The sequence below is a fragment of the Cibotium barometz genome, chromosome 25 (genome assembly GCF_041138505.1).
Source record: "Cibotium barometz isolate CiBa-2024 chromosome 25, ASM4113850v1, whole genome shotgun sequence".
In the NCBI taxonomy this organism is placed as follows: domain Eukaryota; kingdom Viridiplantae; phylum Streptophyta; class Polypodiopsida; order Cyatheales; family Cibotiaceae; genus Cibotium; species Cibotium barometz.
In genome coordinates, this window is record NC_141070.1 from 6,100,248 (window position 1) to 6,222,500 (window position 122,253).

The window sequence follows — 122,253 nt, forward strand, 5'->3', positions numbered from 1 at the left end:
TTTACCATTTTGCAGGAAAGACTCCACATGAGAGTCTAAGACATAAATGTATCGAATCCAATTATCTTCATTCCCCCTAGAAGAGATATATATCTTCACTCTTTACGCATTTCAAGAACCAAGTTTCCAGCTCCTAGTTGTTGCAGATATTGCCTTCAAATTCAGGTGTACATTGCATTACTACATTGAACATATAGAGACTAAAGCAATTTCCTTGCCATCTTACTGTGGCATATCTCGTGCCTATTTTAGTTGGGAGGATGTCCATGGTTGCAAGGATGTGCATCCACTAATTCTCAAATTCTTCTTGCTCTAGGAGCGAAGAAAACTATAAGCTCTCACAATCCTCATGTAATATTTTATCACATGTGATGCACATGTTAAGTTCTATGGTGTGCTGCTTGCATAACCTCTCATGAGTTATAAGCTCTCTTCCTATACATAATAAGAGCTATGCATAAGCTCTTATGGATAATTTTCCTAATGTTCACATGGTTGAAAAATTTGAACAACGCTATATGTAGGGAAGGGTACATTAAATTAATTAATACATCATCAAAGAGTTATTATCCCTAAGGTTGGAAAAACCATGGTTTAATGGAAAACAAGGTGGATAGTTGGAAACCAACCCATGGTTACATGGTAGCATGTGGTTTGAATACATGCATGAGATTAGTGTCATGCATACCTCTATTAGTTAACTTGGAGTGAGTGGGAGTTCACTAAAGTGTAGTCCATAAAAAACAAAGGCTAGTATGTATGCATGGTGTGTGAGCCCATTAACTCAAGTACACAAATAAATGCATGTGTGGACTAGAGAATTTACTAGGAGAATGGGTATTCTATGTTAAGAATTTACTAGACATGGCTCTTCTTTTGTCATCAAAAGCATTGCATGTCCCAAGGCTAGTTACAAAATGTAGCGTTTCTTGAGTCCATATCGATTTGGCATCAGTTATTCCCCATCCATCCTCATCCAAGAAGTACTTCTTTGCACATGGTACTACCTGAAGACATGACATAAAGATTCTTTTCCACAAGGAGTTATTCCCAATGTAGAACATGGTAGTGAAAGCCATGTTTTTGCACATGGTACCTGAAGACATGACATAAATCTTCTTTTCCAAGGAGTTATTCCCAATGTTAAACATGGCAGTGAAAGGTCCTATGTATATGATTTGTAATAAGTTCACTCCTTCCACCACCAGTGCTTTTGATGGGGGCAATGATGGTTACTATAGCACACACCAAGTCTTATGAGACATTAGGTTAGCTGGCTCCAATGGCCATGCACTAGCATTTTTTCAAGACCGTTTTTATTTGCCCTTCAACTCCTAGTCTTTCTCTTCTAGGTCAATGACTTGGGCCATGTTAACAAAGATGCGACAATTATGCAGCTTAACTTCCCTAGCCTTAGCTTTGTGCTTGCTCTCTTGTTTTATCGTAATCTCTTTTATTTTATCTTCTGAGTCTTTTGGTGGTAAAAAGCCTTCAAAACATTTGCAGTCATCAAAGGACTATATTAGCATCTAAGTTTGTTATCGTTGAAGAATCCTTTCATTTCCACACTATTTAATGTTTATATGTGCACATAGTGACTTTATTTACAGTGATGCGGAGAAATGCCCTCTAGCCACACCAGAGTGGGGTTACTCAAGTACATCATCATATTTGAATTCTTGAGGGCATCGCCTCACTATTGCGTCTTGGCCTAGCTTGTCCATTTTTCTCGTAATCAAGTAGGGGCTATAAGGCATCATGCTCTATCTTGGTTAAGGGGTCTCTCTCAGGGAAGACCATTAGTCAAATAATGGACTCATCGGATTCTAGAAAAATGCAGAGATTGAATAGGGGGGATCGTGCTCTATCCTGGTGAAGGGGTCTCTCTCAAGGAAGACCATTATTCAAATAATGGACTATCTCTTCATCTGATTCTAGAACAATTTTGCGATCTCTTTTAGGTCCTAATAGGTTGACCTCTGGTCCATCGTAAGCCATCATAAGATGTTCTAGGTTTTTTTCCAGGGGTCTTATTTACTTTTTCAAAATGTACAAGGCAGTCATGCACGTCATATGTTTTGAAGTGCTAAGGAAACTACCTAAGATCTTCCACATATACATTCTTGTAGAATGCAGTTATCTTCTCTTTTAGTTGTGGTAAAGGATTTTTTTCTTGCTCTTCTCTTACAGAGCGATAGAGTTTTTTAGATTCTTCTGAACCTGAGGGCTCATCTCTCTCTATGGTCATTAACTTGGTTGAAACCTCAAAAATATTAAGATCTTTTTGCCATTGCTGGAAAAAATCCACATGAGAGTTTATGGCATCAATGTATCGAATCCAATTGTTTTCATTCCCCCCCTAGACGAGATATATATATTCACTCTTTATGCATTTTAAGAACCAAGTGGCCACCTCCTAGTTGTAGATATTTCCTTCAAATTTAGGTGTACATTGCATTACTGTGTTTATAGAGACCAAAGCAATTTCCTTACCATCCTACTGTGGCATATCTTGTGCCTATTTTAGTTGGGAGGATGTCCATGGTTGCAAGGATGTGCATCCACTAATTCTCAAATTCTTCCTGCTCTAGCAGTGAAGCAAACTCTAAGCTCTCACAATCCTCGTGCAACATTTTATCACACGAGGCACATGTTTAGTTCTATGGTGTGATGTTTGCATAACCTCTCATGTGTTATAAGCTCTCTTCCTATCCTTGTGCAACATTTTATCACATGTGATGCACATGTTTAGGTATATGGTGTGCTATTTGCATAATGTCTCATGAGTTATAAGCTCTCTTCCTATGCATAAAGAGAGCTATGCATAAGCTCTTATGGATGATTTTCCTAATGTTCATGTTCACATGGTTGAAAAAATTGAATAGCGCTATATGTAGGAAAGGGTATATTTAATTAATTAATAATACAGCAAAGGGTTATTATCCCTAAGGTTGGAAAAAATGGTTTAACTGAAAACAAGTGGATTAGGTGGATAGTTGGAAACCAACCCATGGTTACATGTGGTGGCATGTGGTTTGTATACATGCATGAGATTAGTTTCATGCATACCTCTATTAGTTAACTTGGAGTGAACTTGGAGTGAGTGGGAGCTCACTAAAGTGAAATCAATAAAAATCAAAGGCTAGCATGTATGCATGGTGTTTGAGCCCATTAACTCAAGTACACAAATATGTGCATGTGTGGGCTAGAGAAGATATATAAACCCCTCCCTCCTAGCTTCAATTCCATGAATTTTTTAAGAAGAATTGATGAGCTCTTGATTTCCAGAATCCCACACCTAGTACTATTTTAACATTTTATCCATTGGGTATTATCCAAGGTACCCTTCTATATGCATAGTACAACCACTTTTGAGCTTTCAAATAGCCTTGGGAAGAGGAGAAAATAACTCATTGGAAATTCTTGGTGTTGGTGCGGCCTACATCAGAATCCCAAGCTCTTAAACCAAAGTACAGTTAAGCTTACAATTGGTACATACACCTTACAGTATTCAAATTTGTAAATTTCCTTCTAGTATTTGTAAATTCTCTTGTTTATCATTGTCCAAAAAAAAAAGAAATTTATCATTTACTTTACAAAATTAATATTCAAATGACCACATGAATTAAATTTGCACCTTAGGCATTGTAAATGCATAAATTGGTAGCTTGGCCAATAATGGGCTCTTGATAGTTTAGTCTTCCCTTGAATTAAAAAATTGGGAGTGTCCACTTAGAATATTGAAGTAGATGAAGCCTAAATTAACCTTAATTGCTAAATAATTAAAATAGACCTAATCTAGAAAACTTTGTGGGAAAGATTAGTTTTATAAGTCTAAATTTTGAAATTTTGAAGATAAGGATTGATAAAAGAATCCTTAATTTTTATGCACTCAGACCTACCTTAAAGAAAAGGTTTATTAAAATATTCAATCATTGACCTTAGGTTAAACATGGACCTTAGGTTTAAAATCACAATTTAGGTCAAAATGCCCATTCTGTCCGAGAGTAGAAATTATAGGAAGGTTGAGATGAGCTTTAGGGTAGATTCTCTTAGTTTCCAATGAGTGTTGGGCCAACCTATGTGAGATGAAAATGTGCACAAAAATGCACAAAAATTATGAACCATAAAGGGATGCAAATGTATTAATTTGGCGATAGGGAGTTTTCCTATGTCATTTAGATGAATGTAGACTAAAGGACCTAATTAAATCATAGGGTTAGAGTCTCTTGGATCAAATTAGGGCTATGATAAATTAATTAACAAGTTAATGTGCATTGCATACTTTTGTAATCTTATGCACCTACATTGGTGCTAAGTATGAGTAGATCACTCCAAGGAGGGGTCTTTTTATTCCGTGTAATGTTAAGAAGAATTAGATTTCTCAAAAAAGACAAAGTCTAAATATGATTAAGAGTAAGTGTAATAAGAGAAAGGAGAAGAATACTCAGTCTCTCTTTATCTTCAAAGTCGTATCTTAACTTGAATAAGGACCTTAGGAGGAATACCGAGTCTCTCCTTGAGATTAGAAATTGATGAGAGATTTTCTTAGGTTCCTCAAGAAGATTTTCGTCATCATGACTTAAATTAGAATCTTGATATAAGATTAAAGATATGACCTTAATGAAAGGGGGCATAAAAGAGATTAGATAGGGATGGACATGATCATTCCAACACCTCCTCCTAGCTCTAGCATGGTGATCCGACTCCCATACTATTAAGGAGATAATCAATAGTATCTCAAGGAAAAGTTTTGGTGAAGAGATCGGCTAAGTTGTCACATGAGAGGGATAATATTCCAGAGAAATGATGCCGGCATTCAACACGACTAGCTCACAAACAAAGTGAAAATGAACCTCAATATGCTTGGTCTTGGCATGAAAAGATGAAGGACATGCCAATGCCAAGGCACTCTGGCTATCTATACAAATGCGAATGGGAGATTCAGAAAAAACATTAAGATTACTCAGCATTTACATCAACCATAATAGCTCACAACAAGTATCCAAATGATCACAGTACTACTAAAGCATAAGTGGAAGAATGTGAAACTACAAGTATCTCCAATAAATAAGGCTGAAACCTAAAGCAAAGCAGTAACCAGAAATGGAATGCCTGATATCCTTCCAATCAGCATATTAGAGTATCCAAGAAGCTCAGTGCCTCCTTTAAAATAAAGACTATAGTCCAAGGTATCAGATAAGTATTAGAAGAACCCTAAGAGTGGCCTGCGAATGTGAAGGAGTGGAAGAGAACTGACTACGAACAGTGATACGGCAAGAAATGTTGGGCTAATGAGGATGAGCGAAGAGGGCAAGAACTATTCGGATAGTCGTGTATCTAGTTGTAGGGGCAAAAGTTTCCTCATAGTCAATACCTGCAATCTGAGAATACTCCTTTGGAACCAATATGGCTTTATGTGTGTCCAAAGAACCATCACCATGAACTTAGTTTTAAAGACCCACTTGACCCCAATGACCTGCCTACGCAAATTTCGGTCCATAAGGTCCCATGTATCATTCCTTTCAATGGAATCAATCTCGGCCTCCATGGTTGCCCACCACTCAGGAAGAGCAAGAGCCTCTTTAGCTGTAGTAGGCTCATGTGACTACACCACTTTATTCATCGAGGCTAGGTTACATGAATGACAAAGCTGTTATAATCTATATGCCTAGTGTTGTTGAGGAGGCAACAAGCTGATGAAGATCAGCATCTAAGAGATGGGAGTCACAAACAGTGGCTCTTCCAGCCATCACATGCATGAGGAGTAGGAAAGCCTAAGGACAATCCTCTATCACACACATGCACGAGGAGTAGGAGAAGTTGAGGGCGAAGAAACTTAGGGTGGAGAAGCTAAGGGGGATGAGGGTGCCAAGGAAGAAGAGGAAGCAGCAGGAGGATGAGGAACCTCTATGGTAAGCTTGGGGTGAGACTAAGAATCATCAGATAAGGGTTCAACAAAGTGAACATCATGGGAAATCACTAAGGACTTTGTCTCCGGATCCCATAATCTGTAAGATTTGGATTAAGAGCTATAACCAAGAATTTGTACTTCTTGGATGTGGAATCAAATTTGGACCTGGCAAAATCAAGGATATAAACATAGGCATCCTTGCCGAAAAGGGTTCAACAAAGTGAACATCATGGGAAATCACTGAGGACTTTGTCTCCGGATCCCATAATCTGTAAGATTTGGATTAAGAGCTATAATCAAGAATTTGTACTTCTTGGATGTGGAATCAAATTTGGACCTGGCAAAATCAAGGATATAAGCATAGGCATCCCTGCCGAAAACCCTAAGATGTGAAACTAAAGGTTTTGGTCATGTAAAAGCCTCCTTCGGTGTCGTATTAGTAGCGACCCCCTTTGTGGGAGAGTAGTTCATGTAGACAGTAGTGGTGGTCACATATTCTCCCCATAGAAAGAGAGAGGAAGATTGGAAGAAGAAAGCATGGTACAGGACATCTCCTAAATAGTCCTATTTTTGCATTCAACCACACCATTTTGCTATGTAGTGCCAAGTGTGGAGAACTGACAAGGTCAATAACTTTCTGAGAACAAAAGTTATGGAAGGCTTTTGAGAGATGAATTATCCTCTTGTCCAAAAAGACTCGTCAAACCTTCTGTGTGGTTGCCCACTTCTGAAAGCAAGCAAAAGCTTGAGATTTTTCTGCCAAGAGATACACCCAAACTTTACATATGAGAAATAGAAATCATCAATAATAAACATGAAGTACCTTGCACCACCTTAGATAGTAATCCACATGGGACCACACAAGTCCATATGGATAAGCTCCAGGATGTGAGAAGCCCAATGAGTAGCCTCACGAAGGAAATGCTTAATGTGTTGCTTATCATGCAAACAAGCCACACAAGTGGAGTGGGAGGATTTCAGCTCTCAACCATCTGCTAAGACGACACCTGCCTTCTAAAGAGAATCATAGTTAAAGTACCTGTAGAGCGAGCATGCCATAATGTTGTATCCTCCTGAGCTACCAGGGCATGATAGCTTTGAAGAAGTTGTAGCAAATGAGACTATAAATCATTAAAGAGCCACCAAAAGCCTTCAACCTATAAAGACTGCCTTCCTATACACCTTTATAAACAATTTGCAAGGTGCTGGTGTCAATGATCTTAAGAACCAAACTTTCAAAGTAGCCATCGTAGCCTTTCTTTGCAATCTAAAACCCTCTGAGAGTAGAGTGCTAGAGAGCTTGAGAACAGACCCGAGGGGTTGACTATGTAAACACTACCTATAGCACGTGCGTTCAAGGGGTATTTAAAAATACCCTTATTAATAAATTTTTGTATATTAAATATACCCCTTATGCATGGATTTTGGTAATAAAATTAACCCTTATGTATGGAAATTTTCACTTTTTCAATTAAAAAAACCCTTATGTATGTAAATATTGCTATAAGTCCATCCAAGAAAAAACCCCTTCTGTTGAATGCACATGCTATCTTATATATTCTTTAGTGGAGGAACATAAAAGGACATCCTAGATAGTAGAAGGCTCGCCCCAAGAGAAGAGTTAAGTCGCATGTTACCCACACAAGAGGCCTCAAGGTTGGAAGCATCACCAATGGACACCTTCGAAGAGCGAGACCAAATATCATGCAGAATGGAGCATGTGAGTAGTGCACCCAATGCCCACTATCAACCACCAAATCCATAAGATGTGAGGTGGCAAGAACATGTGAGTCCATGAGAAAGATGTGTAGCGGCAAGAACAGGTGAGTCCATGAGAAAGATGTGTAGTGGCAAGAACAGGTGAGTCCATGGGAAAGCTTCTCAATGCCGATGAAGAAAGTATCCTTGGTGGAAGAGGAACTCTAGGATTAGTGAGTAGAGACGAAGAGCTTTGATTGGTGGGCTTCTTTGCATAACCACCTTCTCTCTTCTTCTTGTGTGATAGTCAGGTTGTTTAATGTGACTTTTGTGATTACCACAATAATGAGCAAGATTGTTAGCATGTTTAGAGTCAACTTTGTTGCTAGTGGAACCCTTAGACTACCATTGGCCTTTGTTTTCTAATTGAACCCTTAGACTGCCATTTGCCTTTATCCTCAACCTCATCCTCACCTCTTCCTCAATAGCATCAAGCTATATCATTAAAAAAATAACTCAATCCAATGATTTTTCCAATGCTTTACCATGTTTAGCATATTACATCAGAACAAAAGAGCATAAAACCATAAAACAAAAGCAGTGGGATTAGGGTTGGAGCTTACTTCAAGAGCTAGCTAAAGAGGCATGCCCTAAAGAGTCTTTACATTAATACAAAACAAAACACACAAAAAAATAATATTAAATCAATAGATAGAGAGGGAGGATGGAGAAGAACATAGAAAATAAAAATGAGATAAAAATCAATAGTAGATAGAGAGAAAATAAAAATCTTTTGATTGAAGGGAGAAGACACATACCTAGACATAATTTTGGTGGAAAAGAGTGTGCTATGCTTGTGGAAGAGCAAGGAAGGAAGGAGATAAAGGAAGAGCGAGGAAGGAGAAATCGTGAGAGATAGCTAGGTCATGCAACCAAGAAATTTGGGGAAGACAAAGCATCGGCAAGAGGCATCGGGGCAAGAGAATCCGATATTTTCCCTATTCAACGCAGTTATCGGTGTGCAGCTATGAGTACACAGTTATAGTCGCATGTATAGCCACTATATAGATGCATAAGTAGCTACATCTCGTTGCTTGCACCACTCTCTCACTATTGCATAGCTAACTATACCTTCATACTCTTGTAGTGTGAAAATTCTCGTTAAAGAGGATACCATGACAAAACCCAAACAATAGTTCCACCAATGCTCTCCAACAAAGACCTAACAGAGATAACGTGGATGGATAGAGGCTGACTGGTGTGTCCAGCGTGTAAAGAAAGAGACTAGTCACGAGAGTGGAATGACCCTCCGGCTCTGCGAGGGCTTGCGTGTGCGTGTTTAAGGCCGTGTCGGCGCACGAAAGCGCAGCCAGGTCGCTGGCCTGACACGCGGCTGCTGTGCTGCCTGCCTATCCAGCTATATGAGATCTGTGGTCTCTCGGCAGGGGTGCACACCAGAGCCGCTCTCGTAAACCTACGCCTAATTATTATTACCTTCAGCCAAAACTAAGATATGACTACTAGCGCCCACCGCAAAAGCAGCTCTGCACAGAAGGAGGCCGGACGATCAGCTGGGGCAGCGGCGAAGAAGCACACTGTGGTGGATTTTAACGTGTTGATCCGAATATCTGATGGACGTTCTTCTGGGCGTCAAATGCAGCACGAGAGGCACGAGGCCAAGAAGCATCCTGAGCAGCACCACACGCACAAGGTCCGTGAGCACGTGGCTGCTGCCATTGCCGTCGGGGCTGGTGCGCTCGCTGCGCACGAGAAGCACGAGACGAGGCAGGGCCAAGAAGGAGGCGAAACACGCCCACAAGAATGCTCATCAGCATCACTAGCTCTCGTCCAATTAAACAAATCAGCACACTCGCATTCAACTGATTCATCCATCCACCATCCCCTCTCTCTCTCTCTCTCTCTCTCTCTCTCTCTCTCTCACACACACATACCAAATTCTAATGGTTATTCCGGTAATGACTTCAATGCATTGAAATTATTTTGTTCAATACTTCAAATGTAATGACAAGATCTGCTTTAGCTCTCCTTCTGCTTTAAAATTCACAAAGGCCACCATCCCCTCTCTCTCTCTCTCTCTCTCTCTCTCTCTCTCTCTCTCTCTCACACACACTCTCGCACACATACTAAATTCTATTGCCTATTCTCGGGGGGTGCACTATATGGAAGCCCCTGCGTTCAAGGGGTATTTAAAAAACCCCTTATCTGTGAATTTTGAGCTGATAAAACTACCCCTTTTTCTTTATAGACTTACGGGTTTTTTTCCAAAGTACAATTAAAATACCCCTCTTGTAATTGTATTTCTGTAAATTTACCCAATATTTTGGATTAAAAAAACCCCACCTAATGATCGTACGTGGTAGACTTACATTTTTTGAGGTGCACCCCCCGAGTGCCTATTATGTTATTGAAATCATCTTTTGTTTTAATACTTCAAATGTAATGACAAGATTTTGTCTAGCTCCACTTTAAACATTAGGAAGGCCATCAATAGCTTGTGCATTCACAATGGAATACTTGGGATACTTGTAGTGTATTTGCAAAATGTTTCGGCATCATACATCGGAAACTTAAAAAAACAGTAACAATGAGAGTATAAAAGAACCAGACTTCTACAACCATGCAAAGACATCCACTATCAAAAGAACTAGACTTGGAAGCCTTATCTTTAAGTGAAGGTCCCAAGACCACTTTTTCACCCCCCCCCCCCCACATGGTGGAGGTATCACTAATTGGGCATTATTTTTATAGAAAATATTATTTTTATCCTTTTTTGTCATTGTTATTGCTATGTTTCCCTCCATTCGAACTTCTATCTATTCTTCGTTTTTCTATATCACTACTTGTGCCCAACCTACAACTTGGTTCTAGCTCTTCACACCTAAACCCAACTCCCCCCCCCCCCCCCCCCCCCGAGCGCCCCCCCAAAATGCCTTTACCTTTGCTCTTACCCACACGGCCATGCCTTGCCCCACCTTAGCTCTTGCCCCCATTCCTTTTACTTTCCTTTTAGTCTTTTCCCATTTGTCCCCTCTCTTCTTGCCCTTCCCTTAGGTCCTTCTAAGCCCATATTAGGCAATTCGAAAAAATCCATGCATTTTGGAAAAAATGAAGTTGACATCTTTAAATTAATTTTGATACTTTTGATGACTTTCGTAATTTCACTAAATTTAAAAGAGAGAGTGTTTCTACTCAAGGTTGATAATAACACATATGGGGTGTTTACAAACACCATTTAAGTTACAATGTAGCCAAGAAAATATCCATAAAATTTGAAAGAAAAGTATAAAAAATAATCAAATTCTAAATAGTAGGAGACTAACATGCACTAACTCATGAACAAAAGGTGACCAACATAGATCCAGGAAGTACTCTAATAATCTAAACTCACTAGCCTTCATCACAGTCCTCAGATGTTGCCAAACTCTACTTTACATTAGCACACACATTTGCTGGAATCCTAATCTTTTACAAAAAATATCATGTTTAATAGTTCCCAACGCATAGGATCCTTCTTGTTACACATCCAGAATTTGTTCCAAAAATCTCTAGAAACCTCAACATCACCAACATTTCTCTTTTTGCATACAAGTGCCCAATATTGTATTCAAATCCTCTTGTAGTTTTTAGATATACTATTAACATCTATGTTACTCTGAGTTACACCCAACCATATATGATATATTAGTTCTGATGGTTGAATAATAACAAAGTCTCCCTTTCTAACATCAACCATGGGCTGAAAAGCTTGCTTTGGCCTTTTACTTTGTGGTCCATAATAGTGACCAAATTTCTCCGATCCTAAGAATTTACCATCAATGTCAATAGTTATATCATCCACATGTGTGCCTAAAGTTCTTGGCTAAAGGTTTTGATAGAAGCCTCCATCCTAGACACTTGGTCTTTCTAGTGCCATGAACCATGGCCTCCCAATACTCAATCATTGGGCTGATGTATAAGGTGAAAGCTGCATCACATCCTTGAACATCAGCCCATCTTTTTAAATATTATATGTAATCCTTAATTCCTTTTACCATCTCTAAGTGATCTTTAATGTACTCAAACATTGGAACAATATATGGAACCCATGTCCATAATATTGTGTTACCATCAATATCCTTCTTTCATAATTCAATACCACCATCCTTTGGCAACCATTCAATTTAGGATGCACTTTATATTGCATGACTTGAACCTTTTCTTGTATGAAGAATCTGAGCTGTAATGGTATTAAGTACCCCACTAGCATCTCTTGTCCATTAGACAAGTACCCATCAATGAATCCTTTGTGAAGTCTAGGACATTTGTCATCAAGAATGGGGTTGGAGAAGATAATTGGCTATCCTTGACATTAAATGTGGGAAGATGAATGTTTGGCTAGTCCTTAGTTTCTCAAAAAACCTACTAAACATTGCATCAATATCCTCAGGTGTATGACCAACCATCAGAAATCCTAAGTGGAGCATCTTAAATACTCCTTTGGTAACCAACAATGATAGATAGGTGAACAAATACCGATTCTTATTCTTTGAGACACAATTGTCTAATTGCAACATCAAATTCTCTTGAAACTTCTTGAATTCTAAACTAGGATTTGTGTTCAACATGTTTGTTACTATCCCAACATCATTAAATGTAGTTGAACAAGCACCCATGTATCCATCATACGTGTAATGTTAATCAAGAGCCTTTCTATAGTTTAAAGCATTCAACAATGTGCTAGTAGATCTCGGCATACCATCATTGGAAAGATCTCCATACTCATGTCTGTCACACCTCTCAAGGTTTCTTAGACACAAGGCAAGAGAACCTCTTGTGAAATTTGGATCAGATGGCCATAAGTCAATAGCAAAATGTCCATAGGGCCCTTGTCCATGTCCATGGGTTATCATTCCTATTAATGACACTAGAAATTGTATTGACTTATCAATCTCCTTGGAACGCACCTTCAATCTTAGAATCGTTATTTTCTTCTAGTCTATCTTATCATGTATTATGCATAAGTACTTATTAGGATTTAATTATGAGGTCAATCTCCAAGCATAGTAGAGGTTCCTACAGCTAAGTTATTACAACATGTGGGCCTTTCTTTGATGCATCAATCTGCTATGTTCATCTTGGCACTTCGTGGCTCCCAATTGATCCTTTATTCCACTGCATATAGTGAACTTTAAAAACCATAAGGGAAAATTTAGACTCAAATTGGACCCTTTAAGGATTACTACACATTCTCTCTCTGTAAAAATTAGCTCATGGTGAAATTTTTGCAAATCAACTAAGAAGTGAGTGGAGTTTGGACATTTGTAATCTACTCTTCGAGACCTTTCTGATGATATATAGCACAATGGGAAATTTCACATATTCAAGAAGTCCCCGAATTCGGAACGTCATCACCAAATTTGGAGACTTCTTGAATATGCTAAATTGCCCATCGTGCTATATATCATTCACTACAACAGAATGAGGGTCTAGCAATGAAAATAGCCACGCTTTTATAACTAGAAGGGCACGGAGATGTTGGGCCTCTTTCGTTGCTCGAAAAACTGTTATTTTCATTGCATCACTACTCAGCACAGCGAAATTTTACTGCTAATCTGCGATGATTACATTGCATGAAAAAAAAAATCTAGGGTAAACTGGGGAGTTTGCATAGGACTCTCCGTTTTCCCTAGCTCTTTTTTTTATTAATACATACAGTTTTTTAATACAGACAGAAACTTAATTGAAAGTGGAAAGAAAGCAAGTGAACCAAATATATATTATATTTCTCCATTGGTAAGGCCTTTGGCCATATTCAAAAAAAATCAAGGAAGCGAAGCGAATCGAAATTGCAAGCCTATGTATAGGCTTACAAGCCTATGCAAGAAGCTTTATGCAAGCCTATGCATAGAGCTTGCAAGCCTATGTAGTAGTATAGAGCTCTAAGCCTATACATAGAACTTGCAAGTCTATGCATAAGCAAGCCTATGCTACATAGAGCTTACAAGAAGCTTTATGCAAGCCTATGCAAGCTACAAAATATAACATAAGATTAAACAAAGTGATTAAACAAATAGTGCTTCTTAGAAGCTTTATGCAAGCCTATGCATATATCCTATTCATAGAGTTTGCAAGCCTATGCATAAATCTCTAAGCCTATGCATAGAGCCCACAAGCCTATGCATAGATCCCGTAAGCCTATGCATATATCCTATTCATAGAAGCTTCATGCAAGCCTATGCATATATCCTATTCATAGAGTTTGCAAGCCTATGCATAAAGCTCTAAGCCTATGCATAGAGCCCACAAGCCTATGCATAGAGCCCACAAGCCTATGCATAGATCCCGCAAGCCTATGCATAGAGTAAGCTCTAAGCTCTAAGCCTATGCATAGATCCCGCAAGCCTATGCATAGAGACCGTAAGCCTATGCATAAAGCTTGCAACGCATAAGCTTTATGCAAGCCTATGCATAGAGCTTATGCATAAATCTTGAAGCCCGCAAGCCTATGCATAGAGACCATAAGCTTATGTATAAAGCTTGCAACAAGAAGCTTTATGCAAGCCTATGCATAGAGCTTAAAAGCCTATGTATAGAGCTTCAAGCCTATGCATAGATCTTGCAAACCTATGCATAAAGCTTACAAGAAGCCTATGCATAAAGCTTACAATAAGCTTTATACATAAGCTCTATGCAAGCCTATACATATGCTTTATGCAAGCCTAAACTAAACCTAAACCTACACCCAAGGGTGTAATAAACGTAGAGAAAAGCATAAACGATTAAAAGAAAAACAGGGCTTACCTCTTTTTTGTGAAGCCGAAGGAGAGGATTAGTGAAAGACCTACAAAACATAAGATTAAACAAAGTAATTAATAGATTAAACATCTATGCATGCATTAGGAGCATTGAGAGCTCTATGCATTCATTGAGAGCTCTATGCTAACCCTAAAAGCATTTAACCCTAAAAAATACAAAATGCTAAAAGCTCTATGCATGCATAGAGAGGTCTATGCATGCATTGGAAGCTCTATGCATGCATAGAGAGCTCTCAATATGCATAGAGAACTCTCAATATGCATAGAGACCCAAAAATTTCACAAAACCCTAAAAGCATAAAAGCTTAAAAAGCATAAAACCCTAAAAGCATAATAGAAACTTGGAGTTCTTACCTCAAGAAGCTAGAGTTGAGGGTTGTTGACTTGAATAAGCCTACAAAATAAAACAAAAATTTAGAAAGTATACTTCATTTTAACATATGAGAAAGCAAGAGGAGAAGTGAAAGAGGAAAAGGAGAAGAGGAGAAAGAAGGTGAGTTTCTTTAACCTAACCCTAATGCATAAATGATTGAAAGCTTATGGTTTATGTTGCCTTAACCCTACCTTCTACATAGAAAGCCTAATAGAGAGCTCTGAAGGAGAGCTCTCCATCAAAGCTCTCTATTAGCACTTCTATGTAAAAGCGAGGGTTAGGGCAAGGCAAAAAGAGAGAAGAAAGGTAAAGAAAAGATAGGGGAAGGAAAAGAAAAGCTCACGTGGAGAGCATGGTTGAAGCTTTCCATGAAATCTTGGGAAAACAAGAAAGAAATGAAGCTTTCCATTAAATCTTGAGAGAAAAGAAGAAAAGAATGAAGAATATGAGAGGGAGAGAAGCAAATACCTTGGAGAGGGAGAGGTGGAAGGACTTGCATGAGAGGAAGAGCTACTACCACCGTCGTCCTAGCCATGTGCATAAAGGGGGGTAGGTAGAAAGGAATCATGGACGATTTAGACAAGAGTATCAGTTTGTAGATTGCCTGCTGAGCAACAAAATTTTGCTACTAATTTTGCCTGTTGAGCAGCAATATTTCGCCTGCTAATAAGCAGCGATATTTTGCCTGCTAGGCAGCGATATTTTGTTACTAGGCAGCATTATTTTTCTGTTTGTAAACCAATGAATGAGGTGCCTCCACCATTGCCACATGAGGAGGAAGAGGCCTATCATGGAAGATATGGTGAATGATTTCTTTAAACGGGATGTCATAGATGATAGAGGGCAAGCTCCAATGTCACAAGAGGAGCAAACATTGCATAGAGAGGCAAGCACCCCTTTATATGTGAGGTATGTTTGTACTCTACACTCTGAGAAAACTTGGAGCTATTAAACTTGCAAAAAACTTATGGATGAAGTGATGCAAGTGTCACAAGTCTTCTTAGGTAACATCCAATCATTATATTCTCTTAAATATAAAATGTCTCTTGTTTTATATACTCTCCTTGTAGATATTTTTACATATGATTTCTTATGTTATGTTATAGGATTCTCAAGGAGATTCTTCCCCCTCAAAATCTACTGCCAGACTCATGAGATGGGTCTCATAAATTACTCTCTATGATGGGTATGGATTATACAAAAATACACGCATGTCCCAATGATTGCATGCTATTTAGAGGGGTTAATAAAGATGCAACTCAATGTCTACAATGTGGAGAGAGCCAATATAGAGATGATTTAAGAAAAAATTCCCCAAAAGGTGTTGAGACACTTCCCTATCATTCCTCACATCCAACACATGTTTAAATGTAAGGGGATTGCAAAACTCATGACATGGCATGCGACTTATCACTCAACTGATGGCATCATGAGGATCGTAAGCTGACTCTCCAACGTGGCAACATGTGGAGCATTAATGGTCAAAGTTTAAAGATGAGCCCCCCTTCACTTACGTCTTGGCTTGGGAATGGATGGTGTTAACCCATTTGGCTTCAAGTCCACATTATGGTCTACTTGGCCGATTATATTCATGAATTATAACCTCCCTCCATGGGTGGCAATCAAGAAAGGTCATATCATGCTTGCTCTCCTTATACGAGACAAGAATAAGGTGGTGAACATGGATGTGTACCTCGAGCCTTTAATTGAGGAGCTTGAGACACTATGGCAAGGTATCAAAGTGCATGATGTCTCAAGGCCAATAAGAGACCAATAAATAGGCGTGATATGTAGGTGAAAGGAGTTTTTCTTTGGATGATGCATGACTATCCTGAGTTCTCAGAGTGCTCAAGTACATACTTAAACTTTCAACTTGTTGTACTCTACCTCTCAATTATCTTAATTTTAAAAAAGGTCATGCATTTTCTATTTGTGGACCATCACTTGTTTCGAAAAGACCCTCTACAAGAAGGTGGTGTATGACAAACATCATCAATTTCTCCCTCCTTCAAAGTATGTTCCACATGATGTCTCACCACTTGTGATGAGAGGTAGAGATTGGTTTGAGGCATGGAGAATCACCCCAAATCCACCACCCGCCGATGGGATGTTAAGACACTCAATCTTCTTTAGATTTCCATATTGGTGTGAGTAGATCAATCGTCTCTTAGATCTCATACATGTCTTTAAGAATGTGGCAACAAATATTTGGAACCATTTAATTGGTAAATGAGATACCAAGGGTGCAAAGGATGGCTTACAAAACATTGGACTCCTTCAAAGTGATTGGCCAATTGTAGGTGAGAGTTGTAACATGGTCCTACCCCAACGACCCATGGGTATTAACCAAGAAGGAGCACATAAGGTGAAAAGTATAATTGCTTCTTTTCGTAAACCACTAGGAATAATGCATTCATTGAAGGGTGCCTTCACAAAGACCAAAAAGAAAAGAGAGGTACAATTATATGGCCTCAAGTCACATGATTAGCAAAAGATATTACAGGTATTCAAATATTATTTTACTCATTTTCTCTTATGGTACATGATTTGTAGGCTCATATACTAACTTCCATTTTTTTCTATGCAGAGTTCATTCATCCAATAGTCATAGTTCATTGTTGAGATAAGAAGGTGAGAGGCTATTTACTAAATGGGAAACTTGGTGAGGTATGAATCTTCTCTTGAATTCACTATCTAAGTTATATTTAATATTTGGTATTCTCATGAAATCACAAGTTATGTATAATAAAAAGTACACATGATTGCTATGTACGTATCCTTAAAGGAGATAGATCCTACATCCATTGAGATGGCTCGTCTCAATGCTATTGAGGTAGTGTGTATGATCGAGGAAAACTTTCCTAGAACAATTCTCACTATCCAATTGCATCTTGTGGTGCATTTGGTTAATGAAGTGGCACTTTGTGGTGTTATTCATGTTCGATAGATGTTTTTTCTTGAAAGGTTCATGAAAACCTTAAAGGACTTTGTGAGACAAAGAGAGCAAGGCCATAAGCAAGCATGGCAAAGAGATGGTTGATGCAAAAGTCTCTTGTGTATATCTCAAAACATCTCTCTCGCATAGATCCTTCCATGCCATGATTATTGAGAAATGAGAAGGATGACCGACTAATCACTAATGTGCCACAAAAGGAAAAGCAAGGCAACAAAGGCTGGATTAAGCATTACACCAAAAGGTGAATACATTCTCCATTCTAAATAGTCCTATTATGGAGAAGTGGATTGGGAGATACAAGGATGCAATCAATAGACGAAAGGATGAGAGAAAAGCTTTCAGAAGAGCAAATAGACACTTGTCATTCTCGCCCAGCTTAGAACCTTTCCCAAATGTGATCAATATAGAATGGCTTCGTAAGGCAATATCGATTGTGGTATCAAAAAATGGAGAGTCGATAACAAGAGAAGAGCATGAGTATGCACAAAGATGTGACCCTCAAGTAAGTATATTCTTCATCTATGTCTCATGATGGAGCATGTAGATTCTAAAAGAAACACATTTGATTGTGGTGTGATGGTAACTTTTGAGCAAAAAAGTCAAGCTGGTGGACATGATACCAATGTCATACAGGACAATCTTGAGTATTGTGGGAACTATTTAAGATATTATTGAGTTTGGGTTTAGAGAATTTAGTCTATTCATCTTTGATGTCAAATGGTTCAAGGTGATGTATAGAGGGGATCAAGCAACCGTGAAGAAACATCCAAATGGGTTTTTTCAAATTGATTCCACCAAGTTTTAGAATGATGAGAAAGATACTTTCGTACTGCCTCAACACTGTCAAGAGGTTAGTAACCCAACCAATCAACCGATAAATCTTGATGTAGTATAATTAAAGTGTAACCCCTTTTCCTTGTGATTTTAGATTGTGTTTCACGCCAATCGAATTGATCCAAAGTGATGGTATGTTAAGTGATGGTATGTTATACAAGTTTCCTTACGTTCAAAACATATCTTTCAAGATCAAGATGTTGAGGCCGAATCTCTAGATGAGATGCAAGTACTCCCTCAAATCGACTCATTAGAAGAAGACGATGATGAAAATAATTTAGAGGAGGCCGATCAAGAGCATCAGCAACATCAATCCGAAGAAGATGATGAGTCACCTATCGATCATGACAATACCTTATTAGATAATGTATTGATATGGAACCCCATCTTTCCATTGAGCTTCCATAAGATATAGACATTGATGAAGCAATACAAATGGATCTATTACAAGATGGGATAGATTCATGATCTTGACATTGTTTTTGTAATTATTTTACTTCAAAAAAATTCAACTATCTTTATTTTTTTTCAAACATGGCTTTAAGGGTTCTAATGGATGTTTTTTCAAAACTATCATCATTTTATGTATGTATGTGACATGTATAACCTAAATTGAATCTTCAACAACTCTCTCAAATTTTAAATCTCAGTATAGCATTGAAATTTTTCTGCTATACTAGCTGCTAGTAGCAAAATTATAGTATAGCAGTAATATTTCACTACTATAATCGTGGCTCCATGAGTAAAATTTGACTTCTACTAATAAGCAACGAAATTTTACTGCTATTATCATTGTTGGGTAGAAAAATTTTACTCTTCTAAGCAGCAGCGCTATTTTGTTGAGCAACAATAAAATGCCCCAACATCTAGAAGACCTTAACGCTATTATGCCCCCGACATGTTGTAGTGGACAAACATCATCAATTTCTCCCCCCTTCACATCCGAAGAATGTGCCACATGATGTCTCATCACTTGTGATGAGAGGTAGAGATTGGTTTGAGGCATGGAGAAGCACCCCAAATCCACCACCCGATGGGATGTCAAGACACTCAATCTTCTTTTGACTTCCATAGTGGTGTGAGTTAAAGATCAATCATATCTTATACCCCATGCATATCTTCAAGAATGTGGCAACAAATATTTGGGAGCATTTAATTGGTAAAAGAGATACCACCTCTTTAGGACAACAAGTGGAGCACCTGGCAAAAACTGCCTAAATGCAACAAATGACCCAGCACTGGAGAATAAGCTAAGGCCAGGATCAAGCTGGGCAACCCCACCTTTACCTAAAGAGATAACTAGTATGGCTAACCACACTAGTATGAAGTGTCCACACTTGAGACCCCAGCCCACTCTCTATTGTGCTTACTGCCAAAGATGGGGTAATCATGAAACCTCCAATTTTTACCACCAAAGAGCCGCTCAAGCACAAGCTCTACCCCAAGCCTTGCCTCCAAACCCTAGACACTCGCGTTGGCCCTGCCAGCACTAGCGCAACACAATGAACCTCAATCAGGCCATGAAGTGGCTCTGAGAGGAATTCTTATAATGCCCAAAGTACCCTTACCACCCCCACTTCTACCATCACAATCCCCATTACCTCGAATTACCCATGTTCACCAGTAGGCCTTGACAGAGATCTTTGAAGAAGGTGGAGGGAGAAGCCATCAACAATACCACCTTTGAGCCCATTGAGTTTGGTAGTCCACCCTCGCAGATCCTAAGCCACTATGTGATGAAGGGTGAACATATGTACCCTGTATACCTAGCAGCCCTAACCCTGCAGAGACGAGACTTGAATAACATGGCTAAACGAGCACCTATGCAATGTTATCATTGTGTGGAACATCATTAAGTGTATGAGTGTCCAGACAAGAAAGGGATGGCTAGTACTCCTATGAGTACTCCCACCTTAAGTTCTTTATGCTGCATAGGGTATGGAATAGACCATATTTACAAGGATTATCCATTAAGAATGAGCACAATGGGGAAGGAACATGAGGCTAAACCTAACACCAGTATTAACTTGTTGAGTGTACGAGATGGCTTCATCCACACACTGCCTCTAAATGTAATTATCAGAATGCAAAGTAGAAGGAAAGCATAGCTCACGCTACCACTGAGGCATCTACATTACAAAATCAGGGAACTCAGGGACATGCAAGGATTCTATCTCGTAAAGGAAGTCCCTGAACAAGCACGCGCAACAAGACACTCACGATGTGAAAGAAAAAGGCCACAAAAATTGACAAAGGGGATAGCCGTGTGGTCATAAAGAGTGGGTCCAATGATGGGACAACCACTAATGTGTTATCTTCCTCATCTGATGAGGAGAAGAGGCTTCCCTTAGTCCCTCAAGCAAGAGGGCAAATAGATCCCATTGAGCTACCCTAGAAGTTAGCTAAATATCCAAACCCCATAGAAGAGAAGGAAAGGCTGAAGGCTACTGGAGTTGGTCAAGGACTATCAAGCTCAATTAGAGGAGGAACCTCAATTAGCACACCTTGCAAAATGTCCCCCTATGCCAAACATATGACCAACTGAGGAAACCCAAGAGTGTAACAGAGATCGCGATGACCAAGCACTCCCTAAGAGACATTCTTGAAAGAGAGAAGCAACAGCCACCATGGAAACCCCACACCAGGTAGACCCTATTTTACGAAGTATCTCAAAAACCTAAGAGACAATCACCCATAAAGAATGGACACGAAAGCTCATGTTTCGATACCCTACACCCACAAAAACATAATCACAAACAAGAACTATCCAACTCAAGAAACTGTGTCTATTCCAAGAGACATTGTAGGTGTTTCCTCCTTTCTTTCTTCTCAAATCCAAACAAGAACTATCCAACTCAAGAAACTGTGTCTATTCCAAGAGACATTGTAGGTGTTTCCTCCTTTCTTTCTTCTCAAATCCAAATCCTCATTGGCACCTTACTCCAAGACAACCACACAAAACACTTAAATCTAGCAGCTTTCTAGGAAAAGAGGCATACATCTTCTCGATTGAGTTGGAAGAACATTGGCTGAGATACATTGAGGTTGTCGACACATATGCATATTTTTGCCAAGTCTACCAAAAGGAGCTCAATGACATCCCCATTCCACTTAACATTGTAACCACAAAACTGGAAGAACCAATCGATTCCCTACCCAAACCTCAAAATCTTTGCCGCTCTGTGTGCAAAGCACAAAACAAAAGGCTGACACTAGCCGAAAGAAGCCAAAAAGCTTCTGGAGGAAGAAAGCACTAAAGCTAAGGAGACTCGACAAGTCCCCAAACACTTAAGGGCCTTCAAGGTTGTAGACTATTTTGTACAATATGACACGGCCCCAAGAACCCACGACAATGGGAAGCTAGGAACATCTTATAATGGTCCAACCAAAGTCAAGAAAATTAACATGGCAAGCCCAAGGGAAGATTCGAGACCCATCTACATAGAGAAAGACCTCTCTGGTAGAAGAAGAAAAATACCTGGTTGCTCTTCTCACATAATTCCAAGGTTGCTTCGCATGGAAGTATACGAACATGAATGGTGTGCCTAAACAAGTCCCCAAACACTTAAGGGCCTTCAAGGTTGTAGACCATTTGTACAATATGACACGGCCCCAAGAACCCACAACGATGGGAAGCCAAGAACATCTTATAATGGTCCAACCAAAGTCAAGAAAATTAACTTGGCAAGCCCAAGGGAAGATCCGAGACCATCTACATAGAGGAAGACCTCTTCGTAAAAGAAGAAAAAGACCTAGTTGCTCTTCTCACATAATTCCAAGGTAGACCTGGTTGCTCTTCTTACATAATTTAAAGGTTGCTTCGCATGAAAGTATACGGACATGAAGGGTGTGCCTCCCAAAGTGTTCAAACATACCATTCTTATGGTAGAGGGAGCGAGACCAGTGAAGCAAAGAGCCTACCTTATGAACCCCAAATACTCCAAGATGGTCCGGGAGGAAATCAAAAGACTTATAAATGCCAGATTCATCTATAAGTCTACGAGATAGAGCACACAGAATGGGATTCACCCATAGTGATAGTGCCCAAAAAGAATGGTAAAGTGCGAGCGTGAGTGGACCTCAAAAAGGTCAATGCCACCACACAATACGGGATCACTTTCCATTGTCCTTCACAGAGCAGGTGCTTGTTTGAGAGAGTTATAGGAAAGGAAGCCTACAACTTCCTTGACAGATTCTGGGTGCAATCAAGTGTTGATCAATCCAAGGGATCAACATAAAACAACTTTTGCCACTGAGTGGGGTACGTATGCATATCAAGTCATGCCATTTGGGCTGACCAATGCCCCATGTACCTTCCAACTCCTAATGTGCATAACCTATAAGGAATACTCCGAAAATTCCTTGACTCATTCATGGGGATGACCTCTGTGTCAACTCTACGTGGAAAGCACATTTGTGGTGTTTATGGAAAGTGTTAGAGAGTTGTCGGCTCTACATGATTTCTCTCAACCCTCTTAAATGCCAATTTCAGGTCCAACATGGGGTAATCTTGGGACATATTATCTCAAAACACGGAATCTCCACCGACAACAAGAAGGTGCGACTCATTCTTAAGCTACCACCCCGACCAATTTCAAAGGAGTTCAACAATTCATGGGACATGGTTATTATCGTCATTTCATCTTCATGTACGCTGACATTGCTGATCCCCTTTATGGACTCCTTGTAATCTTTGAATGGACAGAGGAGTGCCAACATGCATATGGTGCCTTGAAGAAAGCCTTGGCCAGTGTCCCCCATCTCGGGATCCCCAGATTGGGAAATCATATTTCATGTCCACATAGATGCTTTTGCCTTTGCAATTGGGTGTTTACTCATCAACTCGGCAAAGCACAATAGGGATTTCCCTATTAGCTTTGCAAGTCACCATTTAAATGAGGCAAAACAAAACTATACCATCACTGATGAAAGATAAGAGTTGGCCATGGTCTACACAGTTAAAAAGTTTTACCATTACCTTTTGGCGACCAAGTTCATTTTCTTTGTGGACCATCAAGCTCTTCTTTACCTCGTAAATAAACCCAAATTTTGCTTGACTTTATTGTCACCGTATGAAGAGGATCACATGTCTTGGCCAACCAAATGTTGCACATCCCTAATGGTGAGCCACCGGGTGTTAATGATGACCTGCTGCCAAATGCCCCTTGTTCCAACTATGCTTGATTCCTAAATGGAGAGAGGAAATTGCACACTTCGTTTTGCTAATGGCCTACCCATCAAAGCACCTATTAACAAAGATAGAGTGAGACGCCTCATCAAAAAAGTTACCCCCTATCATTTGATTAGGGCAATTTTACAGGCAAGGCAAAGAAGGAATCATGAGAGGCAATGTGTCCGAGAGGATGAACATGTCTCTATTTTAGAGCAAGCCCACTCTAGAATGACAAGCAGACATCACTGCTCAAAAAATCCTACTAGTGCAGGACTGTGGTGGCCCTTTTTGTTTGGAGACACTGCAGAATACGTCAAATAATGTGATGAATTGCAACAAGTGGCAATTCCACAAGGTAAGGACATAATGCCCCTAAATCATGTCGTGTCCTTATAGCCATTTGAGAAATGGGACATCAATTTTATGAGACCCATTAGTCCAACTACCTGAGACACTCAGGCATGATACATCATAGCGGGCATGAACTATTACACAATATGGGTTAAAGCTAGGGTCACCAGCAAAGCCGATGCAAGGTCCACGAAAAAATTCCTTTACGAGTCTGTGATCACTCGCTTTGGGTGTCCTCTTGAGCTGGTGAATGACAATGGTACACACTTCATCAATGAAGTGGTACACACTCGCTTTGGGTGTCCTCTTGAGCTGGTGAATGACAATGGTACACACTTCATCAATGAAGTTGTATAATTCTTGCTACAAGAATTCTTGGTCATACACCAAAAATCCTCTCCCTACTACCCCCAAGCCAATGGTCAAGCTGAAAGCACAAATAAAGTCCTATGTGCTATCCTCACCAAGACTGTAGAGGCAAGTTGAAACTATTAGGAACAAAAGTTATCGCCAACACTCTAGGCCTATCACACTACATATAAAGTGGCCATAAATGCAACACCTTTCAGTTCAACCTATGGTACTGAAGTTGTCATGCCTATGAAATTCTTGGTGCCCAACTTAAGAGTGGTCGTCCAGGAAAAACTCACTGTCTGGCAATGTCCTTAGAAACTAGCTCTTTAGGAGCTGGAAAAGCTTGATGAAACATGCCTAACAACTATGCATGGCATGATTATGGAAAAACTAAGGCGCAAGCGGTGGTTTGATGCCTGACTTAAAGACAAGGAAATAAATGAGGGGGATATGGTCCTCCTCTATAGCACAAAAATTCACAAAAAAAAACTTAAAAATACTGAGGACTAGGACCCTTTCTGGGAATTAAAATAACCCCACAAGGCACATTGCGTATTAAAACCCTCGACGGGGTCAAGGTGGTAGGTTATTTCAATGGTAGCAAACCAAAATGCTACTACGGCCCACTCACAGAAAATACATTAAGGGTAATTCACCTCAAAAAATAGAAAAAAATCAACACACGGCCTCAGAAACAGATTGACAAAATTTGATCAAAACTAAATTGGGTCATCAAAGTACCTTATCAAATTATACATACATGCACTTAAGATCTAGAAAGCTCATCAGACACGATCTTACACCTGACAATAGTGCATCGAATCACCCAGGATCTTCCTATCAAAAAGTGTGGGTTCAAGTCACTTAGTAAGCACTCACCTGAGTGTCTTAATAAGGAACCTGACCACTGTTGAAACTAGTAGTGAAGAGTCCATGGAAGAAGGGCTGAGGTACTCTGGGTTTGGGGAAGAGGAGAAACCACCCTCCCCAACCAGATCTAGTGGTATCATCAATATCGCCTAGGGGTTTTTTGGTCTCCAAACCAGTCATTGATGAAGAAGCACAATCTGCAGGCATGGGTCCGTCAAGCAGCACTGGGCTTGGTCCAAGACAAGAAGTGCCCATCCAAACATCAAATTCAAGGCTGTTGAACATTGGCACCCCCCAAATGAGACGGGACATGGAAAGTGCAGCCAAGACGGGTCAAGTATTCTTCCTTATCTCAGAAAGAGTAGAGTTATATCTAAAAAGGATTGAGGTGGAATGACAGCTACTATGAGAGTTGAGCTTAAGGAAACAAGAGGTCGATACTCAAAGGGCGAGAGCTGAACAAAAGGAGATGGGAAGTTTAAACCTACTCCAATCACGGGTTAAGGAGCTGAAATTAGTCATGGAAAGAAGTGAGGGAGAAATTCCAAACTTAGAACCCATAAATGAGGAGCCCAGAGCTGAGAAATGGGTTTGTAACCCTAGAAGAAGGGGATATTCTAGCAAGAACCACGGGTGAAGTGGAGGACCGCTGTCTGCACACACAAAACAATATTGAGCAGATGATCGATCATCCTACGTTCCTACAAGACATGGAACTTTTAATTCTGCAAAGGCGTACAGAGGCAACTAATGATGAGTCACTCCAAGGTGTAGTGGTAGGACCATCCCATGGATCGGATATACCTAGAAGAGCCAACATAGGAAGAGGACAAGGCCTAGGAAGGGGAGGGAGGGGGGCAGTTCCTTAAAGACCAAGGGTAGATCCAACCATTGACCTTAATGCAGCCACAAGGGTGGATCTGTTGAATATGGCTACAGAGATGGGCCAAGGAATGGTCAAGGAACTAGGCACTGCTCTAGAATCCCAACCCTCCCAGATGAAGCCACACATCATTTCCAAACTCGTCAAAAAATTCTATGACCTGGAAGGGAAAGCGCATCAGTGGTTCCGAACCCTCAAACCCAAGAATAAGGTTAACTTCATGATGCGTCTCAAGAATGTGTTTGTGCCCAGCTTTGCTAGAATTGGTGACAGATGGAACCCTGTGGCACAGCTGTACAATGTCAAACAAAAGGAAATGGAGTCGATGAGAGACTCTGTGTCTTGACTTAGGCACTTAAATTCAAGGTGCAAACCACGAGAGAGGTTAACTGACGATCAGTTATTGCCTTGCTTCCGAAGAGGGGTTATAGACCACAAGATGCATGATTATCTGGTGCTAACCCGCCGACCCCAACCACTCAAGATGCATGTTGCAAACTGGTAGTTGAATATGAAGATAATATGCTAGAATTGTTGCAACCGGAAGATGTCAGAATATCTCCAGTAACTACAACTTCTCATGTCTCAATTCACCAAGAAATTGGAACTCGGAGCAAGCAAGTCAGAAACATGACTGTGGACGAGCTCAGTAACGTAATACTAGAGAAATTGAAGGTAAAGGAGGGAAGAGAAACATCTAGGCATGGGCATAACCGTCTTTACCCCCGTAGGGAATTGGTGTGGTTGGAGGTATTCATTAATGATCTGTGTGCACACTCTCGATGGGCGGACCATCTGGCTTGCTTAAGGAAGATATTCAAGCAATGTCGATTATATCATATATCCTTGAATCCTTTAAAGTGCCAATTTTGGGTCAAGCATGGTGTGATATTGAGACACATTGTCTCAAAGAATGGTATATCCATGGATGATAGCAAAGTCAAGCTGATATTGGAGCTGCCACCACTCACTAATTACAAAGGTGTGCAAAGATTTATGGGCCACGTGGGGTATTATCGCCACTTCATAATTTTCTATGCTGAAATCGACAGGCCATTATACAAGCTACTCATTGTCTTTGAATGGACTGAGGAATGCCAAGAAGCATATGTTCAACTGAAGCAGGCATTGGCTAGCGTGCCAATTCTATGACCCCCCAATTGGGACCTCATATTTCATGTGCATTTTGATGCATCAAACTTTAATATTGTATGTGTACTAGCCCAGCCCGGTGAGTTCAAATTGGACTATCCAGTCTCTTTCGTTAATCGTCAATTAAATGAGGTAGAGGTAAACTACACCACCACAGAGAGAGAAGAATTGGTCATGGTTTACACTGTCAAGAAGTATCAGCATTGCCTATTGGCCAACAAATTTGTATTCTTCGTGGACCATCAAGCCTTATTATACTTGGTGAATAAGCCTTGCACCATGGGAAGAATCACATGATGGTTGCTATTACTGTTGGAATTTGACTTTATAGTTACGGTAAGAAAAGGGACACAGCATGTGTTAGCTGATCATATGTCAAGAATTCCAAATGGGAAACCAGCAACTAGTGTCAAAGATGATCTTATTTGTTCAAACTGGACATGGTACCCAAATGGAGCGAGGAGATATCTAATTATCTAGCTCATGGTTTTTTGCAGGAAATACCCTTAAACAAAGATAAAATGCAGCGGCGGCTTATCAAGCTTGCTGCACCTTATCAATTGATTGTGGGAGAACTATATAAGCTAGGTAAACATAATGTGCTAAGAAGATGTGTGAGAGAAGATGAGTTCGTTCATGATATTGGATGAAGCTCATTCAAGGGAGGATAGCAAGCGGGAATTTCGCTAGAAAGATCACGGCTCGCAAGGTACTTCAAGCAGGATTATGGTGGCCTACGTTATTCGGGGACACCATAGAATTTGTCAAAAGGTGCGAAGAATGTCAGCGTTTCGCTATCCCACAACAAAGGGACAAGATGCCGTTCACCCCTATTATTGTAAGACGACCCTTCAAAAAATGGAGAGTAGATTTTGTTGGACCTATTAGTTCCACGGTACATCCACCGATATGTGATCGTGGCCATGAACTATTTAACCAAATGGGCAAAAGCCAAAGCCTCAAAGTGAGCCGATGCATGAACAACAGCAAAATTCTTATACGAGCAAATTATCTCGAGGTTCAGCTACCCATTAGAATTAGTTAGTGATCGCGGCTCACATGTTATTAATGAGGTGATCGATCATTTACTTGTTGGATTCTTAGTGGTCCATCAAAAATCATCACCTTATTACCCAATGGTCAAACAAAGAGTACAAACAAAATTTTGTGTACTATCTTGATAAAAACCTTGGAAGAAAGTCGAACGGACTGGGAACATAACTTGACAGCAGCCCTATGGGCATCATATAAGGTAGCAACGAGATACACTCCCTTCCATCTGAGTTATGGTGTTGAGGCAATAATGCCTATGGAATACCTAGTTTTGAGCTTAAGGATTGCAGTGCAAGAACGTTTGACAGAGAATGTATTAGCTGAGAGGCTAATCGACTTAGAGAAGCTTGATGAGACCATGCTAATAGCATCACATGGACTCATGGTTGAGAAACTACGGAGGAAGCATTGGTTCGACAAAATTTTGAAATAAAAAGAATTGGAAACGGGGGACCTTGTCCTCATGTATGGTGTAGGAAGCACCAAGAAAAAGAAACTCAAATACAGAGGCCTAGGACCCTTCCGAGTGTCTGAGATCACACCTCAGGGGTCGGTTAGAATTGAGACAATTGATGACGTACATATGGAGAGTTACGTCAATGGAAGTAAACTCAAAAAATATTTTGGACCATTGACCCAAGAGATGCTCTTACAAGAACATCTCTTAAAACATCAAAAATAGCCCGCAAAGGAAAAAATCCAACAAGCTCGGGAAGAGGCTAAGGCAAGGGAGGCCCAGTTACTCCATAAGAGAATGTTACACGTAAACATGGCTTCCTTGACTCTTTTGGACAAAGAGGACTTGAACATTGAGCCAGCATGACTCAAGGTGCAATTCACTATAGCTAAAGGCCATGCAACGAGCATTGCACTAATAGATACAGGATCAAGTCATAACTTAATCTCGTATGAGACATGGGTAGCCTTAGATAGACCACACCTTAAACCTATTGATGCACAAGTATGCAGTGTGCACTTGATAACTACGAGAGCTGAGGGATTTTTAAGTGTTAACATTTCCATCAGAAATAATTTCTTGGTTGGGAAAGTGTTTGTCATGCCTGCAGGTCCCATGGAAGAGGAAGTGATCCTAGGACGATCCTAGATTTGCGCATCCAATGAGAGAAGAGGACAACAATGTTGAACGAAGGTGACAATGCCATGTCCATACCCTTATGGAGCTTGACAAACACAGGGAAATAGGCCATGAGTGAGGAGGTAGCACCACCGGAGCACGGTGACATCAACTCATAAAACAGAAAAAGCATCACTTCCACAAACCCTACACAAACAACATCCAAAGTCACAAGGAAAATGGAAATGGGTGCCTGTAACATACCCATCTCCACTAATAAAAAAATATCCATGTAATAGATAAATTTATGAGTTTTTATGGTATAAAAATCAATGATTTTATTATTTGAGTCATTTCTACTTATAATCTTCAAATTCTTAGTCCAAATTGGAATCTACGTGCGATTTTACCCTAATATAGGATTTTAGAGCATCCAAAACGGACACCGGATCAAGCTTATACGCAAATACGCAAATTTCAGTCATTTTAGTTAAAAAGCGACGACCTTTAAACCTTAGTAAATGCACGACCGGGCGTCCGATTGACGAACGGTCTGAACCCCAACGACCAAGAGAATCTCCCGGACCAAAAAAAAAATCACCCTCGGGGGGTCCGACATGCAAATCAAGGCGGGCATCCCAAATTTGGGGACCTCGTCCCAAAAATTTGGACCGTACGTGCACTTACCAGGGTGCCCGTACGATGGCCACACAAGAACCAAAGGACGGCCGCCCACTGTGTGGTCCACACGTACCCTTATGTGGACACCCATGCTGCCCCAGACCAGATAAGGTACATGCATACCACTCTTTTCCCTAATAACCGACACCGTACCTTTCTCCTAGACCCATACAGGCCACTGATCCATAGCCTTTGTTGGTACACCGTCCTTTCGTCCTTGCTTTGTGCAGCGCCCATACCTGTACCCCACAGCTATATAAACCCTCGGGGTGCTCCACAGGCGACACGCATTTCTGCACAGCGTATGCCCTGTTGTACCGCCACCTATCCCTGTGCAGTGTACTTACTGTAGTACAGCTGCCCCTTGCAACCACCCCTCTCACACCTCCTCATTTGCCTCTTTTTAGATAAGGCAATTTTCCTCCATCCCCCCCTTGCTAGGAGACAGTGTCCTTAACTCTTTTCCCCCCCCCTCCCCCGTGTGAAGAGACTTACAGCTCCCCTTTGGCAAAACGTTTTTGTCTTAAGGACATCTCACAATTCCCCCTCCCCATTTGCGTAGACTTTAATAAGAGGTTTTTGCCTTAAGAAAGGGTTCATGCGCTATAGTCTTTTGCTCATACGGTGAGCAAATGATCTCAGAATTGAGATCCGACTGAAGCGTTTCGATCGCGAACAGCGAGCCCTACAAGACGACGTCCAAGATGGCCCCATCCCAAAAACATCAGAATATTGCCTCGAGAGGAGCGCGCAACAACGAGATTAGGGAAGATGCTCCCGTCGGTGCAAGTTTTTCCTGGCTTCAATGCTAACTCCGTTCCATGCTTGTGTAGCCGGGCGGCGTCGTTAGAAAAGCTCGGGAATGGCCCAAGGTATCCCTCATACCATTGGGAGAATAAGGTTCGCCGATTGAGGCGAGAGATTATGATGCTGCCTAGTTCTCAAGGCCTAGGCTAGTGCGGTGAATAAGCCCACCCTAGAGTGGTGCCGTGACAAGGAAGTCACCAAGCATTCTCAAACGTGGGAAGACATCAAGCAGGCAGTGAAGGAAAGATATCTTCCCCCATCCCATGAATCCATAAAGATGAATGAGTTTTTTAGTCTTAGGCAGTGAAGCTTAACTCTTGAGACTACTATTCCAAATTTATCACTCTTCGGAAGTATACCCCAACTATGACTACTTCCCAGCAAGTGGCTCGTTTCTACCAAGGGTTAAATGAACCCTTAGATTCCCCCTTGAAGCAATGAGGGCAAGCACATTACAGGATGCTCTCATACGAGCAAAGCCCCTTGTGAAAGAAATGAGGACTGACAAACCTAAGCATCAAAAAAGATCTTATCCTAAGGCAAATCCTAAAGATCAACCCTACAAGAAACCCCAACAGAATTTTCCCTACTACAACAGAGGGCGACAAGTCCCCCGCTCGTGTGTTGCTTCTTCCAGAGAAGGCCCTCTGTGTTTTGAGTGCAATGAGCCGGGACACTTTAGAGCCAAATGTCCCAAGATGGCAACATCATTTCCCCAAGGTAGCAGAGGAAATCAAGGCCGTGGAACCCCTATCCACCAAGGTGCAAGAAGCGGTGGGCGTGGCAGAGGCCGCCACGGAGGAGCAGTTGCTATAGGACCGCCTGTATTATAAGTGAAGAACCAACCTTGGAAATGGCTGAAGAAGAGCGCACCACCGTCCATGCGGCAGTAGAACACCAAGGTCCGAATAAACAATTTGGTGTAATCCAAACCCTAGCCACTCATCACGGTAAGCCATTTCAGCTTTTGATTGATTGTGGCAGTACCCATTCATTTCTTTCTCCTAGGTGTTTGCAAAAATTAAACTTGAGTCAAAAAACAGCTAGAAGAATGACTGTAGAGTTAGCCAGTGGGAAAGAAGTAGAATCTCCACTCTATAGGAAACCTTGATTTTGAGCTGGGTAATGAGCAAACTCATGGCCACTTTAGAGTCTTGCCATTAGGAATTTATGATGGAATCCTTGGGATGGATTGGTTAATTGCAAACAAAGCTAGCATTCATTGTAACAAGGGGAGTATCACTTTTGAAAATGAGCATGGCCAAGTAATATCTGCTCAGGGGATAACAGGAAAACCTAAATCTAGGGTAGTCAAGGCAAAACATCTTCTCAAGGGAACACGTAAGGGTCAGCAAGTTTTCTTAGTCAAGCTCAACAAAGCCATTGAACCTAGTATGGAGACAGAACCCTCTTGGCTCCAAGAATTCTTTGACATCTTCCCTGACGAGCTTACAGGGCTACCGCCTTCTCTCGAGAAGTTGATCATGAAATCGAGGTGATCCCTGGAGCTCAACCCGTCTCAAAAATGCCCTATAAAATGTCCCTTCTTGAAGCCATTGAACTTAAAGAGCAACTTTCCCAGCTCATTGATTCGTACACCCCAGTAGCTCTCCTTGGGGGGCACCTGTTCTTTTCCAAAAAAAGAAGGACAGAACTCTCCACCTCTCCATAGATTATCGAGGGCTAAATCAAGTCACTGTCAAGAATAAGTATCCTTCCCTCGCATCAACGAGCTTCTTGACAGGCTTCATGGGGCCAAAGTCTTCTCAAAAATAGATTTGAGGTCTGGTTACTATCAGATCAAAGTCAAGGAAGCAGATATACCCAAGATAGCCTTCAATACCCGTTATGGCCACTATGAGTTTACTATAATGTCATTCAGGTTAACCAATGCTCCTGCAACCTTCAACCGCCTAATGCAAGATATATTCCGTCCTTACTTGGATTAATTTGTGCTTGTTTTCTTTGATGACATCTTAATCTACTCCAAATCAATGGAAGAGCATGAGGAGCATGTGCGTAGAGTTCTGCAATTGTTGTGCAAACACAAACTCTATGCCAAGAAGAGCAAATGTACCTTCTTTACTCATCAAATTGAGTATCTTGGATTCATCGTCTCCAAAGATGGCATTTCAGTAGACCCCGCCAACAAGGTCAAGGATATTCTGGAGTGGCCACCCCCTAAATCAGTTCGTGAAGTTCGTGGGTTTTTGGGAATCACGGGATGGTATAGGATTTTTATCAAAGACTATGCCTTGGTAGCTGCACCTTTGACGGATCTTCTTAAGAAGGATTGCAAAATAGTGTGGCTGCCAATCCATCAAAATAGTTTTGATCAGCTCAAGGTCATTATTACTTTTGTCCCAGTCCTGAAACTTCCTGATTTCGCCAAGGAATTTGAAGTGGTTACTGATGCTAGTAGTCTAGCACTTGGTGGTGTCTTAGGCCAAGAAGGAAGACCAGTCGCTTATACTTCCCACAAGCTAAAGCAATATGAAGCAAATTATGCCACCCATGATTTGGAGCTCTTAGCAGTTGTTCATTGCCTCAAATTATGGAGACATCATCTCTTGGGGGGAAATTCCAGCTTGTAAAACTGACCACAAAAGTCTAAAGTGGATCTTCAACATGCGGCAAAGGAGATGGATTGAAATTCTACAAGAATATGACTTCGACATCAAATTCTACCCTGGGAAAGATAATGTGGTAGCAGATACACTTAGCCGCAAATCTTTCTTGAGTGCAATTTCAATGCCAAATAATCCCATACTGGTCAAGGTGGAAGAAGTCTCATCTCATGATCCAGATTATCAGAGAATGATAAAGTTAGTAGAAGAAGGGGGAAATTTAGAGAAAGAGAAGAATCTAATCAAGGGATACTCCACTCATGAAGGAAGCCTATACTTCAATCACAGGCTATGTATCCCTAAGGATCCTGCTTTAAAGAAACTAATCCTCCATGAAGCTCATGATAGTCCTGGCTATGCAAAAACATTAAATGCCGTAAGAAGGAGCTTTCATTGGGTAGGCTTGAAAAATGATGTCCTTCGGTACTTGAAGCAATGTCTCTCATGCCAAAGGATCAAAGCTGAAAGGGTCAAGATGCCTGGAAAACTTCAACCCTTGGATATTCCCCAAATAAAGTGGGAGTGCATTAGTATGGATTTTGTCACAAGTCTCCCCACTGTTCAAGAAGGATATGACTCCATTCTCATAGTAGTGGACTTACCAACCAAAGTAGCTCACCTTATACCAGTGAAGAAGACCTTCAAAGCTTCTGATGTTGCTCGAATATTCATCAAGGAAGTCCTCAAACTTCATGGTCTCCCAAAAAGGATAGTAAGTGATTGGGATTCTGACTTCACTTCAAAGTTCTGGCAGTCCTTATTTCAAGCCTTGGGAAGTCAACTTTGCTTTAGCATAGCTTATCATCCAGAGACCGATGGCCAGACTAAGAGAGTCAATCAAGTAATTGAAGACATTCTCAGAGCATATTGTGGACGGGAACCAAGAAGGTGGATTCAATACCTTCCTCTGGTAGAATTTGCCTTACAATGCATCTTATCATCAAAGCATAGGAATGTCACCATTCAAAGCACTCTATGGGCAAGAATGCTTGTCTCCTCTAAATTTCTCTGATCCGACCATAAGAGTTGAGGCATCCAGGAAAATGCTCGAAGAGATGGAGGAACAAACCAAGGCAATCCAAAAAGGATATTAGAGCTGCCCAAGATCGACAAAAGCATTATGCTGACACCAAGAGGTCTGAAAGGATCTTCAAGGAAGGAGACAGAGTTCTTCTACGAGTGCGATCCAAACGAAGCTCTCTATCACTTGGGAAATATAAGAAACTCAGCCCTAGGTATTGTGGTCCCTATACAGTTATCAAGTGTCTAGGTAAAAGTGCCTATAAACTCCAACTCCCAGTCCATATCAAAGTCCACAATGTATTTCATGTAAGTTTGTTAAAACCATATGTACCCAGTCTCGATCATATTCTTGATGATGAACAAGTTGTACTCCCTACTCAAGGAGGAGTCCTTGAATTATAGCCCAGTAGCATCACAGATTCTAGGGAAAGGCAACTTCGAAATAGAACTCTTGTAGAACATCTAGTACAGTGGGAAAGATTACCTTGAAGAGGATGCAACTTGGGAAGATGAAGTTTTAACAAACCTTGTAAAAAGGGCCTTAATTAAGGAACATGTTTATTTATGTCAAACAGTGTGGTAGGATTAATTAGAAAACAAATTGACGCGTGAGTAGGGTGGAAAGTGGGAGGATGAAATTCCCCGATGGCACCATCCTACGGACGGGTGGACCCGATTAGTTGGGTAGCTTTCCAGCAAATTAAGTGAAAGCCCTACGCTAGATAAATAGGTTCTTGGGCAACTCTATTCTAGAAGACTAGGTCAGCAACTGTGCCTTGCATGGATGAGGAAAAAAGTGTTGCCTCTAAAAATCAAGTCTAGTAGTTACCCAATTTATGATCAATTACCCTATGGTGATTTGATTTTTATAAGATCACGCTTCCCCTGCGGGATAGGACTAGGTCTTACCTATGAATCATATCCTTGAATCTCTACATGGTGAAGGTGTCGACGATAAATAGGAAATTTTCTCCAAGTTAAGACTTAGTGGACTATCTTAAGTGTTTTTCCTATTTTAGAAGGGGGAAACCTTACAGTGCCCAAGGTTCAACTGAATAATGAGTCCCATAAGGAGGAGAAGAAGGATAATATGGAGAAAGTAAGAAAGATTCATAAAGGAGCCAAAAATCAGACTTGGACTTCACAAGCAGGTTAGCAGTACTCCAGACATACCAACATCCCACAAGGCATTTATAAGTAGTGGATCTGAAAGGATTTACTACGGTTGCGAGGATACTACCAAGGCAATAGGGCAATGTAGGTTCCCAAACCCCACTTAGTGGCCACCGTCACCAACTATTGTGGTAGTAAAAACATGCAACACCAACACCCAACTAAAACCAATGCTAAAACATTGGTATGGAGGAAGAAGATAACTTAACAAGATGGGTTGAGGATTGCCAAAGCAATGTCAATAACCACTTTGATCAAGGAGCTAGACAAATACCCTAAAAGAAACAAAGAAGCTCAACCAAGGGACACAGAGAAAAGCCCCCACCCACAGGACCTAGTCACAATATTGTTCAGTTGGGTGGAAGGAAGAATCAAAAACTCCCACACAGAGCTAAAAACTGCATCAACAACTACCCGAAAGTGCCAAGGTGTCACCTTGGTTTTCATGGCAATAAAAGATGAAGGTTTGTATCCAATGGATACAAGGTAAACTAGGTATCATTCACTCATTTAATGCATGTTTGAATGATTGAGCATGAAGAAAAAAATAAAAGGTATCAATCTTGCACTTTCATGATCCAAAAAGTTCACGCCATGAACTAGTTCAAACAATTCACGTCGTGAGCCATTCCTAAAAAGTTCACGACGTGAACTGGTTCAAAACAGTTCACGCCGTGAGCAAATCCTAAAAAGTTCATGCCGTGAACTTGTTGAAAAAAGTTCACGCTGTGAAACGGTCACTTCTACGAGCCAATCGAAAGATGCCACGTGGCCTTCTTCATTAAGGCAGCCACCCTGTCGAGCTAGGTTATAAATTCAAAAATTCTTTCTTTTTTTCGTCATTTCGCATCGTGTTCCATCGCTACTCGCTTAGAGCTCCCGTTTCCAGTCATCGTGCATCGTCTTCCAAGGATTTTCGAACCATAATCGACGATCATCAATTAAGGTGGGAGCTTGGTCCATTTCTTATTTCCTTTTCGTATTCTTTTTCCTTTTTGATTTTGATTTTGATGTTTATGCTCAATCAATATCTTCTCGTTAACAATCTTGTACATTAGTATCACTCGATTCGGTGGTTATTCTAAATAATTCCTTGTGGTATCATCACTTTCACAAAAAACGATACAATAACAAAAATCTACACCTTCACGCTTAACTGTAGTTTCACAGGACTACACAAACCTGCAATTTCATGAAACCAGTGTAGTCTCATGGAACCTGATCTCACGGGATTCCGTTTCACGGAACTCCCTTTCTGAAACCACCTTTCACGGAACTTCAGTTCATGAAACCACTTCTCATGGGATTCCATTTCACGGAACTCCTTTCCACGTCTCATGGGAACTCCTTTTCACGTAACCACCTTTCACGGAACTTGATTTCACGAAACTACATCTCACGAGATTCCGTTTCACGAGGTTTCACGAAACTCCTTTGCGTAACCACTTTTCATGGAACCTGATTTCACGAAACCATTTCTCACGTGATTTGTTTTCACCCACGGAACTACCTTTCCAAAACCACCTTTCACAGAACTTCAGTTCACAAAACCACTTCTCATAGGATTCCGTTTCACGAAACTCCTTTTCACGTAACTCCTTTTCACATAACCACCTTTCACGGAACCTCATCTCCCGAAACCACATCTCACGGGATGCTATCTCACGGAATTCACGTAACCACTTTTCATGGAACCTCATTTCACGAAACCACCTTTCACGGGACAACTTCTCACAACCTGTAGGTTCACGGGACTACTAAGACCCTGCACCTTCACGCCACAACATTCACATGTCAATTAATACACATTGTTATTACTCCTACACTAACACACTTCTCATCTTAACTAACCGATTTACCATTAACCAAGAAAAAAGAGAGAGGAGAAATGGTACCTACCTTACCAATTTGGAGACTAATGTACTTTTCATGTACTGATGTCGACCTCAGAAATAGAAGCTGTAGAGACCCAGTAGCCACCCAAGCTAGCACTACAGGCTCCTACCTTACGGCCCATGGAAATAGAAGCTGTAGAGACCCAGTAGCCACCCAAGCCAGCACTACAGGCTCCTACCTTACGGCCCATGGAAAGGTCGCACTACGTTACCACAGCCCAAAGTGCCTCCAAATCTTGGAAGAGGCAGAGGTCAAGAAGAAGCTGGAGAAAGTGGGCTTAGGGGGGAGAATGGCGCAAATACTTCCAACAAGTAGCATCGACACGGAGCTCTGTGCCGAGTATATCAAGACTTATGCAAAGGCACCAAACGTGGCACCATCACAAAGGCTGACGACACAACAGAGCAACTCCTGATCATAGAAGAACTCATTCATGACGCTCTGCAGCTCCCACCAGCAATCAAAGTCCATGCCCACGTATTCGACAAAATGCCTCTGGACGCAATGCTAAAGAAGAGTTCTTATAACTCCAATGGGGTAGAGTACGATATTATCTGAGATGAGGATACAGAGAAAGCCTGCAAAGTTGTCACTGATAATGTAGTCAGGCCAATAGATCGATACAACAGTGTCCTATATTGAACAGGATTGCTAAGGTACATGAAGAGAAGAAGGAGGATTGGACATATTATATTCATAGAGAGATGGAGAACTATCTAAAGGCCCACTAGTCCAAACTATGCAACCCGTACACTTGCTAACCCAAGTGCTAAATCATGTGGCAAAAAGGCCTCTCCCAGAGCCCGCGAACCAACAGAGCAACTGCAACTGGCACTATTGCTAGAGCAACCACCACTAACAGCTGAAGAAATGCAAGAGAGCCAAGCTGTCCTAGTGGAAACCCATGCCATTATAAAGGAGATAAGGAAAGGGAGAAAGAAGAAGACAGACAAGAAAATGCAGGGCATCATCCCAGACATAGCTGTTGCTCAGAATCACAAAGACTAGAGGGGTTGAGGTGGCACTGGAAATCAGAAAATACCAGGAAGCATTGACAAAGCAAGAAGCCACAATCAACTAGGCCACTCAAGAGCAACCAGCAAGTTACTCCCCCGATGAGCCTGGCGCAGCTGATTTTCACGAACATGTTCCCACTTAAGGATTCAGCTTTGGCAGACACACCAGCAAAGATAGAGCCCAAACAAGTAGCATTAGTTCCAGTACAGGCTGAGGAAACACAAGGCATTGAGGTAGCAATTGCTCACGTGCATGAACTAGCAGCCCATAATGATACAAGAAAAAGGACAAGAGATGAAGAGCCATCAAGCCCAAGCAAACGAAAGCATTTGGAAGATGAGGGAATAATACCCCAGCTGTCCTTCCTACAAAATGTCAACTATGAACAGTTCAAGCAGGAAACAATGGAAGGTTTGGATGAAGTGTTAAACCTGCCACATGCTGGAATCGAAGAATGCGCAAGCACAAGTGCACCATGGGACCAGGAGAAATAAGTATTACATTGCCACCTCCTCACAACACACATGCTCCATGATCATAACGATGCCCTTTGGAAGCAGGTTAACGAGTCAAACACACAAGTGCAGACCTTAAAGGACCACTTAACAACAGCAAAGGCCACGCACATGGATGTCATAATAATGAAGAGTTTGAAGGCCAACTGAGGAGCAAGAGACAAGATACAAGGCACTAGAAAGCAATAATGTGGTTCTTAGCCAAACCATTGTTCAGAGCATTAAAGAAAATATAGACCTCAAGGCAAAGTTGGAACAAGCTAAAGAGCAACTCCAGAAGGAGGTCACCCACACACATGAGCTCACAGCCCTTCATGCCCAGCAAGTACAAGAACTCCAACACAATTCCATGGCCAAAGAAGAGGATATGCAACAATAGATCCAACAACTATCCTCCAATCTAAAAGCACAAGAGGACAAAGCCACTCACTTATAGCAAGAGAGAACAATCAAACAAGGCACATGCAAAGAAAGCCACTCATAGCAAGAGAGAGAACAATCAAACAAGGCACATGCAGAGAAAGTAAGAGCACTTAACGACACCATCAGTGCCAGTCAAGTCGAAATGCAAAGGATGGTATTAGCACACCAAGAAGCACAATGGCACAAATTACGTAGCAACTACAAGACAGTCAGAGGTTGGCTATCGAAAGGCTCCAAAGAATCACAGAAGCTCAAGAAAGTGAAGCAATAGCCAAGCATGCCCAAGAGGAAGCAACCCGGCTATTCGAGGTATTGGATGCTGCAAGTATGGTTTGTGAAACTGCAATATCAAAGCTCCTTAGCAACAATGACTCTCGTCTACTTGGTGATACAAGACCGAAGTCAGCAACAGCAGATGACCTACACCTACTCCTTGAGCGTGCCGTTGCTAGTAACTCCTCGAGCCCCCCCCAAAACTCTCACTCTGTTTTTGTCCTTACTAGCCCTCTCTTTACTTCAATACGATATAAATCTATTTGAAGACCTAGGCCTAGGTGAACTAACCCTCATTAAGTAGAATACTGAACGCGATGCTGACCCTACAATAATAATGGGAATTTTGCGAGGGGACATAGTCTTAACTAATCCACAAGATATCTTCTTTTACCAATTACATCCTATTGTGTTAAACCTTCGTATTTGGTGTCGGGTACTCTAAAATTCTAAAATTATGGACAATAGTGTCAAAAAATTAGACTTATCATGGTCACAGGAAGAAACCTCGCCTTCATCTTCAATGTCCACTTACCCCGTCTATTCTAATGTTGCTAGTAAACTCCTTAATCCCTATCCTAATACCCGACCTACTAACACATCTCAAGCCGACTGCATATTCTCTACTTTCACTCCTCTCAGAGCAGATAGATTTTCCCACTAACCCTCTCGCCCCCGAGGAGATACTAGCACCTCACCCGTCTCCCCAACAACGGCAACCTCAGGAGGTACGCTATCCTATTCCCCAGGACAATATTGAAGCTTTCACTGATGATACAATTTTGGAATCATTGTCTGGTGCAGAATATGAGGGCTTCATTCGCACTGCCAATCCTTTATTAAAGGTGCTAATGCAAGTAACACCTTTTGAACCAACTCGATGGATTATGCCAGAAGTCTACTCCGAGGTCACACCAACAAAGCACCATTATGTGCCATACCCTCTATGAGCACCTCGTCTGGATTTAGAAGAATTACTTCCCTTGGCTAGAGAAGGCACATTATGGGCTAATGTGGTGCGGCATACAAAATTAGCCAATCCCCAATTGGCTGACCTGCTAGAAATAAAGATTGTCACCTTCATGATCAGCTATTGCTTTCGCAGGTGGAGAAAGGCTCACCCTGTACACATAAGAGGTAGCTATGCCACAATTCACAGATGAGGCACATCCCAAACTAGAGGATTTTGGAATACAGCCAGACTGGTGGAAAGAGTACTTAACAATTCCAGAGTACAGCCAAGTCTATATGTGCGCGCCACCAACACAGCGAGTTAACCCATTGTACATGCCCCTTAAGAGAAGATGGACTCCACTCACGTTTCAGAAGGCCAAGTGGCACGACTCCCATGTCTGTTACAACTTCCCGATCTTCATGCCAGCAACATTTTCAGACATACGAGAGAAAAGGAAGCAAATTCTTACATGGATACAAGCATGGCGACGTATCCCAGACCCAACAAGCATGGCAAGTGTTAGAGATTTTTGAAATTGTTAGTGGTCTTGATGATTGATCAACCTAAAGAACACTATGATGGCCATGACGCTCAACACCTGCAGTTCAACATGAATCAAGGCCCATCCCCAACCAAGGCATGATGCTATATTACCATCATCTAAGGTGTCTTCTGGCTTACATGCATGTCACATTCGAGGACATGGTGGACACAGGGTTCTGGCGCTCCCACGACGCAACCTTCATACGCACACTCAGGAAGCTTCAATCACGAAGGAATTTCTACCGACATGAGTTTGGTAACCAGGTCTTTAGACCTCGGTAATAGGTTCATGGAGGACAGAACCCACATCAGGAAGGGGGGGATGTGTTTGGGACATCATAGCATAGCGGAGGCTACACTCCAACCCACACACTTTGTCAATCCGTGAATGCAACCCGGTTAGCGCATAGAGGCTATCCCGAATGGGAGAAGATTAGTTAACCACACACTAATGACTTCTAGTCCTACTCAATCCTTCTTCAACAATCAAGCAATCAATCGTTGATTCCTTCTCAATCTAACATAATCAACGCATCAAGATTAGGCTACACTTAAGCACAAAAATGCAACTTATGCAAAGAATCTAACATGCAAAGAGCTATCACACAAGCCTCAACTACACATCATTTCATGCACAAGCTTCATCACATGCACTCTACAATTCACAAATCAGATTTTAGCATCAAAACATCATTAAGAAATCTAGATTAGCAAGTGTGTAGACCGCAACCTCAAATCATTGAATACGTAGAGAATAGAGAGTACAAGATTGAAGCAAGAATGGAGATGGAGAGCCTTGGGAGAGCACATGAGAAGGAGCTATGGAGCAAGCTCTCTCTATGAGCCTCTCAACCAAATGACCAAAGAGTCCCCTAGCTCTCAAATGAGCCACTTTTTATACAAAAACTCTAAAACTCCCAAAAGTTCCCATGTGGGATTATTGTCAAGCCCTCTCCCACATTCATCTACAACTTGGAACTCTTTACAAGAGCCCTAAGTGTCTTTTTTGTTGCATCCTTGCATTGATCTTCATTCGTCACGCAACACTCCCCCCTTCCTATTTTGCGCACGTCCTCGAGCGCGGTAGGAGCACGAGCTGCAAAAAAAACAATGGACACAAGTAAAGCCTTTATTGAAAAAAAGAAAAGAAAAGAAGAAAAGAAAAAACAGCAATGACAATTCCACATGTGAGCATACAAGTGAAAGGCTGATTAAAGTTTTAAAGAGTACTAAAATAGGTGAGTAAAGACTAGTCAAAGTGAGACTAAGTGGTAGATAGTGCTATGCAAAGGCAAGTGTGCTTACACACCATAGGTTATGACCGCAGTCTCAATGTCCTACAAGTATTTAATCCTAAGTGGCAAACCTACTCCTAAATATGAGCAAAGGTGATTGGAACTCTTTTTTTTTTTGATGTGTGTGTAGAAGGTGATAAAGATTAAGGTTCCATCCCAATGAGACCCAAGCATCTATCAAGGCGATAGATTCCTTGAAGGTCTTTTTCTGAAGTTTTCAGACGTTAGTGTTCACCCCATGGAAACCAAGGCATCGGCCCCAAGATGCTAAGATAACCCCAGGTCCTACCAAGCATTTCACATGGCTGTATAGACACGTCATTCACTTTGTATATATATATATTTTTTTAGGGTATATTTTCATAAATTTTTTATTAATCCTAGCACCTAGCTCATATCTAAGAGGTAGCTACCACTAGGGATAACTAATATACCTTGAAAGCATAAGAACTTGGCATACTCCAGTGGTATATATCCTACACTGTCTTTAAATAGAAATATCTTCTACTAAGTTCACTAAGAATCTAGAATTCACTCACCATATTTTAACAACTAATCAAAAACTTAAACCAGCCAACATTGTGTGAACATACAAACCATATATCCAAAAGATAAAAGCACATAAAGAACAAAAGATTAAGATTTGAATACACCTGTTGTAGTGCCCATTGATGTTGTTCGTTTGCATTGATGCATTGCTGATTTTGTGCAGATTGCTCCTCCTCGGTCTTTGTAGGCGTAGCATGTCTCCCCCCTTCCTAATTTGTGTGCACGGTAGGTGGACTGTTGGGGCGTGTTTGATGCCCTTGTTTAGCTGGGATCTCTGCAAAATTTTATTAACAAACAAGAAAAGAAAAGAAAGGAATAAAATTTGCTATTGGTGCCAATCTCACCGAGGGGAAAAAACCCAGTGGGAGAAAAGTGCCCTGGCTTGTCGATCTTATTGTGGAGTCGCTGAGCTTACCCTTGCGCTGGTGGTGGATCCGTATCCACTTCTGCTGGAAAGATGGTGTCAATTTCCTCAGGATGCAGAGACAACCCCTCACAAAAACCGGCCTCTGGAGAAGGTGGTAGAGGAAGGAGTGCTTCCTCACTAAAATATGGCATTGGTTCTATGGGAAGGTTAAGCAGACAATTTCGATTTTGGAACTGTGCAATATAGGTACTCATATTGATCCAATATTGACATGTTGAGGCTTGGGGAAGGAGGGCTTGCAAGATCGGTGGTTGCAAGTCATTTAAGCTTATATCCCTCCATTGTTATGCTTGAACCTCCTCAGGTAATCTACGTTGATTTGGTCCTCTCTCTGGTATTCTCATATTAAGAAGATTATGGCGTTGGGGTGTAATTCCCACAATTTGTTTCATTAAGCCCGTGCCATATTGTCTAAAGTAAGAGCGGCATATCCAACAAATATGTGAAGCTTCTCCTAATACGAGTCGTGCACACTCTTGACAATGTGAAAATGGGTGATGCTGTTGATAGAATAACGTGACAAAGTGATGCTCACAGCAATTTTCACCTAAGGGAGCATAGAAGTACCTAGAATGAGTTTGAAACGGAGGAGCACTATAACCCCCGCGATGATCAGGTCGAGTACTATCAGGGTCAATGCATGGTAGACATGTATCTCGCCAAATATCCATCAGGAGTTATCTGGACGTAGAACAATGAAATTTAGAACACTCATATCCATCATTACAATTCCAATAAAAAACAAGATTATCTCAAAAAGAACACATCTTCTAAAGGCATAAGGGACTACATTATTCAAACATTGATCTACCAAAGAGCTTCAATTGTAGTGTTAATGCCTTATCTTTGGTTTTAGGTATATCCTTTTTAAGAGGTGGGAGTTTTAGCAATTGTCTTGGAATTTGAGCAAGATAAGAGGATTTAGGCATTGAAGTGCTAGAATATATGCTCAAATGAGACTCAATTGAAGTTGTCTTAGGTACACAAGTTGATGGTGGAATTGTGTAACAAGGAGAAATTGGGACAACCGGTGTTTCAATACATGTTTTAGGAAGATCAACACAAGTAGATTTGTAGGTGCTATCACAGCCACTTATCCTATCTTGAAGAGTTTGTGTTGATTTCTTTTGCACCCACTGATATGGAAAATCAAGGGTGGCTTTTGGAATCTTTCTGAAACACTCTTTTACCCCTAGCAAACCATGGCATTTTGGAAGCCGAATTGCTGTTGCACCCTCATAATAGCCTTGTGCTTTAAGAACATGTTTTGTAACAATCTGAGGTTTAGGCTTGGAAAAGATGTGCTTTTTAGGAGGCTTAGCAACTTTGCTAGATGGTACAAGTTTGTACGCATCTTTGGGTAGCCAAATTGAAAATTCCTTCTTGCCTGGCCCTCTTTGAGCAGCGACTAGAGTAGTTGGAACATGCCAGCTGGCCCTCACTTGAGTACTTATCAATTATCCACATCATTTGTGTTGGAGCTTCAAGAGCAGATTTTGAAAGTGCTTTGTGTAAGGTAGAAACACCACCCTTTTTACATGATAAAGCTCATGGAGTAGCAGAGACTTCCTCTACGTGCAGTGCTGTTGTGGATGCATCCCCATAGTACAAAACATCTAGAATGTCATGTGGTTATACCATTCATATAGGAATAATGTCATAATCCATCTGAGTCACAAAATTGAATTGACTTAGGTAAAGCACATGTCGATAATGTCGCAAGGACATGACTCCATTCTAGTGGATCAATTAAATGCTCAGGGAAGGGTTGTGGAGTGTATGCCTCATCTGATACACTTCGATTACCCTTAAGTCTCCCAGTGTTGAAATCCCTACATGAGGCTCCACACATCCACCACAGATCTTCTCGCCCATCTGACAATGTAACTCTTGAGCCCTTAGATGAAGCAGAATCAAACTCATCTATTGGAGACCTTGTTACATCACGATATGAGTGATTCCTTAGGTTGACCCTTGTGATGACAGAATCATGTCGGAGGTACAAATAATTGTATCCCCAATCTTGAATCATTTTAAATTGTCGCATGAATGGTCTACCCAATATCACTTCATAGTTTGGATGTTTTCCAAAATCCACTACTGCAAAGGTGTGCTCATATTCAATTCCACATGTGGTGACCAATATGTTCCCAAGCAGCCCAAGGGGATGTTCTAAGCTTCCATCTGCTAGCTGCAAGCGCATCCTGGTACTCCTAATAGCTGGTTTGCTCCACTTTCCCAAATGGACCTTGTCACATGCCCACTCCTGCACCACTATCAAGTATTGCAGTTGAAACTACTTTTCGCACTTCTAATGGGAGGGTAGCATTTCCTTGATCGTCCTCACAAAATTTTCCTACTTTGTTGATAGGAACTGGCATAACATGCTTTGTCTCAGGGTGTATAGTACACTCATGGTGACCCTTTTGTAGCAATACCTGCTCTGACAAACATGTGGCAATATCATTCCACAACTCAGGTCGAATTTTTATCAAATCAAGCAAAGGTAAGGTACAAGCCACTGGTGCTGACAAAATAGCCTGCACGATACTTATATCCTTCTCCTTTGTCAACCTTTTATACATGGAGGGTATCCTCAAGGTTTGAGAACAGTTCTCATATTCTCCCACATATGATAGTAAGGTTTTCATTGTATGCTTACTTCTAGGAGAAGCAATTATTTGAAATTCCTCCTGGATGCTTGGGCGTCCTGGATGCTTGGGCGTCTAAAGTTGTTTTCCGTGCCCCTCGTAAAATCCACCTCAGAGAATGGAGGCGAACTAATAGAAGACATGCTCTCATTAACTTTCTCATGAACTGCGGCCCACATCTCATTTGCCATGTCCTCGTTAGCATCAATAACTTCATCATTGCATGGGAAGACAAGGCTAGGTGGTGGCATAATACCTACTTTCAATTGGGTGTCAATTGGTGCAGACCTTTCGCTATGAGCTTGTGAAATGAGCTCACTTTTCATTTCCCGACTTGATGATACTTCTGGTATGGTTTCTAATGTTGGCTTAAGAGAGGTTGGGCCCCGAGGAATAGGTTGTGGTGGTCCCTCAAGTATTGACTAAGCTTCCCTAATGAGTTGCTGATGTACAGCTAGATTGATCTTCTCCTCACGAGGGTTTGGGTATTCTTGAAGCTTCTTGGGTAGCTCAGATAAAGCTGCAATGCGACTTTTATGAGCATCAATGATGGCATCTAGAGTCTCATTAACTTTATCCACAAAAACTGAACCCCCAGAACTATCCTCGGTCGTACTAGTCTCATCTTGTTTAGCACTAGGCCCAGGTTGAGGTTGATGCTCCTCATGCACTTCTTGGGATGTACAAGTTTTATCCCTCATGTTTTGTTTAGAGGCTTCTTGAGAACTAGTGGATGCACTTTTAGTTTGCTTGTTTCGGTTCTTCTTCCTCCTAGTGGTCTTTTTTCTATTGGACTGTAGGGTCTTGTCCACTAGATTTGTCTTTGCATCCCTAGTTCGAGGTGTCTCATCAGTCTGTATTTCAGTATTTCGTGTCTGTGATCTAGTCATGACTCTAAGTGGCACGACATCCTCATTCTCAGATGAAGGTGGAGATGGAACTGCCCCTACAAGGTTGAGTGAGACCTTTGGTTGAGAGGTGCCTTCCTCATGTGGTTTCAGCAAACAATCCTTTGGGAAGTGTTCTACACAACACCCTAGACAATATCTTTCAATTGGTGGACTGTTGTACTGTTGTATTGGATCGAGATGCTTGCCTTGAGCGATGTGGACAATCACGAGCCCAATGGGGTTCTCCGCACTCGTAACAGGGGCCCATTAGTTTGGCCTCTACTTTCCTTGGCTGCCATTGACCTGAGGGGCCTGGAATCCTAGGTTGGTAGCCGCCTAGCAACATTAAAGAGTTTTGTTCCCCTGGAGTGCTGGGCTTGGGTATGCGGGACTTTCAAAGAGATTTTCCTTGGATGAATATGATGCGTATTCCTCCTCCACATAGCTTGGGTTTACCAAGTCTCTACACATATTTGAATTGTCGTAGTCCACAACCCTTACAGGAGCAGTCCCAGGAGCAGGAGGTTGAGTACCAAGAACAGGTCGTGCTTGCTCTTGTGCCATCGGTGGCTTACGTTCAAAATTAGTATACTGTTGATACATTTGTGGAGCCACTCCACCCCTTGGCTGCTCACGCTCCTGTCTCATTCTTGCAATGCGAGTACATTCCTGTGTGGTGTGGGTAAAGTTCCAAGCGCACAGGCTTGGCACCACTTCTTTGTGGGTTGGTTTGTGACTAGAGGAGAAAAGGTATTACATTCCTCTGTTTTATGGTTACCGCCACATGCTCCACAAAGATGAGGACCTGTAGGAAGTACATTCCTCATTCTCTGCTGCTGCTGCTGTTGTTGTGGCTGCATGGGTGGACGATAGGTCTATCCCAATCTCCTTAGTACTAGGTTAGCTATCTGGTCTGGATTTACTAGAGCACTAGACCCTAAACTTTGGTCATCACCCCACTGATCTCTAGGTTTCACCCCTGGGCCAGAACCATCTTGGAATTTGAAGTTATCGGTGAAATCCATAGCATCATGGCAACACTCATTGAAATTTGTATGCTTCTTTGCATAGAGATGTGTATGCAGTGTTGAATTTTTGAGTCCTTTTAAGAAGAGAGAAATTAATCGACTTTGGGTGGGCTTCTCATCTTCTGGGCAACGATTAATGTACTGCTTCATTCTATTTACACAGTCTCTAACACTCTCATTCTCGCCTTGCTTGAAAGAGTAGATGTGTGCTACCGTGTCATGTTGAATTCCCATCAAGGAAAAAGCAGCAATGAATCTCTCTTCCAAAACTCATAAAGAAGATTTGTCTGAAGCCTCTAGTGCCTGAAACCAAGCAAGGGCTTTTCCCTCAAGAGTGAGTCCAAATCCTTCAATTTGAGTATGCTTGTCAGCCACTTGCTCAGCTCGAACTGCTTGCCTAAATGCTGCTACATGGTCATATGGATCTCCCGACCCTTCATACTTCTTTACCAGTTTCTGAAGAGTTGATGGCCTTACTTGTCTTGAATACTCATCATAGGGCCTACGGCCTCTTGCTCTCAGTGGGAATTGTTCCTCTCTTTGGAAAGATGGTCCACATGCATCCAAAATTGGTGTGGGTACCCTATTACCAGCCTCACCAAACCCCTCCAAAGATCTTGTCACCCACATTTCAAGAGGTGCATTTATGGGAGGCCGAGTTAGCTCCCCTCTCCTCCGATTGTCATAGTGAGAAAGATGTTGTTGTGGTGTGACCTGTGGTCGCACATTTGGTGTCGGATAATGTCTTGGTGCTAGGGTTGGGCTACTAGCAGTGGTCCACTTGGATGTTGAAGGTCCCTCTCTAGTGAACTCTCGTAGGGGAGGGGCAACAGTTTCTCCAAGAAAGGCTGTCTCTCCTGGTTTGGCTGTATTTGTTGAGAACACTTCCATGAATAATGGTTGTCCTTTCCACGTGAGCTCCCGAATCTCTTTCCAATCTAAGGTTCGGTATTCATTGGCCCATTTATCAATTATTCGGTTCATGTGTCCTGCAAGCTTCTCAACTACCACCACCAGTGCTAGAGGAAGATCTAGCTGTGGCAATCTAGTTGTGGCATAATATCCCTCTAACGAGTCCTTATAGACCTCTTGAAGTGGGTCATCCTGTAAGACCTTTGTCACTGGAATTTGTCGTACAAACTCCCATTGGTTCTCAGCCCCCTGATCCATTTTGCTCTTGCCTTTCCTATCCCTTTCCAAATTTAGATCTACAAGAAGTAAATCATCTATGGATGGCTTTGAGGACTGGGCATTGGAGGGTCCAGGCATGTCCGGCTCAATGAGCCAGTCATCTCTAGACTCCCTTGCTCTGGAAAGTTTTGATAAGTCTAAGAACTCGGTTTTAGAGAGCTCCCCTAATTTGTCTACATTTTCTGGATGGTAGGTGACTTCGTAGCGAACACCATCTCCACCCATGTACATGTTACCCTGGTCATTGACTAGAGGTGCTCTATCAAGTTCTGAGAAAATGTCTGCGATCTTAACAAGATACCGTTGTTGTGGATCCCTAAAGATCTCAGCTCCTTGAGCATTCGTGTAGACATATTGGAGTCTCACATTGAGTGTTAACCCCATGGTGTCGGCTTCAAATGGATTAAAAGATCTTGTGGGTGTCCTATTTGGGGCTAAGGGATGACTATTTGTCGGCCCTAGATTGTCCATGGACAATGAGCTAGTTGTTCTGGAGGAAAGGGTATCGGATTGGGATTCAGAAAGGGTTTCAGCAATATCTGCCAAATTTCCTACCGATTGGGTCCTACTTTCCTACGTAGGTACTCTAGAAGGTGCCCTAGGCCCTATGTGACGTCCCGACCGCAAGTGCATAAGGTCAAATTTTTTTTGGTTTTTTATGTGTTTTTGTTTTTTTTGTTTTGTCTTTGTTTTTGTTTTTTTGTTTTTTTTTGTTTTTTATAAATATATATATATATATATATATATATATATATATATATATTACCCTACCTAACCACTAAATGCAACTAAAATGAGTATGTGTGTAACTATCTATCCTCTTTTTATTTTTTTGATTTTTTTGAACGATTTTTTTGATTTTATTTTTTTCTAATTACAAAAAAATATGAATCACGCTAAACAAAACACTAATTATGCACACAATTACAGAAATTTTAAAAAAAAATGCAAACTACTTTAATTATGCAAAATTTTACAAAAATTTAAGAAATGAAAAATGGACTCAAAATACGAAAATAAAAATTGTTTCTTTTTTTTAATATTTTTTTTAAAATTCCTTTCTTTTTTCTCTCTTTTTTCGCTTTTCTCTATTTTTTTTCTTTTTTTTCTTCTTTTTTAAAAAAATTATATATATATATATTTTTATTGGTTTGTTGTTTTTTTAATTTATTATTATTATTTTTTATTTAAAAAAATACAAAAACATGAAAAATTAATTAAAAAATAAAAAAATAAAAAATGTACTAACCTTATCCCTCGCCTCGCCGGATTCTTCGCCGGCGCGCACGTGCCTCCTTGCGGCGCCTTCTGCCAGCAGGTGCTCGTCTTCTACGGCTTCACTCCACGCTGCTGCGCCTCAACAACTCCACGCTTCTGCGCACGTCTACAGCAGCGGTTTTCGCTTCGCCGCCTTGCTACAGCTGGCCCTTCACACCTTTGCTTGCACGCTTCCTCCACGCTACGCTCTGCAGGCTGCGCCTAATGCAGACGCCCCCACAGTGCAGACACCCCCACGGTGCTCTGCCAGCTGCGCCTCCTCCAGTGTATAACCACCGCCTTCACACGGCCACTTCGAGCTGCTTCTCTGCCGCCTCTTCCTTCACTGTCGACGGGCTCACACGCCTTCTCAACTCCACTTCCTTCGCGAGCTGCAGCCTACTTCGCTGCTAGCCGCCTCCACACCGTCCACTTCTCCTGGACCTCCCCGCCCTACCTTCTTGCGGCGGCCGCTCTACAGCAGCAGCCGCCGCTTCCTTCACGAGCTGGTGCTTGGTTGCCTACAAACACCACCTTCACACGGCCGCCCGATGAAGACGCTGTCCGGCTACAACTGCTTGCTACAGCTTGACGCCTTCGCTTTCAGCCGTCTGCTCCTTCTACCAGCCACCTCCACGTCTTTTGCGCCCGCCCAAGCTACAGTCACTGTCCGGCCTCCTACAGCCTTTTTTTCTTCGCCGGCCTTCTGCAATGCCTACAGCCAGCCGACCAACAGCCACGCTTCAACGCATATATAAATATATATATTTCCTTGCTACGCCTCCAACAGTGTATATATATATATATATATATATATATATATATATTAAAAAGTCGCCTCCAAAGATCTTGTTAGATGATGGAAGGAAAGATGAGGGCCGCGTCACAAAGCTCTCCCAACCGCAACACAAAAATCACAAATGTTAGTGTTTTAGTTGATTAGTGACAAAAGGTATGCCAAAAAATACAAAAACAGAAAGCACTTAAATCTAATTAATGGCGGGATTTCTCTACCGCAATGGGGTTTTAATTTTTTTGCTTCTAATCAAAAAACAGAAAACACACAAGGCGCCCTTGAGATCACACACTCAATGCCCTTGCAAACTCTACTCTAATCTACCCTAATCCACGATTTTGCAATCAATGGAGCACTTAGTAAGAAGTAATGGTTAACACCCTTCACTAACTTAGGTGTGCGTTCCCCGGCAGCGGCGCCATTGTTTGGGACATCATAGCATAGCGGAGGCTACACTCCAACCCACACACTTTGTCAATCCGTGAATGCAACCTGGTTAGCGCATAGAGGCTATCCCGAATGGGAGAAGATTAGTTAACCACACACTAATGACTTCTAGTCCTACTCAATCCTTCTTCAACAATCAAGCAATCAATCGTTGATTCCTTCTCAATCTAACATAATCAACGCATCAAGATTAGGCTACACTTAAGCACAAAAATGCAACTTATGCAAAGAATCTAACATGCAAAGAGCTATCACACAAGCCTCAACTACACATCATTTCATGCACAAGCTTCATCACATGCACTCTACAATTCACAAATCAGATTTTAGCATCAAAACATCATTAAGAAATCTAGATTAGCAAGTGTGTAGACCGCAACCTCAAATCATTGAATACGTAGAGAATAGAGAGTACAAGATTGAAGCAAGAATGGAGATGGAGAGCCTTGGGAGAGCCTTGAGATGGAGAGCCTTGGGAGAGCACATGAGAAGGAGCTATGGAGCAAGCTCTCTCTATGAGCCTCTCAACCAAATGACCAAAGAGTCCCCTAGCTCTCAAATGAGCCACTTTTTACACAAAAACTCTAAAACTCCCAAAAGTTCCCATGTGGGATTATTGTCAAGCCCTCTCCCACATTCATCTACAACTTGGAACTCTTTACAAGAGCCCTAAGTGTCTTTTTTGTTGCATCCTTGCGTCATGCAACAGGATGTTAATCCCATTTTGGATTAACAAGCATGCTCCTCCAATTGAGGACATTAATAAGTGTTATGAAATGGCACTATAAAAGTTGTACATTATGAGATATTGGCCACCCAAGGCCTAGTTAAGTAAGTTTTGGCCACCCAAGTGTGAATAAGGGCCAACTGTATATAAGGCATTTTCTCAATGAAAAGACACAATCCCCCTTTGTGCTATATAGAGAGCTCTTCTTTGTGTCTTGAGAGAGATTGAGAGAGAGAGCATTCTAGCATTGTGCCTCTTCTATGCTTGTGTGGGAGAGTGAGAGAGAGTGATTACCTTATGCGATGGTGTGAGCGACTCTACGGTGACAGTGTGGAGGTGGAGCTTAACAAGTGAGCTTGGAGTTCTCAAAGGACTCAAGTTCGAAGTATTAGTAAGTGCCCTACGACGGTTGTGATCTATTGCTCATCCTTTAGGTGAATGCATTGAGTTCCCTCTTGGAGGTGTGGTAGCCCATAACATATGGGAAGCATCCGCGACTCAGCTTTCCCATTTGGGCGACCTCTCACATGAAGTAGGTCGTGGGCACCACACAATCCACAATTTCATGAAGAATACCCACAAGGTTGAGCACAAATTTCTCTACTACACCGAACCTTGCTATTGGTAGCGGGCTGAGCAGACCCAGCTATTGTCACCCACCTGGAGCAAATAGGGCTCGACAACTTGCCCACCTTGCAGGCAGCCAGCCCTAGGGGCCCGACCTCCTTAAATGCTTATACTTCATGGAAACTTATGATGCCAACCATGCCATAGGACAGGTTCTAGACAATGAAGGCAATCCACAAATTGTCCACCTAAGCTTTGATCTCTTTCGAGATGCCCTCCATCTTCTCTGAATCAAGCAACCATATGTTAGGTACAACAATGCCATGCACCACATGTGTGATGCCTACTAGGGACCAACAACTAAAGATGGAATGGAGTGGCAACATCTCTCACCTCAAACGTGTTACGCCAGCCAGGGCCTTGACTTTCCCTCTCAACATAAGCTAGACTGATAGGTTCAACAAATGTAACCGTCCATATCACCAGGGTGTCCCCCAAGGAAAGCTCGCAGCATCCTCTCTCCTAACCAAGGCCATCTATCATGCTACAAGCTGGGAGAAACTACCACAACCTATCCACATACAAAGCACAACCACCATCTTGCCCCCTATCCCGGACCCTAGACCCTCTCAAACCTCTATTGGGAGGATCCTCAACAAAGGAATTTTGAAAAACTCAAGGTGACCGTAGCCCCATTATTTTATATGGAGAAGCCCATTATTTTATTTCAGGCTATTTTATTTGGATGCACCTTTTATTTATATCATCTACCATAATTAATCAAGCTATGTACACTGGTATGATGTCTACCGGGATTAATATGTTTAATCAACTATGTGCGCTGGTATGATATGGTTAAGTGGGGAGGCCATAGGGACAATTTTAATGCAAAGGGGATGCCCTATTGCATTTGAAAGAAAAAAGCTTGACTACACCCCAACGTAACTACTCGACCTATGAGAGCAAGAGTTACTAGCTATTATTCATGCTTTAAAAAAGTGGTGACATTATTTGTAAGGTACTACTTTTAAGGTCCGGATGGACCATGAAAGTCTGAAATGGTTTTCTAGTCAAAATGAATTGAAAGGTAGAAAAGCTTGTTGGGCGAAGATCCTACAAGAGTTTAACTTGTAGCTTCGTTACCAAAGAGGTAAATTTAGCGTAGTGGCAGATGCAATAAGTTGCACACCGATGGTGAATGAGTTGAGTTTCACCACAATAAAGAGTAAATTCTTGGATTCACTATGTGGTATTGTGAGCACGATCCAACCTTTTCAAAGGTATGGCTTACTGTATACACTTGTCACTCAACAGCCTACACCTTCCTCATTTGGAAGGAGTGCTAATCTGGAGCAATGAGCCAAGGTTTGATGAGAAGGAGAGCAAGAACTAATCTAGAGAGACTAGGCGAGTCTCTTGGGTCATGTATTGAGCCGAAGAGATCGAGGGTAGACCCTTCACACAACCACTTGACATTGGTTCACTTGGGGGTGATAAGGTTCATCAAGTCACGATAGCCCGACGAGTGCTAGTCATCCCGGGATATAGAAGACCTATGCACTAGTTAAAAGACAGTTTTGTTGGTCAAGTTTGTATAAGGACGTCCAAGACTTTATGTTGAAATGAAAAAAGTGTCAAGTCAATAAACATGACCGCCTCAAGGTTGGAGGTTTGCTACATCCATTGGATATTCCCAAAGGGAAATGGGAGAGTATTTCCATGGATTTTATCACTAGTTTACCTATAAAATGACTCAAGGGAATGATTCGGGTTCTTATTGAAAGTCACGATAGCCCGAGTGCTAGTCATCCCGGGATATAGAAGACCTATGCACTACTTAAAAGACAGTTTTATTGGTCAAGTTTGTATAAGGGCGTCCAAGACTTTATGCTGAAATGAAAAAAGTGTCAAGTCAATAAACATGAGCGCCTCAAGGTTGGAGGTTTGCTACATCCATTGGATATTCCCAAAGGGAAATGGGAGAGTATTTCCATGGATTTTATCACTAGTTTACCTATAAAACGACTCGAGGGAATGATTTGGTTTGGGTAGTGGTTGATAGATTGACCAAAATGGTCAAACTTATACGTAGCAAAAAGGAGGTGAAAATCATGAGTTAGCTAGGTTGTTTATCGAACATCTCTACAAGCTATATGGCTTGCCTGCTCGTCTCGCAAATATAGTTTCTGATAGTAGAGATAGAAAGTTTGATAGTCACTTTTGGAGGGAAGTCTTCAAAAAATTTGGACACTACTCTAAGTATGAGTATGGTTGACCATCTACACTCTAATGGTCAGGCTGAGAGAGTCAGCCAAGTGTTAAGAGGACACGCTTCAAGCATATGTCAATAAAAAGCAATCCAATTAGGAGGAGTACCCACATTTGGAGGTTGCTTATAATAGCTCGAAACATTCAGCGAGACTGGATTTAGTCATTCATGTTAAATGTTTGGTTTTCAGCTAAGATCTCTTGTGGTCGTAGGGCTACAAAAGAAGAAGAGTCAATCTATCAAGGATTTCCTTGAAGACATACAAGATATGCTAAAAGCAATAAGAGATAGCATTCGTAGTGCACAAGGTCATGTAAAAACGAATGCTGACAAAAGAGCCATAGAGAAATGACCTTTGAACAGGGTGACTTTGTTTTCTTGAAAGTGCCTGCAAAGTCGGAGACTCTCAAGACATGAAAGTGTCAAAAGCTTTCTCCTAGATACTGCGGTCTGTTTAAAATCCTTAAGAAGATTGGTAGCGTAGCATACAAACTTGAGTTGTTGTGGGAGAGCTCTTAAGTACATTGTGTTTCTCATGTCATTAGACTCTGAAAAGCGTTGACCATAAGGAGAACGTAGTTACTCCTAACGTTTTGGTGGAACTTGTTGAACCACCATCTCTTCCACATGAACCTGAGAAGATTCTCAAATTTAGGGAACGGAAGATGATGCATACTGTGTACTGAGAGGCACTTGTTAAGTGGACGGATAGAGAGGATGAAGCATCCACATGGGAAAGCTTGAGTACGCTTTTACCAAGAACTATCTAGAGTTTTTTTTTTGGACGAAAACTCTTCTTAAGGGGTAGGTAATGTCACATAGCGTGTAACACACGTAAGGCTTGACTGGGCTTCAAGTATGCATGCCTGAGTGTAGGCATTGAGTAAGTCCGGTGTTCAAGCGTCTAGGGTCAGAGTACCGCGGGGCGATCGAGCTAGTGTGGGCAGGCAAGTCACTACATATAGCTCGGTGGGATGGGGGTGGGAAGTGAACATGAGCCTTGCCTTCTCCATCTCCATGTAGTCGAAGTGTATCCTATGCGTGTTTGGAGTGACAGGGGTGTCACACCAACTCTGTCATTGGCCCAATTCTTAGATATTTGTGCCCTAGGTATGCTTATTTCACAAAATGGATGTACGTGAGCTAAGTTCATACAAAAAGGACATTAGCATGTACATGTGCGCCTAGAGGCATGAACCTACAAAAGTGAACCTAGATACATAAATCTGCAGATATGAGCCCAAAGATATGAACCTAGACACATGAACACGCAAACATAAACCTATAGATGTGAACCTAGATACGTGAACCTAGCTACATAAGCCTGAAAACGTGAATCTAGATATGTGATTCTATAGACATGAGCTCACATGTGAACGTGCAAACATAAACCTAGATATATTAACCTATAGATGTGAGCCCAGAGACATGAACCTGGACATGTGAGCCTAGAGACATGAGTCTGGAGGCATAAACCTGTTTACATGGCTAGAGACGAGAATCGAGAGGCATAAACTAGCCTATGGCATAAACCTACCTGCGTACGTGAGCCTAGAGATGTGAATTTAGAGGCATAAACCTACGTACGTGACCTTAGAGACGTGAATCTAGAGGCATAAACCTATAACATGAACCTGGATACGGGAACCTATAGATGTGAGCCTACATACATGAGCTTGTAGATGTGAGCTTGTAGACATGAGAGTCTAGAGGCATGAACTTACATATGTGAGCGTGGATACATGAGCTTGCATACATAAGTTTAGAGGCGTGAGCTTGAACATGTGAGCCTACACATGTAGATGTGAGCTTGTAGACATGAGAGTCTAGAGGCATGAACTTACATATGTGAGCGTGGATACATGAGCTTGCATACATAAGTTTAGAGGCGTGAGCTTGAACATGTGAGCCTACACATGTGATCATATAGACATGAGCTTAGCAGCAAAAAAAGAAAACATATCTAAAACCATTTTTAGACCTGCACACTAGAAGTACCAAAGACCTTTGATGTGAACCCGATCTCAATTAATTATTGGACACGATAATACAATTAATTGTAGCACATCAAACCACACTTCCTCAAACCCATCGAGCTTTCGATCCCAGCAAATGACTTGGAAGAGTGCTCCCTTGCTAAGAAGGCTAGACTCCTTCAGATCCACCTCAAAACTAACATTTATTGATACAAATCTTCAATTAGGATGCTTGACTATGATGTTTGTTCCACTTGACTATGATGTTTGTTCCACTTGTTCTGAAGCAAAGGGCACAAAACCGAACAGAAGCTAGGGTACCCAACCTATCTTCCTCCCTTCCTCCCTTCCTTGTTCATCATCATCCACCTTGCCATAGAAGAGGGCTAATTGCATTCCCTATTTTCTAATGCTTTTTTAAACACTTAGTTGAAAATAAAGCCGCTTTTTTTGCCACTTTAATATAAATTCTTTTTTCATCGATAACTTGAGTGCGCTTTATATCAGTTGTTGGGAGAATGTTTGAACATTTTGACACATATTTTTGTAAACAACGAAGACCATGTATGGGTCATCTGATTTGTACCTATGCTTCCTTTGCTCACAACCCACATGGGTGGAAGCCTGAGTGTGGAGTTGGTGAGAAGCCATTGAATTTTTGTCCCACCAGGCGATAGGAGCACAAGCCAGATTTGTGAAAGACAACACTATTTTGATGGAACTAAGCTGGCTCCTGGCAACCAACTTCAGAAAGATATGGCACATGACCAACATTGGCAGAGCACTCAGATGTGGGATGCTTTGAGCTTGGAAGAGGTTGTAAATCTAGAGGTATCGTGAACAATCCTTCTTGCGTAATCCTTTGCACAAAAGAGAATAACAGTCTTTGACTAAGTTCTAGGATGTGTCCCATCTCTGCTATGTTTTGTTGTTTCCTTAAGCTTTTTGAAATCTGAAAAGTAAAGCTAAAAATGAGAATCTTGCAAATCTTGCTAATCGCATATGAGTGCGGTGCTAAAGAAGGAGTTTGAGAGTCCCTAATGGCCTCTAGTGTGTGTGAATTTATAGGTATTCTTTTTTTTTTTGGAGGAAAATTATGTCCGAAATTCTCAAACGTGAGGGGTTCAAACTCTTAACCGGGGTTAAGAGTCCTATTTCTCACTCTAGGTTTGCGTTACAAGGGTCTGCTGATGCTTTCTCTGTGTTACCCACTTCCTCTCTGTCGGCAGAACAGGGCCGTCTCTCTCTAATTTGTGTAAGATCCGAGCTGCTTCAATTACAGGAGAATCAGGGTTTATGATTTCAATGGCTCCCGTTTCTCTGAGCATTTTCACACCGTGGCCGCCTCCGGGGGTCCTCTCTGGAATTCTGTCCTATGGAAATGAATCCACATTGGGGAATTGAGGTTTTCTCAGCTGTACAGATTGTACATGAAGGCATTCAGGACCATGGTTTGCAGTTGAAAAAGCAAGGGTCAAAATTGCAGCAGGTAATGGGTTTAAGGATTTTCATTTGAAGTTAAGAATGGAGGATTCAAACGAAGCAAGCTACCACGTTGAGAATTCCGTGGGCACCCTTGTTTGGGTCCGGAGGAGAAATGGGTCCTGGTGGCCCGGACGAGTTCTGGCTGCCCACGAGCTGCCGCGTTCACATTTGCTTTGCCCCAAATCAGGCACTCCTGTAAAACTCCTAGGGAAAGAGGATGCCAGTGTGTGAGTCTCCATCACATTTTCTCTGCTGCAGTATTTTCCACTTTTCTTTCCTGTATAAATTCACGTTTTGAAAATCAAGGCCTAGAATTGTGTTTGTTTTCTGTTTTTTAAGAATGAAGGGTTGTCAAATAGGAGCCTTGTTGGATAACTTTTCCAGAGAAGAGATGGCTATGGTGTATTCTATCAACAAGTAATGAAGAATTGTTTCATATCTTTATTATTCTTTTTTAGAAAAGGGTTGCCAAATAGCAACCTTTTTCATTTATAAATTTGCTTGAAGAAGGATGGGCATGGTGGTGTGATGACCTAATTTTCATATTAATAAGGCATTGTTTGGGGGCAGGCTTCATGTAGCATGTGCTTAGTTGATTGGCTGTTTTTGCAGTCATCTTGAAGGCAGACCCTGCAGTGTGAACTTGTAGGCAATCTGGCTCTTTGTTGCTCCATGTTTTAGAGGGTTCTAGCAGCAAGATATCCTTGAGGAATGGTGTTCTTCAACTAGACCCCTTTGCTAATCAATGTTTTTTTGCATGCTTTGCTTATGTTTATAGTCACAATGATACACCCTTATTCTTATTCTTTCCCTCTTTCTCCAATGTGTGGATTGAGGATTCTAATGTTGCTCTTGAGTGGATGCTTTCTTCCTTGCTATCCCTTTGCCTGACCTCTATGCTAGTATGTGTCATGTTTTGATTACATTTGCCAGCCATTTTATGCTGTTGGATACAATTCTAGTATGTGTCATGTTTTGATATCATTTGCCAGCCATTGCTGTGAAATTTGTGTTAATTTGTTTGCAGGGATTGGTACAACATTGGAAAGTCCAGGCGCATAAAGGCTTTCCGCTGTGGAGAGTTTGATGCCTGCATTGAGAAAGCGAGGTCTTCAGGTAACATAGTGTTGAAGAAGAGAGAAAAGTACGCTCGGAGAGAAGATGCAATTCTGCATGCACTGGAGCTGGAAAAGAAGCAAGCCGAGGAAAGGCATCTGTTGGGAGGTTCTACTGCAGCTGGGGCTTTAAGAGGGCTCTCAAATTTTTCCAATGATGCAGCTCCGAATGATGAAGTAGGAAGGCGTAGCCACCACCTGGACTGTATGGAAATCAAGCTACCTTTAGAGGTGACTAGGCCGGCTATGTTGACCTCTCAAGCATCTCACCGGTTGGGTTTGAATGGTGTTTCAACTTCTAAGAGGATCAAAATGGCAGCTGATTCAGAGTGGGAAGATGATGCCCCAACAGCCATCCCACGCATGCGAGATCTGCAAGACTTTGGATTACGGATAGCTGCTTCAAAAGGAAGAAGGGTGATTTGTGAGAGTGCATGCAAAAATATTTCAAAGGCACCTTTTGCAGAAGATGGAACGAAGAAGATAGAGAGCTGCATCACGAGAAATACTAGTGGTGCATGTCTGGCGCCCAGCATTACAAAGGCATCATCAGTTGCTACTCAAAAGAGAAAAAAGCATCAGGTGAGTTCTTCCACAGACGAAAGCTCTTACAAGAGGCGGGACCGGCGGAGGCCCCTGACTGAAGTCCTGCAAAAAAGCAGTACTAAACTTGCAGATGTGGGCTTTAAGGGTATCATCCCACTTCCATCCAATGTAAGTGGTCACATGCTTATGTATCGGAGTGATCGAACAGAGGCGACCTCATCTCAAGAACCATTTCAGCAGTCAGCAGTTGATTTGAAACCTCAATCAGAGCAGAAAGGGTTTGAGTTGCAGCAGACTTCCGGTCGATTGGGCTATGGATTTAAGCAAGAAAAGCATGGGTCTTTACCGGTCTCAGAGAAAGCCTGTTCTAGTTTTTCTAGTTATTTAATGCCAAAGTGCTGTGATGGTAATAGGTGGCCCTCATGTGTAGGCACTCAGATGGATTCAGGTCTGCTGATAGGGTCAACATTTGTGGACTCCTCTCATGGAGGAACTCCTGCATCTGTCTTTTCTGGGCCAACTTACACGGGTTCTGCAACTAGTGTGAATGCCACCAACTTTGACAAATCAGGTACCATTTTAATGGTTAAACATTTTATGGTGTTTGTTTCTTTGTATGCGTGTGTCTCAGATTATGTAGTTTGGGCTTTGTATTTTGACAACTTAACCTATGAGTTTTTCCTCGGGCTTGCCAGGTCAGACTGCCACCAAGAGGGTGACATGGGTCTCAAAGTGCCAGTCGAATCTGTCAGAGAGTGCCATCATAAGCCATGCATCATCTTTTGGCTCTTCTCATATTGAAGGACTGGAGATGTATTGGTCATCATTGAAAGCAAACGGGATAGATGATAACGACAAATCTTTGCTTCCTTCTGAAATTAATGTGAATGCAGACTTGATGAAAGCATCTGAAAGGTCGTTGCAACAAGATATCTCCGATGTTACTGAGAAAAGTAAAACACGTTTGGTCGGGGAGGATGAGGTGGAGTCCTTTCAGACTGCCCAAGGTGAGGCAATCAAGGCACTGCCCTGTTTATTTGTTTCACTTCTAGAAACTATGAGATGGAAAGATATTTACAGGAACTGATCCTTTTTAGTAAACACTCTTCCACTGTGGACACTCCATGGTGCTGATGTTAAGGTCGTGTGTGGTGGTAATCAGCACCTTGTCGCTTGTTGGTCCCCTGCGTAGGACCCTTGCATGGGACCAGAAAAAAGGCACGGGTGTGGTATTTAAGTGCGGGATTCCTGCAAAGATCTGAGTGTGCCAGTCTGTGTCTGATTTTATAACAAAGGTTGTCTCGAAACTCTGCATCTTAAGTGGATTAATAGAGGATAAATTGCACGGTAAACCACACTTGTCATGGATCACAGCATGCATCTCAGGAATTGCCTGCTTGACTTTGGAGAATGTCCTTTATCTTGTTAGAAGTCATCTCTTGTCTGTATATTTACACCAGGGCCTCTGTTGTGGGTGTGCCCACCTGGATTAGGTGTTTTCTCATTTTTCCCCACTCTCCATATTTTTTCCTATTTTTACCTGGTGTGGGAGGCTGGTTTTTGGCTCCTAGCTGATCTAGATGGTGGCTCTGCCTCCAGGTAGTTGTCTGTTTGCTGGCCGACGTGGTCTACCTGCTGGACGACTCCACACGCGTGAGGGCTGTCCATCTAGGGCTGGCCGACTGGAGCTGATGCTGGTCGTGGGAATAGCAGGCTGTCGGCTGTCCCTACTGCAGGCCGACTGCACTTATGGGGCCATATAAAATGGACCCATGGCTCCCCATTCATTGTATCATAGATTCGGGATTTTCTTGTGTATATAGAGCAGAGTTACACGCCTCTCTCTCTCCTTCTTCGTTGCTATATTTTTTTTGCAGTGCACTTGCTCTTGTATTCTCAAATTTTGTCATCATCTCCGTTGGATATTCTGACATGGTATCAGAGCTCTAGGCTCTTGATAGATCTTGGGAATTGTGTGAGCAAGAGGGGGACTGTTGTGTTGTTGATTGGTGGACTGTTTTGGACTGTTCGGGAAGAGGAGAGGAAGGCGGGTTGATTTGCTGGACAGCCACTTGCAGGTTTAAGTTTTTTTTTTTCCCACCCACCCACCCACTCTTTTCAGCTACATCCCCGCAATGGCAGATTTACTTGAGATGGCTGAGAAGCATGTGAAGATCCGGACACTCCCCACGTTCCCAGTGGACCGTCAGTTGGACGGGAATAACTACGGCATCTAGAAGGTAATGATGGAATCTGTTCTAGAGTCTTATGACCTTGCTGATTTCAGTGTTGTTGGGGTTCCATGGCCGGAGGTAGAGGAAGGGGAGTTACCCTCGATTCGGAAGGACCGCGAGGCATAGGCATAGTTGTGGGATCGTGTCAATGCCAGGGTCCGTTCATTCATCTTCCTCAACTGCACACCGCAGGTAATCAATCATATAAAGCATATGACGTTGGCCAGAGGTATATGGCAGCATTTGGCTTCTCTCTATAACAGGGTATCGCCCATGAAGAGGATTTCCTTGGAAGTACAGATGTGGGTTATGAACCCTGCAAAGTCATCGACGATGCGGGAGCACATTAACAAGCTGCAGGCTCTTCAACAGGAAGTTCTTCAGGTTGGAAAGGAGATATCATCGGAGGATATGACCATTACATTGCTGTCGCATTTGCCCCCTCAGTACTCAGCTCTCTACTCTTCTTTGATTACCAGTGGCAAGCTCAACACCATCACATGGGAGGAGCTTGTGCCCATGGTCTTGGACCAGGAGGAAAGATTCACGAACCCTCCATAGGGTGGAGGTTCGGAGGTCTTAACTGGCCAACGGTCGAAAGGCCGGAATAACACCAAGGGCAAAGGGAAGGCTTCATCGGAGAAGTCTTATGAGAAGAAGCTTGACACAGACCGAGAGAAACTGAAGGCCGAGAGGTCTTGCAATGATTGTGGCGAGAAAGGCCACTATTGTCCTAAGCGGACTGGGAAGAGTGCTGATTCTTCAGCTTCAGCTGCAAAGACTCTAGCCTTTGTGCACTTAGAGATGATGGACTTAGATGCTTCATCTTCTTCGAGCAAGGAGGCACTTGGCTTCACCGCAAAGGATACTCGGGAGTGGATTCTTGACAGTGGTGCTTTCAGGCACATGACTCCTTCCCGTGACTTCTTTTTGGATCTGAAACGGTAGTCAGTAGAATGGTATCTAAAAACTCTCCGCACTCTCCTCATTGACAGGTTCTCAGGTTGGTGACTTGTGGCACTTTCGGTTTGGCCACTTAAATGTGGATGCGCTCGAAACCATTGGAGTTGGTTCACATTGACTTGTGTGGACCTATGCAGACACCATCCTTGGGAGGATCTCTATATTTCATGCTGCTGCTTGATGATTGTTCCAGATTCACATGGGTCTATTTTCTTTCTCAGAAGGACCAAGCTTTTGCTCAGTTCAAGGATTGGCATGTGATGGTGGAGAAAGAGTCTGGATTGCAGGTAAAGACTATAAGGGCTAACAAAGGAGGTGAATTCTCTTCAAATGCTTTCATCAGATTTTGTGCAGATCATGGCATCAAGAGGGAACTGGCCAATACAGGTTCGCCTTCAGAGAATGGAGTGGTAGAACGCAAGAATAAGACTGTGGTGGAGATGGCGAGGATGATGCTGGAGCATCGTGATCTTCCTCGTCCACTTTGGGGAGAGGTTGTGGCTACGGCTGTCCATATTCTCAACCGGTCTCCGACGACTTCAGTACCTAACATGACTCCCTTTGAGGCATACTTTGGCAGGAAACCTGATGTCTTCCACTTCCGTGTGTTTGGGAGCGATGCGTACGTACATATTCCGAAGAAGCAGAGGGGGAAGCTCGACTCCAAGTCCCAAAAGCTTATATTTGTGGGATATAACTCTCTTTCCAACGGATAGAGATTGTTTGATCCAGAGAGGAACGAGATTGTTGTCAGCAGGGATGTGGTCTTTGATTAGCATGTTCCGGTTTCCACTGTTGATGAGCCGCCACTTCTTGGAGACCGAGAGAATTCTGATGATGATTCCCAGTCCATTGTTCCAGCTGGACAACCACAGTCAATTTAGGAGGTTGAGCCCGCAGCTGGAGTTGAGCCCCCGCAGCAGCAGGAGGCTCCACGTTCTGTTTGAGTACCTAGGTGGTTAGTAGACACCCTTCGGGAGTTAGGTGTCATGGAGCTTCCCTCCGAATGGACCACAGAGGACGGACCTCGAAGATCGCATAGAGTCCGTGACAAAAGTCATTCAGCGGAGTTTTTATAGGTAAACTATGCTTTGATGGCTTGTATCATGCGGGACAAAGAGCCCACTTTCGTAAAGGAAGCCCTTGCACAGGATACTTGGAGAAAAGCCATGCAGGTGGAATTGGATGCCATTGAGAAGAACAACACTTGGGAGTAAATTCCGAGGCTGTCAAAACGGTCAGCCATTGGTGTCAAATGGTCTTTAAGACCAAATATGCGTCAGATGGGTCGGTGGACAAACACAAAGCCAGGCTCGTGGCTAAGGGTTATGCTTAGCGGTCAGGCATAGACTATGAGGATACCTTTGCACATCGATAGCGAGGATGACCACAATTCGGACCGTTCTTACCCTTGCTTCTTCTCAGAGGTGGCCTGTGTATCAGATGGATGTCAAATCTGCGTTCCTTAATGGTGACCTGTAGGAGGAGGTGTATGTTGAGCAGTCTCCAAGCTTTGTGGTTCCAGGATCATAAGGGATGGTTTATAGGTTACGAAAGGCCTTGTATGGTCTTAAACAGGCTCCCAGGGCTTGGAATCAGAAGATTGATTTCTTCTTTCTCCGGATTGGATTTCAGAGATCGGTTGCAGATCCCAACCTGTAGTCTGCCTTGTCAAAGGAGTTTGAGATGATTGCTTACTCCACTTCTTCTTGGGATTGGAGATCTGGCAGACCTAGAGGGTGTTTTTTGTCTCTCAGTAGCGGTATGTTCATGAGTTGCTTGAGGCCTTTGGGATGGAGAACTGCAAGCCTATTACGTCGCCGATGGACCCGAACACAAAGTTGACAATGAATGATCCTTGTGAGCCAGTTGATGCCTCTCAGTATCGGACGCTGGTTGGTTCATTGATCTGGTTGCCGAATACCAGATTGGACGGGAGCTTCCTGATGAGGCTGTTGAGCTCATGTTTGCAGAGGACTCTTTGGGAGGTAGCATTGTGTATCTTGTGGTTTTTGCAGCATGCGAAGGATCTTGGACTCTTTTACACAGGAGGGGGATTGATGGATGGAGTCCGACTCCAAGGTTGGAGTGACTCAGATTGGGGAGGAGATCCAGACACGAGGAGATCTACTTCAGGTTACAGTTTTACCCTTGGCTTAGGAGCAGTTTCTTGGAGCAGTAAGAGGCAGCCAACTATTGCCTTATCATCGCGACAGAGGCAGAGTACTGGGGTGCTTGTGGTGCTGCTTGCGAGGTTGTGTGGCTGCGGAGGTTGCTTGGCGAGATTGGGTTTCCACAAACGGAGCCCACAGTCATCCAGTGCGATAACCAGAGCTGTATGGCTATTGCTCGGAACCTGGTCTTCCATGCTCGGGCCAAGCACATAGAGATACAATATCACTTTGTACGTGAGAAGATCTTGGCTAGTGACATCTTGCTACTTTATTGTTCGACGGAGGACAATGTGGCGGACCTCTTCACGAAGTCTCTACCTCAGGCTATGCTCCGGTGGCACTCCAGCTCCTTGGGGTTGGTTCCACATCCAAGAGCTAAGAGGGGGTGTTAGAAGTCATCTCATGTCTGTATATTTACACCAGGGCCTTTGTTGTGGGTGTGCCCTCCCGGATTAGGTGTTTTCTCATTTTTCCCCACTCCCCATATTTTTCCCTATTTTTTCCTATTTTTACCTGGTGTGGGAGGCTGGTTTTTGGCTCCTGGCTGATCCATAATGGTGGCCGACTGAGTCTTCTGGCTCCAGGTAGTTGTCTGTTGCTAGCGGACGTGGTCTACCTGCTGGCTGACTCCACACGTGTGAGGGCTGTCCATCTGGGGCTGGCCAACTGGAGCTGATGGTGGTCGTGGGACTTCAGCATGCTGTCGGCTGTCCCTACTTCAGGCCGACTGCACTTATGGGGCCATATAAAATGGCCCCATGACCCCCCATTCATTGTATCATAGATTCGGGATTTTCTTGTGTATATAGAGCGGAGTTACACGCCTCTCTCTCTCTACAGTGGGTTAGGAGGTCAGTACCCACCTTTACATATGGTCAGGAGACAATGGAGTGAAACGGGAGGCGGACGCGTGTATTGGAATCGTATAAATGTGAACAAGATTCTGAGCGCTTAACACTTAAGCAATACAACCACAAAGCTGAAAATGATAGTACACCACATAAAGGGGCCGATGATAGGCTGACCCCCCCCCCCCCCCCTTTAGGTTATATTACCAAAAGAGTCTGCAAAGTACAAGATTACGGGTGCCTGGGGATTCACCACCAGCCTGCACCTGATTCTTCCAAATACATCATGAATGAATACATTTCAAACAAGAGAATCTGTAGGTACATCCGCCCTACACACAGGTACATCCGCCCTGCACAAGCCTCTTCACAGGTACATCCGCCCTGCACAAGAGTATCACAATCCTCACAGGTACTCCGCCCTGCGCACAAGATGTAAATGGATCTTTAGGCCCTGTTCCCACGCGAGAAACTGATCCAGAAACTTGTGTTCTCCGCGAGCAAGTGTCCCCAATGCTTGCCCTAAGCACCTGTTACACCAGGAATCCTTGAGACACATCCATGCTCACATATTCCATTGCTGTCCAGCCTGTTTTGTGCAATAACCAGTCCAAAACAGCAACTTTCTATCGCGAGAAATCCACCTATAAAGGGTCCTACAGCCCTGTGGAGGTCCCTAGAGCTGTCCTGTACTGTCCAAGTTGACTTTGGACACCTGTAACCAGCCCAAAACTTGCAATAACCAGAAATTGCAGGTCTGAAATTTACCAACCAGCCCTTTAGAAGAGTGTGGGGATCATTATCCAAGCTTGTGTGAGTCCGGGAAGCAAGCAACCAGCCCTGTAGCAACTCCCAAAGCTTCAACCAGCTCTCCAATGTGTTGAGTTCTGAATAAAACAGCCCAAAAGGCCTCTTGAAGGAGGCGCCTTTCTCCAGTGCCACCTAAGGGGCTTGGTGGGTACACATTCAGGTTGACAAGTGTCCCCATAAGGTGTCCAGGTAGGTGTCCAGCCCATAGTGCTCCATTTGTCCTGTTTGTATAAGTTTAGGTCCAACCAAATGGAAAATGGCCATAAGCTGTCCGGACTTCATTAATTTTGGTCCAACCAAATGCGAACGCATTATAAGTTGTCCGGCCACTTATTAATGAGTGTGGACCTACAAACCAATAAACTTTAGTAGTAAATGAAATAAACTGTAAATTGAGTGTGGACGCACTTACCACCTGCAAAACCCATAAGCCCACAGTTTTAGGCCCAAACAGGAGTGCACACACGTGTCCACAAGGTGCCCGGGCGTCCCCGGTCCCTCGGACTTCACAAGCCAAAATAACAAGCATTGTCCAGGCAGCAAGACAATGTCACACAAAGTAAAATAAAGTTATGGCATGCATCATTTATGCATTGTGCACATGTAAACTTGGAGAACCACCTATCATCATTCTTGTACTTGAAAATATTCCGCCTGCCATCATAACACACCATGTGTGCATGGCCGGAATCCACACGGGCACCGCCCGAAAGTCCACAAATGTCCTGCCATGTCCTTGGACTCATATGCATCCACTCATATGATCCAAACATCCTAGCCATATGATCTGGCTTTATTGTCTTGTGCACGGGAATGAAATGTGCCTGCTTGCTAAACCTGTCAATAATGGTCCAAATAGCATCATTTCCCTGTGGCGTCCTTGGCAAATCCATAATGAAATCCATAGCAATGCTTTCCCATGGTTCATTTGGTATAGGCAAAGGTTGAAGCAATCCAGGTGCTTTATGTCGGTCAAACTTGACCTTTTGACATACCATACATTCACGTACATATGCTTCAATATCCTTGCGAATATGTGGCCAAAAGAAATACCTCTCCAAAGCTTGTGCTGTGGCCAAAATGCCTCTATGACCTGCATCTGGAGGAGCATGGCACTCATCCATAACCTTATGGCGAAGGTTCTTTACCACACACATACGATTTTGCATCATGAGATATCCATCTCTTATGATATAAGATGGGACAGCAATACCCTCTTGCAAATCAGCCCATACATGTGCAAAATCCTCATCCATATGATAAGTATTACGCATATCCGATAAGTCCTCATGGTATGCAACTGTAATAGCATGAACCTGTGGTCGTCTAGATAAGGCATCTGCCACCACATTCTTTTTCCCTGGAGTGTGTAAAATCTGAAAATGAAACATTGAGAGAAAATTTGCCCATCTCATATGCTTCTCTGAGAGCTTACTTTGAGTCAAAAAATATCTCAAACTTTGATGATCAGTTTTGACCATAAAATCAGCCCCTAAAAGATAGTGTTTCCAAATAGTAAGGGCATGAATTACAGCCAACAACTCCTCCTCATAAACCTGTAAGTGAAGCTCTGCATGTTGCAAGCGTCTGCTCTCATAGGCAATGGCATGTCCTTCTTGGTTCAAAACAGCCCCTATGCAGTCCCCACATGCATCACATTCCACCACAAAAGGTTTGTGCAAATCCGGAATAATGAGTACCGGTCCCGAGATGATTGCACTCTTCAACTTTTGAAAGGCATCTCTCTCTTCTTGTGTCCATTTTAAAGATTGCTTTCTTCTTCGTTAAATCATGTAACGGAGCGGCAATGAAAGCAAAATGCTTGACGAACCTCCTGTAGTAAGCACATAAACCAAGGAAGCTTCTCACTTCATGGATTGATTTCAGCTCTGGCCATTCTTGCATGGCTTGAATCTTTGCGGGATCCATGCGCACACCATCTTTTGATACAATGTGACCAAGATAGTGAATCTCTGGGAGGAAGAATTCACTCTTTTTTGCATTTATGTAGAGCTGATTTTCCTTAAGCTCTTTAAACACAATAGCCAGGTGCTCACGATGTTGGGCTTCATTCTTTGAGAATACAATAATGTCATCAAAGAATATACCTGTGAACTTTCTATGCTTTCTGAACACCCTGTCCATCATCCTGTTGAAGGTAGCGGGTGCATTTGTAAGACCAAAAGGCACCACCAAAAACTCATAAAGACCAAAGGCTGTTCCAAATGCAGTCTTGTGAACATCTTGAGGTGCCACTCTTACTTGATGATACCCATGCCGAACCTTCAAGCTTGTCCAAGATGTCATCAATGCGCGGAATCGGAAACCAATTCTTGATGGTTATCTTATTGAGGGCACGGTAATCAACACACATCCTGTAAGTACCATCCTTCTTTTGAACAAGAAGTACCGGCGAGCAATATGGCGAGGAACTAGGCCGAATCAAACCCTTTTCCAAAAGTTCATTCACCTGTGCCATAATCTCTTCTTGTTGACTAGCACTCACCCTGTATGGTGGCCTATTTGGTGGAGAGCTACCGGGAATTAGATCTATACAATGATCTTCTGGCCTCTCAAGTGGCAACCTTGCTGGCAAAGCATTTGCAAAACAATCTTTGAACTCATTCAAAAAGTTAAGCTTGTCTTGATCTAATGCATTAACATCAACACTAGAATGGTCAATGGTATCACGTACAAAAACCAAGTAAGAACAAGCTGATTTCTTTATTGCCTTATTAATTTGTACATGGCTTACAAGAGGTATGGTACTTCCAGTAGTACCAGCATCTATAGAGTGCTCACGGCCTCTATGTACAAAGCTGATTTTCTTCTCTTTGTAAGCCTTAACAGGCTCTAAACGGTGATGCCAGGGCATCCCCAACAAAACATCACAACCTGTAAGAGGAGCCACTAGAAAGCTCTCGTAGTCGAGGTAGTCCTGTATTTGTACACGGAGTTTACCAATGACCGGAGTTACATCAACCTGTTTGCCCTCAAAGGCGGCATCTGCATTCATTTGCATTCCCATGTCTTCCACATTGAGACCTATGGCGGCAGCCATCTGTACGGATATAAAGTTATCTGTGGAAGCATCATCAAAAAGAAACAAAGCGGGTTGATCCTTCAATTTGCCCCAAGCCTTGCATATGACTCTACTCTTGAACAGGATGTACATAGGGATGCATATAGAAGGAAGAAGCCTCGAGAGTTTTAAGTCCGGTGACAAGGATGTAAAGTTTGAAAACTTTCAGGGACAAATGGACTCTACCAAAGCAATTGCTTTCATTAGACAGTTTGAGATAGCTTTTTGCAATGAAGACTTTTCAGAAAAGTCTATGCTCAGGCATGTGGGAATGCATCTCAAGGATACGGCAAGTGATTGGTGGCTTGCAAAAATACTTGATGGAAGTGCTGCCCCAACTTGGTCTTCTTTCAAAATTCAGTTTTATGATCAATTCTTACCACCAAACTTTGCAAAGGATGTACGTAAGGAGTGGGATTGGCTGTCCCAGGATGAGGGAGAGTCCGTTGCTTCATACATAGCAAAGTTTTGGAAAGTCCTTCTCAAGGTTACTCCCTTCATGAAGATTGGAGAGGACGAGAAGAAGAGAAAGTTTGAATCGGGGCTCCATCACATCATCCAACAAAGCTTGGGAGTGTACCCAAATAAGACCATACAAGAGCTTATACACTCAGCTATGATTGCGGAGAACTTGCACATAAAAGCACCCACAAATAAGCCATTTGCAGGTCAAAACAAGAGCAAATTCAGGGCTGGTTATGACCAGAAAAAGGGTGGACAGCCACCTAAGAATGCTCCCAAAGATGGCCGAGATGCAAAGGATGACTCCGAAAAGAAGCCGGGAGGTAAACGCCACAATTTTGGGCTCTCAAAACAGCAATTGGAAGAGTACAGGAAGGCTGGAAAATGCTTTAAGTGTGGCAGTAAAGATCATATATATCCTAAATGCCCACAGAATCCTAAGAATGCTGAGCCTAATGTGCAAAAGCCTCTTGTGAATGTTGTACCCGATGTGCAGGGTAATACAGGGCATGAGTCATGAGTGGAAAGCTCAACACGAGAACGGATATGTCTTCTTGGAGTAAAGCGGGAGTGAGTATAGGATCCCTCATCCTTACTCTTCTCTTGACCTGCATCAAGCCTAGCACCAGGGACTCTTGTCCTTTCAGCATTTGGCACTTGCTGTGCTCTTTCTGCTTGTTGTGCATCATGTGCATCACCACGGGCAGCCATGAGGGGTGGCTTCTTGAAAGCCAAACTACCATCTGCTTCAGTGTATACATCACCCTTAACCATTAGGTATGCAAGTGCAAGCTCTCGGGGTTTCTCAACATCCATTTCCTTTGCAATTGCTTCAAAAGTGACTTCATGGACCGAAGCCTTTGCCTTCGCAGCCAACACCCTTTGTACATCCGGGTCATTTTTCAATGACCTAAGCTCTTCGGTTTCAGCCCTATAGTGTCGCACTTGACGCCTCAAAGATTCCAAATCAGACTGCATAGTGTCATGAGTACCTGCATCTCCATAGACATCATTGCCTGCAGCATCTCTTGCATCCTTTGTACCATGAAATTCACGGTCCTGTGTGTTCTCCACACTGTCAGAAATGTGGCTGTCCATGACACTCAAATCAGGTCACCACTTATGATTCCAAGCCTCAGACCGTTTTCCAATGAGGGGAAAAACTGAGCTCTGATACCAATGAAACGGGAGGCGGACGCGTGTATTGGAATCCTATAAATGTGAACAAGATTCTGAGCGCTTAACACTTAAGCAATACAACCACAAAGCTGAAAATGATAGTACACCACATAAAGGGGCCGATGATAGGCTGACCCCTCCCCTTTAGGTTATATTACCAAAAGAGTCTGCAAAGTACAAGATTACGGGTGCCTGGGGATTCACCACCAGCCTGCACCTGATTCTTCCAAATACATCATGAATGAATACATTTCAAACAAAAGAATCTGTAGGTACATCCGCCCTACACACAGGTACATCCGCCCTGCACAAGCCTCTTCACAGGTACATCCGCCCTGCACAAGAGTATCACAATCCTCACAGGTACTCCGCCCTGCGCACAGGATGTAAATGGATCTTTAGGCCCTGTTCCCACGCGAGAAACTGATCCAGAAACTTGTGTTCTCCGCGAGCAAGTGTCCCCAATGCTTGCCCTAAGCACCTGTTACACCAGGAATCCTTGAGACACATCCATGCTCACATATTCCATTGCTGTCCAGCCTGTTTTGTGCAATAACCAGTCCAAAACAGCAACTTTCTATCGCGAGAAATCCACCTGTAAAGGGTCCTACAGCCCTGTGGAGGTCCCTAGAGCTGTCCTGTACTGTCCAAGTTGACTTTGGACACCTGTAACCAGCCCAAAACTTGCAATAACCAGAAATTGCAGGTCTGAAATTTACCAACCAGCCCTTTAGAAGAGTGTGGGGATCATTATCCAAGCTTGTGTGAGTCCGGGAAGCAAGCAACCAGCCCTGTAGCAACTCCCAAAGCTTCAACCAGCTCTCCAATGTGTTGAGTTCTGAATAAAACAGCCCAAAAGGCCTCTTGAAGGAGGCGCCTTTCTCCAGTGCCACCTAAGGGGCTTGGTGGGTACACATTCAGGCTGACAAGTGTCCCCATAAGGTGTCCAGGTAGGTGTCCAGCCCATAGTGCTCCAGTTGTCCTGTTTGTATAAGTTTAGGTCCAACCAAATGGGAAATGGCCATAAGCTGTCCGGACTTCATTAATTTTGGTCCAACCAAATGCGAACGCCTTATAAGTTGTTCGGCCACTTATTAATGAGTGTGGACCTACAAACCAATAAACTTTAGTAGTAAATGAAATAAACTGTAAATTGAGTGTGGACGCACTTACCACCTGCAAAATCCATAAGCCCACAGTTTTAGGCCCAAACAGGAGTGCACACACGTGTCCACAAGGTGCCCGGGCGTCCCCGGTCCCTCGGACTTCACAAGCCAAAATAACAAGCATTGTCCAGGCAGCAAGACAATGTCACACAAAGTAAAATAAAGTTATGGCATGCATCATTTATGCATTGTGCACATGTAAACTTGGAGAACCACCTATCATCATTCTTGTACTTGAAAATATTCCGCCTGCCATCATAACACACCATGTGTGCATGGCCGGAATCCACACGGGCACCGCCCGAAAGTCCACAAATGTCCTGCCATGTCCTTGGACTCATATGCATCCACTCATATGATCCATACACATGCCCAAGTATAATACATACATGCATCCGTATGTTTCTAGGCCTGACACGCATCCGCATGTCCCTAGAATATAGGGATTTGTGACATGGAGTATATAGATGCATATACTTACCTTGGTGTGGTTTTCAGTGGCCCACTATTTTCCTTGAGGAGAGCAGCGGAGACCAGATTGATCAGAGCTTATGCAGCATTGGGGAGACTAGAGAGGATGTGTTCGCAGGTTCAGTTTCAGGAACCTCGAACAAAGCTCTGGCTCATTGACACTTTGGTCACTTCAGCCATGCTGTATGGAGTGGAGATATGGGGACCCTCAGTGGATCACCACAGCTGAGCTGGTAGCACTGATGGATGGAGACATATGGAGAGGCCCTTGGTTTCTATGATTTCCCGGATGATTAGGGCCAAGGCCTCCGTACCACATGATATTAGCCGTGCAGAGATGGCTGCCCCCCCATTGGTAGTAGAGGCACTCACTCGATCAGTCTCCTTTATTCATAGCACTTGGGCTCTCCCTAGAGACAGATATGCTCGCTTAGCCCTGGAGTCTTCATGATAGTTGGCATCACAGGGAGACGGATCATGTTGGTATGCACGGATGACAGCTTGGTTCCAGTTGGATGGCTTTAGTATGGAAAGGCTACCTCCATTTCAGTACTCCCTGGATGCACCCTCCCTCTCTCACACGGGCAGAGATTACCAGACTTATTAGGCAGGACTTGATTGAGCTGGACACTAGGAGGACATGGATACAGCCGACATAGGAGCTTGGTACGAAGATGGCTTTCTATAGAGATCATCTTCTCCAGCTCACGCAGGATGGGTTTGTGATTAGACCCAGCTACATGGATACTCATCTTTCTCATGGGGTACGGTGTGCTATTGGTCAGATGCGCACATCCTCACACCAGCTAGAGATTGAGACTGGCAGATTCAAAGGAGTACCAGCTGAGGCCAGGATTTGTCAGCTGTGCCAGATGGAGCCAGAGGCAGAGTTACATTACATATGACACTGTCCAGTATATTATGAGATACGAGGCCGTTTTCACTGCCTGTTTAGAGAGGGTTTCGGACCACTTTCTAGAGTCATGAGATACCAGGATCAGAGATGCCTCGGATTATACTTGCTGGAGCTTCGTAGACATAGAGAGGGTCTCTTGAGAGGGAGGGGATCAGAGAGGGAGAGACACCTACAGAGGCAGATTACAGACTTCTTTCGACCAGAGATTGAGCAGTCAGGCCAGCAGGCATTGCAGCTAGCCCCAGAGTATAGCCGCACTAGAGGTACACTGATTGATCGGGCTATAGAGTCGGGGCGGTCCAGGCGCCCCAAGATGCGAGGCCCATCTCGACACCGGCGGAGACTACAACAGAGGATCAGGACCATACTAGCACGGCATGGGAGACGTCCAGTCAGAGTACTCACCATGGAGGACATTGAGGATATCCGCCATCGACCAATGAGAGACATCTTTGGATAGTGATGTGTATGATGCTTACCTTTGTTGTTGGAGTTTTCCTCCCAGATGTTATCCATTAGGAGCTCCTAGTACCGTACTTTTCCTCATAGTTATTTCAGTTTCAGTCAGTTGTTTTTAGCTTTTCTTACACAGACATTGTATCAGATCCACCAATTGTTGTAACCTTTTTGGTCTCATAGGTCATTTTGGCCTTCTGAAGACGCATTTCTCTCCTTCTCCATTGCTGTATTTTTTCTGCAGTGCACTTGCTCTTGTATTCTTAGATTTTGTCATCATCTCCGTTGCATATTCTGACATATCTTTGGCGAAGCCTCTCAAAGGGAAGTTACTTTGCGATTATGTGGTGACCACATCTACAACCATAAGATTGTCGTGTGTACCTGTGTACTAGGGTGCGACGTGGACATACTTGTATATAGAGTACGCCATCAAGTTACTTGTGTACTAGGGTGCGACGTGGACATACTTGTATATAGAGTACGCCATCAAGTTACCTTTAGAACGAGCACTAACAATGTTGTGAGTAGTCACAAGTTGCCATCTGTTTAAGTCATAGGTGTGTGTGTCAGTGTGTTGTCCTGCACACAGTTATAATCTACTTGGATTATTCTTTGTTCAAACTTCCACATCCAGGCACCTTATCAGCCAAGATCTGAGTGCTCCGTAGAGTCCAAATCAGGTCTAGAACTAACAAGATATTCAACAAGGCTGATGTAACATGGGTACTTGCGGAAGCATGTTTGTGAATTGATTGATTGCAATTAGCGCCTAATCGGATACTTAAACACGCTTCTTCTTCATGTTCAATACACAGTAGAGAGAGATGACCTAATCTACTATGTTTGGAGAGGAAAGTCTGAAGTTCACTTGATGACTCTTCTTTGTTCTCGGAAACTAGAATGGACTCTCGGATGGGTTGTCCTCTATCTGTTTGGGTCACCTCCAAGCCTAGTAGTGTTTGCTCCTTGAGCTCATCCTCTAGAATCTTCTCCTTTGTTGGGGACTGTGTCATTGATACCACTTCCTCTCTTGAAAGTTTTCTGGCATCCTCGGACACTCAAAAGGGTTATGGAGACCAGTGCTACATAATTTTTTCTAGACCTGGCATCAATGCTGGAAATAAATCCCAGGAAGTTGGCTTTTCACTATCTTCTTCAGGAAGGAGATATTGTCCTTATGCACAGGGCAAGTATAAGGTAAAGCCGGATCTTGGGTTGGCTGAACCTCATTAGTCATTGGTTGGAGAGGAAGCTTCTAGATATTCTTCCTGAAAGAGAAAAATGGCTCCTGTTTCGGAGTTGCCTATTGTTCAAGGTGGAGGCAGGCATTCTTTCAGGGAGGCGATGGCTCGGAAGATGTCTGGGAAGGAGCACAACGAACAGAAGATGCAAGTTCCTCTGGTGGAAGATGGATCAACGGGTTGTTCCAAGCCCGATTGTTTTGGGAGCTAGTGTTCCTGCAACAGAAAGAACGAAGTTCTGGAGGAAACTTAGATACTAGTCTATGAGCTGTTTTGTGCTTGTATGGTTGGTCGAAGATATGCAGAGCTGCTCTGGACAACAGATGGCGAGTTGAGCTTCCCTGGCTGTGTAAACATGTGCTTGTTTTGGCGGCTTTGCGGAGAAGGATTTCTCACATCGATCATGCGATGGATCTCCGGAAGAACTCCGATGTGAGTCCACTGACATTGCAATAGGAGTTTGTCTTTTGCATGTATGTGGATGGATCCCTAGGGAGGAATCTGGTGTGAGCCCACTTACATGACAAGAGAATGTGCGTGGCTTGAAGGCTTCTGAGGCTTGATATGACAGAACTTACATGGCTTGTGAGGCTTGACATGATAGAACATGAATGGCTTGTGAGGCTTGACATGACAGAACACGTGTGGCTTCTGAGGCTTGACATGATAGAACATGTATGGCTTGTGAGGCTTGACATGACCAAACATGTGTGTTTTCTGAGGCTTGACATGACAGAACATGTGTGGCTTATGAACCCTGACATGAAAGTATATGTATGGCAGATGCAGCTTGACATGGTGTGATTTTTCTCAGGACTAGCAACCTTGGTGCTCCGAAAGGATTCAGGATTCTTGAACATTTAGAAAAGCGGCAACTTCACCGAGTATTCTATGATTATAGTGGATTTGGAATTATGGTTTTAATAATTAGATTATGGCAGTCCATCTGCAATACTTGAAGGGTATTTTCCCACTCATACCAGGTTTATACAGTCGTGGACAACTGTCTTATAAGACGACGGGGATGTCACCATTTGGTCCCTTTCAGTCTTGACCACTGTTTCATATACCGGTCGGAGCCAAGGTGTAAACGGGGATTTTCCACAGTAGCAGGGAAGTCACATGATGGAAGATGCCTGTGTAAAGCCAAGGCTTGTTGCAGAACTTGTGTGAAGGCTTATCTGGCATGTCTCTATCTGAAGGCGGATTACAAGACATGAGTTTACAGGATTTTTACTCACTTATGGTTTATAAGGATACTTGTTCACACTTATTTATAAGTGGGTGGACATATGGGGATTTGGACAAACATGAGGTGGACCTGAATTTTTAAGCCATGTGTGTGAACACTTCAAGTGGGCGCCTAACTTTGCATGGATCTTGCAAGCTTTTATATATACATGTGGCGGCTGTTTATAACTCCCAAAACAAGGGGCTTTTTGATATTTTTGGAGAGGCTACCACTTTTGGCACAAAAAGGGGAAAAAGCACATCTATTTTTGGGTGGGTCGATTCTATAATGGGGTGGAGGAGCTTGAGGCATGATCATCGTTGGGCGGCAGCATCACATTCTCTCTTTCTTTGGAGCACTGGCCTACAGCAGCTTTTCCTCTCTCTCTTCCGTAGAAGCTCCTAAATCTGGTCTTTATTTGTTGCCCTTTGAGGATTAGCATGTACATGTGTATGCACATGACATCCCCTTTTGCTAAACTTGATGATGAGATTCCAACTTCTGACCCTAGATGCTTGTCATCATCCCCTTGTCTCCTCATGGACTCCCCAACTTGTCATCCTTCCCTTCCTGGCAACCTTTTCACTAAAAACCTTGCCTTGTTTCTGACTCCACTCTGAATCTGATGAAGATCTGTGCATCTGTTCCTCTTTGTCCCCTTGCCTTCTTGCCTTGTTCCTGAACACTTTCTTTGGTCTTCTTTTTTCATGAGTACTGAGTCTGGCACTCTCACTCCACCCCTTGGAGGATCATCCTTCCTTGGAACCGTTGCTTGAAAGCTTTTCCTTGGTATGCCCAGACTCACAGGACTGCCATTCCCCTTGGGTCTTGTGGAACACCACCAACCAACCTTTGGGAACTTCTTCCATGTCTTGTGTTACTCTCCTTGGACTCTGTAACTATTTGGCCTTCCTAGCTCTATTTCACATGATGGAACACATGCCGAGACACATGGACATGTTGATGAAAGCATGGGAACATGGATCATGAAGTTGGCTCAAGAAAAAGCACCAGTTTTGGACAAAAAGTAGGAAAAAGCAAAAAGTCAAACTAAGCTGACTTTGAGCTAAGGGCACCATTGGAAAGAGGAGACTGAGCCGGATCAAAAAACTAAAAGGCGCTTTTTAAAAAAGCAGCTCCAAGGCCAAAAAGCAAGGTCCTGAAGCTAGAAAAGCAAAGCTAAAGAACTTTGATAAAAGTCAAGTAATATTCTATATTAATAAAGAGGAAAGCATAGTGAAAAAGTAAAAGCAAAGCATGGAAGCTTTTGGCAAAAAGCAGGACCCCCTCTTCGGTATAAAAGAAGCATGAACCTCTCCCTTCTCCTCATTCATTGAAGCTTGGAGATTATCCTCACTGCCATCAACATTACCATCAAGCTTGTAGAGAGCAAGGAGACCCTCATCTTCATCTACTCGCCGCCACCACCATCGGATAGCCACCGTGCGCTGCCCCCCGTGCCACCTTGTGTTGTTTAGCTCGCTCTGCTCCGCCCAGCAGCGCCGCCGCCCGCCATTGTGCAGTGCCGTTGCCGCCGCCGCCCGCCGCCCGCCGCCGCCTGCCGCCTCTGTGCAGTGCCGTTGCCTATGAGCGCCGCCGCCCGCCGCCATTGTGCACTGCCGCCGCCTGTGAGCGTCGCCGCCCGCCACCACTAGCCACCAGCGCTGCCAGCATTTTCCTCCCGATTCTCAACAGGGGGGATTGGCAATCGGGCCCTCATGTGTTTGCGCTCTCGTGAGGAGCTTTTTGAGGATCTTCCTACAGATTGGGTATTGAGTTTTCTTGGACATCATTGAGATTTGGAATTTGATATTAGATTTGGATTTGGACTTGGACTTGAACTTGGATTTGGATTTGGATTGGATCTAGACTTGGATTTGGGTATTGGATCTGGTACTAGCCTGGTGAGAGATTCTTGTGGGTCATCCCCGTGGTGTGCTTGGCATTAGAGATCTCGTGCCTCGACATCGACATCGACTTGGATATACTACATTGGCATATTTGTTTGCTTTTGTATTCATTGTTGTATTGATCGTGGCCAGCGTGCTCGTGGATTGTTCTTGAATAAATTCCTGAAAGGGGGTGGGGTCCAATGACTATTGATCAGAACCTCGCCTTCAGTACTTGAAGCGAACATAATTGAAGGAGTCTTACCAGGAGATCTTGGAATCAATCAAAGACAGGTTGGCTAAAGTGCAAGAGGCCTACACTCGACAAGCCAACAAAGACAGAAGGGATGTGAAAATCTCAGAGGTGGACTGGGTATATCTTCGGATTATGAAGCATCGGCTGAAACAAGTGGGCAAGCGATGCCCAAAGTTATCTTTCAGAAGCTTCGGACCTTTTCCTATCTAGAGAAAGATCAACAAGGTGTCGATGAAGTTGAAGTTACCTCCGAGTTGGACGATGCACGATGTGTTTCATGTTAGTTGGCTCAAACCATATGCAGGTCCAATCCCTTCAAAGATTAAAGACGAAGCGGAACCAGATATAATCGATGTAGCTGAAGTGATGGTTCTTGAGTAAATTCTTTTGCACTGCTTCAAGCATGGTTCCAGCCGAAGGCAAAGACAGTTCCTCACGAGTTTGAAGACCGAGGGACTCATGAAGTGGTTCGGCTTGACAAAAATTTTTTTGGCGACTATTTGGCTTTATTGGCGGGCTATCTGGAGGCTATGTAGTGTCCGTCAAGTTAAGCGGAAGGGGATGTCATGTGCATCCTGCACTTGGATGCCACGTGGTCATATCTGTGCAATAGGTGCATGATTTGGAGTGGAACAGGTCCCATGTGAGCCGTAGTCCGGGACGAGTCAGCCAGGGTTCCACTCTAAGCGTCCAAGGTCAAGTGTACAAGTCCCATACATGGTCTTGGTTAGGTTTACAAGTCCCGCACATGAAGCAATGCAAATTCGTACTATGAGTCACCCTTTGGAATGATGTCAAGTGTTCCGGGGGTTCGGCTTGTAGCCAGATACCAAGAATTTGAGTCTTAGGAAGGGAGAAGGGGGCAGCCCTTTGGCCTAATAGAATGTGTAGCGGAAGAAGGGAAAGTGGAAAAACAAGAGAGAGAGTGAGAGAGAGAGATGGAGAGGAAACACAGGTGAGAACGTGCTCTCAATATCATCAAAAGAAATACATGTCCCAAGCAAGAGGGGAGAAAACCTCGTATGTGAGGGACTGCAGCAAACAATGCTAAGCAAGCAGTGAAGAATGAGGGAGGCAAGCCATCTCTATATATGCCCATATGAAGGCAGCCGACTAGGTAATAAATCCTCCACGATTGGGAAAAATACCCAAGACTCCATAAAATGGGGAATAATATGGGAAAACATATGTGGGGTGACTAGCCCCTATAGCTAACATGGTAAGCCCTAGAGGCTAAAATAGGACACCAACAGGAAGCCAGCAAGAAGGGGATGATGTCTAACACCCCCTCTCAGCACTGAATGCTGAGTGAACTCCAAGAAGCCAGAGACGCCGTCCTTGATCAAAGATGAAAGACTGTAGAAACAGGTACCAAGAAAGCTCCACAAGCAATCTCCTCAGCAACTCAGCTACAAAAGCAACTGAACAAGCTGCCAGATACACCATTCCTCTGGAAGAAAACAACCATGTAGGTTGCGACGTGCTGCTCCAAATAATGGTTCCAAACCCAAGTGTAAGAACACTCCCTGAAGTCGAATGTTGTGTATCCAGCCTGGAGAAGGTATGAAAAACCTCATAACCAACCAAGATCAGAGATCCTGTATATAATCAATCTTGGGAGAAGCAAGCTGCTCCTCATTGGAACCCTCAAAAGAAAGAGTCAATCTGCTCCAACTCTGTACCAAGAGTAGCCAAATGCTGTACAAAAGCATCCTCTGAAAAGATCGGCATTGCAAGATGTAAAGACTCTGTAGAAAAGATCGGGTCCATTTGCTCAAACTCCGTACCGTGAGTTACCCAATGCTGTACATAAGTATGCCACTGAGGTGGGCATCGCAAGATGAAAGGACTCCACATCCCCCTCTGAAAACTGATGTCGTCGGACTGGTACAAGCCCAACCTGCTTCTGATCCAAATCCAAAAAACTCTGGAAGTACCACTGTGCCCCATGCACGGTTAGCAACCACATATCCAAAGCATCCCACTGGGTCCAAAAAACCATCCTCCAAAACAACAAACCTGCAGAATTGGCAGGGGGAGGGGCATCCTCAGAAGCATTACAAAGAGAGGCAGAGGTAGACTCCTCACAATTAGGAAGGGAAGCAAGAATATAAACTGTAGTGGTAACAAAGTCCTCAAAAGCATCATTGAGAGCAGAAGATTGTTCCATAAGTAGAATTAGATCCCAAGAATCAGCAACAAAGAAATGATCCATGTGAAAGGATCACACCTCAAGGGAAAAACACCCTCCTTGTTCTGCAAACATTGCAAAGAACATAGGCTCGGACAAAATAAACTCTGCTCAGGATCTCTGAAAAGATCACTGCTCTCCTCCAAAATTTGTAAACTCCTCTCACAGAAAAAAGTCTCCACAGATACAGAACAGCTCCCGAAACTGATCCTCAAGTGAAGTAGCTGGAGATAGGCCCCCTCTGAGTGTAGAAAACTCCTTTGGGAAGCAAAACGCAGCCAAAACACTGCTATCCAGCAAAAAACAGAACTCCGCTGCCAACAGAAGGCAAGGAACATGAAGAACCGGGAAACCGTGAAGGCTGGGAACAAAACACAAGTATAGATGCTCTAAAAACAGCAAAACGCTGACTGAAATCAGAAATTAAGTATCCTCCTCAAGTACCAAACTGCCTCCAAAGCCACAATCCAAACAAGAAACCCCCTCTGCAAGTGATCTGTGTCCACTGGAGAAGAAAACGCAGCCAAACAAGGGCTACAAGCTTGAAAATTTAGGCCAACCCCTCCACACCTCCTATGAGGAAAAACGCTGAAGAGAAGGTACCTTCGGGTCCAACAGATGAAGCCCAGGCGAAGGTAGAGCTACCAGCAAGATTTGATCATAAAAACGCAGCAACCATGGCTGCAAATCTGAAAAATGCAGAGGTATTCGGGGCAGTAGAAAGGGCTGAATCTGGAAACATAGAAGAATTAGGTACACCCAAGCCTCAGATCAGCAAATCAGCATCAGAAACGTGTAGAAGAAAAAAACGCAGCAAATATGCTACTGCTGGCCTGTACAAAATAGGCGACCAGCACTAAGGGGGGGTATGAATGCTGAGAACTGCTGTAAACAGCCACCTGTAGAAAAACGCAGCACACTAGGTGCTGCTGCCCTGAAAACAGTGCATAAAACAGGTGTTCTCAGAGGTCAAAGTGATGAAGAAAGACCACGGGCTGGTGAGAAGAAACGCCTGGAAGAGGTAGGCGACCAGTAGCACTTCTAAGAAAAAAACGCAGATCTGTCCACCTTGCTGAAAACACAAAAATGCAGGAGGGAGAGGAGGGAGCATCCAACACTGAAGATCACGGGCGTTCTGATACCATGATAGAATGTGCAGCGGAAGAAGGGAAAGTGGAAACACAGGAGAGAGAGTGAGAGAGAGAGAGATGGAGAGGAAACACAGGTGGGAACCTGCTCTCAATATCATCACCAAAAGGAATACATGTCCCAAGCAAGAGGGGAGAAAACCTCGTATGTGAGGGATTGCAACAAACAATGCTAAGCAAGCAGTGAAGAATGAGGGAGGCAAGTCAGCTATATATATGCCCATATGAAGGCAGCCGACTAGGGAATAAATCCTCCACGACGGGGAAAAATACCCAAGACTCCATAAAATGGGGAATAATATGGGAAAACATATGTGAGGGGTGACCAGCCCCTATAGCTAACATGGTCAGCCCTAGAGGCTAAAATAGGACACCAAACAGGATTTGATACCCTTGACTGAGAATGGGGTATGCCTTAGGCCACCCTAGGGGCGTAGAGGACCCTTGGCCATTGCCCCCAAGTCCTATTGGATTGGGTATGCTGCCGGCCAGCCCTAGGGGAGCCTGGACAGCAAGGCGGCCAGCCTTGAGCCTTGGTCCGGACAGCCTGTCGGCCAGCATAAGTGGCCTGGGCAGCCCAGTCAGCCAGCCTTGTGGCTTTGCCAGGCTGTGGGCTAGCCCATGGGCAGCCAGCCCAGCAAAGAGGTCCAGCAGCAGCAGGTGTGAAAGAGGCGCCTATTACAGGCATGATTAGCAGGTCGTGAGAGAAATAAGTAAACAGGATGACCCTGTTTGCTACCACCGACTAGCAGAAGTAGAGACTATATAAGCATTGTTTAGGATCTCATTCAGTTATCTTACACATTCACAAGGGGCTGAAGGATTCCAAGGGCCAAGACAGCCAAGGGGAAGTCTATAGCCAAGGTGGTCAAGAACCAAAAGACTTTTACAGATTTGCATCATTCTAATAAAGCAAATACACCATTCGTGGTGGGGGGCCCTACAGACTATGAGATCAAGGGGAGGGTCCACTGCCTCTTCTGGGAGGGATTTGGACCACTCTCTAGGATCATGGATTTTCGAGACCAGAGATGTGTGGGGCTCTTTCCAGTGGGGCTCTTTCCAGTGGAGCTTCGCAGACACAGGGAATCCCTACTGCAGCCCAGATCAGCTGCACTTGCCCAAGGACCAACATAGAGAACTCTCACTGACTTCTCTAGACTAGAGCCCCGAGAGAAGATCCACCCACTTCCCTTGGCCTCGAGGCTGAGGTAGGAGCAAAAGAACAAAAAAAGTAGATGGCGCGTGAGCTATGCTGTCCTTTGCTGTGCTAAGAAGACAATGAGGAATTGATGTTCGCTAGCCGATGCCACTGCTGCGTGCTGCTTTTGTGCACAAGGTGACTTTTTGCTAGTGTTTGAAGAAAAGCCAAGTTCCACTTCCACTTGATGTTGCTGTGAATCCTAATGGAGAAAGGTTGAAAAAGCTAATGATATCGTCCACAACAGGTTGGCATAATGCCTTTGTGGCTTCTCTGCAAATGAATTGAGCTCCGCCTCTAGCACTGATCCATAGAGTTTGGCCAATGTGTGGCCAATCATGATCGTCCTGTAATTATTAGGATCAAGTGGGTCTCTGGCTTTGAGGATGGGGGTGATGGTGTTGGTGGACCAAGAGGGTGGAAATCCTTCACAAAGGGCTTTATTGAACATGTAGGCTAGCAGGGGCGCTAGTGTATCATCGGCATGTGAGATGTACTCGGCAGTGAGTCCCTTATGATCCTGGGCTCGCCCATTGCGTAGTCTACGAATGGCCTTGAGGACCATGCCCTTTGTGAAGAAGGTGGAGGTGGTGGGACGGGGATCTGGTGGTGGGGGTAGGGGTGGCTAATGGGGGATATGATAGAGGGAGCGTGCATAGGAGTGCCATGTGTCCGGGCAGGGGTGAGGTGTGGGAGGGCGATGTTCTCGGAGTTTCCTCTCCTCTTTGCAGTTCGGCCCTAAGAAAAGTCAGTATAACTCATCCTCTTTCCGAGCATAGAACTCGTGTTTCTTGCGTTGGGTGAGCCGTTGAGAAATCTGTTGCGCTTGGCGCTTCGTGATTTGCCCAACCCGTACCTCATACTTAAGACAGGACCGTGTGGCCCGGCATTCGTCATCATACCAACAGTTACGGGGCAGGGAACCGCAAGGTGGCTTGGCAGTAGTAGACTGCTCTGTGCAGATGAAAGAAGCTGTTACGTGCGGAAGCTCTGAGAGTCTTCTTTCAGCCCTAAACACCATCTAGAACATGCTGATGCAAAAATGCAAACAGAAGGGAGAGTGGAGAGAGAGAGATAGCTGGAAATTCAGTATATCATATGGTACAAAAAGGTACATAATTCCTTGCAGCCATGGGCTGCCTTCCATGAAGAGGTAAATCACCTAGACAAACCCTAATTCTCTGACCCAGCCAACAAGAGGCTGAATGATCAAAACGATGAGCAACTATGCCTATTTTTATAGGCCTTGAAGTGACCATGTGAATTGGCGGACCAGCAGTCGGCCAGCTCCTGGACATAAATAATCATATGTTGCAGCCGACTGGATCCTCCACTTATGTGTACTAGCCGACAGCACCCATGTCCACTACTGGTCCACTCTCTTTGCCAAAACAGCATACAATGCTCCCAAATCTGTGTTTCTAGGGAGTCTTTATCATGTTGCCTCCAGGATTAGCCCTAAGATTAGCATGTACATGTGTGCACGACAGAAGTGGTGGTGGATGTGTGGAGTATGGTGGTGAGCTGTGATGTGAGGGTGGATAGGGGGACAGTAGGTTCCACATCCTGGAGTTGGCGGTAGATGTGGTCAGAGTAAACAAGGTCAAGCTCATGATCAAAAAGGACGCGAGTGTAATGTGAGATGGGGGGTGGTGGTGGAGGGATGGGTGGTGTGCAGGTAAGAGTCAAAGAGAGGTAGGCATGGTCAGCTTCAAAAGGGGGTGGCGGGATGGAGAAGTCGGGGAGAAGGTGTGCCACAGCCGGAGATCCCATAAGGTAGTCCACGGTGCTAGTACCTCGTGAGTGAGGGAAGGAGGTGAGGGTGCCGGAGGAGGGCCATCGGGGGGAGAGAGAGAGAGAGAGAGAGAGAGAGAGAGAGAGAGAGAGAGAGAGAGAGAGAGAGAGAGAGAGAGAGAGAGAGAGAGAAGAAAGAAAGAAAGCTGTATTAACGTCTACTAGAGGCCGAACTTGACCTATGAGGCAAATCAATGTACAACTGTCAATGTCTTCTGGATTTCCAGAAAAAAAAAGGACAAAATGAACATGAAATAAACTATGAAAGTACTGAGCTAGTGGGGGGGGGGTGATGGATGGAGCACTACTACTAGAGGCTCAGTATGCAACCTATATGCGCAGGGTATACAAGAAATGCAATGCAGATCTGTCTAGCTCCAACCAGTACCATAATGGGGGTGTAATATGCGATGGCGAGGCAAAAATACCTCGGAGCATGATCTCCGGGTGTGAGTGTAAGTGAGCTAGCCGCTCTTGGATATGGTGCTGATGTTGAGCCCGTATCTCTGTGATCTCCCTCTGATGTAGTCTGGTAGCCTGGTGCTCTCGGTCTCCGTCTGGCTCGGAGGTCCGCAGCACGCTGAAGTGTAACCCCCTCCTGTGTCAGGATAGGCATTGAGATAGATCTCTGGAAGAAATCAGTGAGCTGGAGCTGTCGCCCACCTCTCCCTCTGGTATGAGTCCGTAGCAGTGTCGCTGCCATAAATCCTGCCGAAAGACTCTGTTCCTCTCACTGTGAGATAGCTGGATGTGTGGTGCATGTATATCATACTGGAAAGGTGGCAAGAGATCTATGTCAAGACCATGTTGAGTGAGCCACTGTATCATCTGTGAATACCATGATCTCCTATCTCCACTCTTTGCGAGCTACCTGGATGCCTCAAAAGCTCTATGCGAGAGTCGATCTGATGGCATATCTCTGATCCTATGTATGAAGCAGATCATTTGGAAGAGGGCCTCTACTAGCATAGGAGGTGCAACAAACTCCGTTTGGACAATGTCATGTGGGATGGAGGGTTTGCTGCGGATCATCCGTGAGAGCATGAGAATCTAAGGCCTCTCTATCTGAGACCATGTGGAGGTGGCGAGCCCAGGTGCCCATACTGCTGCAGCATACATCAAAGTAGGGGTGACTAGTGTGTCAAACAACCACCCCTTCGTGCGGGGCTCCTGGAAGTGTGCCTGGTGACACTGTCTCTCTAGCATGGCCAGAGCTGCATACCCTCGTGTGAGTCTATCCCTGGCTGCCTGTGCCATAGTAAATCTTCCTGGCAGAGTCGTAAATGTAATCCCCAAGTACACATATGAGTCTACCACCTCTACCTGTCCTCCTGCTAGTGTGAAGATGGCCTGTCGTCGAACCGGCCCTGAGGTGTGGAAAATCATGGCCTTGGTTTTCCCAAGGTTCACTGTAAGCCCCCTCTGTGTGCAGAAGTCATCGAGTGCATGGAGATGGTGCTGTAGTCCCATCCGCGACTCAGAGACCAGAATAATATCATCTGCATATAGCATAATGTGGACTGTGGTACCTGAGATGTCTACCCCGTCCTCACCACCGTGACCAATGAAGTCAGCCACCTTATCGATGTATAGCCCAAATAGTGTAGGAGAGAGTGGGCATCCTTGCTTCACACCTATGGTGCTAGCAATAACATCAGATAGCCCCCCGGGGCATCGTATGCGCCCGAAGACCTGCTCATATAAAGCATAGATGCCCCAAACCATCTCTGATGGGATCCCCAATGACTGTAGGCGCTGGAAGAGTCTCTCTCGTGGCACCGTGTCGAATGCTTTGCGGAAATCCACAAAGCAGCAGTATAATCTCTTCTCCCGCGCCCTAGCCTGGTCAAGCAGACATCTCAGAGTGAATATATGGTCAATAGTGGAGAAAGCTCGTCGGAATCCAGCCTGCCTTGGTGCTCGCAGTCCCTCCTTCTCTGCATATGAGCTCAACTCTGCCTCGAGCACTGCGCCATAAAGTTTGGTCAATGTATGACCAATCATGATAGTCCTGTAGTTGCTGGGGTCTAGCATGTCTCCTGCTTTGTGGAGAGGCACAATTGTGTGCATAGTCCACTTAGCTGGTAGGCCCTCCACTAGTGCCCTATTAAAGAGGTGAGCAACAAAGGGTCCCAGTGTGTCAGTTGCATAAATAAGATGCTCACTCTGTATACTTGTGTGGTCAGTCGATCTCCCATGCTGTAACCGGCGGATAGCTCTCTCTACCATCAAGGCGGTAAAGAAAAAGAGGTCGTAGGGCGAGATTCATGTGGCTGTGGTATGGGCGGCTGCTGAGGGATATGGTAGAGGCTCTTTGCATGTGTGCGCCATGTCTGTGGATCCTCAATCGGGGTACGAGGGCGAGGTTCTCTCATCCTGCGCCATGCAGTGGCTGCATCTCTGCTCATGAGTAGGTGGTATATATCCCAGTACTGAGCCTCCTCATATGCACGCCTCTTACGGCGTGTGAGGATCCTCATCTGTCTGCTCGCCTGGTCCCCAATGCTCTCTGGGCACGGAGGTGTCTATATAGCTCTCTGCAGTCATCATCATACCACCGATTCTGGGGCATGCTCCCAGATCTATCTGTGTGTGCAATGTGTGTATGATGGGGAAGCTGCGGGTGGTGGCTGTATGTAGTAGAGATGATAGCTGGGTGGTGAGTGTCTAGAGGTGACAGGGGATCCATCTAGAATAGCCCGTCATATACATGATGCTCATATATGTCTGCCAAGTCACGGGTGAAGTAGAAAGTTGTATGCGATGCCTGTGTGGGCTGTGTGGGTACTGGTGTGGAGCTTGCCAGTGAGACAGTAAGAGGTATGTGTGATCTGCACCAATAGGACAGGGGGGGATGGTGAAAGATGTCACTGCCTGTGTGGTCTCCATGGACCCCATGATGTAGTCCACTGTGCTACCCCCCTGATCGTGGAAAGCATGTCAGTGCTCTTGAATCCTGCCACCACTGTCTCATCCCGTTATAAATAACGAGATGGTGTCGCGCTCCCAGCTCAAGTAAGTGATGACCATATCTGGTGTTATCCGGCCCCATGTCCTCTGACACCCTGCAAGCTCCCGTGTCCTCCACCTCTAGTGTGTGCATCCCCTCGGGGTGCTCGAAATCATAAATGTTGCACTGTCGGCTGTGTGTCCGTGCATTGAAGTCCCCCATAAGGAGGACTTCCCCCAGGTTGGAGTAGTGTATGATCTCATCTGAAAGGGCTGCATATGGTGACTCTCCCAATGGCCCTGCGTCCTCCTCCTCGCCTCTACTCTCATCCTCTGTTGTCATGGCTTATCTCGATCCTCTAGGAGAGAAGTAGCATAGAGCAATGTATAACACCCTGTCTGCTGAGAGCTACAGTCTAATCCACATGTATCTAGCCTCCTGGTCATGTGCTACCACCTGTAGGCGCTCCTGTAGCTCTCGCTTGAAGAGTACCGCTATACCTCCAGATCCTCTCGATGTGCTCTGCCGTGTGGTCCCCCTGTATGTAAACTCCCACTGATAGCCCTCTACTTTGGGTAGCCCCCTCTCTGGGCTCTGGTGCGTCTCTGTAAGTAGTATGATGTCCCGTCCCTCCACGACCTCCTCCATCCTCCCAGGATGTGTCCAAAGTGCTCCATTGCAGTTCCAAACTGCTTTGTATCTGTGAATCTGGATCCTCCATAGCCAATGTCCCATTGGCCGCCTGGCGCTAATCGGTGGCCTTGCCATCGATGATGACACGGCCATCGCGATAGAATGCTCTCTTGCCCTCTTTCCGGGCCTGTAGGACTCTCGGCATGCATGTTTTCCTGTGTTCTATCTGCATCCTTGTAAGGTCGTCATCCAAATAGATGGGATCTCCCTGTAATGCTCGTAGAATCACCCTCTTCCTCATGAAGGTGACCCTCTCCGTCTCTCGTGCAAACTGTAGGATGAGGGCTCACTTGCGTGTTGAGTCTTTCCCGGCCCTTCATGCTTTGGTGAAGGGGAGAGGGTCCTCTTCCCTGTAGCCGAGCTTCATGCATTGAAGCTTTCCATCTTTCTCGGGAGTGGAGTCGGGTGTCTCGGCTATACCTATGACTCGAATGTTGAGGCGGCGCCGCGGCGGGCATGCCTCATCTTCTCCTCCTCAATGGTGGTGTGAATGATTTGGTGTTCTTCCCTTAGTCTCTTCCCTCACTTCTTTACGGATGTTCTTCTTCACCACCTCAACCCATCCTGACTGCCTGGCTTCGAGTTTTCCCTCCATGTCCTTTGTGATCTCTTCTTTGATGGCCGTGAGAGGGTTTTCATTGATCTACCCTTCTTCCTTCTCGGTGTTCTTGACGGCTACCAATTCCACTTTCAATGCACTCACCTCCTCCTTGAGTGCTGTGTTCTCTTGTTCAAGGTCTGTGACCCATGCTTCGAGGGCCATGATGTGCCAGTGTAGTTTGTTCTCCACCTCATTGAGGTTGGAATCGGATGTCTTCTTGTTCTTCTTGATTAGTGCCTTCATTGCTGTCTCGAGGGCCTCGAGCTTCTCTTGGAGACTCGGGGCCATTCCTCGAGAATACTCTGCAGCCCTTCCCACAGGCAGGGAGGAGAGAGAGAGAGAGAGAGAGTTATGTTGCTGCCTTGGGGGCCTGAGGAAGGGTGTGTGGGAAAAGGTGAAGAAGGGTGGGTGGGTGGGAAAAGGTGAGGAAGGGTGGGCTAGCGGACAGGCAGACGGGCCAGCATAGCGTGAGCAGGGCAGGGAGGCGAACAGAATAGCATAGCGGGAGAGAAGGCGGCGGTGAGCAGGGGTGTGAACGGCGGCGAACAGAGAGAAGGTGGCAGCGAGGAGGGGCGTGAACGGTGGCGAACAATAGCGAAGCAAACAGAAGGCGGCGACAGTAGCGAAGCGAACAGGGGCAGCGAACAGTAGCGAACAGCGGGCGGTGAACAGAGAGAGGGAAAGAGAGAGATGGCGGGGTGTGCTGGGCACAACAGCAGGCGACGCGAAACAGGGGGCGATGGAGAGAGAGAGAGAGAGAGAGAGAGAGAGAGAGAGAGAGAGAGAGAGAGATAAAGAGAGAGAGAGAGACGACACCAAATTGGGTCCCAATATACTCACTGAAGGGCCCCCTCCTGAAAGCAGGAGTATTTGCTTTATTTCTTTGGAGAACTGCTACAATGCAGAGAACTTACTGAGAACTGGCTGATGGAGACTACCTAACACAAGGACGTTGTAGACCGAACGCCTATTGAACCATCAAGCGGTTTGAAACCAACTTTGAAGCCACTTCGGATAGCCTTATGCACATCCAAATCTGCTGAGGGAGATGCACTACTGAAGGCTGGCTGTTGAAGCAATTTTTGGTGCTGCCTATGGACTGAAGCACTAGGTGCTTGGCTGAGATTTATGCATGTAAAAGACCAGGGCCTTTAAGCATACATATCTGCACTGTTTTCTACGATTGAAGAATGATTTATGAGATGATTTTTACAATGAAATATGGGGTTGCTTATATAGTTCCTTCAGGCTGCTGGTCAGTGACCTATGCTGCTGTTGGCTTGCTTCAAAAAGCACACAACTGAGATAATGTGCATAAAATCATATGCTTGCTTTTTTTGACCAGCGGACTGGCTATTTGTGCTGCCGACTAGCTATGTGAGGCCCTCTTATGCTGGCCGATTGATGCTTAAGAGGGTACATGATGTGAAACACCACATACAAGGCTAAACCCCTATGGAGAGGTGCCTTACGGGCTGGCCCATGCTTCTATGATGCTTGTGATGCAGACCTTACTCTAGGGCTGACACATACATGCTCTGACTTCTTCTCCAGTGAGTGTAAAGGACTGACTAACTCCTAAGGCTGGGAGACTGACCTACGTAGCTCGTGCTTGACATGTCCCGGATTGGGGCTTACAATGGGGTCACGGCATACGACAAATATTCCTGAAATCTTCAGCTCTTCATCCTTGGCATTCAACTTCCTCTTTAGACGTTCCATCTCGGCCTTTAGCACATTTGGGTCATCTTCATGCATCCCCTGCTGGCTTTGAGAGTGCTGTCCCACTTGTTTGCTCCTCCACATAAGCTGTATGCATATGCCTCTTACCCAATCACAATGTGCATGGCTGTCCATGGTGTATGACGGCTGTTCATACGGAGCCCAATGCCCAAACGATGATTTCCCCACTGAGAAGAGGGAATTAACCGTGTTTTGATACCACTTTAACTACACCGGCTAGGCGTGAACATTCTTGGGCATCGTCTCGTGAACTATACATACGTCAGCACTTAAAATGCAATAGCCACAATGCACAAAACAATTGAAAGATACATCACTGCACAAGATAATCTGCAAGAGAACTCCCATGTATCAGTCGTGAAGAGCTTCTGAGCTCCCCCCACTGCCCCACCCCCCCCCTCCCCCCTTCCTGTTGCGCGCCTCAGCCTGCCCCCTCTCCCTTCCATCGCGCTGCTGCCCCCCCCTCCCTGCATGTTTCCAGAGCCGCCCCCCCCTCTGTTCGCTGCCCCCCACCCCTTCTTCGCTCCCTGCGTGTTTCCAGAGCCGCACCCCCCCCAACCCCTTCTCTCTGCGTAGTTCAGCACATCCTCCCCCCCCCCCTCTTCCCTTGTTTCAGCCCCCCCTCTTTTTGCCACCTTCCTTCGCCCCCCTTGCTTATCCCACCCCTTTCTAGAGCCGCCCCCCCCTCTTCCGTCGTCCTCTTTGTTCTCCGCCTCTCTCCTCTTCTTCCCTGGCCTTCTTTGCATAGTGGTAGTATGCATAGTCACATGAAAACGCGTTTCTGGAGTGAGAAACCCCGAAACGCAAGAAACGTTTCGAAACTCCTAAATTTTTTGGTTTCTCAAAAATTTATTTATTTTTTGTTTCTCGAAATGTTAAAAGTTCCTAATGTTTGGAACTTTAGCAATGCAAAATTATATAGAAAAAAAACCGAAACCTTGGCATTTCTTAGCTGAAGTCCGAAACGTTTTGCCCCAAAACCCCAAAAACCCCGAAACGTCAAAGACCCCGAAACGTTTCTGGTGACTATGGTAGAATGGCGTCGATCCAGCGTTTGACTCTCTGGCTGGCGTTTCGGGCTTCCCAGTGACAATTTGTTTCCCAAGCCTTAGGAATGAGTACCTTCCTCTTCTCCCGGTGATTGGTGGTGCCATTGGGAGAGCGATGGAGTCCCCCCCCCCACTGTTGTCTCGGCCCTCGCACGGGCAACTGGGATTCCATGGGTCCGCATCTGTGAAGCCTCGTCGGAGTCTGTGTCGCATTGTATATCTATTCCTAGGCTCGTCGGAGTCTGTGTCGCATTGTATATCTATTCCTAGCCTCTAGGGCGACCCCATACAACATCGCGTGGAGTATATGCTTCATTTGTAGGCAAATGGGTTATTTAGCTAGAGCTTGCCCTCGGCGGCAATCCAGGAAGACCGCCTGTGGTGGTTCCTCCTCCGTTTCTCGTGCTGATCCTCACGAGGCCCTTAGGTAGCGGAGCACCAGGCCCCAACTTCTACAGACGACCCAATTGTTGGTGGCAAGTGGCGGACGGTTGGCCCGCGCCTTGGCCACTAGACGACCATCAGAGCCGAGCGCCGCCGTCACGTGCGCCAGGCTGGCAGAGCTTAGGAGGATTTGGTTTTGTCAGAGAATCGTTATGAGCATTTATCTCAGTATTTTACCGTTGGTGACGCGCCCTCTCCAGTCTTGGAGCGGGCCCTCCAGCCCCATCAGTATGGCGACCGATCCCTCGTTGAGATCCCCCCCCAACCCCCAATGTTCTGAGAGGCCGGCCGGCCTATCTGAGCCCACGGCGGGCCCCTCCCCGCAGCCTTCCTCTTCGATGGATCTCTCACAGCAGCACCCCTCCTTGGCCCCTCCGCCCTCCCTCGCCGCCTCCCCCACCACCTCCCCCCCTCCTCTCCCATCCTCGACACCGACTTTACCCACCGCAGTTCACTCCGCCCCGCCTTCATCATCCGAGTCCTCCCTCCCCCCCCATATGCCTCTCTAGAGCACTCTCGTCGCCCCCCAACAGCCCCTGACCCGGAGCGGAGGCAGCCGGCGGGCTCCGTCTATTGCTTGATTCACCGATTTTTTGAGCCGGTAGAGATGACATTGCCGCCTCCCCAGTGAGAGCTCTCCCGTTAGAGTTCCTAGGTGGGGCCCCCAGATCTTGGGATAGCGGACATGTAGATTTCACATCGTGAAGTTTTCGTCCGAGTTCCGGCCAGTTGATATTGTGCTAATTCTTTCTATCTCTAGCAGTGCATTTGCCCTATCAACTACTTATTTGCTGTACTAATTCTTTTTATTTGCTACTTCCCTTAGTGCTAGGCTTCATTATGGCTGAGTCTGCCCTGCATCTCTGGAGGTTTGACAGAAACTCAGCACGAAGGGCTTTGTGTGAATATATGCTCTTATGTGTGTGTGTGTGTGTGTGTGGAGTGCGTGTGTGAGAGCATATCTTGATATAGAGTTCTACACCCACTATTGGGCACTGATGACGTTAGTGGGGATGTCGTAGTATCTAGTCCATACTATGCATAATGGACTTGATAGTTATATAGTCTTGTGGGTTGACTACCATGAGTATATAACATGCACGTTCTTAAAAGGTGAATTTGGGCATGTTCCTGGATTCATCTAGATATATATATAGTTTCCTCCGATGTAACACATGCAGCGGAAGTATTCGTAATTAAGGATCTTGTCACACAAGTCTCACACCGCCCTTCTTTTATCCTAAGTTTCGCGAGTTTAGCAATCCACTTTTATCACTTCAAACTTCAAGAGATTTAGAGAGAGAGAGATAGGACTTTACACTAGATTGGGTCCCGAATTACCCACCGAAGGGCCCCATCCTATTGCTAGGAGTATTTGCTTTTATTACTTTGAAGGGAATTGACTTTGGACTGACTTTGGACTGCCTTTGGACTGTAGATAAGCCAAACGCAAGATCACGGAAGACCAAGAGTCTGGCTGAACTCTACACGGCTGTAGAAGCACCAATAATGACCGGATCTCAAGCCTATGCACTCTTCCCAATGGAATGTAGGAAGGCTGCAAATCTGAGGCTGAGATATGAGCTGTTTGGGACTGTTTCTAGGCTATGTATGAATGCGTGCGTTTTACCTTAACCAGATGGCTGTAGCAAAATGATGAAGAGATGAATGCTGAAAACTGGTTGTATGCAGAAAACGCGAGGTTCCCTGAAGGCTGAATGGTGTGTACTGCTTGTTTTACTGATGGAGGCTGAATGCTCATGCGTTGATGCTCCTATGGCTGTGGGATGAAACGCTTGCTCCAAAACGCTAAAGACTGAAGTGATCTATGGCTGTAGACTGAAAACACTGATGCACCTCTTGTTGATGACTGAGATAGATGATGTATGAATGCAAGTGAAGGCTATTTATATGAACAAGGGCTGGTCGGCTGGCAACTAATGCTGGTCGACTGTAGCATAAAGTGCTACACGACTTGCTACATGGATAAATAAAGTAATGATAGTATTAAATGCTACAAAAATGATAAATAAATACTATAAAATATGAAAAAAATACCAGATAAACTTCTGAGGCTTCTGCAATGCATATGGGATGAATGCTATGCAAGAGTGCACACATGTCCTGATGCAAACTCTAAGGCTTCTATGACATCTATATGCATGAATGATTCTCTCCAAGTGGGTTAAGGGACTTTAACTGATTGACTGACTCACTAAGGCTGAGGAATGACCTACATAGCTCGTACCTGACATATCCTAGACTGAGGATTACAATGGGGTCACGACATACGACAAATATCGAATCCTAAAGGGTTCTAATATTGTACAATGTTGCACTGATGATGAGCCATCTTGTCACCATGCACTACAGTGCAGAGTGCATGTGACATTCCCTCGTGCTTAGCTTGGCGGCAGGTTCATGGCTTCTAAGTCGTCTCCCAACGATTGGGAGTACTCTTGAAATAACTCCTCGTCTAGCCAAATGGCTTTGTGGGTACCTCGATCTCGGAACTTCGTATAGAACTGACGGAGTCTTCGACCAGAACCATGCTTCGAACGATGAAGAAGGATATGCTCAGGCTCAATGACTTCTGCTATGCTACCACGTCTGGTTGTTGTTCATCTGAAACATCAAACACTTCTGATCCAACATATGGTTTTAGTCAAGAAACATGGAAAACATCATGGATTGTCCAACTGTTAGGCAGCTTTAACGTCATGGAGACATCACTTATCTTTTTAACTATAGGAAAAGGTCCAAAACTACGAAAAGAAAGCTTGAGACATCGTTTGCCCACTTGTTTCAATCTCTGTTTCATGATGTGCAAATAGACCCAATCCCTTTGCTTGAAGTGGACATCTCGTCTAGACTTATTTGCCTGTCTGCTATAAGCTTCCTGGGCTTTGGTCAAGTGGTCTTTAACGAACTCAATGATTTTGGAAAATGCTTCCGTTGTTTTGTTAGCCTCAAGAGATGGCGACGCCATTCTTGTTAAAAGAGAAGAGAAATGGCAACCAAAGTGTGACCGCTCCCTATAGGAGGCCTACATATAGAAAGACAATATACACATATGTAGAACACTTAATTTAACTGTTATTAAACAATGGAAACAACATCAGTAACACAAATATGGCATCATTATGGCATGATTAGCATCATCAGATTCATCCGATATTTAATCAGCATTTATTCAGGCATTTTTATGCATTTTTGGGACAGCCGACTAGCATTTATGCTATGATTGGCATTATTTATGCAGTCGTGGACATATAGCAGCTGGCTGACTGTAGCAATACTGGCCGACCAGCATCAGTACCCACCTATAAAGGGAAACGCTTCCTCATCAGCAGGAGCATGCGTTTTCAGCCTTCATCCCAGCATTCAGCATTCCCAAACGCATCATAGAAGCATTCAGCAGCCTTCAGTCATCAGAGGGCTTATCAGCAGTGAAGCGCATCCTCCTCAGGATCAGTTGGCGTTTCAGCATATCAGCATCAGCCCTCATCATCAGCACTCAGATTTACGCATCCCATCAGCCTCATCATCAGTTAACGCATCCCATCAGCATCTTCATCAGTAACGCATCTTCATCAGCATTCATCTGCAGCAAACGCAGCCCCATTCAGTTCAGTCCAGCCCATCAGTGCTGCGTTTCATTATCAGGTTAGCATTCAGCTTCTGTTCCAAAGCCTCCCTTCAGTGTTTCCTTCCCAGGAGACAAGGGAAAGAGTGGACAGCAGTTTAGCCCGCATTTCCAGCACATAGTCAGCATATTCAGCAGCACAGATCCAGTTGGATCTCATTGTAACCGCATTCATTCATATAATATAGCTGCACTGCATTGACACATACTTGTCTATCTCTTTGTATATCTGTTTGTCTCTTGAACATCATTAAGTGCAGTTAAGTGTAGACTAAGGTTGTGATTACTACGGTCTCATCCCTCACATGTCACAGTGATGCAACACTGGTCGCACACGGGTGGCACTGATTTGGCTCCCGTCCATGTGACACCATAAAACTGGCCCTTTCACATGGGACACTGACCTGGCCCCATGTGAACATGGCACAAATCTGGCCTCTCTATGGAGTGACAGTCCCATAGAAGTGGCTCTAGAAATGGAGATGGACCAAATGGTAACATCAAAGGCTGCCTCATACGGAGTTCGTCCGACACTGGATGAATGAGTATCATTCAAGATGGCTTGGACCAATGGAATATAGTGTTTCCATTTGGACTGCTAGTTATGACAATATGACTTGAGAACATCAAAGACCAACTGATTATAGATTTCTGTCTGGCTGTCTATCTGTGGATGGAATGCACTAGACAACTGTATCTTGGTTCCAAAATTTTCGAATAATGCCCTCCAAAAATGCGAGGTAAACTTGGAATCCCTGTCTGATGTAATGGTGCTAGGCAAACCACAAATGGGGTACCAATGCTTGAGAAAAAGGCGGGCTACGTCCTCAGCTGTGGCCGTATGCTTGCATGGGATGAGCATGCAAAACTTACTGAAGCGATCCACAATGGTAAAACACCGAGTGTTACGAGATCCGGTGGATGCTGGTAGAGGCCCTACAAAGTCCATAGAAATGTCGATGAAAGGTCCGTCAAGGATAGGCAAAGGTTGAAGTAACCTAGTCTTCTTTGTATGTGGAACCTTAACTTTTTGACAGATCTTACAGGCTTCAACATGCGAATATACATCGCACCTCATTTTTGGTCACTAAAAGGACCGTTCCAATTTCTCGAGGGTACTGTTGATACCTCTATGTTCTCCAACTAAGGAGTCATGGGCATCATAGAGAAGAGCTGCTCGCTTTTCTCGAATGACACAGAGGCGGTTCTTGTAGAACAACCAACCGTTTTGCATTGAATAATGGCCAGGCTCAGAGGTGAGGGCCAAATTGTATTGAGTACCAAACTCAGGGGAGTCGACATACTGGTCTTTCATGCTATGTAAGGCTGTGGGTTATGCTTACCAAGGATGTACTCAATCATTCCTCCAAATTGTTGGAAGATCTGACTCCATCTGGCTTGCCGATCACTCCACTGGGAACTTGGCATGGTTTGAAGCTACTTAAGTGCTGGGTGGTCTGTTTTGACTGTGAAAGCCTGTCCATAAAGGAAAGGCTTCCAATGTTTGAGCACTGGGATCACACCCAAAAGCTATTTGTCATAAATCGAATAATTCTTTTCGGCGACATTCAACTTTCTACTGTAGTAGGCCCCGAGTCTATTGTCTTGCTCGAGAACTGCACCTATGGCTACATTGGTGGCATCGATAATGACGTCAAAAGGTTGATCCCAAGATGCTAACTTCAAAACAGGCACTTCTGAGGCTGCTTTTTGGAGTGCATGGAATGCATCAAGCACCTTACCTTTGACTCTGACTTTCTATCTACGAGTCTTCACCCCCTTGAGCAAGTTGGTGAGAGGTGTTGCAAGGTTGGAAAACTGGTGAACATGAGTGCTGTAGGCTTGCAAAAGACCTACAAAAGAACGGATCTCTTGGGCAGTCTGAGGGATGTCCCAATCCAAGATCTCTTGAACCTTTGAGGGGTCCAATTGAATCCCATCAGAACCGATGATATAGCCCTCCCAAGTATTGAACCTCTGTAATGTCGAAGATAGACTTTTTGACGTTTATGTAGAGCCCATTATCTCGCAAAAGTTGCAAGACTTTCTCCACATCTTTCTCATGCTGCTCGGCAGTGGCTGAGAAGACAAGTATGTCATTAAGAAATATGAAAACACACTTACCAATGAGGACTGTGAAAATCTTGGACACCATTTTATTGAAGGTTGCGGGTGCATTGGTAAGCCCAAAAGGCATGACTATGAACTCGTAGTGACCACGCTCTGTTCGGAAAGCTGTTTTTGGAATGTCAGCCTTAAAAAATGCGGACTTGATGGTAACCACTCTTGAGGTCGATCTTAGTGAAAAATTTTGTGCCGTCTAAACGCTCCAAAATGTACTCAATCCTTGGCATAGGAAACTTATTCTTGAGTTTGTTTAATGCGCTGTTGTCTACACAAAGGCGTGCAGACTTGTTCTTCTTTTGGACAAATAGGATGGGTGCAACAAATGGTGAGGAAGAAGGCCGAACAACTCCGGCTCGGAGGAGCAGCTCGCCCTCTAAAGTCTTGGAAAGACGATAGGGGAACTTACTAGGAGGTTCTGATCCAGGGACCAAATTGATATGATGGTCCTTAGGACGGGATGGGGGGAGACTGGGCGGGAGATCATCCCGAAGCATAATGTCCTGATGTCTAGACAGGAGATCTGCTAAGTGTGGGACTGGGGATGAAGATGAGATAGCTGTGACCGATGAGGTAGAGGCTGTGTGAGCACGAATATAAAGCAATGCTCCTTATGCACCCTTACGGATAGCTCGTCAGGCCTGAGATGAGAAATCAATGGGACGCCAAGAGTGCTTCTATCCCCACGAATCATGACGGACTTAGGAAAACCTTTATAGATAGTAAAAGTGTCCTGTTCCCAATCGGGAATAGGCTCATAATGACGAAACCACTGGATTTCTAAGATCATGTCGCACCCCAAAAGAGACGAGACGATGAAATCTCGTTGGAATGAGGCCTTTTGAACTACAAAGGCAAACTGCTCTGCCTTTTGAGATATGTGGGTGCGGAGGCCATGTGTGAACCCGTCCACATCCAAATGATATGGCACTAATGTATAGCTCATTTTGTTAGCCAATTGGGGAGAGATGGTGTCCTTAGAAGTGCCCATGTCAAATAGGACTACAAACTGTCGGCCCTTGGCAGAGCCATAAGCTCGGATGAGGCTTTTCTGTGCAGCATCGCTCTCACCCTCCTACATAGCATCAAATACCACGGATGGCATAGGATGCATAGAAGGCAAAAGCTGAACTGCGTTTGTGGTAGTAGGTGGGGATGGAGGAGTAGGAGATACTGTGGCAACTGTGAAAGAAGGGGCTTTGGAGACTTGCTCCGCTTGCCATTTCTGGCGATCCTTCTTACCATGCCTGATGGTATGACGGAAAAAACATCTGTTTTCTGACTGGTATTTTGTTTGCTCCTCTGGAGGAAGATAACCTCCAATGATGCCTACTTTAGCCTTAGGTTTTCTTAGGCTTGGGTTCCTTATCCTTTTTATTTTTTATTTTTCCGAGAAAAGATCCTTTCATTAGTTAAAAAAAAACCGCCCACTGGGCTACAAAAAAACCTCTCTTGCTCATAAGAAGGCAGAGCACAGATCCAATCAAGGCAGCTAGGGAGACTCTCCCTAGGTGCAAAGAAGGTACAAAGATCAGTACAAAAAAACTGAGAGCTATATCATACAATAGGAGGGGGGAAAAGCCAAACAGGTGGCCTGTAATGCCAGCGGGGGACTCCCGTGTGTAGTGTATAGAAGGGGCCGCTGCGCCAAGTGGTGTGGAAGGCCTGGCGCCGCAAGATCGCCGCATTCGAGTCGCCTAGGATGCGGTCATATTGTCCGCGCAGGGTGTGGATCAGCTCCTACCAAATCCCCCGAACAGTCTTTGCTGGTGGCTCCAGTCTCCCCTCAAAGGCCCTGAAACACCGGGCTCTCCAGGTGAACCAGATGGTGAGGCTGCTGAGGAGCTCCCATCGTAGATCCCTCTCCTGTGTCCAGACGGCGGACGAGAACTCCGGTGAAGGAACAAGGCGAGACTGGCCCCTAATGAATCTGTGCTCCGTCTCGTATCCCAAGCAGGCCCTGACGATGTCGACCAAGCAGCGGCACCCCACGTATACATGCCCTCTAGAGAGAGGGGGGACCAAAATGTGTAGCATCCCTAGCCAAATCTGCTGCGCCTGTGGACAGTCCCATAGGCAGTGTCTCTGTGTCTCCAAAGGGTGGCCGCATCGGCCACAGGCCGTCGGAAGACCACTGTAGACAAGCCAGGTGCCAACCGCAGAGCCCCTGTGGGCAACCAGCCACTGAAAAGTCGAGATCCTGCGTGCCTGTCGACTAGCCCAGAGCCTGGTCCAAAAATCCTCGAGGAACTCCTGTGAGAGTCCCTGCAGCCGCCAATGCTCCGCTGCGGCTGGAGAGACCATCCTCCTCACAGTCAGAATATGCCTCCCCAACCGAACAATGTACTGGAAAAAGGTAATCTTTGTGGCCCCAGGGAACGCATAAGGATCATGCCACTCGTACTCGCCAGGGTCCCACTGGAGCCAGGCCAAAGGGCGCACATCATATGCCCAAATGCGCCAATCAGAGTCCACATCTGTAGGGTCTGGATCAATATGCCACTTCCGAGAAGCGGCGGCCACTACCCGTATCCTCTGAAAGATGCACTCTGCAACCAAAGGCGACTCCGCCTCCACTCTCTGAAGTCTGCCCTCATCTTGGATCTCATAGTAGAGGCATCTACCATCCTCAGTGCAAGCTCTGGTAGCAATCAGGATCTCCAACTGTGTAAAGGCTCCCATCCATCGTGGGGCCGCTGGCTCGAAAGGCGTGAACCACTCCTCAGTGAGTGCCTCCTGAATGTCATCTCGCATAATCAGCCCCCCTCTGAAGTGACTCAGCCTCTCCACCTGGACCTCCTCTGGGAGACTGCAAAAGGCCTGCCAGTCTCCAAAAGTGCTTGCTGGGCCTGCCGCCAATGGTCCCCAGGCTAGACGAGGCCGAGAGCCCAGCATATGACCCTGCTTAGTGCGTACCGCGGGGCTCCATATGAGCGGTTGTCTGGCCCGCTCCTCATCACAAGTAGGTCGTCTCTGAGAAAGCCCCGGTCTCAGCAGCTCCCAAGCTCGCAGGATGCTCAAGGCAAATCTGTCCTCCCATCCTCTACTGAGGCCTGTCCTCCTCATCTCTATGAAGATCCATCGTATCTCTGGTGCCCAAGTGCCCCCTGCAGGAGGAGCCCTAGCCTGCAGTCGCTGAAAAAGAAGCTCCTTCCAAGGCTCAGCGCCTGGAAGCAGCCCCTGAACAATAAGCTTCCCCAATAAGGCTCTACTTTGATCAACTGGATCTATAATGCCCAAGTCTCCCTGGGCCAGTGGAAGAGTAATAACTGCCCAAGCAACCTTAGCCCGGGCTGGCTGACCGTCCCGCCTAGACCAAAGAAAGTTCCTGATCAGCCTCTGTACCTGGCTGATGCAAGAGCTCGAGAAGATCCAGCAAGACGTGATGTACCACATGGTCGCTAGAAGCACTTGATTTGTCACGACCACCCTCCCACCCCTGTCTAGGCTGCCAATCTGAGGTCTCCGTGGGCTGAGCAGGTGTCCCAGAGGCTGCCTGTCGAGCCGCATCTGTGGGCGGGCCATCGCAGGCCTGCTGCTGTGGTGACGGTCGGGGTCTCCTGCGAGGGCAGGCCTTGGCGAGGTGACCGACCTGCCTGCATATAAAGCACTGGTTCGGGAGCCCCCAGAACTCCACTCTCTGATCAATCCATCCCCCCCCCCCTATCCTAGGTAGCTGAATGACCTTCGGAAGGGAGGAGATGTCAGGAACCAAAACCCTGACTGAAGGCAGGCCAGCTGCTCTAGCCACCACTGAAGCTGCTGTGGGGCCAGTCTCAAGCACCGAGCCCACCAATGCCCCTATCCTAGAAAGGAGCGGAAGGTACTCGCGGCGAAGTCCTGCAGATGGTGGAATGTGCTTGGAGGCGTTCCACCTCTGCGGCGAGGCTCGCTTCCTCTTCCGGCGAAAGAGAAAGCCTGATGGGGGTATCCTCAGGGGCGGGCGAAGGGGCTGCGGAAGAGTCCCTTTGAGGTGGGGCGGGAGGAGCCTCCATCAGTGTCTGAAGCTTTGTCGAAGGCGAAGCGTAAACGGAGAACCTTGCAGGTGAATGGGAGATTTAATTAGGGTTAGAGTTCATGTGGGAGACATACACAGAGAAACAAGGGAGAGAGAGAGAGAGAGTTGTGGGGATAAGTCAACTCATGGGAAACTGGCCTCATCCAATGCCCATCAAGTGTCTGCAATGAGGCCATATCAAGGCTGAAACTGGCCTCATCCAATGCCCATCAAGTGTCTGCAATGAGCAAACCGCTCCGGAGGCAAACTCTTTGTCAAGAGATCAGCCGGGTTGTCATCCGTATGAATCTTAACAAGCTGAATTTGCTTGTTCTCTATCACCTCTCTGATGAAGTGATACTTCACATCCACATGCTTCGTCTTTGCATGAAAGACAGGGTTCTTTGCAAACAGGATGGCACTCTGACTGTCACAATGCAACAATGGAATATCCCCTGTATAACCCAAATCAACCACTAACCGAGATAGCCATAATGCCTCCTTGCAAGCCTCTGTGGCTGCAATATACTCGGCCTATGTAGTAGATAAGGCAGTGCACTTCTGCATCCTGGATATCCATGACACAGCACCTCCTGTGAATGTAAACACATAACCGGTAGTAGACTTCCGGTTATCTGGATGACCGGCATAATCCGAATCCGTGTAACCATGCACTAATGCATCCTGTTTGCCAAAACAAATGCACATATCCTGTGTGCCCTTCAGGTATCTCATGACACCTTTCACTGCTTCCCAATGCTTCTTGCCAGGGTTGGCCATGTATCTAGAAACCACTCTCACTGCAAATGCAATGTCCGGCCTAGTAGCAACCATGGCATACATGAGACTGCCACAAGCTGAAGCATACGGAATCTTGGCCATCTCAGCCCTATCACTGTCTGACTGTGGGCTGTCCATAGCACTGAGTTTCACATATGGAGGCAAAGGAGTACTAGTCTTCTTCCCCCCGTCCATATTGAACCTCTGCAAAATTTTGCCAATGTATTCCTTCTGAGACAAATACAACACATGCTGATTTCTGTCCCGAAGTATCCGCATACCCAAAATGTGATTTGCATCACCCAAATCCTTCATATCAAAGGTTTGATGCAGCCTCTTCTTCAAGGTATCCATCTCCTTACGAGATTTCCGGCAATCAACATATCATCAACATACAAGATGAGGATCAATAGACTGCCATCCGAAGCTTTCTTGGTGTATAAGCAGTGATCTATGTCACTTCTCTTGAAATTCTGGGATTTCATGAATGTATCAAATTTATGATACCATTCCCTTGGTGCCTGTTTGAGCCCATAAAGACTCTTTTTCAGCTTGCATACAAGCTTCTCCTTTCCATTCATTCCATAACCCTCTGGCTGTTATATATATATCTCCTCATGGAGATCACCGTGAAGAAAAGCAGTCTTCACATCCATCTGAATCAAGTCCAGATCATCATGAGCAAGCAACCAAAGCTAATACAGCTCTAGTGTGGTCATTTTGACCACTGGAGAGAAGATCTCATCAAAGTCCACACCATATTCCTGCTTGAAGCCCTTAGCCACTAACCTGGCTTTGTATCTTGGCTTTGCATCTGGTGCAACTTTGAGCCTGTAAACCCACTTGCATGGCAAAACCTTCTTGCCTGCAGGCAAATGCACCAACTTCCATGTTCCATTTTTGTGCAGAGAATCCATCTCTGACTTCATGGCACGCTCCCAAAGAGCCTTGTCTGCCCTCTGTAAAGCCTCATTATAACATGAGGGCTCCCCACAGTCAGTGAGCATTAAGTAGTCAACCCCTGGAACAAACCTGTCAGGGGCTCTGGAGGGTCTTGTGGACCTCCGTACCCAATGACCATCATTTGCAGGTTGCTGTCCAGCCTGCATATCACCTATTGGTGGCTCCTGTTCCATGCCATAAGGCTGAAAAATCATGCCCGGTATCTCCTCTAACTGTGGCATATCCATAGGGATATTTTCTGCCATGTTTGGCTGTTCATTTGGACCATTTTCAGCACCATTTAAGGGCTGGTTTTGCTGCTGTAATGGCTGATTTACAGCCCCTGGTTGTTGTCCATGATGTCCATCATCATCAAAGATGACTCTGCCAGGCTCCGTTGCCTTGCAGGCTCCTTATACATGCATGTTTCATAAAAAATGACATCATTGCTGCGTATAATCTTTGTATTCACTGGATCCCAAAGTCTATACCCCATTTCACCTCTGTCACCATATCCTAGGAATATGCATTTGTGAGACTTAGGATCAAGTTTGGTGCGCATTTCCCTGCGTATGTGCACGCACGCAACGCAACCAAACACTCTCAAGTGCTTGTAGGACGGAGGCTTCCCTGTCCATACTTCCTCTGGCACTTTCCCACCAAGCCTCGTGTTAGGTGACCTGTTTATAAGATGAACGGCTGTCATAACAGCTTCAGCCCAAAAACCATGAGGTAATGCAGCATGTGACAACATAGAACGGACCTTCTCCTGAATGGTCCTGTTCATCCTCTTTGCTGTCCCGTTTTGTGGAGGATCATAAGGAGTAGAGAGCTCCCTCTTGATGCCTTTAGCATCACAAAAGTCCTGAAACTGTTTGGACATATACTCTCCACCATTGTTGGAACGCAAAGCCTTCATTGTTTTGCCAGTTTGATTCTCAACAAGAGCAACAAACTTCTCAAACACTGAGAATGTATCACTCTTCAAACGAAGAGGATAAACCCACATCTTGCGTGTGGCATCATCAATAAAAGACAAAGTATTTTGCCCCTCCCTGAGGCATCTCACATACATCTGTATGCACAAGCTCTAACTGAGCATCTTTCTGTCCAAGAGCTTTCTTGTGGGGGCACTGGAGTTGCCTACCATATATACAATGCTCACAAAACTGAAAACTTGAAAACTTTAGAGAAGGCAAGTAACCCAAACGAGACATGGTGGGCTTGGTACTAGAGACTGGCCCCTCAGCTGCTTCAGTGGTGGCCAGAGCAGCTGGGCTACCTTCGGTCAGAGTGTTGGTGTCTGACATCTCCTCCCTTCCTAAGGTCATTCAGCTACCTAGGATAGGGGGGGGATGGATAGATCAGAGAGTGGAGTTCTCGGGGCTCCCGAATCAGTGCTTCATTTGCAGACAGGTCGGCCATCTGGCCAAGGCCTGCCCTCGCAGGAGACCCCGACCCTCACCACAGCAGGCTACTGATGGCCCGCCCACATATTCGGCTCGGCAGGCTGCCTCCGGGACACCTGCTCAGGCCACAGAGGCCTCGGAGTGGCAGCCTGGACAGGGGCGCCGCCGAGGGAGACAGCCACAGCAGCACGTCCAGAGACCGCTGCACAGCAGCAGCCACAGTCTCAGCCTCACTGGGTTCCCGTGAGGAACAGCTTTTCTCCCCTCTTGGAGGAGACCCCCGCGGCGACGACTGAGGACCAGGAGATGCCAGCACCCCCTCCTTCACCCCCCCCACCGCCGTCCCCCCCCCCTCCTTCACCCCCCCCACCCCCGTCCCCCCCCACCGCCTTGCTTCCACCATCGCCTCCTCCCGCCTCCGCTCCGGTTTCGGCAGCGGCTCCCTCTCCACCCCCCTCGCCTCCCCCTCCTCCCCCTCCGCCCACCTCACCTTCCCGGGAGGCCCTGGCAGTTCCCTGGGGTTCACCTGCAGTCCGGAGTGCGCTGAGCACTGACCTCGCTCGAGCATCACAGAGGAGACCTATGCCGATTAGGGCTTCACGGATTTCATCTATCCGCAGTCGGCTGAGTCGCCTTGGCATTAGACAGCGCTCGGAGGCTTTTGATTATACCTTCACACGGCTTTTTGGAACAGAGGGCCCCCATGAGCCAGCACCCATCCGAGTTCATGTAGTGATACCTCCGGCCCGCGGGGAGGAGGCACTAGACTCAGCGGTGGCCTTCTCGTTCCCTCTATGTGGCCCTTGCGACCGGGAGTGGACTCTAGAGCTCGCTCTCAGCACTTTGAAGACTCAGGCAGTTGAGTTTTCTCATCACATGAGCGATCTAGAGGTGACAGATGTGATAGGCCGACTTTGGGAGTTGGCTCATTTTTTCTTGGATCCCGGGAGTGTGGATACCTCAGGGATTCGGCATTTGGTCGTTCGCAGAGTGGCAGACTTAGCACGCGACCCTAGATATGTGTGTATACACGAGGTTGCTTTGTCAGAGCGGGAGGCAGTCGCCATGGGCCACAGCCACGGGCGCCTGATCCGGGATTCTTGCAGCACACCGGGTGGGCAGATTCGCAGCCGCTCGGATGGGGACTGCTCTCCATCCAAGCCGCTTGCGAAGGCCCGCCGTACGGCTGAGACAGCATCCACCTCAGCAGGGCATCCATGAGGATCATCTCATGGAATGTACAGGGCCTTGGCGGAGCACATTTTATACGCTATCGTGGTTGCTTGAGGCAGGAGCTTCAGAGATGCCTGGTTGGTGGCAGCATTGATATTTTGATGATGCAGGAGCACCACTTGGGTGAGAGCAGGATCCGGAGATATGGTTCGGTGATGCCTGGTAGATGGGACACTTTTTGGTCTGCAGGGTTTGGTCCTTTGGGTGGACAGGGAGGAGTATGCATGGTCATTGCGTATTCTGGCCCCCCTCTCTCCAGAGGGTATGTTTACGTGGGGTGCCGCTGCTTGGTCGACTTTGTCAGGGCCTGCTATGGGCTATGAGATGGAGCAGGGCAGTCAGGCCATCAGATTTATTAGGGGCCAGCCTCGCCTGGTTCCGGCACCGGATTTCTCGTCCGCCAGCTGGACACAGGAGAGGGATTTACGATGGGAGCTCCTCAGCAGTCTCACCATCTGGTTCACCTGGAGGGCTCGGTGCTTTACGGCCTTTGAGGGGAGATTGGAGCCACCAGCAGAGACTGTACGGGGGATTTGGCAGGAGTTGGTCCACACCCTGCGAGGACAGTACGACCGCATCCGGGGAGACTCGGATGAGGCGATCTTACGGCGCCAGGCCTTTCACACCACTTGGCGCTGTGGCCCTTTCTACACCTTACACACGGGATCCCCCCGTTGGCACTACAGGCCACCTGTTTGGCTCTTTCCCCCCCCTATTGTATGATTTAGCCTCTCAGTTCTTTGTACTGATGCTTGTATTTTGCAGCACCTAGGGAGAGTCTCCCGGGCTGCCATGCTGTATTCACTGCTCTGTCTCTCTTATGAGCAGGCGAGATCTTTTGTAGCCCTACGGGCGTTTTTTATATAACTAATGAAAGGATCTTTTCTCGGAAAAAAAAAAAAAAACCCAAACGAGACAATTGCTCCATTCCTTTGACACTCATGTGTCCCAACCAGCTATGCCACATAGAGATTTCCGACGGCTCGGTTGCATTTACATTAGCATGGTGACAAACACCTGCATGCATGGAATAAAGAGTGTCCACCTTAGAGCCTCTGGCAACAACCAGTGAGCCCTTACTAATCTTCCACTTTCCACGACCAAATGTGGTAACATAATCAGCATCATCAAGCTGTCCAGTAGAAAGCAGGTTCTTCTTGATCTCAGGCACATGCCTGACATCATGGAGCATAAGCTGTGAGCCATCTGAAAACACAAGCCTCACATCACCTCTGCCAAGAATCTTGCATGCATGGTTATCACCCAAATAAACTACTCCTCCATTGCCAGCAGTATACCTGACAAACAAGTCTCTGCAACCTGTGACATGAAAGGAGGCACCTGAATCAATGATCCATGAGTGCATACCATGACCATCTCCTGTAAGAAGTAAATGGGCATCAAGTGAAGACGTGAATAGGACCTCATCCTCACTGTCACCTGCATGTGACACATTGATTTCTTCAATCTTGACTCCACTTTTGCCCTTTGGCTTTACATCTTTGGCTTCATCTTTGTCTTTGTCTTTGCCTTTTCCCTTTTCCTTTTGATCATTTTTCCATTTGTAGCATTGCTTTTTGATGTGTCCCTTCTTGCCACAATAATGGCATTCCAAGTCCTTTTTGGAGCGGTACTTGCTCCTTCCCCGTTCTTGGCTTTTACCCCTTTGCTGGGATCTCCCACGTGCATTCATTGCATTGGACTTTCCAACAGAGTTATTCTTCCTGTTCATCTCTTCTTGAAGAAGAGCACCCTCAACATCTGCATATGACAGCATAGCATTCGAATTGCTAGTGGCTGTCCTGAATGTGTCCCAACTCTCTGGCAAAGTGCATAAGAGAAAGGTGGCTTTGAACTCATCGTCCATTGCCAACTTTTGATTTATAACTTAGCTGACAATACCATTAAACTCATTTAGATGGGCTGTCATAGACGCCCCTTCCTTCATCTGAAGACCTATGAGTTTCTTAAACCAATACACTTTGCTTGAGGCACTTTGCTTTGCATACAAGTCCTGCAATCTCTGCCACATTCCCCAAGCTGTCTTCTCTTCACGAATGCTGAAAAGTAAAGAGTCTGACACAGACAACATGATAGTAGATCTTGCCGGCTCATCCATATCTTCCCACTCTTCAGCAGTAAGAGAAGCGGGCATTACACCCCTTTCTTTGATAGGCTTGTGCTGCTTCTTCTGGAGCAACACATTATAGCACTGGGTTTGCCAAATATCATAGTTATGTGAGCCTTCAAGCTTCTTGATGTGAAGCAATGAAGAGCTCTCACATGTGGTTGCCATAGCAATATGCAACCTGTCAATGCTTGACTCCCTGCAAAATGTGCAAACACTGCACCAAAAGCGCACACAGTGCTCACAGTTGTTCTCCCAAGCTTTATCTCCCACTGCGGAAGCACAAATGCAACTCTACTCCCACTGTATGTGATGAAATCACCAAAATCTGGTTGCTGCAGATTTAGGACAGCACCTTAAATGTGCTCTGTTGCCCTTCCAAAGTACTGTACAGCAGTACTAAGTGCTCACCAATAATGTACCAAACCTGTACCGGCAAGTACAGCAGCTGAAATTGAACCTTTTGGTCACTCAAATCAATGTGCAGCCATGCCAAAACTTGTACAAAGCTGTACCAGCAAGTACAGTAGCAATAAATGCTCTCCTGGCTGTCCAAATGAGTGAAAATCAGACTTTTACAGTCCCGACCACTGCATACAACAGTCCCGAACAGAAATTGGGCAAAAGTCCCTTGACTGCAAGCTGATTTCTGAGGATTCAAGACATAAAAGTCTTGCCTGCTGCTTTGCCAAGCTCAACAAGCATAAAATCTTGAAAAGCCCCTTGATTTAAGATCAATTTCTGATCATACATGGTACATTGACGCACATGAAGGCATCCAGAGTCTTCATAATGCTTCCCCCTGGCCACATATACATCCAATACATGAAAGCTACTTGATTTACAAGCACATTGAGTGCTTGTCAGGCATCAACACATTGCCCAAAGCATCAAATGCGATTGCCTGCATGCAAATCAATTCAATCGGCACAAAAGCCCCTTGATTTGCACTGCAATTTGCTGCAATTTTGCCCGAATGTGCGATTTCTCACATCATACAGCATGTATGAATGCTTAATTGCACAATTACATTGCTAGGAGTATTTGCTTTTATTACTTAGAAGAGAATGACTTTGGATTGTAGATAAGCCAAATGCAAGATCACTGAAGACCAAGAGTCGGGCTGAATTGTACACGGCTGTAGAAGCACCAATAATGATCGATCTCAAGCCTATGCACTCTTCCCAATGGAATGTAGGAAGGCTGCAAATCTGAGGCTGAGATATGGGCTGTTTGGGACTGTTTCTAGGCTATGTATGAATGCTGTTTATGAATGAATGCGTGCGTTTTACCTTAACCAGATGGCTGTAGCAATACGATGAAGAGATGAATTCTGAAAACTGGTTGTATGCAGAAAACGCAAGGTTCCCTGAAGGCTGAATGCTGTGTACTGCTGCGTTTTACTGATGGAGGCTGAATGCTCATGCGTTGATGCTCCTATGGCTGTAGGATGAAACGCTTGCTCCAAAACGCTGAAGACCGAAGTGATCTATAGTTGTAGACTGAAAACGCTGATGCACCTCTTGTTGATGGCTGAGATAGATGTATGAATGCAAGTGAAGGCTATTTATATGAACAGGGGCTGGTCGGCTGGCAACTAATGCTGGCCGACTGTAGCATAAAGTGCTACACGACTTGCTACATGGATAAATAAAGTAATGATAGTATTAAATGCTACAAAAATGATAAATAAATACTATAAACTATGGAAAAAATACCAGATAAACTTCTGAGGCTTCTGCAATGTTCTAGATGGCCTAAATGCATATGGGATGAATGCTATGCAAGAATGCACACATGTCCTGATGTAAACTCTAAGGCTTCTATGACATCTATATGCATGAATGATTCTCTCCAAGTGGGTTAAGGGACTTTAACTGACTGACTGACTCACTAAGGTTGAGGAATGACCTACGTAGCTCGTACTTGACATATCCTAGACTGAGGATTACAATGGGGTCACGACATACAACAAATATCGAATCCTAAAGGATTCTAATATTGTACAATGTTGCACTGATTGATGAGCCATCTTGTCACCATGCACTACAGTGCAGAGTGCATGTGACTTCCGATGTCTGCCGACGGAAGGGACCGACATGTTTGAGGAGACAGGAGTCCCTATTCGGGTATGTGTGGTTTTTCACCACTCGAGACCCTCTACGCTAGATAATGGTGCAATGATCTTCTCTTTCCCCTTCAGTGCAGCCCTGGGGATAGAGTGGGATCCCGAGTTGGTGGCAGCTCCCATCCAGGGACCTGCAGTCGAGCTCTCCCACCATCTCCACGATCTTTGTATCACCGACATTCTCACCCATTTTTGGCCTTTGGCTAGGATGGAGCTTGGCGGTTCAGCCCATCGAGGCTAGGACGGGGAGATGGTAGCCTCTAGCTTGGAGGTGTTGCTTTGTATTCATGCATACTTCTGCCGTGGTACCTCTTCCTCCTTCTTATAGATACCTCCATTGTGATTGATGGAGTCTGGAGTATGCATACACTTGCGCTCGGATAGAGTGGCGTCACATGGAGGACAGGATTAGTGCCCACTTGGCACGCCTTCATCCCTGCACGGATTGTGTCTATTCCCTGTCTAAATCCTCGCCCAAGACTCTTCGAGTGGAGGCCAGTTCCGCTAGTGCCGCATCACACAGTGATTGATATGCAGATTTTTTCATGGGGCATTCAAGGTTTAGGGCGGCCTCAGTGCTTTCAGAGACGAGGCACCTCAGAGGGGAGCTTCAGAGAGCCATAGTTTGGGGACCCATAGACATTTTATTCCTCCAGGAGCATCACCTTTCAGAGGGACGCACCCGCTGATGCGGGAAGATTCTTCCAAGCATGAGTCACACTTTCTGGTCCCCATCCTTCAGCCCCTCTGGAACGCAGGGAGGGGTGTGTATTTCTATCAGTGAGCAGCTGTTACCGGCAGTTTGACTGGCTCAGGATTCATAGTCGTGGGGCGTGAACAGTGGATTACCATTTTGATCAGAGAGGATAGCATTGGCTTTCTCAATGTTTATGATCTGAACGCCGCTGCAGGTAGAGTCGAGCACAATCCAGTAGGCCCTCCCTCAGGCTGACTTTTGGTGCTTGGGCGATGACTTCAACATGATAGAGGTAGCTGAGGACAAACTTGGAGGTGGCATGGCCACAGTCTCAAGAGATGATTCTCGCACTCAAGAGACATTACCCTTGGCATCTTCCAGAGTTTTGGGCATAGCCCTGGGAGCCTTTGCTTCTCGAGATTGGATAGGAGGAGCACCGGCCCCAACCTCTCTAGACTAGATAGGTTTTATGTTGATGAGTTGGCAGGCACTTCCTTTTTTGATCACGCCCCGGTTATTTTGTCCTTAGAGGACCCGTGGAGGCACAACAGGCATGTGAGCTCGAGGATTCCAGACAGCCTCATTCAGGACCCACCCCGAGATATGCAGCAAGATAGAGCAGATATGGGCGGGATTTGACTTTATTTCAGGCTCTGTTGCGTGCACATCGGATGAGGGCTTAGGTGAGATCAATAGTTTCTTGCAGGAGGTAGCCGAAGCCGATTGGAGGGCTTCCGAGAGCAGGAGAGGAGTCTGAGGAGGAGTCTAGCTTCTTTACAACAGCTTCAGGAGAGTCTAGCCCATAGTCACAAGGAACGGGGGACGGTAACGGGGGACGGGGACGGGGACGGGACGGGGGACGGCCATAAGTAGGGAACGGGGACGGGGGAGGGAACGGCACTCAAAAAATACTTTTTTTTTAAAGTTTTTCCACCCTCAGGTAACTACGCAGGCACCGGCTAACTCTACTTTGTGAGTCCCCTCTATATGAGGAGAAGGCATTTATGAGTAGCACGGGTCACCTGATAAGTCCCGGTTTAAACACCGGATGGTGGCCGATTGTGGCCAGATAGCATGAGACGATTCTAGAGAAGGTTGGCACACTGCCAAAAAGGCTACATGCATATGCGGTGAGTTATTATACACCTACTGCATATGGGCTGTAAATTTTGAGTCCGTTGCGGCGCGCAGTTTCACACCAGCCTACTTGGGGGAAGGTGCGGAGGGGGGCGTGAGCCCCTCTCTGCAGGGGGTCCGGGGGGGAGATGACTCCCCCCCCCCCCGGCCCGAAGGGCCGTTTACGCTAAACTCCATGTTTGTAGCCTTGTTCTATATATAGATATTAGATAGGCAAGAGAGAGGGAAGGGCAAGTGAGAGAGAGAGAGAGGCAAGGGCCAAGCCTCAAGGGCCAAGGCCCAAGGCCCAAGGCTCAAACTTAAGCCTCAAGGGCAAGAGAGAGAGAGAGGGCCAAACAAGCCTCAAAGAGCCAACAGCTAAAAAAGGCTAGAAATGGGAAGCGCAACGGCCAAAAATGGCAGGCATCTCTCTGCCGTCCCCTCACAGGTCCGTCCCTCACCGGCGTCCCCCGTTCCTGTGCCGTCCCTAGTGAGAAACGTGCCATGGGGGACGTCCGTCCGTCCCCGTCCGTCCCCGTTGCTGGTCCGTCCCGAATCGGCGTCCCCGCGTTCCAAGCTGCCGTCCCCTCCGTCCCCTGTGACTATGGTCTAGCCTCTTTACAGCAGGAGAGGAGTCTGAGGAGGAGTCTAGCCTTTACCGCAGCTTCAGGAGAGGTCTCTCGATAGTCAGCGGATCGGGAGTCAGCTTGCTGCCGCTCGCACGGAGATTAGATTCATCGAGGAGAGGAGGGTGGAGTATAGGTATCACGCCAGGGCCTCTTTTTGGACTCGAGTCATAGGGGATTTCTTTGAGATAGCCGGCTCCCACAGGAGGAGAGACAACATTCGCAAGTTCTCTTCGGTCATTCTTATTGACATCATTCGCTCTACTGAGGCGCTGGCGGAGGCATTGACGGCACTTCCCAGGGGCAAATGCCTGGGGCGGATGGGCTTCCAGTCTCTTTCTTTCTTCGTCATTGGGACCTCAATGAAGGCAGCATTCGAGCTGCCTTCAATGAGGTTATGATCACAGGGGCCATGCCTGAGAGGTTCTCTGGGGGCTTGATTCACTTGATTTCCAAGGAGGGTGGTGACAGATTGGAGATCCAGCAGTGGAGATCCATCACTCTTCTAGGAACAGCCTATAAGATCTTGGCCAAGGCCATCAGCAGAAGACTTAAGCCCTTTCTTCCAAACTTGATCCACGACACTCAGATTGGCTTTGTTCAAGATCGGAGCATTCTGGATAACTTCTTTACCTTTTGGGAGGCGACAGCTTCGGCCATGCTACGGCAGCAGCAGGATCTCATTGTGCTACTCCTCGACTTTGAGAAAGCTTATGATAGGGTGGATTGGAGCTTTCTGGAGGGCACAATGTTCCGCATGTAACATTATCAGGTAAAATGTCCAAGGCCCATGATCCTTCCGGAACCTTCCTAGTACATAAATACAAAAGGTCACCAGGATAGCCAGCCCCTGAGAATCACATCATGTCAGGCTCCATGAGCCATACATGTACACCATGTCAGGCCCCACAAGCCACACATGTACTATCATGTTAGGCTCCATGAGGCATACATGTACTGTAATGCAGGCTTCATATGCCATACAGATACACCATGTCAGGCCCCACAAGCCATACATGTATGTCATGTCAGGCTCCATATGCCACACATGAACAGTAGAAAACAGAAGCTGTGAGGAATTTTGTGACATTCCCCCCCGGCTTCTAAGCAGTTCACCGCTATTGAAAAGCTTTCAGATAGGCCTTCAGAAGCTCCGGATAATCCATAATCTTCGTCCATCCATTTGGATCCATAGCCGAATAGTTTTTAAACTTCACACCATACCTGCGTACTAGAATCAGTTCAGAGTTGTATGGATAGATGCAGCAAAGCGAGGCGAACACACATGTGAAGTCAGATCTTGGTCGTACAATTATACGAACTGGACAGCTAAAAAATTAGGGTTTTTTGAAAACGCATGCAGAATCAGATTCGGAATGGTTTGATGAGTCCCCTGTATGAAGGGTTTGGTTAGATTCAGAGAAAAAACCCTAAACGGATTGAAAAACCCTAAGCTACTGAAACCCTAAAATGAGCGGATTTAGAAGCTCTAATACCAAATGTTGGCCCTCTTGGATGCTAGAGTTAGGGTATGGATAGCAATGAAGCACACACACACTCACAGGAAGCAACACGATTGGGAGGAGTGGGAGAAGTACTTGCATGTATATTGAGTGATGAGAAAACGAAGTACAAGTACAAGATATAAAGTGTAGTGTCCTTTCACACTAGACGTCCAAGGGAAAAAACCCAATGGGAAAAAGTGCCCTTGGTAAGCCCATGTTCACACGGCACTACTACTCTGTAAGATCTGGAAGATGCCTTCAAATATAATACAAACCAAACATTGTCTTCACCAAAATGATGCTCGTAAGTTGAACAAGTGGCAAACTTGAGCTCGAAAAAAGCCTGTTCTTGATAAAGGTTGTTCTTCCAAATCCTTTTTCAAAAATCTGCACATAGCCAAACAAAGACACTCTATTGCAAGAGTGAAATTATCCGATGGAACTTGGACATGTAACAACGCACAACTTGCAAATGTTTGTCATCACTATTTTGCAGACATGTTTGTTGCCCGTCAGTCCCCTTCTCAGGAAGTATTACATGCACGTCATGAACTCTTGCGGTACATTCACCCTATTGTCACTCCGCATGAGGCAGCTACTATGGATGCATCTTTTATTGAGGAAGAATTGGATGTTGCTCTCAAAAATTTGGGTAAATGGAAATCCCCAGGATGGGATGGCCTTACAGTGGAGTTTTTTCACGCATTTTGGGATGTTCTAAAACAGCCCATCCTCTTGATGGTTAATTATTGTTGGTCTATCGGTCAATTGCCATCCTCCTGGGAAGAAGGCTTATTTAAATTGCTCCCCAAAAAACAGCTTTGTGAAGGTTTAATGGATTGGCATCCCATCACTTTGATACTTGTGGTGTACAAGCTTGTCACTAAGATGCTTGTGAATAGAATCAAAGGTATATTGCATGTTGGTTATCATCCAAATCAGTATGGTTTCTTTCCAATAAGGCAAATTATGGACAATATACCCAATGCTTATACTGGCATAGACTATGTCAAATACATGCACCAGGATGTCCTCATTATGCAGGTGGACATAGTAAAAGCCTTTGATATTGTTCAATGGGATTTTATAGCACAGGTAATGGATAGAATGTGATTTGGGTGCAAACTGAAAAATGTTATTTACTGGTTGTATCAAAAAGGTACAACGAAATGCATTTTGGGAGGTGAACTTTCAACCCTCTGGAAGTTAGGGAAATCTGTCAGATAAGGATGTCCTCTCAGTGCTCTGCTTTGTGCTATTGCTACACATCCGATGCTCTTGTATATAGATAAGCTGTCACAGGATGACATGCCACATGGAATTTCCATGGGAAATGGAAATTATTTTGTGGCTCAAGCCTATTCTTTCTTTTTTTCTTGGAATATAGAGCTTGATGAGAGGCGGAGAGTCGTGTCTCGGGCCGGTGCCCTGTTGCCGGTGAGTTCCCGTTCGGGACATGACGTGATCAAGGTAGACGGCAGCGTCGCCCGTCGTGTGTAAATGTGCGGCTTGTACCAATACAGACGGTCATGAACTCGGTGTGCCAAGACGAGAAGTGGGCGATGGCCGACTCGACGGGATGATATACGGGCATGTCGAGTCCCGTGAGACCCATGTGGCCGAAGGCAAGCCAAGCCGTTCGACGGGGGGTTGGTAGACACTCGCCGAAGGGGGGAGAAATGTCCCACGTCTCCGAGGGAGGTGCGGGGACCAAACGCGTCACCTCACCCTTCCCTCGCTCCGCGGCCTGATGTTAGGGTAATCATGCAAGCTTTGTTGTTTTATGGGTTGGCTGCTGGGCTGAATGTCAACTTTGCAAAATCAAAGCTCTTACTGCTGAAAAATTGTGATTGGCATAGGTTACTCTGGCCAGGACATTGTGCCACCTAATTAGATAGTTAGGCATCTTGGATACCCCATTGGATGGGAGATCTCCCTTGAAAAAGAGATTGAATGGGTGATACAGAAGCTACATCACAAAATTGAATATTGGAAGCTATCTACTTGGCCTTTGCATGTATGTCTGCGACGAATAGTGCAGTCTATAATCATGGCATATGTGCAATTTTATCTCCCTTTGCTGCCTTGGTCTCGCAGATAGATTGACATTTTCATGTTTAAAGCCGTGGAATGCTTGTGGAAAACAAAAGCAGACAGAAAAGCTGTGTGTGTGTGTGTGGAGAGAGAGAGAGAGAGAGAGAGAGAGAGAGAGAGAGAGAGAGAGAGTTGTTAAAGTACTTTTAATTTTAGAAATTGCAGAGTTTTATCATCCAGAAGGCTTAAATAGATCAAGCAATGCAAGTCACAATGCACACAGATTTAACAGCATGAGTGTGATGAGAAGCGGAAACAAGGGGCTGTGTGAAGCTGGTTCATTGCATGCAGGTGTATGCTTGCGGACTGGGAAAAGTGTCTCTAAGTGGCAAGCCAAAGGAAGGCGCAATGTCCGTAAGGGTTTTTATAGTCAGGGATCAGAACAAAACGAAGATGCAATTATTTACACAGGTGATGAATTGGAACAAGGTCAGGAGGCAGGTACCTTGCAGTATGATGTGAACACTAGTATGGGGCCTTTCGCAGGGCTAAGGCGGGGAAACATGAAGCATGGGGCGAGTTATGGGGAAACATCAGTTGATGGTATCAGAGGTGGCTTTGAAACCCGAAGCATGAGGTCACGAAAGGACCAGTGTGTACTCGGGAGTTCCCAATGGAGCTCATTAAGTAGTCAAGATTGCAGTAATACACAAAGGCAGGACTCTAATTGGGTTCATGTCAGAGTAGAGTTTCAGGGAATCTATAAAGGTGAACGTGTACCACTTGTGTCCCTCATGAGTAAGGTGAGTGGCCGGGCAATTGTAGGATATCCTGTATCAGTAGAAATACTTGAAAGTAGATATGGAGATAGTTCACAAGTCGCTTCAAGACGGGGTAATCATATTAGAAGTAAGACAGAACACATCGGTTGGAGGACTGCAGGGCGGACTGCATTACAGCGGGTTCCTTGCCCATCCATGCATAAAATTCTCAATCAAAAAGAAGGCTCATTAATTACTTCAGATGGACACAGGATGCATCCGATGCTTAAATGCTGCCTCTCCAAGAAGTCATCAAGAAAGGCAAGTTCATCATTTCAGAAAACACGGATGTTGTCGTCTTTAGCCATTGATGAGCATGAAGTGAGAATTGAACATGAAGTGAGAGGTGAGATTAAGGAGACTGTTACTTCTAAAGTTTTAAAGTCTCCTTTAGTGACTTGCATTCCTGTGCATGTTGTCTTTGACCGGATAAGAGAGGTTTTATATAAGCAGTCGGAGTATGAACCCGGCAAGATTTGTGAGGATAAATTCAAGAAGTGAGGGCTGCTGGAAAAGCTAAAGTTGTACCTGTTGTACAAGCTTTTTTTAAACATTTATGTCAAAATGCAGGCAATCTCACCCACTTTTTTTATTGGAGCATTTGACACAAATATGCAAGCTTGCCATGATGCTTGTGATCCCAGATAAATTCCAAAAGATATTTTCTTGCCCAGCACTGTTGTGAAGATGCACGTGTGCAGGGCACAACGACGGACAGGTGTTTTTCAGTCTGCTTGCCCTTGTAGGCTTGTAGCCTAAAAGGGGACAACTTGTAGTTTCAAAAAGAGCTTCGTCTTTAAGCCGCCTGGTGGTTGCAGTTGCAAATATTTTCCAGTCTCTTTGTTTTTCCTTGCTGAGTTTTTGTTACATGTCCTATGGATTAGCTGGCCCAACCCTCTAAAAGGAATTTCTGCACATGGAGAGAGATGGATGGATGTAGACTGTTGCTTGCACTAGCAGAAGGTACACGATTAAGGGGGGTGATTAATTTCGTTGATGCATTAATTCCAATATTGAAGAGAAGAGAGGAGAGAGAGAGCGCACACTGGATACCCATTTAAGTCCCAATAGCCGACTGAAGGGCCCTTGTCTTGCAGCAGTGCATTTACTTTATTATGATATTTCTTTTTCAGAAAAGAGATTTCTATTAAGTAATATAAAATCATACAAAGGGAGATCTCAGACCAAAAGGTAGGGAGTTCTCAACCAATCGGGGGCACTATGCTGCCATAAAAGCCCCGTAGGAGTGGAGGAGAAGAAAATACCATGGTTCCACTCTCTCATAAATCTGCTGTGTTTTTTTTTGTGCAGCTCCAGAAGATCCCTGTGTATGGGCCCAGGTGGCCAAAAGAGTGAACGATGTCACTCCATATACTGCAGATACACTGGGTGTCATAAACATGAATACCCCCGAAGGCCTCTGAGCATCTGGTCTTCCAGATATTCCATGCTGTGATACTAGCAATAATCTCCCAGGTGGTGTCAATACTCAGCGGACGTGGGGTGTATCGCAACTGAGGGATATCCTGAAGCAAACATTTCTGAGCGCTGCCCCTACAGACGAGAATAACAGCATCTGCATCACTGCCCTCAAAAAGATGTGGACCAGACTGAGTCAACCATGCAATAGCACGCCAAGTAATATATACAGAATCACTTCTCAATCTGCCCAAGTGTTGGGCTATAGATATGCAAATCCTTTGTGCTCCTTTGCACTCCCATAAGCAATGATACACTGTCTCGGATGGAGCTGGGCACCTAGGACAAGATGGATCCATGCCAAAAATAGATCTCCATTGGTTGGTGGGCAGCTCACCGTGTAGAAACAGCCAGTAGAAGTAGGAAATCTGGCTCCTCCTATACGAGTGCCAGAGTCTTTGGCAGAATCTCCTCTGAGTGGGGGGTGTAATGTCATATGCCTCCGAGTGAATTTGAAAAGCTCGCAGAAGCCTGGGCACCACAGAGGGGTGGCAGCCCTAGATGCAGGTGTGGCGAATGGTGATGGTGGGGCTGATTTGCACAGGTGAGTACGCAGCTGGACAGGTGGTGAAGGTGAGTTAGAGGGCGCACAGGTGGGGATCTTTTTCTATATCAGGCATTTGAGTACACTTGATTGCATACGCCTGTAGAACTCGAAACCAAACTCTCGAGCAGCTATTGCCACCTGCTGCTTAGATTCCCCTTAGCCCCCCCCCCCCGCCCCCTCCCTCTTGCTTTTTTTGAGAGTGCTTCATCTTCAATGTGGCCCAGCGAGCAGCATATGAAGCAATAGGGCGTTTTTCAGTCAATAGGGTCAGACAATCCTAGGTCTTCACCAAAATCTCACAAATCCAAAATTTTTGACCCCACAGAACCTAAAATCTTCAATTTATATGGCGTTCGGCAATCTCAGAAACCCTAAAATCCTCACTTTCTATGTTGTACGACAATCTCGGAAACCGTACAATATTCACTTTTCATGTTGAACGGCAATCTCAGCAGCCCTAGAATTTTCCCCACAGAAGAAAGATCGAGGAAGAACCTTTGGCAGATTTAGCTTTTTCTTGGGCTCGTTTGCGAGCCATCTTCGTTTCTGGCCATTTCCGCCACCGATCTTTTTGAGTTCTGAAGCGAAGCATCAGGCAGCAGCAATGCTGTAGCTATGGGGTGATCGAAATGACTTCTGTAGAGAGAGAGAGAGAGAGAGAGAGAGAGAGAGAGAGAGCAAGCCCGTGTCCTTCAACTGGGGTCCAGTGCTGACGCTCACACACTGCGTGCCTCACTTTTTATGATATTGACTTGTGCAAAGCAGAGTTGGTCCTTGACACGAGAATACCTTCCTTCTTGCCTGGTTGCCTGTTGGCTTGTGAATCTGGACTGAACAGAGGCACAAACTTGCTAATCCAAGCAGTAGCTGCGCTGGACTAGGCTACCTCCTGAGCGTTGGACTTCTAGATGCTCCTGTGTTTCTGTTCCCAAGGTGGGAATCAGATGCCTTAATTGGGGAGAGGCAGAGCCTTAAAATAGGGCAATTTATGCCCCCTTTTACGGGTTGGCCTCGTCAGTCAGCCACCCGATCTGCTGCTGGGTGGCTGACTGCTCTAGATCTGTCTCGTGCTGTTTGAGATCTGTCCTGATGGGCTGCCTGACTGCCTACTGTGGGCACCTTACTTGTGGGCTGATCTTGTCGGTGCCTAGCAGTTGACCTAATAAGCTGCCATGATGCGGGGTTTGTGCATGTAC

The 122,253-nt window shown here is 44.8% G+C and overlaps 1 protein-coding gene across 3 annotated transcripts; it reads left to right on the forward strand.

Annotated features, from left to right (window-relative positions):
* The first annotated feature begins 58,666 nt into the window (after positions 1 to 58,666).
* LOC147624190 (uncharacterized) lies at positions 58,667 to 119,623 on the forward strand. 3 transcript variants are annotated; one of them, XM_086819128.1, is made up of 4 exons: positions 58,667 to 59,216; positions 60,017 to 61,221; positions 61,346 to 61,657; positions 118,436 to 119,623. In XM_086819128.1, exons 1-4 carry the CDS (start codon positions 59,029 to 59,031, stop codon positions 119,530 to 119,532), a joined length of 2,802 nt encoding a protein of 933 aa, XP_086675254.1. In that variant the 5' UTR covers positions 58,667 to 59,028; the 3' UTR covers positions 119,533 to 119,623. The 3 variants fall into 3 exon arrangements, with proteins under 3 accessions (XP_086675254.1, XP_086675255.1, XP_086675253.1); XM_086819129.1 differs by having other exon boundaries at positions 58,676 to 59,216; positions 118,562 to 119,623; XM_086819127.1 differs by having other exon boundaries at positions 58,691 to 59,216; positions 118,427 to 119,623.
* Positions 119,624 to 122,253: the final 2,630 nt, after the last annotated feature.

Bases quoted from the DNA above. Each gene is read 5' to 3' on its own strand.
- LOC147624190 (XM_086819127.1), top strand. From the start codon at position 59,029: ATGGAGGATTCAAACGAAGCAAGCTACCACGTTGAGAATTCCGTGGGC. The intron at 59,217-60,016 runs GTGAGTCTCCAT...ATTTGTTTGCAG, and splicing joins GGGAAAGAGGATGCCAGTGT to GGATTGGTACAACATTGGAA. The intron at 61,658-118,426 runs GTGAGGCAATCA...TTTTAATTTTAG, and splicing joins GTCCTTTCAGACTGCCCAAG to AAATTGCAGAGTTTTATCAT.